General features: G+C 40.5%; 7 protein-coding genes and 1 non-coding gene across 16 annotated transcripts; 6 read left to right on the plus strand and 2 right to left on the minus strand.

The window, feature by feature from the left end:
- Positions 1-651: 651 nt before the first annotated feature.
- Positions 652-758, plus strand: LOC131244751 (small nucleolar RNA R71). Its single transcript, XR_009170529.1, has one exon. It is a non-coding gene; the product is annotated as a small nucleolar RNA R71 (small nucleolar RNA).
- Positions 759-16,721: 15,963 nt separating this feature from the next.
- On the minus strand, positions 16,722-23,211 carry LOC131241968 (glutamate receptor 2.7-like). Its single transcript, XM_058240324.1, has 5 exons — positions 22,990-23,211; positions 21,593-22,942; positions 18,715-19,081; positions 17,623-18,017; positions 16,722-17,322 (listed from the first exon to the last, which is right to left on the minus strand). The coding sequence occupies exons 1-5, from the start codon at positions 23,209-23,211 to the stop codon at positions 16,939-16,941; spliced, it is 2,718 nt and encodes a 905-aa protein (XP_058096307.1). The 3' UTR covers positions 16,722-16,938.
- A 4,619-nt stretch (positions 23,212-27,830) lies between these two features.
- On the minus strand, positions 27,831-31,808 carry LOC131242073 (GDSL esterase/lipase At1g74460-like). Of its 2 annotated transcripts, none has more exons than XM_058240463.1 (5): positions 29,841-30,497; positions 29,482-29,612; positions 28,706-28,945; positions 28,316-28,565; positions 27,831-28,227 (listed from the first exon to the last, which is right to left on the minus strand). In XM_058240463.1, exons 1-5 carry the CDS (start codon positions 30,085-30,087, stop codon positions 28,004-28,006), a joined length of 1,092 nt encoding a protein of 363 aa, XP_058096446.1. In that variant the 5' UTR covers positions 30,088-30,497; the 3' UTR covers positions 27,831-28,003. The 2 variants fall into 2 exon arrangements, with proteins under 2 accessions (XP_058096446.1, XP_058096447.1); XM_058240464.1 differs by lacking the exon at positions 29,841-30,497 and adding an exon at positions 31,610-31,808 and having other exon boundaries at positions 27,832-28,227.
- A 7,771-nt stretch (positions 31,809-39,579) lies between these two features.
- LOC131242072 (geranylgeranyl diphosphate reductase, chloroplastic) lies at positions 39,580-41,617 on the plus strand. Its single transcript, XM_058240462.1, has one exon. It carries the CDS (start codon positions 39,696-39,698, stop codon positions 41,112-41,114), a length of 1,419 nt encoding a protein of 472 aa, XP_058096445.1. The 5' UTR covers positions 39,580-39,695; the 3' UTR covers positions 41,115-41,617.
- A 5,142-nt stretch (positions 41,618-46,759) lies between these two features.
- On the plus strand, positions 46,760-73,170 carry LOC131242078 (uncharacterized). 7 transcript variants are annotated; one of them, XM_058240476.1, is made up of 6 exons: positions 61,965-62,095; positions 67,882-67,985; positions 68,172-68,291; positions 69,035-69,123; positions 71,113-71,265; positions 72,771-73,170. In XM_058240476.1, the coding sequence occupies exons 3-6, from the start codon at positions 68,195-68,197 to the stop codon at positions 72,924-72,926; spliced, it is 495 nt and encodes a 164-aa protein (XP_058096459.1). In that variant the 5' UTR covers positions 61,965-62,095; positions 67,882-67,985; positions 68,172-68,194; the 3' UTR covers positions 72,927-73,170. The 7 variants fall into 7 exon arrangements, with proteins under 7 accessions (XP_058096463.1, XP_058096462.1, XP_058096461.1 ...); XM_058240477.1 differs by having other exon boundaries at positions 61,986-62,095; positions 67,906-67,985; XM_058240481.1 differs by lacking the exon at positions 61,965-62,095 and adding an exon at positions 71,400-71,526 and having other exon boundaries at positions 66,926-67,985; positions 72,771-72,908.
- A 724-nt stretch (positions 73,171-73,894) lies between these two features.
- On the plus strand, positions 73,895-75,144 carry LOC131242077 (protein DMP9-like). Its single transcript, XM_058240474.1, has one exon. It carries the CDS (start codon positions 74,413-74,415, stop codon positions 75,055-75,057), a length of 645 nt encoding a protein of 214 aa, XP_058096457.1. The 5' UTR covers positions 73,895-74,412; the 3' UTR covers positions 75,058-75,144.
- A 3,601-nt stretch (positions 75,145-78,745) lies between these two features.
- On the plus strand, positions 78,746-99,886 carry LOC131242074 (malate dehydrogenase, chloroplastic-like). Of its 2 annotated transcripts, none has more exons than XM_058240466.1 (2): positions 78,746-78,789; positions 98,350-99,886. In XM_058240466.1, exon 2 carries the CDS (start codon positions 98,396-98,398, stop codon positions 99,635-99,637), a length of 1,242 nt encoding a protein of 413 aa, XP_058096449.1. In that variant the 5' UTR covers positions 78,746-78,789; positions 98,350-98,395; the 3' UTR covers positions 99,638-99,886. The 2 variants fall into 2 exon arrangements, with proteins under 2 accessions (XP_058096449.1, XP_058096448.1); XM_058240465.1 differs by lacking the exon at positions 78,746-78,789 and adding an exon at positions 93,969-94,119.
- LOC131242075 (malate dehydrogenase, chloroplastic-like) lies at positions 87,978-89,584 on the plus strand. Its single transcript, XM_058240467.1, has one exon. It carries the CDS (start codon positions 87,993-87,995, stop codon positions 89,190-89,192), a length of 1,200 nt encoding a protein of 399 aa, XP_058096450.1. The 5' UTR covers positions 87,978-87,992; the 3' UTR covers positions 89,193-89,584.
- Positions 99,887-115,370: the final 15,484 nt, after the last annotated feature.

Consider the following 115,370-nt stretch of genomic DNA (forward strand, 5'->3'; position numbering starts at 1 on the left):
ACCGTCATACGAGAATCTATCTTTTGCATAAAATCTGTGATTCCTCGCATTGCCTGAGCCAGCTCTTGTATGGGATTTTGAACCGGTTCCTCTTGAGGTTTCACTTGATTTGGATTTTGATTGAAGAAACCTGGAGGAGTCGCCGTTTGTCCATTCCTCCAACTAAAGTTTGGATGATTTTTCCAGCCAGGATTGTATGTGTTGGAGTTAGGTCCAGTAAAAGGTCTTTGATAGTTGTTTACGGCATTGGCTTGTTCATTCAACACTCCTCGAAAGGCGGGTATTGTAGGACAGTTTTCAGTTGTGTGAATGTTGCAATCACAGATGCCGCAAACAATTTCATTGACCTCATCCTTCTTTCCTTCCATGGCCTCAACTTTCCTTATGAGCGTAGTCACTTTACACTTGAGATCATCCTCTTCTTTCAAGAGATATAATCCACCTTTCTCCTTTAATTGAGTCGGCCTAGACGTGGTGTTCGCCATTGGGTAATAGTCCCATGATTGTGTTTTTTCAGCGAGACTATCGAGGTAATCCCATACCTCGTCAACATCTTTGTTGATGAACTCTCCATTACACATTGTTTCCACCATTTGGCGCATGGAAGATGTCAGTCCATCATAGAAAAAATTTGTAATGCGCCACGTTTCAAATCCGTGTTGTGGGCATGAACTGACCAAATCTTTGAACTTTTCCCAACATTGGAAGAATGTTTCATCTTCCTTTTGGGCAAAGTTCATGATTGCTTTTCTGAGGGTAATCGTTTTATGATGTGGGAAGAATTTTTTTATGAATTCCCTCTGCATGTCGTTCCATGTGCCAATGGATCTAGGACGCAGTGAATGTAACCACGTCTTAGCCTTCTCTTTTAAGGAAAAGGGAAAGAGTTTCAGCCTAATTGTATCCTCAGATACATTAGGAAAACATAATGTAGCTATAATCTCATCGAACTCTTTCAAGTGCAAATATGGACTCTCTGATTCAAGTCCATGGAATTTGGGAAGGAGTTGGATAACTCCTGGCTTGATGTCCATTTGTCCTGTGTTTTCAGGAAAAATCATGCATGAGGGCATACTCACTCCCGCCGGTTGTAGATAATCTCGTAAAGTACGAGGCGGGGGTGCCTGTTGCACCTCATTTTCATCTTGGGTATCCTCCACCCCGGGTGGAAGTAGAGGAGGTTGGTCTTCAGCCATAACTTCAGTTAACTCAGGGGATTTCGAGCGGTGTCTAGTCCTGCGATGGATAGTCAACCCCTCGACCAATCCTCCTTCAGTCAAGAGACGTCGAGTGTTGTCACGGGCCCACTTGGGCATGAAAACACTCGCAGCCCTCAATTAAAAACCTAATCCTAAGAAAGGAAAAGAAAATCTAGAAAGAAAGAGAGAGTTGGAAAGAAATTACCAAATTGGAGTCCTGAGTTAAAACCTGCAAAATAAAACAAGAATAAGTTAGATTCTAAAATAAGAAGAACAATCCTTTAAAGTAAAGGTAGTAGTAAACTAATTTCTAAAAGAAAGTGGAAATTTATAAAATAAATTAGGAAAGTCCTAAACTAGAAAGTAAAGTACTAAAAGAGAATTGAAAAATAGAAAGTAGGGAAGGAGCTTACCGAATTAGAAATTTCTATCTTAAAGGCCTACAAAATAGGAAGGTTAGTTTCTAAAAAAAAATTCTAAAAATAAATTAGGAGACAAATTAGATTTTAAAAGAGTTAGAAAGTTACTAAAATAGAAATAGAAAGTTAATTTCTAAAAAGGGAAAGAAATAACCTAATTTCTAAAAATAAACTATTTCCTACAGAAGGGAGGATACTGGAATTAGAAAATTTCTAAAATCTAAACCTTAATTCTAAAAAAATAGGAAAAAGTAGAGAGATTAGGAAGGAATTACCAATTGAGAAACTTATGTCAAGATCCTACAAAATATGGAAACAAGTTAGTTTCTAAGAATAAAATAAAATAAAAAAACTTTTAGCCTAAAGTTAGTAAAATCCTAATCCTAACCTAATTCTAAAACTAATTAATTTCAGAGAATCGTAACCGTCAGTCCCCGGCAACGGCGCCAAAAACTTGTTCACTCCCCAAGTGCAGGGTTGTGATGTAGTAATAAACTCGGTAAGACCGAGGTCGAATCCACAGAGACTGATACCTATACGTTTCCTGAAACTAGGTAGAAATAAAACTAGCCTAAGATGTAATCAAAATCGAATGTAAGTTTAAAGAATAATTGTGGACTAATTATCTAAAACTTAAGTAATTCAGAAGAAGGAAACTAGGGATTCAGAGGATCCACTTGTTGAGATCAGGGAGATCTTATGCCTGCATCAAGGTTTATGGAATTCAAACTGAACTTACTTGATCTGGTTTTCAAGAGATGAAAAGTATATGAATTAGAATGGATTCCATCATCTAACCATGCCCAGGAGACAAAGCAAACAACAGGATTAAACTAATTACCAACCAATCCATAATGCATGAGAGTTAGGAAGGGTACGATCATCCAACTATGCCCAGGAGATGATGGTGAACAACAGGGCTTCCTGACGTCATAAACATCAAAAGGAGGAAGAAATACTCAAAGCCATCGCAGATCTATTGTAATTTCAGTCACAACAAACCATTAAATAAAACTGAAAGTATTCCTAAAAATCAACGTCAGTAAGGCTAAACAATGGGGCACAAGCAAAGTCTCTCCCATCAGACTACAAGCTTCACCTCTTAGCCCTAGCTAAGAGGTTTAGCCTAACATAATTATGATTGGGCTAAATCTCAAAAAGAAAAGAAAAGAAGAAGAAGAAAACAAAAAAAACTAAAGAGAACAAACAAACTTTCTCTCCCGTGAAGGCTTCCCCTCCTTCAATCCTCAAAACCGAGACTTGTCCAGCCTCTGCTCCCATTCCAGCCCAAACCCAAGCCACCTCCACACGCTGCCACTGTGCAGCAGCCAACCTAAACCGAGCACAGCTCCCACGTCCAGCCTTCCTCCGTTTTCCTTCCTTTTCTTACACTTTCTCTCTCTCTTTTTTATAGCACCCTCGTCGGCACCCAATTTACGTCCTCCATGCGGAAGTTTTTCGCATAAGAGATTGTGTTGGAGTCGGAATAGAAGAGCTTTCGCAGCAACTGAGTTCGTCTGCGCAGTAAAAACGCAAAACGACTTGCGTTTGGAGTGTCTTTGCGGCGTGATATCGACCTACCTGACAATTCTGAAAGCTTGGCTAGGGTATTGGCCTCCCTGTGGACACAATGGACGGTATGGATCACTAAAATTATCGATGACCGTGGCCCACTATCGTCCGCAAATCCCAGTTTTCCCGAACGCGCGTAAGGCGTACGCAGAGGCGCTGACGTGTTCGGCGGGCCCCACAGAGGTATTTTCTGGGAAATCCACCCCGTCCATTGGATTCAGGACGAAATTTCGGTCAAGAATGGGTGGTCTTGAACGTCCATTGATGCGGCCCAGAGAAGAAATCACCCCAAAAATCGTTTTGAACGTCGCAGGACCGCCTGTTTGTGGCCTTTGTATCGCGCATATGTGCATGCATGGGTGTAAAATATTAGCAAGGTTTTGTAGTAGTCAAGGCCCTCTACACGATGGACGGTTTGGATTTCCTATTGGGAAAATGTGTGGGGCCCACTAGCGTCCGCAAAACCGTCCGTCCGTCTCGCCGCGTGAAACGGAGTTCCGTTTTTGGGAAGAAGAGCTTGTTTGGTGCAGCTCGGGTACGTGTGTACCTCATATACACACATTGTATATACAGGGCCCATTGTGATGTTCTATCAAAATCCAAACCATCCATTTGTTTCCTCATCTTATTTAAACCGCCGAGACCAAAGTTGAGACAGTTCCAGATATCAGGTGGGCCCAGAATCAATGGTTTATGGGCTGATCTGTCAGTTGGGGCACTTCCATAGTGATCCGATGGCTGAAATTTGATATGTACGGCTAATTTATGGCCCTCAGGCCACGTATGAAGTTTCGAACTGATCAGATGGTGGGAACCCTATGATCTTGCATTCTAGCTTGTTTCCAGGCCACTTGAACTTCAATTTCTCGGTTTTCTTGGATCTCTGGCGTTGATCTTGGTCCCCTGGGGTCCATCCCATGCTTTGGTGTCATCAGAGTGTCTAAAACTAAAGTTAGTCAAATTCTAATCTTAAACTAATTCTAAACATGATTAAATTTCAGAGAATCGTAACCGTCAGTCCCCGGCAACGGCGCCAAAAACTTGTTCACTCCCCAAGTATAGGGTTGTGATGTAGTAATAAACTCGGTAAGACCGAGGTCGAATCCACAGGGACTGATACCTGTACGTTATCTGAAACCAAGTAGAACTAGAACTAGACTAAGATGTGATCTACCAAATAGAATTTTAAGGAATAATTGTGAAATAATTATCAAAAACTTAAGGAATTCAGAAAAGGAAAACTAGGGATTCAGAGGATCCACTTGTAGGGATCAGGGAGATCTTTTGCATGCATCAGAAATCATGGAAATTAAATTGAATTTCCTCTGATATAACTTTAAAGGGATGAAAGGTATTTGAATCAGAATAGATTCCATTATCAAACTATGCCCAAGAGACAGAGCAAATAACATAATTTAAACTAATCACCAACCAATCAGATGATTATGAAGGTTAGGAAGGGTACCGACATCCAACCATGCCCAGGAGACGATGGCGAACATCAGGGCTTCCTGACATTATAATCAAAATAAGAGGAGAGGAATACTCAAAGCCATTGCAAGCCCATTGTAATTTCAGTCACAACATGCCATTAAAAACTAAAAATATTCCCATAAAATTAAATCAAAAATCTCTTCAATCTAATCAAAAGGCACAAGCAACATCTCTCCCATCAGGCTACAAGCTTCACCTCTTAGCCCTAGCTAAGAGGTTTAGCCACACATGATATGGGCTAAATAAACAACGAAATAAAAATAAAAAGGGGAAGAAAAGAACACGAAGGAAGAAGAGAAAAAATCACTTCTCGACCTTGCCAAACCCGAGCTCCCTCCTGACATGCAGCCAACCAAAACCAAGCACCCTTGCTCCCTGCCTTTTTCCCCAGCCATGCACAGCAGCAGCAGCCCCCAGACGCTCCTGCAGAACACGCACCAGCAGAAAACGTCCAGCCTTCCTCCGTTTTCCTCTTTCACTTTTCTTCCTTTCTTCCTTTTCTTCCTCACGTTCAAAATCCAAGACCGAGCACACCCTCCTCCCTTTCTTCCGTTTCGTTTTAAAGATGGAAAAGCCCCCCTGGTGCTGTGGAGTCCTGAAGGGATTAGGCTGCGGAAAGCTTCGCAGCCAGCCTGCGAAAGAACGCAAAACAGTTTGCGTTTGAATGAAGTTTGAGATGGATGAACGTCCTAAGCTCCGATTTTGGCTTCTTGGTTGGGGTAAAGACCCACTTATAAGGATTTTGGACGGTTTGGATCGGCAATCCGGCAGTGATAAAGATCACGGAATGCCCCACAAGCTCCGGTTTTCACGGTCGCGTGCGGGCTGCGTAAACAGAGCCCGAATTGTTGCCGCTGGACTCTCGGTGAGGTCCACTTAATTTCCCCTTTGCAAAATCCATGTCGTCCACCGGGTTCTACTCACAAAACCGTTCGGATATGGTCGGTTTTGGATCGACGCTGAAGCGGCCCACCTGATTTTTCATATCACCGTTCAACCTGAGTTTCGACAGTCAAAATCCGCTACACACTGCTTCCTAGAAAAATTCCACCTAGGTGAGGTTAATAACCCTCCTCTGTACACAATGGACGGTCCAGATTGATAATTTTGATGAGGAATGGGCCCCACTGTACAGAACCGACGGACGGCGCAAGGACGCTGTGTCCGTTTTTGATTTGGAGAAGGAGATATCGGTCAGCGTGCGCTGACCGACTTTGAGGATGTTTGGTGCACGCCCGGTGCACCTGCGTTCCTTGCACTTGCACTGCATGTACGGGTCCCACAGAGATGTTTGTGAGAAATCCGCTCCGTCTATCCGTTTGGTCAGCTCATTTAAATAGTTGAGACCAAAAATGGAGAGTATCCAGATATCGGGTGGGCCCCACTTAAGGATTTAAGGGGCTGATCTATCGTTTTGGCCACTTCCACGATGATCTAATGGCTGATTTTTGATTTGTACGGCTTATTTAAGGTCTTCAGGCCATATATGGAGTTTCGAGCCAATCAGATGGCGGGAACTATGTGATCTTGCATTTTTCACCAATTTCGGGCCTCTTTAACGTGAATGGCTTGATTTTCTCGGATCCCTGGTGTGTAATTCCATCGATCTTGGTCCCCTGGAGTCCGTCCCTTGCCTTGGGTGTCATCAGAGCGTCAAATCCATGGTTTAAGCACCCTTTTTCAGTTCATGCTTGTAAATACACTCTGCGTCACAAATACAATTAAATCAGGCTATTAAACGGTATCATGCTTGTAAATCCATGCAATAAATGGGTCTGATATGCAATATTTGACCCTCAACACTTGCTAGAAAGATAGGTGAAATTTTGCTAAATCACACACCCTCTCCCTGCAATTTATACATAGCACACATGAAAAAAGTATGCTCAACCATGAAGGTGACTAGACTATCAGGGAGTCCACTCATCAGGGAGACCACCCTTCAACGAAAACAGATAAACCATTCAGTATAGAAAATTGATGAAAAAATCAGGCCAGTCCACTCGTCAGACAGGCCATCCCCTGTACCAAGAGATTTATATGGATGGTCTCTTCCCCACATCCACTTTCCTCATAGCCAGGCACGTGCAAGAAAAAATGCATTTTGTGCAGGACATCCAAACAGTGCTATAAGAAAAAATAAGAAATATATACTGTCATCAAAACAACATTTTAGATGAAATGATTCTTTGAAAACTGCATGGCCACAAAATGAAATTTTCATAAAGCCGTTGACCAGACAAGGCCTTATCTATCCCTTTATAGTTACCACCCTGAAAATTAAATTTTATTACTCATGAAGCCAAAACAGCAATGCGTACACCAGTAGATTTCACAAGCCAATGAACTATTAGCTTTTTGTTCTTTCTTTTTCTCTCTTCTTTTTTGTTTTACACTAAATTGTTAGCTTCAAGAAGAACGAAAAGTAACAAAAAAAAAAGAAGCAAAAATTCAATCTGTATCGTTAACCATCTATCACAAAGAAACAGTAGTTTTTGGTCACTCACCCTTGTTTTCATGTCTCGCATTCAACCGTGGACGACAGATCACGCACCCCATACGGAGTTGCTGCTGCTGTTGCTGCTTCTACAATATCAGATACCGCATGTGTGGAGACAGTCATAGGATAATGGATGTTGCAGGGAGAGTGAGAGAGAGAGAGAGAGAGAGAGAGAGAGAGAGAGAGAGAGAGGGTTGAGATCGGAAGAGGGAGAGGCAGATCGAGGGAGAGGGAGGGAGAGTGAGAGGGAGATCGAGAGAGAGGGTTGAGATCGGGAGAGGGAGTTTGAGAGAGGGAGAGGGAGACGGAGACGGCGATGTTTGCGGAACGAGGGTTTCAGGGCTTTTGGCATAAGAAAATAGTTAAAATCAATCGGTAGTCTGCGGCAGATATAGAGCAATGTACCTCTTGAGTCTTGTGGGATCTAGTGAGAGGTTTCTAACTGAATCCACTCCATCCATTTGTTTTAAAATAAAAAAATAAAATAAAATAATAAAAACTAAGAAAATCCAACACTCAACTGGGACAGACCAACAAAATAGTGGAAATAACAATGTAGACCGGTAAAATAGCAATGAATTGCAGCACGGTTCATAACCGTTTTCAATCAGAAATGGCTTAAAACCGTTTCTAAACCAATATCTCACCTGTTCCAGTTTAACGATTTCGGTGTAGTGCACTACCGGAGTGTAAAAGCTTTTCTCTAAAAGAAATGGCCAGGTAAAATGTCGTTTTAAGATGTCATTTAGCTCTTGGTTGGGTGGAAAGGCCTTTTAAGGTGGTCATTTGTTTATCAACCGGTCATCAGGACAAAAAACCAAAACCAACTTGCTACGACTGAGCAAATCTCCACAAGCTATAACAACTAAGACTCATTTCAATAATGAAATCATGGGATCTAGTGCCAATGTGGTGTGGGTGTGTAAGGTATGAATGTAACTAAAATAATAATAATAATAATAACAATAATAAACAATCCTAACAAGCCATAACAAATTTACCACTGTACGACCCATTTATGGCCCATTTACCCGCTTAAGCCCACCCCATTTTACCCAGGGGTGGGCATCGAGTTGAGTCGAGTCAAGGTGGGCCAAGCTCGGCTCGGCTTGTCCATGATGTACTCGAGTTCGGCCTTGAGCTCAACATTGAAGCTTGGCATGTTTGCCAAAGCTGTCGAGTCAAGTTCGAGTCGAGCTAGTGGTTCAAGTCAAGTCAAATTTACCTTGAGCTCGAGCTCGAGCTTTTTCATATGTTTGATGGGAAAATCCCGAGGACGTTCTTATTCCTCTGGAAACTATGCCCCATGGTATTCTCAAATTCCTAACCATGAATGAGTTTTTTGACGATGTCATCTCATGTCCTTTTGTATTTGTAGTATTTATCAAACTCAAAAGAGCATAAATTTTAATAGCTGCCAGTACTTTAGTTGATAAATGTACATAGCTCTGTTGTAGACTTAGTGCAGGGTTTAACAAAATCATTCACATCTCACACGTTCGGTGGCCACCCATTTCCGCGGTTCTTTTGTTTCGCTTTCTCATCTAAATAAACATAAAATGAAAACGAGGAATTTTTCTATATTTGACTGCTATGTACCAGCTTATAGTACTTGAACCTGTGGTTAGCATGTTTTATTCATATTTCTGATGTGGTGTTCCACTTCCCCTGTTTCTACTCTTTTGAAAGGTTCCCATAATCACTTTAGGAGAATGGATGCATAAAAATCATCTTTTCTTCCTGTCACTTCCACTCCTCTCATTTCTCATTTTGTCAAAGCTTGTATTGAACGGCCAATCGTCAACCTTGTGTTTTTTGAGTGACTTATATATATAGGAAACGCTCACCTGGGAACCAGTTCATACGTACTACATACGAACTTTTTTGAGAACCCATCATACGTGATGTGGATCCAAAATCTGAACCGTTCATGTGAAGCAGCACCTCACGAAACCCCCCAGGACCAAGTTTTACTTTGATCTAAAACTTTGATGGGCCTTGAAAAATGAACACAGTTTCCTCCCTTGATTTGCATTTCTCATTGCTATGGCCCACCAGAATTTTAGATTAGGGTGAAAATTTGTCAGAGGGGGTTTCATGGGATTCTGCATCACATGGACCATTCAGATTAGACACCCATGACACTTGTGCAAAGGTGCGCACGTTCGTAGGTGCGTAGGGGAGCATGACTCTCTCTCTCTCCCTCTCTCTCTCTCTCTCTCTCTATATATATATATATATATATATATGGAAAAGGTACTACGCGCTCGACCTCACGAGTCCGTCCCATGAGGTCGAGCTGTGTGGGCCCCACCGTGATGCGTTTCGAACATCTACCCCATCAGTCAGATGCACCATTCCATCGTGGGCCTAGGTCTCAAAAATCAAGTCAATCCGTGACTTGTGTGGGCCACACCACATACAGAAGTGGGGAGGGGCCGTGCACCATTAAAACGTTCATAATCATTTTTTGGGGCCACTGAGATGTGGTTTGCAAATCCAGCCCATCCATTATGTGTGTCAAACTTGGATGAGGGTTCAGACCAAGTTTCAATAGCATTCAAAACTCAGGTGGGCCCCACCAAGTGCTTTTATATGTTTTAACGATGTCTTTACATGATTTTAGATGGTATGGCCCACCTGAGTTCCGTAAACGGTTGATTTTTAGGATATCCCATAATTTAGAGGGGACCCATCAAATGCACGGTGTTGATGGTGGACATGCATCATGGCGGGGCCCACACAGGTCGACCTCATGGGAGCTTATCGTGAGGTCAAGCACATAGTACCTTTTCCCATATATATATATATTAAACGAGTCGAGTCGAGCTCGAGTTCGAGCTTCAAGTTGAGTCAAGTTGAAATGCCCCCTGGTTGAACTCGGTTTTACCTGACCAGAATAAGCCCCAGATGTACGAACGACTTGCCAAAGGTCGAAAATGGCCCTGCTTTTTCACCTATTTGATAAAGCTGGGATCCCTATAGCTACGGATTATTATAACCATAGCCATAATCGTAGTGCTATGCACTATTTTCTCTTCTTTTTTTTTTTTTGAAATTTTATTTTTACACGGAAAACTTTATTCTACCTACATTTTTCTCTAATACATATTTATATAAATATGTATATATAAGCATATAAAAAAAAATTTCTCTCTTTTTTTCATTTCTTTCTTTATTCATTTAACAAGAATATCTTCTAAACCAAAATTAGTTACTTGACATACCACATATGATTTTGGGGTAGGAGAAGCTACTTTAACCAACCAACCTGGTTATTTTCCAAGATTCCATCAGGTCGATGGTCAAAAATCCATTTCATTCACTTCACGGTCAACTCAATTCATTTCACAGTCAATTCCCTTCACTTCACGATGAATTCCATGCATTTCCCGGTCAATTCCATTCATTTCACGGTCAATTCCATTCACTTCATAGTCAATTCCATGCATTTCATGGTCAATTCCCTTCACTTCACGGTCAATTTGATGCATTTCACAGTCAATTTTGGCGATTCCATTTCATTTCACGGTCATTTCCATGCATTTCATGGTCAATTCCCTTCACTTCACGGTCATTTCCATGCATTTCACGATCAATTCGCTTCACCTCACGGTCAGTACCATGCATTTCACGGTCAATTTCGGTGATTCTGTTTCATTTCACGGTCATTTCCATGCATTTCACGGTCAATTCCCTTCACTTCACGGTCATTTCCATGCATTTCACGGTCAATTCCCTTCACTTCACGGTCATTTCCATGCATTTCACGGTCATTTCCATGCATTTCACGTTCAATTCCCTTCATTTCACGGTCATTTCCATGCATTTCATGGTCAATTCCCTTCACTTCATGGTCATTTCCATGCATTTCACAGTCAATTCGCTTCACTTCACGGTCATTACCATGCATTTCACGGTCAATTTCGACGATTCCGTTTCATTTTACGGTCATTTCCATGCATTTCACGGTCAATTCCCTTCACTTCACAGTCGTTTTCATGCATTTCACGGTCAATTCCCTTCACTTCACGGTCATTTCCATGCATTTCACGGTCAATTCCAGTGATTCCGTTTCATTTCACGGTCATTTCCATGCATTTCACGATTAATTCCCTTCACTTCACGATCATTTTCATGCATTTCACAGTCAATTCCGACGATTCTATTTCATTTCACGGTCATTTCCATACATTTCACGGTCAATTCCGGCGATTCCATTTCATTTCACGGTCATTTCCATACATTTCATGGTCAATTCCGGCAATTCCGTTTCATTTCACGGTCATTTCCATGCATTTCACAATCAATTCCCTTCACTTCACGGTCATTTCCATGCATTTGACGGTCAATTCGCTTCACTTCATGGTCATTACCATGCATTTCACGGTCAACTCCCTTCACTTCACGGTCATATCCAGGCATTTGACAGTCAATTCGCTTCACTTCATGGTCATTTTCATGCACAGTCAATTTCGGCGATTCCGTTTCATTTCACGGTCATTTCCATGCATTTCACGGTCAATTCCCTTCACTTCACGGTCATTTCCATTCATTTCACGGTCAATTTGCTTCACTTCACGGTCATTTCCATGCATTTCATGATCAATTCCGGCGATTCCGATTCATTTCATGGTCATTTCCATGCATTTCACGGTCAAATCCCTTCACTTCGCGGTCATTTCCATGCATTTCACGGTTAATTCCCTTCACTTCACGGTCATTACCATGCATTTCTCAGTCAATTTCGGCGATTCCGTTTCATTTCACAGTCAATTCAATGCATTTCATGGTCAATTCCCTTTACTTCACGGTCATTTCAATGCATTTCATGGTCAATTCGCTTCACTTCATGGTCAATTCTCTCTATTCCACGGTCAATTCCCTTCACTTCACGGTCAATTCCATACGATTCCATTCAATTCGAGACCATTCTATTCCTGTCCATTCCTTGTGGTTCGATTCCATTTCACTCTAGTCCATTCCATTCCATTCAATTCCATTCGACTCTATTCCGTTCCATTCAATTCCATTCCATTCGATTCCATTTTTTTCGAGAACCTTCCATTACACTCCCTTCCATTCCAGTGCATTCCATTCCAGTCTCTTCAGTTCGATTCCATTCCATTCGTTTCGATTCCTTTCCATTCCAGCCCATTCCATTCCATTCCATTCCTTTCCATTCCATTCCATTTCATGATCAATTCTGGCGATTCCCCTCCACATCACGGTCAATTCTATGCATTTCATGGTCAATTCTCTTTACTTCATGGTCAATTCAATGCATTTCACGGTCAATTTCCTTCACTTCACGGTCATTTCCATGCATTTCACTTTATGGTCAATTCTATGCATTTCATGGTCAATTCCCTTTGCTTCACAGTCAATTCAATGCATTTCACAGTTAATTCCCTTCATTTCATGGTCAATTATATGCATTTCACGGTCAATTCCAACGATTCCCCTTCATTTCACGATCAATTCCATGCATTTCACGATCTGAAATTATAGATTCTTAATATACGGTGATTCTAAGAAATTAACATTAGACCCTCCGAAATTATCTCACATACATCCTCTACATTGACCTTCACGCCAATTGCTTTCAATTGGTCCTGGTATAAAGAAGAAGTGGAGCCCAAACAGCTTTCAGCCGAACGGGGTCAACCCCATCTAAACCCAATCGACCTTGTGAAATACATGGAATTGACCATGAAGTGAAGTGAATTGACCGTGAAATGCATTGAATTGTGAAGTAAAGGGAATTGACCTTGAAATGCGTATTCTAAGTAAAGTGGAATGGAATGGAGTGGAATGGCTTGAAATGGATAAGAAATGAAAAGAATGTAATGGAATCGGATGGAATGGAATTGAATGTATTGGAGTCGAGTAGAACAGAATTGAATGGAATGGCATCAAATGGAATGGAAACGAATGGAGTGAAATTGTATGCAGTAGAAGAGAATAGAATGGAATGCAAGCGAAAGGAAAGGAATGGATTGGAATGGAATGGAATTCATTGGAATGGAAGGGAATTGACGGAATTGGAGTGAAATTCATGGAATTATTGTGGAATGAAGGGAATTGGCGTGAAATGCATTGAATTAACTTTGAAATGAAGGGAATTACAGTGAAATGCATTGAATTGGCGTGAAGTGAAGAAATTGACCATGAAATGCATGGAATTGGCGGTGAAGTGAAGCAGAATCGTCGGAATTGATCATAAAATGCATGTAATTATTGTGAAATATAAAATTGACCGTGAAATGCATTGAATTTGAAGTAAAGGAATTGACGAATTCATGGCAATTAAGTGAAGTGAAATGAAAAATTGAAATTGACCGCAAACTGATTGAAATTGATTGCAAAGTGAATGAAATAGATTTTCGACCATCGACTTGATGAAATCTTGGAAAATAACCAGGTTAGTTGGCTAAAGTAGCTTCTCCTACCCAAAAATCATACAAGGTAGGTCATGTAATTAATTTTGGTTTAGAAGATATTCTTATTAAATGAATAAAGAAAAAAATGAAAATAAGAGAGAAATTTTTTTTTTATATGCTTATATATACATATTCATATAAATATGTGTTAGAGAGGTAGAATTAAGTTTTCCATGTAATTAAAAAAAAAAAAAAAAAGTACAGATTGTTGCCACGTCAGTCCATCTATGGCTACGTTTATGATCCATAGTCATAGGGGCTGTCAGACCAGCGTGGCCCCGCCGGACAGGCCAGCAATTGGCGGGGGTGTCGCTAGTTCAGTGAGCCCATCCCAGACAGTCCACTATGGCTACGGATTATGGTATATATGGCTACGTTATAATCCTTAGTCACATGTCGGGGCTTACTCTGTTATGGTAAAATGGGGTGGGCTTAAGCCGGTAAATGGACCATAAATGGGCCGTACAGTAGATTTCTCATTACCTAATACGTGCAAACCTCGTACGCACTTGAGTATTGGCACTGTAGTAACGGAAACGGATTGGCTACTCCCCCTGCCACCACCCGGGTGGCTCGTGGTTGGTGCTCTATGAGCCCCCACCATGATGCATGTGTTCCATCCATTTTTTAAGATCTTTTAGGGCTTGATTCTAAAAATGAGAGAGATATAAATCTCAGGTGAACCACGCCCCAGGAAAACAATACTGATTAGATATCCACCCTTAAAATCCTCGTAAGGCCTGCTGTGCTGTTTATTTGAAATCCAATCTGTTGGTTAAGTCATACAGACCCAGATGATGGGAAAAAACAAAGATCAGATTGATCCAAAACTTTTATGGCCTCAAAAAAATTTTCAATGGTCGATGTTCATTCAAAACTGCTTCTTGTAATGTGGTCCACTTGATTTTGGTATATAACTCATTTTTGGTCTCATACCATAAAATGATATATAAAATATATATGGACGCCATGGATGAAACAAATCTAAAGAGTAATGACCACCAGCCATTGCCTGGTGGTAGGGGTAGTAACCAATCCGTTTCCTGTGGTAACCTTATTTAACGATAGGTTTCGGTCGACTCCCTTCGCGAGTGGGAAAAGACACGGTGCCTGTGGATGCATGGAATTTTCGTGCCGCCATATCATATACTATACACCTGGCACATGTATATGATCATCGGGACCATACATTCCACTCTCTGCCACTGATTGGCTACTAAGAAAATAATTGATTTGATCATATTATCCTTACCATTCAATCAACTATTCAACATTGTATGTGAGTCGTTTCTGAATTTGGAAGTTTCTTCGCCACATATTAAAGTATTAGGATTGTCCGTTAAAAAAACAAACGTTATCATTTGTCTATAGTCAACTCCTGATTCCAACTACTAAATGAATAGTCCTAGTCTGGTCACTGTGAGCCATTTGAGTGGCAATGACATGGAGGCACGTCCTCCCAGTGTATTCTTTGAAGTGTAGACCCTTCATGCTAGGTTCAATCTCCTGTTAGTATGTCTCATTTGGATGACTTTGGATCAATGGTCCCCAAGTTTCTGTATCCTTGATGCCCATGTTGAGAATTTTTGTTAAAACAATGGTTTTCAAATTTTAAATGAAATTTTAAATTTTCATTTTTTCTCACAAAATATTTTGAAAAAAGCTGTGAAAATACTGTCCTATGTTGCTTGGAGATGAGAAAACTTTTTAGTTTATAAGATATCTAGGCGAGTGTTTACTTGGTGAAATGGAAAGAGAACTTGGGTTGTGTTCTGCACCAGAATGGTCTTGTTATCCTGCCATTTCTCTTTTGCATGTCCGTGTAACTTTGAAAAATCCAAACATCTCGGAGATAGATACATGCCCTTGAAAAATCCAAACATTTCAGAGATAGATGGATGCCCTTGGAATTTTAAAAAATCCAAACATCTTAGAGATGATACAAAGGTAAGAATTTGTCGAACCAATGCGAATTGGGTACTACCCTATTTTGTCCCTGCTTAGGAATCGCGGGGTTTCTGTGGGGTCACTGTGATGTATGGGTTTTATCCACACTGTCCATCCATTTTCGCATATAATTTTAAATTACAATCCTAAAAATGAGGAGGAGCTAAGGCTCAAGTGGACCACACTCCAAGAAGCAACATTGAAAACAACATCCACCATTGAAACCTTCCTATGGCCCCCCGTGATGGTTAATTGCCATCCAACCTGTTCATAAGTTCGTGTAGACCCGGATGAAGGGAAAACACAAATATCAGCTTGATCCAAAGCTTCCGTTGCACTTAAAAAGTTTCAAATGGTAAGTGTTTAATCTCCCCTGTCTAGTCCACTTAAGCATTGGAACAGTCCCAATTTTGGGCTGGCATAAAATGACATGGAAAAATGTATGGACGGTGGGAATAAAATACATACATCACGGTGGCCCCTCAGAGCCTCTGTCTGTTGCTAGCTACGAACAAAACTCCATCTTACACATGGTAGGTGGTGGGGGCTTGAAGGAATGTGCTTGACCCGGTGACTCATTGAACAGAACCAGCTAATCCGGCTTGCCTTTTGAAAAAACCAGGCACTCATGCAACAGAATCGGCCGGCTCGGGTTTCCTCTGAAAAAGCAGTGGCAGCACTAATGTCAGCCAGAGCAGCTAAGTAGGGCTGATCTTTACTTCTTTAGGGGACCTAGTTTGTTCATCTGGTGGGCCCGTGGGATGGGCCATGCACCAAAATTTCTTCCATGAAATGATTCAACTCATATGATTAGCGGGTTGCAAATGGATATTCACCAAATGGTCGATCAGGATCACTCAGTAATCGTAATTTGGACCATAGCCAATGTAGGGGCATGGACCGAGCATCTATGGTCATATTAATTTTTGGCTCGTGCTTGGACTTATGTCATTTTAGCTTGACCCGACCTGGCTTCATGAGCATGATTTTCACTTCTCTAAACTTCAATTTCCTTGTGTATGCGCGGTCCACCTGATCAAGTGATGAAGTGGGAACATTCGCAGGGGTAAACAGGGAGCTGATCAACTTTCGGGACAGGCCAAGATCAGACGCACTTTGGAAAAAAAAGAAGAGGAAAGTGTGGCGATTAGTCTGGACCGTCCAAATAGTGGGCCACCTTATGATGGGTGGAGGTCCAAGAAACCCCATTATACAATATATATACACAGTATCCAGCTACAATACAATACCCCAACATGCACGCATACAGAACACTATCTATTGTTGGTGACCCTATCCTGCGGACAACATCGATCTGCATTGTCATGCTCGACAATGGCCATCTTCTTAGGACAGTAGATCCGTCAGCAGGCAGTCCCTGAGCTCGGACGGCCCACGGGAAGTAGGATCCTGGATTTCATATAGTAGGAAGAAATGGGGCCCAATGCCCACCTCCATATCGTTGGGTCCATCAACATCATGGACCTCCAAAGCTCCATATACTTTGGGAGTTGGCGTCCCAGGTAGAATACAACAAGTGCACCAACACAAACACTAACTACAATGAGGATGAGACCCCAGAAGGCACTCACACCGAAACTGTGTATATCATCTACGGTGGACGTTGATATCGAGCACTTGGAAGAGGATAGCAGTCCTTTCTCTAACTCCTGCATTTCTCCGCTCTCCGTTACTTGTAGGATCGCCTCTGATACATCGGATGACAATGACGACCCCTTTGGAAACACCTGTGGCATTGGATTGAAAGGAGAAATTGGTTACACAAATACAGATGCTTGTAAAATGGAATTTCGTTACCTCGGAGATGGGCCATTGCCCAAAAGTCACCTCCATCGAAGGATCCTGGCCGTTGATGCATAATCATCTTTAACCATCCTATTCATCCAACGGTGGCGATGCTAGTCCAGCTCATCGTCACCGTTGGACATAGTTAGAAGATCATGGTGCATACACCAAATGTATGGTGTATATAACACCCCACCCGGATAAACAAAATCAAAAGGGAGGAGAGAGAAACATGTGATTACAAATCCAAATCCGCCGAGCTTGTAGGAAGGTCCAGCCATAGTGTAGCCTTTACAGTATTTGGCAAGGAATACCCTGGCATGTGGGGCCACGAAGAAGGCCGCGGCAATCTCACCGTTGGATAGCGCCTCAGGATAGTCATCAATGGACGCGATTCTCTTAATGTTATATGGGCTGAAGCCCAGCACCTCCAAATACTTGACTATGAAGGAGTTTCCATTGCACCCAACCGCTGCTTGAGTCCTCTTGAGGAAAGCGACGTCGGCGACGCTCGGTCCAAGATCTGATACTGTGAGCATCGATGACAGATTGGCGGTGTAGCTTGATGTTAGGATGAGAACTACAAAGAGCCATGTCGCCACCACCAGCCGCGATAGGTTGCTCTGAAGCGGCTCCCCTGCAGATGTAATTTTGTAGTTTTTTTAATGTTACATTGCTGTTTTAGGAGGGGAACCGATCCGCTACAAGTTAACACGTACATGTGGTGGTGTACGTGTATGATGATCTGAACCATTCATTCATCACTGCTCTATAAATGGACGATGGACCAAAAATACAATGTTCTGGTATCCCTAACCATATATGCCCACTGACAGAATTTTAGTATTTTGGTACACCAGTTTTTAAATGGTTAATTAGGATTGTCTGGTCACTGTGATTGTTGTTGATCTTGACCTTTTCATGATAAAATCCTGGTCATTCATATGACGAATCCTACCGTATGTTGTCTGGAGTAACGTTTATAATTCAAGGATATATGGGTCTTTCATCTATCTAGAGTTCACCACATTTGCCCGCGTGGCAGACAGGTGCGATATCCAAGCTGTCCATCAGGTCGGTTCGAACAGTAAAAAGGTTCTAGCCCGAAAATAAGGATGGGCCACTATTTTAGAAAAATAGCTGGATGGCTTACACACCTTCGGCAAAGCTAAACTGTAGTCTGTCTGATTAGTTGACGGAGCTGGTTTTCAACCAGGATAAAATCATAGTGGGTCCCTCATGATGGATGGATTGGATCTCGTATGTAGTGGGTCCCACTGGTTATTAATATTATTATTATTTAAATCAAAATTGGAGGTAGAACGGATTCTCACTGTGTGCGAAGAAGTTGGTTGAAATTGCGAACCAGAGCATTGTCCCGATCTGGTCGCCAAACGTGCCACCGCCGAACTCGACGCTGGTGTCTCTCTCGATTAACCAGATCACCGTTCCAACCAATAAGTTCATTGCTCCGATCAGGACCCACATCGATTTCGTGAACGGCTTCATGAACATCCAGGCCCTCCGCATTTTCTCCGGCTTAACCTTCACCACCATCGTTAGTCCGGATTCGATGTACGGCTGTGAGAATTCTGCGTACTGATATCGGTCGGACATGATTACCGTATCGCCGACCGCTGCATCAAAGTTCTGCTCCAACGATGCAACTCTCGTTGTCAGTATTATCAGTAGAGAGGTTTGCTAGGCTCACGCACGTGTATAAGAGACCCCATCTAAATGCCACCACATGTGACAACTTGTCATACGCGTGTGAGATCAAAGCCATGCGTTGGGTGTGTGTGCCACTGTGTATATTTCCTTGCCCAAAATTCAAGCCAGTCTACTCATTATTTTAATAAAAAAGATAAGTGTCTACCAATTCATCTGTAGACAGACTCAACTTTTGGTCAAAGGGCATATGCACGGTGGAATGAATCCGATGTATGGCTTAGATCTGTTACATGTGTGCGATTTAGCCACATGTGGATGTGGTGGCTTGTAGATGGACACGCATCTATAACATGTGAGCTTAGGAAATTTCCAAGAAAATGCAGAAAACGAAAAAGATAATTCAAACTGGAAAATAATTGAATTATTTTATGAGAAAAATCGATTTATTTTCAATTATCAAAATAAAAGAGTAATCAAACATGAAATATAAAATATAAAAAATCTGGCGATTGGAAATGAATAAAAATGCATTTAAACATCTTCCTCTACACTGTCTACTCGCCCATATATTGTTTATGTACCATCATATTTCAATATAAAACTTGGGCAAAACTCAACCGAGTCATTTGACTCAACCAGACTCGGCAGACCTCTGAGTTGATTCAAGTTCCAGACATAATAACATAGAGGTGTTTACTCAACCAGACTCGTCTAACCTCTCGATCTCATCTCAAACTCTCTCCCTTTTTCAATGCTCCCCCGCTCAGAAAGACTTTGATGATTGGGGCGCACCATGCGGTCCAGATATGGCCTTCACCACCACCTTTGATAGGGCTGCAAATTGGGTTCCGGTGAACCCGAATATGATTGGTTCGGGTTGTCAAAGTTCATGGGTTGGATTTAAGTTGAGCAAATGCGGGTTAGTCAGGAATACGGGTAGGTAAGGAATAATCACATATATTTGGGTCGAAGTTGGATGTTTTGCTTCCTACTAACCGGAGTTTTTGATTTGTTGCAATTTGATTGAGCCACATTATTACACATTACATTATTTAATAATGTGATAGTGCTAAAAACATCAGTGATTGCGTGGACTAATCAGAATATAAGAAACACGAATTTTCTGTTTGTTGTAAGCAATGAATTTAAATTCACAAGTTGGTTGAGCGTAGAAGACTCGGAATTAGGGTTGGAAACCTGGTCAGGTAAGGTTGCGAGTAGGGTCCAACTTCAAAGTTGCACCCTTGGCTGATAATCACGACCGCATGATGCGTGTGTCCCTGAGAATGAATGCAGATGGCCTTCTGGAATACCTTTTTTTCTTTAATAGAATTTGTCAACGCCGTTTTAAATCGAAAGTCATACAACGAAACTTACGGGAGCGGATTCCGTCAGGTCGGGCTAACGCGTCGGTCAGGCGTGGGGCCCACCTTGATATATGTACTGTATACTTACGCGGTACGCCCGTTTTGCCCGCTGATTTTAGAGTAGGTATCAAATGAAGCTGACCCAGATCTCATTTGGGCCACACCACGGCAAACAGTCGTCATTGACTATTAAATGCTTCTCATGGGCCAAGAAAGTTTTGGATCAAGACGATATGTCTGTGTTTTCTGTTCATCACTGTCTACGTGACCTTTTCAACAGGTTAGATGCAAATAAACATTATGGCGGGCCCTAGGAAGTTTTTAATGGTGAGCATTCAATAACCAGTGTTTACTGTGGTGTGGTCCACCTGAAATTTGGATCTGCCTCATTTTTGGTATGATGACCTAAAATGAGATGGAGAAATGGATAGACGGCATAGATATACTAGAAATGTAACAAGGTGGACCCCATGGTCATGGCCTGACCGAAGTGGTGTTCCCCGGACCTGACGGAATCCACTCCCGAAACTTGCAATGTCTCACACGCTCATGCGGACCCACTATGGATGTTTAGTGGTCCAGACCCTTGATTTATGGCCTCCATTGTGGATGGAGTATGCTCTGGAAGTCTCCTGATTGAAAGATCCTAGCCCCCCATCCAGTCGCTTACAACCGAAACCAGGCCATAGATCCAACAACGAGGATCTTCTCACTTTTGTATTTGGGTATTCCCTTTCCAAGTGTCGCAGACAAAAGCTAAGGTTCACCACCGCATTGTACAAGTGGCACGCATCCCTACGCACGATGTATACGTAAGGCAATCCAAGCCTTCCGAACAGTAGTACCCCAGCTTGGAAGAAGCATAGCTCAAGAAATCTCAATGATGGAATGACCTTAACCATCGAACCTTGCCAAACATTATATCTTTAAACGTCTATTTGAAGGCCACCAATTGGATGGTCTGGATTGTTTGATCAGCGTTGTATTCATGCTGAGTAGATATTTCTGAGATGGGCCATGGTATAAAATTCATGCTGAATAACATTCGGATTTGATTTCTCATTTAACTTCACAGATCAATGATCTAGATCATCCATTCAGCGTGAATATTGTACCGTTTCCCATCAAAAACTGCATCCTCAAAATGGACGGTTCTCATCATCCATCTTTAAACGTGGGCCATTCTGTTGGCCTCAATACAGTAGCTCGTTAAAATTACGAAACTGACCTTGAGGTACACCTGTTGCACCATTTCGTCGTAGGAGCCATTGTAGGGGACGAGCTCGTATGGCAAACGATACGGCAGACGCTTCACAGCAGCTTCAAACACTCTCACAGAAAATCCAGTAACGTATGTCTCGTTCCGAGACTCATCGTATCTGACCTTCACAAACTGAGTGAAAGCCGATTTCGCTGGTACCCCAATCCTCAGCATCTTTTCATCAGCCACCAAATCGATCGTGGCCGTCCATCCTCTTGGAACTGAAGGTGGGCCACCGGGCCAGAACACCGGTCCTAACTCAGCACTTCCTTCTCGGGTCGCATGCTCGGAGAAACCGAATAATGGCGACCAGTGTCCGATCTCTCTGTAACTCCTTCCGACCACATTCACGATCTGGAAAACGGGCGCATTTGCTAACTTGCCGTCTTTGAATCGGATTTCGCCGCTCAGTCCCTTGAAATTGCTCGATAAGATTCCGTCTAATAAGCTTCTGCCAGAGCTCGATTTGTTATTAGTTCCATGATTGATGGCCCACACAGCATCGTAAGCACGGAGGGCTGAGATTCCTGGATCTGGATTTGGTTCTTCTTCTTCTGGATATTCTGTTCTGAACTTCCGCCGAAATCTTGAGTAAAAGTCTTGAAATGATGGACTGGATTCAGAGAAGTAGGTCTTGATTCCAATAACGCCTTGCATTGAAGAGATGGTGGAGGAGTTGACGGAATCGAGGAGACTTGTAATGGTTTCGGTAGCTATCCATACATAACCTTTCTTCATCATTCCCATTTTCTTCGCCTCGGTGAAGAGATGTCCCGCTAACGGCTGTGATGATCGCAAGACGATGAAGACCGTGCAATGACTACTGTTCTTCAATTTCTCTAGTTCTTCTCGGATGACGGTTTTTGGGTTGGATAGAGAAGTGAAAGGCGGTAGAGCCGAGTACCGTTCAATCTCCGATCCCACGTCTTGAAGGGCATCAGAGAGAAGGGTGATAATTCCAGGATCCCCACCATAGGCCTTGTCTTCATATATTGCGATTACTCTTCGCCAACGATATGAACGGATGATGGCGGCCACGCATTGCATTTGTATGGAGATATCGGTCGACATCTGAACTAATGAAGGCCATCGGAGAGATGCTGATGGTGGGGTCACCGCCAGCTCTGCTAACGAAATGATCGGCACTTGTTTGGATCTTTCATCCATCTCATCGACTAACGCCACTTCCTGCCAAGTCAGCAGGCCGACGATTGCTTGAACTTGGTCCTTGTTAATGAGTTCTACCACTGAAAAAAGATTAAAACAAAAGGGATCAAACAAAGAGAAATCAAATCACATATAATTCATGGCATTGACTCGAATAAATTACCGGCGGAAGCTGTTCGAAGGGGATTCCCATGGGAATCTCTTACGTGCAGAACTGGGTTGTAGCTGGCAGAGTGAAAGAGATCTTCTACTGCTATTTCTACAGCTATTCTCTCTTCTTTACCAGCACGAGTGCCAGAATCTATGATGGCGCCGATGCTGCCGATGAAATGTTTTCTCTTACTATTTTCGTCTTGGCTATTCATTGTTATTGCTTGGAGTAGAAAGAGAAAGGTAAAGAAGATGAGAAGAGTGCAAGGCATTTCCATCTACAGAGATTCTTGGTCGGTTTTGATGAAGATGAAGAGAAAAAGATGGAGTTTCGACGCTCTAAGCTAAATTTTCTTTTCTTTGGTGGATTACTTAAGATGAAGGTTTTAAATATCAACCGTTATAAGATGTATCGGGCGATACTGTATCCCTGATCGCTGATACGATAAATCGATACTTGCATTGAAGAAAAGAAAATACATATTTTATTATGAGAAATGCCACAGAGGGCTCTGAGAGTTCACTTGGACAGTTTAATCGATTGATCTCGACCATCTATCAAGTCCAATACATATTTCATGGACTACCACGCAAAAATCACGCTGATTGGATGATCCAATCCATCCTTGATTTGGCTTATTTTCTATGGACATCCTTTTTCCAAGACATGGATGGATGGTTACGATTGCCTAACAAAATTTTTCTATAGAATGATAAGAAATCCATTGTGGGCCCTAACAAATAGATGGATCAGATTATTGATTGGACTAATTTTCTGTAAACATTCTTGACCGTCCATATCAAAAGCCATCCATCAATTTGTAAGATTGCTGGTGATGCTTGCATGTTATTCCATAGAAGCTATGCTATTACTGCTTAAAAGTCTAGATCAATAGATTGAAATGTCTAAGTGTCCCAATGCAACTAGAAGCACTATAACTTGCAATAAAGTGCTGTGATGGCTGAGCATTTCTCTTTTACTATTTTCTCGATCCTTCCTCTGATGGGATGTTGAACTTGCTCATTAACGGAACAAGAGAAACGGTAGAGTGCAAGCATCTTCACCATAATTTTGGTGAAAACAGCCTCCTGAGGCCTACTGTGATATATTGATAACATCCACTCTAACCATCATGCAGGCCATTTCATATTTAAGCATGGCCCCAAAATCAGGTAATGGTATAAGTGGACCATACCATAAGGACACTTGACATAGGATGCGCACCCCCTATGTTCATTGGGAGCCTAGTGTGTTGTGTGTATGTTATCCAACCAAATGATATGAAACATCTTTCTCTAATGATGTTACATCTCAAAAATAGGCCATTCTGAAACTTGGGCGGGGCCCAACACAAATCAATGGTGGGCATCATCTCCCAACTATTCCCGCTATGGTGGTCCAACTGAAGCATGGATTGGCTTGATTTTTGGACCCATCGGTAAAGAGAAGGAGGTGTGCATGATGGTGGTAACGGATGTCATCAACAATTCTTAGCATAGTCGGGCCAAGGAAGTTGGATGCACTACAATGAAAACCTTTGCACTTATCATTTCCCATGCATATTAGACTTTTTTATATTTGAAAACACAAATACAAACAAGGATTCCACACCAGACATTTTTGTAATATTTCTCCTCTTTTTTTAAAAAATCGACATTTTTGTAATATTTCTTCCCCGTTGGAAAAAAAATAAAATCACAGGTACGGTTATGCATTGGATAGTCAAACACCAACTTGCATTGAGAAGGTCAACACCAACTTGCATTGAGAAGGTCAACACCAACTTGCGTAGGAGGGCAAGAGAGAGAGGGAGAGAGATTGGCAACCATTGAATAGTCTGCGTTCCAAGTCATTGACTTCACAGAAAGATCAACGCTGAGGTTTAGTGTCCAGACGATCTATCTAACAGTTAGGTGGGATCCACTGGACTTGGATTGGGTAGTGACCCCCTCACTACCAAGTCGATGGTGGAAAGCTCTATTGGTCCCACCATCGTGTATGTGTTTTATCCACGTCGTCCATCCATTTTGCAACTTATTTTTGGGCGTGATCCCAATAATGAGGCAGATCCAAAGCTCAAGTAACCACACTTACAAGAACTTTTCAACAGTAAGGTAAGCGTCCAATCCCCACTATTTTATGTGGTATGGTCTGCTTGAAATTTGGATGTGCCTCTTTTTTGGGCTCATGCCTTGGATAAGCTGAAAAAATTGGTGGATAGCATGGTTAAAACACATACATCATGGTGGATCCCACCACCAACTTGGATAACCGAGGGGTTAGTACCCAATCCGAGTCCTATCCACTATAGGATGTTGGGGATTGTTCTGTGAAATCATACAAAGATGGATCTAGGAGAGCAATTCAAGAGCACCAAGCAAACATAAGAGAACACAAAGATTTAACGTGGAAAATCCTTTCGGAAAAAAAAACCACGACACAAAGTGACAAATATTCACTATGAAAGCAGAATTTACAAAGATAAAGGACTTACCCGATTCGAACAACCTCGAATATCACCCTTGCTTCGCCCTTTTAAACCTTAGAACCCCTTCTAGAAATCATTTTAATACTTTTAGAAAGCCTTAGCATGTTTTAGAATGATAGTAGGAACTCCTATTTATAGATTAGGAAACTCTACTTTCGCACTGACTTGAAATAGTCCAAAAATCACCTCAAATTTATGCAGTCCGCGTAACCTCTGATTAGTCAAAGCAGGGCTCGAGCTAGTCGAAGGGCACCTTCGACTAGTTGAACCTGTCATTCGACTGGTCGAATTTCTTAGAAGTTCCAAAATATATTATTGTTGGACTTTTAGCCAAACTTTCTCCGGTTAATCGAATTTTCTTAGATTTAAGACATCTGTTAACAATATAGGAAACTGTCAATCGCCTATGAGATTAAACAAAAATCTTGACGGTGGATATAAGAAGTTGTCAATGGTCTCACTCAAAGCGGGGAAGTCTATGAAGGCTAGGACTTTCTAACGGATGCTTGCTTTGTATTGGGTGCACATGCCCAACAGGCCATCCATGGTTTTAAGACTCGGCCGTGTAGGTTGTGATGAGGTGGTATGCAATCCGGTTCGACCCCAAGAGTATTCGGCGAGTCGTGACTCAACTCAGGGCCAAACTTGTCGGTCCGAGCCCCAAAGTCTTTTAACCATGGCCCATCAAATGACGGTTCATGGGTTCAGTGACAATACATCCCCACCAGAAAGCTCCTCCAACGGCATATGGCGTTGAATTAACCGAAAAGAGAGGAAATTTCTTCCAAGACTCCATCAAGTCTATTAAATCTCGCCTGGTTGGTTTTAAGTAGGGAGGAATATTACAGGGTGATGCACGAACATAGTGCGCAGATGTACTATTTGCTACACGTGGGGCCCATTGTTCGGTTATCTTAACCGTTGATCTGAAGGAACCAACAATAGATGGGTGATGCCCGAAAATTTTCCAAATCAGAGGACATCTCCTTGGATCAGTTGCCTACATATAAACAGATACGAAGAAAATGCTAGAATAACGATGTAAAATAACAGTTACGGTTGGATGGACAGAAGCAATATATCGAAACCTTGAGCACTTCTCGATCTGGACGCATTATATCAATGATCTTAATCACCAAAACATAAGCTCCACCAATACAAAATGGATACATTGAGGTATTATTCATATACACCACAACCATGTATTTCATACTCTGCTAAAGTCAAAGTAACAACCTGATTTGTGGACACTTTTTTGTAGAAACAACACCATTGGATTTTATTTTATTTTTAAACCGTCCAATAAATGTCCATAGATTTGATAGTCAGATAATCAAATAAGCTTAAGATTTCGTTCATGATTACATATAAATTGGGACCCATATTTTGAACAGTTTAATTTTGCTTACTCATATGTCACATTTGCAATTTTAAATTCCATGTATCGTCTATTATATCAAAGTTGATCTCTTGTGGCATTTTATAATTTTAGAAATAAGGAAAGAAGCTTTTATTAGTAGATATGCCAAACAACTAACTATTTTTAAAATATTGCCCTGTAACTACGTAATCAAAATTTGATCTCTCAGGGGCGAAGAATCTTATGCCAGAAACCAAAACACCGAAAAAAGGAGATGCTAACACACTACACGGAAGAATATACATTACATGGATAAAATCCAACGGTTGAGGCACCCAAAGTAAGCAGGCATCTGGAAATAGGAACACCGCAACGGGGTAGATTAGGTGAGGCAGGACAAAGAGCTTAGTTAGTGGGTGAGGCCCTGACTGTGGGGCTCACCTTGATGTATCTGTTGTATATCTACGCCATCCATCCAAAAAATGAGACAGATCGAAATATCAAGCATGCTTCCTGCTCGTTTTGCTTGAATCATAAGAGAAAATCTCATTTTTCCTTTCGGTGCTAGTTTGATTTTTTTATGGTCGGTCTATTTGATAATCCAGGTATATTTCTGTTTTGGAACTGGTTAAAAAAGATTGACTTAGCAGAACATTTTGGTACATGAGCTGAAAAAAGAGGAGATTCAACACTCAAGTGACCCTGGCCAAAGGAAACAGTGTCCTTAAAACATCCATTATTGAAAACTATTTCCTTCATTGGACCTTGATCAGGTGTGAGCCCAGGTTGGCTCTACAACCGGGACCCTGGAATAGGCTGATCGAGGCCCAGCTCGAGTCCATCCAATTGAAACCTTACAAATCGTCGGTTGAAGAAAGTGTAGTCATGGACGGAAGATGGTCGGATAGAGTTTTTTTCCCGGGAATACTGAACATGTGTAGAACACATTCAAATCCCATGACTCGTCTTGGATTTTCATTGTTGATAGTGCAAACACTTACATTTCTTGCAAAAATACAGGACAATTTCATGATAATGCAGTACCTTAAATTCAAACTTGTAGCAACTCCATACATCCGTTTCTAAAACAGAGAACTCCATAAACAACAACCTTATGATTATTTAAAGATGGTGTTCTTGGCATATTATATGACCCATTTACACTGGTGCTCCCAAAGGGGCATTTGTTGCATTGACGGGCAAATATCCAAGCTTTGAGATAATCTCGTTCGCAACTATCTCATTGGCTCTCTCTGTAGGGTGATACTCGTCCCAGAATGCATACAGGCTTCTGTCGCTGCACAGGGTTGAGAGCGGAGTACACGTCAAGGTCGGCCGGATCTTTCCAAGGGTGCAACATGGCGCTTCCGTGTTCTTCATACCTAAAATCATCCAATTAAAGATAATGCTGCCTTCTTAACATAACAAATCATGTAGACTGATAACTTGGAAATGAGTATGTATGCTCACCATATTTGTGAGGATTTGCAATTACGTCTTGGACTACATCATAAGCATCTCCGTATTTGAACGTAGCATTGGGAAGGACGTTGGAAAGGCCTGTAATGAGCCCGCTCGCGGCTTCGTTGAATCCGACTGCCAATTGGTTCGTTCTGTCCTGACAACCCCCATCAGGACTCATCATACGTTGAAGAGGAATGCAACCCAGGGGTCCAAGCCCAAAGAATGTCAGGTTTCGAGCCCCTAAGATGTACAACAGCTACACAAACCACCTTCTAATTAATCAACAAATATAACTGCATCGACCTATATAATTGAAATGTGACCATGTCCATGAAAGGTTTTGAATGGGGCACGCATGAATGTGTGCGTGTGGGTGCTTGTCGTGGGTCCCTTTACCTTCAATTGTTCCCGTAATGTCGTCATCAGAAGGTTGATGAACCCCTCTCCAGAGTATGTCCATGAGTTAGCCTCGAGGGGCATTAAGTAGCTGTTAATGAAGTCGTTGCTGCCCATGGAAACCGTATAGCTAGCTTCTCCGAAGAACTTGTCAGCTTCCTTGTCACCGATTTTCCTCCTTATCAATTCCTTTGTCCCTTGGAATAGCTCAATTTGCTTGTAGAGAGAAAATTTTTGCACCTGCCAATAAAATCTTCTTCCTCAAAAACCCTATTAATACACTCTTTCATTGAGAAAATAAAGCTGTGGATGCATTTGAATGCACAACCTAACTGAATTGCAAACATTGATCTAAGGAGAACTGGTCACCTTCAGGCACCTGCACCGATATTTGCAGTGCAGGGCTTCTTTTTAAAAAAATAAAAAATAATAAAAAATCTTCCCCCTAATGCATATTGTAGCTTAAAAACCCTGTACTGCATATAGTGGTGCAAGCACCTGTAAGTGATTGGTTCTTTGGTTTAAGTGTCCCTCTAATTAAAGTTATGTTTCTTTCAAGTTCAATTTGAAACTAATATAATTGAAATTTGGAAACTACACCCTCATTTGCTCTGCAAGGAAATTCTTGTTTTTAGTAGAAGAAACTATGATTTTCTTATTCTGACATTGTTAGACAAGTAATAAAATTCAATAGTGCATCCAAACACAACCTAAGCATTTCTGCATTTCTGTTACCATGTACGCTTGATCTGAAGGATAGGTGGAGTCTGACTTACAAAAAATGATCCAGTGTCATTTAAGATCCCACCACCACCAGAAGCATAGCTGAGTCCATTTTGTAATATCACATCCTCGTCCACGGACGGGTCTAGAAATGCTGGAGGCCTCGGGTAACCCATCTTGTCACCTAGAAACATTTTATTCCAGACAATTAAGTAGGGATCAAAGAGTGAAAACTGACTGCATTTAATTGGAAAATGAGTTGTGTCTTGATATTAACTCAGCTGAGTGGACCTAGTTGACTCAGTAAAGTTCCTACAGGAGCCAAGAACTTCATTGGGACATATTTCAAAGGACCCAATTACAAATTTTAGATTTACCTTAACACAAGCTTACCTGACTATAAGATAGTTACCTATTATATCCGCAACGGTACGGCCATTCGTAAACCTCCCATTGGGCATTCCGTCCCCAAAATCAATACCATACCATGGTAGAGCGGGTCGAGCAAGACTCTTAGGGAGATGAAGGTTGTTCCCGACGTCTAACAATGAATCCCCAAAGATGAATTGCACAACTCCACAAGAACCATGTTCAGTGATGTACCCTAAGAGTGCTGTGATTGCGATGATCACATTCGTTTTGGCATTCAAGATACCCATTTGGAGCACACTCAAAGAACTCCAATTGAGCAAAACAAAAGCTTGGGTGTTCTTGGTGAAAGGAGAAATTGAAATTTATACAGCTCAAGGAGTTGTTAAGAACAGAAAGCAAGTGACGAAAGACGCGCTAGATAGAGTTTTGAGTAGGAGAGGGTGTGGTATGGGAAGCTTATATTGATAGAAAGAGAGAGGCAAGGAGAGCGTAGGCAGTGTTAGACCAACTGTTAAATTCAAATTCAAATGCTTTCTTTATTTTAAGGCTTCCATGTTCTCATGTAATTCTATTGTGGCAGGGTTGATTGCTCTATTGTGACTTGCACGCTTCCTTTTGAGTGCCGTGGCCTTAGAAGCTATGATCATAGTAGCTTGGCCCTGTCTATCTAATAATATGTGTTGCTGTCATCGTAATGATCATCTTCGTCTACTCTTGCTGCAGATGAAACTTGATACACGGGCGCTCTGAAATTTCACACAAAGTGCACATAGATCAAAGTTACTAAATTGTTGGACTTTAATTAGGGCCTGTTTGGGAGTGTGGATTTGGAACCCCCTGGATTGGCAATTCTCCCGGTGTGTTTGGCACCCTGGAGTGCAAATCAACTTTAATTCAAAATTACCTATGCATGGTATATTTTTAGGGCTTTGAATTTAATTACTAAATCAACTTTAATATCCTTAATTATTGAGATATACAAATTTTGACACTATAGTTGTGATAAGCCCGCTGAAATATATGCTTTGTCTGAAAATAATGAAATTCCAAGTCTCGGATGGACCGCAAGCACAAGATCATGTCTAAGTGACTTACCAACAAATTTTAATCATTGATTAATATGGACAATGTTTGGACGGTACTGATTTACATGGACAATGTTTGGACAGTGCTGGACAATGTTTGGCAGTGCTGATTTACATGGACAATGTTTGGACAGTGCTGATTATCATTAGTGGGCCATGTGCCCAATAGAATGATAGTGTAAAGTGACACACATATTACACCTACAACTATTGAAATGATTTTAGGTGTAATCCAAGCTCTCAATGTGGATTGCAAACCCCCTCAAAGAGGAGATTAGAAACCCCTTGGATTTGAAACCCCCGGTGACTTTATGCAGCTGCAATCCCCTCCAATCCGCTCCAATCCACGGTGCCAAACGACCCCTTATATTAGTAAGTTATATTGGCCGGAATTGGATATTTTTTATTTTTAACCATCTAAATAACCATCCACCAATTGGATAGTCAGCTAATCGAATGAGCATAATTTATGGTTAATGATACATCTAAACTGGACCCACAATCTAGATGGTGTCAGTTTAATTACTTGTATACCAAGTATACAATTTCTAAGTAATTTATAAGTGCCTGTGTATTATCATCACATTCAGCCAGAGCATGAAAGCCCACTCACGTACGATATGGCCCATCACATGTGGGCCCACCATGCGAAAATCGATCAGATCAAGTGCGTGACAACCGCTTTGTTTCATCAGATCTAAGCTCTTTGAAACTGATTATATACCATAACTTCGTGTAATCGCCTCATCAGAGATACATCTCTCTTTTGCACACACCTCGCCTCTCGCTGCCATTCAACAACGCATATCCCTCGATAGCTCGAACCCGCGAACCCTTTTCAACGTGACATGCGATCGTGAAAAGACCAAAATACCTTTAAAAAATATTCCTGGTGAGAATCTCGAGTTCTTCTTTGTGGATCTCTGACTTAAGCCACACGTGCAAACCTGGTGCGAGTCATCCAAGCCATGCATCAGGTGGCCCATTGTGATATAACCTTGCCAAAAAATCAGTTTGCATTGAACATCAACTGTCTAGTCTCTGCGGATCTAACGAGCACCCGAACATGAGGAGAGCGGATTAGGTGCAGCCCCGGCCTCACACTAGGTGGCCCTTACCGTGAGGCCCACCTTTATGTATGTATTATATATCCGTTCCATTTTACTAAATCATTATAAGACATGAACTCAGAAAAGAAACGGATCATAATCGTAGGTGGACCGTTCCATAAGAAACACTGCTGATTGACGGTTAAAAACTTCTTGTGGGGGTACAAAAAGTTTTAAATCAAGATAATTTTTATTTTTTGTTTTACCTTTCATCCAGGTTTACGTGACCTTATCAACAGGTTAGATGGGTAATAAACGTTACTGAAACATTACTGTGAGCCTCAGGAAGTTTTTAATGGCGGAGGCTTATGCCTTAAAATGATCCGTAAAAACGGATGGACGGCGTCCAGGTAGAATACATACATCAAGGTGGGCCCCACGGTAAGGGTCGCACGTAATCCGCTCCCCCGCATGACATAACATAACATATGCACTTTGAAATTATCCTAACCATTCAGTGAAGTAGATATTTTAAATTCAACGGTCCTTCTTGAATAGGCCGAAATCGAATGGTTATGATAATTCGATTGCTCATGTCCTCTTTTTCACCGTTGACGGTTTCAAGCATATGCAGTCCCAGGGATGAGTATACCCGCCTTAATTGCGGGCTTCAGCTGCTGCCCTGTGGCTATTAAGTGGTTGAGAAATTGACCACCGCGCCTTTTACCCGGCGTCCTTTCAAGAGAAAATTACAACCGTACTCCTACCTTTTATCCAGCGTCTTTTATAAAAAATCCAAAACTAACCTTCCCACCTTAGACCTTGTACGTACGGACAGAGTATTTGAGGACAAAAATAACCCTGTTTTTAAAAATGATTGTTCATTTCTGTACAGCTATGGTTACAGATTATAACTGTAACTATAGATAACTTAAAGAGGGACATCTACACCCGCAAATGCTCTATTCTAAGCTTAAAAGGTGAGTTTAGGATCCTTCATAAAAGACGTTGGATAAAAGGTGGCATTTATGGTGGTAATTTTCTCTCTTTTCAAAGCGATCTCAAACTTTAGGAAGTGGATTGGCTGATGTACCTCACACCAGCTATATAGCCCTTGTATCGACATGAGCAAGTTTTGTGGGTCTAATCACGAGGCATGTATTATAGCCAAATCGTCCATCCATTTGACGAGCTCGTATTAAAATTAGAGATGAAAAATAAGATAGATCTAACTATCAAGTGGACCACACTAAAAATAGTAGTGGGAAATTAAATGTCTACTATTGAAAACCTTTTTGCGGTCACAGAAGTTTTGGGTCAATATCAAATTTGTTTGTCCTCTTCATTCAGGTCTTTGTGACCTTATGAACAAACTGAATGGAAAATAAACATTATATTCGGACCTACGAATTTTTTAATGGTGAAAATCATTATCCCTGCTGCTATTTGTGGTGTGGTTTGGATGATCTTTGGATATGATTCTTTTTTTTTAATAATGCTCTAAAATGATCTCTAAAATTAGATAAACGATGTAGATATAATAAATATATCACAATGGGGCCACATAACTTCTTTTTTTTGGGTTAGCTTGTTAGTACACACCCATGTCAGTACACAGACTCCATGTTAGCCACCCCCGCTAGGGATTGATACCAAGACCTCAAGTGTTGAAACTAGGTATCTCCACTTAGTCTGCCAGTTGAGCTATTGATTTGGGTGTGGGCCCATGTAACTTTGATCTCCTTTGAATTTTTCGTACAACTCGAGCCTACACTCCCAAACTTTACTTTTCTAAGCTGAACATGTGGAAATGGTAAAAATGTTATTTTAATTTTTGAACAAGGTAATGGGAATGATATATCTAGCCAATCGACTCTACACTCAAGCTTTACTTTTTCTATGAAGTAAACCTCGAATTATGCTATGAATTCACGGATGAACGCGTGTATTGTTTAGATAAGCAAAATGCACCACAGTTTAATATTTTGTAATATTCTTGGTTTTTGTGTCAAAAAGTAAGCAGTTAAATCAAAGTAATTATTACTTTTTTACATTGCATTTATCATTTAACTTTCGAGGCTAAACAATTATGTACGGACACAATATTTGTAAATGAAAATATCTTTGCACTCACAACCTATAGCTACGGATTATAACCGTAACCATGTATTTAGCCACACCACATCTACCAATAGTGTGTCCGTACAGAATGGTTTACTTTGGTAGAGTAAAGTTGGAGAGCGTTTTGAAAAGACGCCGGGTAAAGGGTGGCGTCTACAGTGGTGAATTTCTTTAGATAGTTCGACGTCGCACACACGTGTCAGGCAGGCTTGAGCGTGTGAGCACAAATAAAGAATCAAATATCAACCCAGTAGTCCGTTTCGCCGAGATGATTTGTTATCGACTTCCATCGGTACAGACACGTGGCGCCAAAGGACTGGCTAATGACTGCGCCCTCAACCGTCCTGACATCGACGGAAAAGAGACATACGTGTCACAGCGCCATCCAGAAAACGGTTAATATATAAATGAAAAAGAAGGGTGTCAATTGATACTCTGGCTGCGTATGACACTTGATACTCAGTCACTTATAAATGATGTAAGTTGCTTATATTAACTCAATTAAACCAAATAAATTGAGGAACCCACTCCAGTACGTTAATGTATAAAAATCGGATTGTTTGAAGAATCCTATTCTCCAATTTACGAACACTTGTTTTTTTTTTTTTTTTTTTGGGAAATTAGACCATTGGATACTTTCATTTTCAAACGTCCAATAAATGTCCATCAATCTGATATTTAAATAACCAGATGAGAGTAATTATTTCATTAATGATATATCTAAAGTGGTTTGACAGGTGAGCTATTGGGTGCAACCACCATGTACTTTACAAGTAAACTTACCCTATAAACAAAAAGGGAGGGGGGAATGGACTTCTTGCTCGTTTTTGCATCATTTACAGAACTGTGATGACTCAAACATGTGCATGGCATAGAGGCAATTTATACTTTCTAAACTTGAACTATGTAAAGCAGTATTAACCATCTAATTTTTCTTTTTAATTTGGACTAGTAAACATTTAACTTTTAATCATTTATTTGATAGCCATTAACTGATGAGTTAGGATTTCTTGATCGATACACTTATAGAGATATGCTCTGTCTACAATTGAACTCACGATTTTGACGGTTTAGATAGTTGTACATATATTTATATCAAATTTGAGGATGAGTAATCACCATTTTTCAAGAGTGCGAAACTAGTATATGAATATAAGCCCATGAGGAGAGTAATTCTCTATGGCACTAGTTTTACATTTGTGAATTCACCTAAGGATTTAAAGCCCTACATCCACTCCGTCTATTAAGTGCCTTCAGGGGCCAAGCCTAGGCCTTTGATGTACATATGATTATGCCACAGTTAATATGCAAGAGTATCATAAATGGTACATTGACATAAGTTAAAGGAAAGGGATTCCAATGGACTTAAGTTTGGACATACTGATTATTTAAAAAGAAAAGTTGCAATCATGAATCCCATTATCCTATTGTAACATGACCATCTAATAATTTTAAGACTAAATTGTGGATATATAATTATCTTATGTAAAGAGACTAATGATGAGTTAGATTTGAAGCTTTTTATCATTAGGCATGACGACAAGTTGGTATGCCTTTGCGCTATCCACATAGGAGTGTAAGTGTGCCAAGAATAAAGAATCTTCCATTGTCTTGTTAGACACTTGCATTGGTAAATCGAGGTTAAGTCTTTAGACCATAAGGCCTATTGTGCCTAGATTATAATCAACAATTAGGGATGCACTGAAACTGATTAATCATTTAATCCGAGGATGTAGGATTTCAAAGTCTTAATTACATATGTTTTGAATTGATTTACAAGGTCATCATGTGGCCAATGAAAGTGAATGTAATTGAGCGCATCCATCGAGGTCTATTGAGACTTATATGGGCCAACAAGAGATCTACTAGTTTCCAAAGAACTTGTAGCATAGATCTAAAGAGATTAGATGTTTGTCTAGTGGTTTTTCCCCTGGCTCAAAAATCAAAAGGTTTTAAAAAAGTTTTTACACATATTTTCAGCAATTACCTTTGTTATAATTATTAAAAAGGTTTCAATCACACTTGATGATAATATGATAGTAAAGATTTAGAGTTCAATCACTTGATTTGCATGCATCTTAGATCTTTAGTAGATGATTATGATGGTAGAAGAATTGGATCAGATATAGATGCATAGGATAAGAAATGACAAAAATTGTTAAGGTGTAAGCATAATTGATGTCTTTATGAGAATCCAAACTCATCCTTATAAATATAATATATTCCTGAGGGAGAGGGTCAACATAAGAGTGTACATAGAGCCTTGGACTCCCCCTTCATCACATTAGAATGTAGAGCTTACCTTGTGGATGACACGTATCTCCCTCAACCTTGCTTTTAAGGGCTGATGTGTGGTCTCTAACCCTTTTTCATGTAGAATAGGTTTGAAAGAAAATTCCTAAGTCAGAATACACCATCAACTAAACAATAATTCATCGGGCAGGCTTTTGACCAAAAATTCAAGCAAGCTTCGCCACTGAACTCAAAAGGTTTTTAGGCATAATTTTACATTGTTGCCATTGATTTCACCTATATGAGTTTTGTAGTAAGTTGATATTTTGTATGGATAATGAAATTAAGGTTTCTCACTTGATGGACACAGTGGAACCAGATATAATATGGTGGGTCCCACTACACATTGTGTGGAAGTGACGTACAATTGTGTTTTTAGCCAATAAGTTTATAATATTACAATCAACTAGTGGTTCACCATCATGATTGATCCTTCACAGGTGTTGCACTCATATAACTATTTAGGCCATCAAAATTATGGGACACATTTTGGGTAAAACATTTAAATCTTATTCCCTAATTAGGATCAGCTACATAATCGTTTTCTAACATTCCACTCTATATTAAGAGCCATATATCTTAAAATAAAGAAATCTTAATCATTATTTTATGGATATCCAAGTACATTGTTAAAGTGAAGTGGTGAGAAATCTAAAATCTATTAAAAAATAGTAACGATCTTGGTCACATTCTTGATCTGGTTCTTTTTAGTCATGCTATATTCCCTGTTGGGTTAACAATTTGAACGGTCCAAATTAATATATAACTACACCATGTCTATGGTTAATGAGGCACTATCACTTTTAAAATGAGGTGAATTATCCTGCTCATGAAGAAGAGCATAACTAGAATTAGAAAAATATTTAATGTGTTTTCTTCAAAAGAAGCAATCACTAAAATGCAAGGGGTGGTTTAATAAAAATATTAAAGAGGAGGCCGTTTGATAAGTTTGAGCCACCGGTAGAGCTGGACAACAGTCCAGATCGAAACAGATTACGTCCAATCCGATCCTATCCGAAATCCTAAAGGCTTGACCCGAACCTGATCCGATCCGAGATCCAATCCGGGTCACCGGACTTGGACAGATTCGATGCATGATTGGCCAGACCCGAACCGAGTCCGACTCAGTTAGGGAAACCGAGTTGGATCAGGTTGGGTACGATTCGGATAGTATGAATGTTAATTCAATTGTTTCATGTGGTGTGGTCCACTTCAGTTTTTAATATACTAAATTTTTGTGCCCATGGTCTAAAATAATATTTCAAAATGGATAAACAACTTAGATAAAATACATACATCAAGGTGGGCCCCACATGGCTCTGGAAGATTACAATCTACCGTATAGATACTTTTACTAAAATTTGACTTTTGACGTTGCACGAGATGGCAGTAGCTTGCCTTTCACACAAGCACAGCGTCCACGTAATCAATATTTTATTGACATTTACGAGTTCCGTGGGTCTGATCACAGGGTATATGTTATATCCAAACCGTTCATCCATTTGGCGAGCACTTCTTAAGACTTGAGGCGAAAAAAAAGACAGATCTACCTATCAAGTGGACCACATTAATTGTTTAACAGTGAAGATCATTCTCTGTTGTTATTTGTGGTGTGGTCCAGATGATTTTTGGATATTGTTTATTTTTTTGATAATTCTCTAAAATTTTCTCTAAAAATATATGAACGATGTAGATATAATAAATACATCACTGTGGGGCCCATATCACTTTCATCTCCTTTGAACCGTTCGCATAACTTGGAGCTCGAGGTGCGCCTGATGCTGGTACCCTGTACCAGAAACGGACCGGCTACTCCCCTTGCCACCGGCCACTGGTGGTCGATGCTCTGTGGGCCCCAGCATGATATATGTGTTTCATCCATGCCCTCTATCTATTTTTATAGATCATTTTAGTTATGATATTAAAAAATAAAAAAAATGAGGTATATCGAAATCTCAAGTGGACCACATTATAAGCAACAGTATTGAATGAACGTTAACCATTAAAAACGTTTTAGAGGCTATAAAAGTTTTTGAACAAGCTAATATTTATTATTTCCCTTCATCTGGGTCCTTATGACCTAATCAACAGATTAGATTTCAAATAAACAGTACAGTGGGCCTTAGGAGGATTATAATGGTGGATATCCAATCATTATTGTTTCCTGTGGTGTGGTCCACCTGATATTTATATCCCTGTCATTTTTTTGTATAAAGCCCTGGAATGATCTTTAAAATGGATGAATGGAATGGATGAAACACATATATCTCCGAATCGAATCGAATCGGATCGGATCGGACTATGGATCGGGTCGGTTCGAAACAAAGACTATTCACATCCGACCCGAAAATATTTCAGATCTGACTTATGCTATCCGATCTTGACTGATCCTGACCATCGGTTCTGTTCGAATCGGGTCGAATCCACCGGTTCAGATATGAAATGCCCAGCTCTAGCCACCGGTTTAGTCTTAATTCCTTTAAGTTACTTATAAATTACACATTTGTATACACTTAATTCAAATTAAATCATTCAGTATAAAAGTTTAGATGGATTATAAGCTAAAAATAACTTATTTGAACATAGATGGTTAAAATAAAAAGAGTTTTTGTAAATAACTATCTAAGTAATAAGGTATTTGCAAATAACCATATCATTTATTTGTGATTATTGTAAACAATCACTTTTTGATTGTTGTTTTTCTAATTGTTGCTGCTAATTTTTTTATATATATACAATGATAAAATGCCCCTAAGAAAACTCCCTGCAACTCTTCAAATCATAATAATAAGAGAAGAAATCTAGTTAAAATTGTTCTCAGATATATTCAGTGTGGAGGATGATTAAAGGGTTATGCTCTTCCCATGGAGAAATGTTTTATGGTACACTCTGTACAGGGATTTTTATGTTTTATGGTACACTCTGTACAGGGATTTTTATTATTTTCTAACAGCTGCTAACTTAAGGTATGAAAAATCAGTGGGACATATTTACATTAACGGTGAATTTATAATGTTACTTGCAAATTATATGTTTTTACATGGTAATTACCAATATTCATTATTAAATGTCCAATTATCTTATTTCAACATCCAAGTGTCTTTCAACTGTAGAGACATTAAGTTCCGGTTTAATATGCGTTGATGCAAACCACGGATGCATGCCTACGTGGCAAGGGTCCCAACGGAAAATCCCCCGTATTATCCACACCAAATGGTGACCGTCGATTCTCTCAAATCCAATGGTTCAAAACGCAGTATCTCCGATACCATATCCAGACAACAAAATCAGAATAAAAACCCGAGTCCCAGTCACTGAGAACAACGAGTCCAAAACTCACCGGAAAATATGGCGTCCTCCCTATTCATCGCCGCCCGTTTCTCCTCCGACCTCAAGCCCTTCGTTGGCCTCCGCCAAATCCCGCCGGAAAAGCACACTCCATTGTCCAAATCCCTCCCAACTCCCCAAATCCACCGCCGATTCCGCATCTCCGCCTCCAAATCCAGGCCCAAGCTCTCCGGCCGCAACCTCCGCGTCGCAGTGGTTGGCGGAGGCCCCGCCGGAGGCGCTGCTGCAGAAACCTTAGCCAAGGGCGGGATCGAGACCTTCCTCATCGAGCGAAAGCTCGACAACTGCAAGCCCTGTGGAGGCGCCATCCCTCTCTGCATGGTCGGCGAGTTCGATCTCCCACTCGATATAATTGACCGCAGGGTCACCAAAATGAAGATGATCTCGCCCTCAAACGTCGCCGTCGACATCGGCCAAACCCTAAAACCAAACGAGTACATTGGTATGGTGCGCCGCGAGGTACTGGACGCGTACCTCCGCGACCGCGCTTCCGCATCAGGGGCCAGCGTCATCAACGGTCTCTTCTTGAGGATGGACCTCCCTCAAGATCCGACCGCTCCTTACGTACTCCACTACAATTCCTACGACGGGAAAACGGGTGGCGTGGGCGAGAAGCTCACGTTAGAGGTGGACGCGGTGATAGGCGCGGACGGCGCGAACTCGCGCGTCGCCAAGAACATCGGCGCCGGGGAGTACGACTACGCCATCGCCTTCCAGGAGCGGATCAAGATCCCAGACGAGAAGATGGTGTACTACGAAAATCTTGCCGAGATGTACGTGGGCGATGACGTGTCCCCGGATTTCTACGGCTGGGTCTTCCCGAAATGCGACCACGTGGCTGTGGGGACCGGCACCGTGACCCACAAGGGCGAGATCAAGAAGTTCCAGCTGGCGACGAGGCTTCGCGCCAAGGAGAAGATTTCGGGCGGGAAGATCATCCGGGTGGAGGCGCATCCTATCCCGGAGCATCCCCGCCCGCGCAGGTTAGCAGGGAGGGTTGCCCTTGTGGGGGACGCCGCGGGCTACGTGACCAAATGCTCCGGCGAGGGGATATACTTTGCGGCGAAGAGCGGGCGGATGTGCGCGGAGGCGATCGTGGAGGGATCGGAGAAGGGGAAAAGGATGGTGGAGGAAGATGATCTGAGAAAATACCTGGAGATATGGGACAAGACGTACTGGCCCACCTATAAGGTGCTTGACGTGTTGCAGAAGGTGTTTTACCGGTCGAACCCGGCAAGGGAGGCGTTCGTGGAGATGTGCGCGGATGAGTATGTGCAGAAGATGACCTTCGACAGCTACCTCTACAAGCGAGTCGTGCCGGGGAACCCGTTGGATGATCTGAAACTCGCAGTCAATACGATCGGGAGCTTGGTGAGGGCCAACGCCCTGAGGAGAGAGATGGATAAGATCAACATCTGAAGTGTTATTATGTGCAAATGAGAGAGGAATAGCATTCGGATTTCATGGTGATTACTCTGCAAGAATACAAGCGAATGTGGCTGCTGTGACACAAGAGAAGTATTTCGTTAGTTTTTATTAGGTGTTGTAATTGTGATAATGTATTTAATTTTGACAAAGCTTCAACTTTTTTAACATCATTCAAGTAATTTCTTGAAATCCTAATGTCTATTGGGCTTGATCTAGTACTCTGCTTGCATGGTTACCGATAGCCGTGTGAAATTGTTTCACAGGTTGGGAGGGGTGCCTGCAATTTCTCTTTCGATATATGAAAATTTTATACTCATGTTCAAGATCAATTAGAGGATCCTATTACCAAAGTTTTCAAATGGTGACAAGTAGGGCCATTTTTCGTGTAATCCAGACCATTGCTCTGTTTTGAACCATTATATAGATGGACAACGCCCTGAAACTCTTCCAGATGGGAAAATCATGGCTGCCGATCTTGGCTCCTTCTCTTTTCAGTTGAATGTGGTTTGTAGCTGTATCTTTCTTTTCAGCCATCTATTCATAGGCTAGTAGAAGATAAGGGTTGGGATTGTCCGATCAAGAAAATTTATGGGCCATGGTGCATACACGACAGGCTAAATGATTAGTTGCATAAACCAACATCTTTAGAACTGGCAATTGGAACAAGTACAAGAATCGAATCTATTCATGCCTGTAGAGTTTCAAGTCTTGGATGGTCGGGTTTAGATTTACAGTGTCTGGTTAATGATTTCAATCAGCTGAGTTTTGGTTTGGCCGATGATTTTGATCTGTTTGAGTTTTGTTCTACGTATATTCATCCAGTTCTGTTTGCTAGCAGATTTTTTTTTCTTTCAAATTCTTTATGTATGTTTGGATGCCCTAATTAACCAATCATATTAATAACCACGCAATTGGGAAGAACCAAACTGTAGTGTCCTGCCTTTAGCATTCGTGTTGAGTGTTGAGTGCCGTGCTTTACGCTGGTGTTACATAAATTTCATGGTGGAATAAAGAGAAATGTTAGTAAAATCTGAAGGCTACACCAGTATTCTGAATACTAAAAAATGTCATTAGTATTTGTCACTTCCACTGAAATAAACCCAACGTCGTGGCTTAATTCACCCATGCATCCGGATCACAGGGGGTCGCCCCATCAAGAAATCATATCCATATGATAGTAATGTTTCCCATTGAATGTGAACAATGGGTCAAGTTTCTGCTAGACAGCTGATACGACCCACAATGTAAAGGGTGGTTTGGCACAATGGATTTGGGGGTATTTAAAGGGATTTCAAATAGAGGGTTTGAAATCTAATTTGGAAGCTTGGATTACATCTAAAATCCTTTCAAGAGTCGCATGTGTAACATGTGTCACTAAGCTACTAATATATTGGGCATGTGGCCCATTGATGATATCCCAAAACAATCAGATTATCAATTGCATCACTATAATTACTTTAATAGGATGATCTACGCCGTCCAAACATTGTCCATGTAAATCAACAGTTAAAAATTATTGGTTAGTCACTCAGATGTGATCCTATGCTTGTGGCTCATCCGAGACTTGGAATTTCATCATTTTCAAGTAAAGTATATATTTCAACGGGATTATTACAACCATTGTGTCAAACATTACGTGCGCACACTAATTAAATATATTAAAGTTGATTTAGTAATTAAATTCGAACCCTTGTAAATATACTATGCATAACTACTTTTGGATTACATGAGATTTTGAATCCAGAGTGTCAAACACAACGAGAGGATTTGAAATATAAGAGGTTCAAAATCTAGGGAGTTCCGAATCCAGGGGGTTCCAAATCCATGTTTTGAACAAGCCCTAAGAGATTTTCATGATGAGATTCATAACATACCTATTCTATGAACAATTTGAACACAGCTCCATCTCTCCATGGCAGGTGTCAGATCAATTGAGGGAAGACTAAAAGTAGTCTACTAGCAAAACTAAGCAAATGTCTAATGCCACTCTAGTTGAGGCATTGAGATGGATGCATCTAAGGTCATGTTTGGATTGAGGTTAAATCAAGAGAAGTACTCGTCTTATGTTGACAAGACGTTTACAATTTCTTGAAAGGAAAATAATGTTACATTAAACCGTTTGTGTTTATTTTTCCCACCTCAACAACAATAAAGTAAAACTTTTTTTTTTTCATTTTTGTCAAAAGAGTCATATGGTGGGAAAAATTTGCCTCAATGTTACATTTTAAATGAAAAAAAAAAAAGTAGAGGAAAAATTATTTCTTTCAGTGAGATTGCAACCCAAACAAATGCGCTAGGTTTGCTAGTTTATTATTAACATGTCACATTTTAGACCAATGGAAACCCCACACTCACACCACATGGGCACTCGATTCGGTCTCGTTGTTGAAACTCTTGCGAGTCTACCAATGAGCCATGAACGGAGACCCCACACTCACACACCCACTCACGCCTCATGGGCACTCGATCTGAAGGTCTTGTGTCAACAGGCTTACCCTCTTTCTCACTCTACTACTCTTAACTCTCACTTTCTCTGGTTTTTTAATTCTTTCACACTTTATTACTTTGGTTCTCTCTTAAAATGCCATCAATAAAATTTATATATTGGCTTTTTTTTTTCTTTTTTAAAAAAAAAAAAAATTTAAAACATTTCTAGGTACATGCATTCATTTGGGTAGTAAATTAATTTGATATAAGTATAATGGTTTAATAAAATTATAAAAAACAATTCCCTTCACCTGTCAACATGATTTTCATAGTTTTTTTTTTTTCTTTTTTAATTAAAAAAATTTATTCATGGGGATACGCCATTAGCATAAGCACACATCTAAGATCACTTATGCCATGTAGCAACATTAATTTAACCCGGTTCCAAATGGGAGCCTCCCAATCATCTGATCGGCCTCCCAAATCAGGGAGTAATTGAAGGAAGGTGAGAGATAGAATTGTCTACTAGGTGTGATTTTTGACGCATAGGTTGCCCATGATGGGACCTACTAAACGAATGGATCCAATAACGGAGAGATGGCTCTAGCACAGTTTGTCCTTCTGACTAGGCATTGTCATCTCTCTCGGATTTTACCGTACTGTATCTCGAAACATATGTTGTTATTAGTAAGAGCTGGTATGGATACCATACCAGGGAAGTAGATTGTATATTGTCTTCCCCGGTGATAGTCTTTCCATATAGGGGCTCCTATGGGACTGTGATGAAATGTGTCAATCTGCTTTCTCAGATCATTTTAAGATACGAGCTCCAAAATGAGGCAAATCCAACACTCAAATAGACCATACCAAATGATGAGATTGGGTTGTACTAAATGTACAAAACATTAAATGCAACTTGCATTAAATGTGAGTCATCTTTGGCATAGTAAACTTGAGCGTTGGATGTGCTTATTTTTGAGCTCATTCAAGAGAAAATGCATGGATAAACAGATAAATCATGTCTTCTTTTGGACACAATCTACTTCCGAGCAAGGATGCACATTTATTAGTGGGTGTTACCCTTACCATAGGGCCCACCTTGATGATCTACCAAAATCCCAAGTGGTCCATACCACAAGAAGCAATGATGATTGAACACTCACCATTAAAACTTCCCAAGGCCTACTGTAAGAAGATCCATAATATTTATTTTCCATCCAACCCCTTGATAAGGTCAACCAAAAATGGAAGAAGGGAAAATATAAATGTCAACCAAAAATGGAAGAAGGGAAAATATAAATATTAGCTTCATACAAAACTTTTGCGTCCTACGGAAAGTTTTTAATAGTCATTCACCATGTTTTCTAATGGTGGGGTCCACAAGAGATTTGGATATGTTTAAGTTTTAGGATAACGAACTTAAATATTCTGAAAAAAAAAAAAAGGATGGGCCATGTTGATATAAAATAAATTCATCAAGGTGGGCCCCACTCGACGAGGGTAACACCCACTAAGGAGTCATTTGAATGCTTGTAAAGTCCATACAAGTAGTAATCTGTGATAAGATTACAAGGAGTGTTTCGATGAGTATATCAATCTAATCAAATGGTAGCCTATAATTTGAAACATGAGAAAAAATTATGTTTCAGATTACAGGAAAAGGGATTTTGGACAACAACTATAATTTTTGAAAATTTTCAAAGAAGAAAAAATTGTGGAACATCTTCCAATGGATACAAGAACTCAAAATGAAAGAAGAAAATGAATAGGGAAAAAAAAAAGTGACAAACCTCACTCTCTTTATTACTATTGCTAAGGTTGAAACTTCTCATATGTTGGGATGTTATCAAGCATTAGTGCCATGTTTGAATTAGTGGGTCAACTTTTGTGGCCTATTAAATGATTTATTTACTATAAAAACTAATCACAGGTTTTATTGAGTTGGGCTTATCTCACCGATCTATCTTACATAAAAACTTTATATATTGTTTGATTATTTTTAAAGGATTTATTACTCCAAACTATGTTGTAAGTGAATACTTAATTACAAGCTGTAAACAAATTTTAACTTATCCAAACACAAACAACCCTATACTCATATTATAACTTAATACATGTAAACAATTTACACCTATAATCAGATTACCTTTAATCGGATTACAACCTAATACCTTTACAAGCATCATAATAGTTAATCTATTATTCAAGTAATAGTTAATCCACCCCCACATTGCATCATAACAGTTTTTTCTTTTAATAAAGAATCAAATGCTAGTTGCTCCGCCCTTCTTTCTCTTCTCACAAGTGTACAAAAATAGGGGCCTTTCATAACTGGCTGGGACACGATTTCCTTCAAGGCTTTAGTAGAAAGTTACTTTGCTGACATGCTAGGTGGAGCCCACTGCTATGTTTGCGAGAAATCTACATTGTCCATCCATTTTTCCAGTTCATTTTAGGACGTGCCACAGAACTAAGACAGATCCAAAATTCAATTAGCCATGCGAGAGTAAGATTTGGGGAAAGAAATTCACACCACTGAAACCTTTTTAAGCTCCACCTTAATATTTATATGCCATCCAAACCATTTATAAGGTCATTACCACTGAGATTAAGTGAAAACCCCAAAAAATTTAGCCTGATACAAAACTTTTGTGGTCACATGAATATTTCAGCGATGGTAACTGAATCCCACTATTTCCTCTCATGTGGCCCACTTGAGTTTGGTATCTTACTCGTTTTTTTTTTTGGGATGCCCTAAAATGAGCTCGCAAAATGTATGGATGGGTTGAATTTCTCACAAACACCACAGTGGGCCTCACTTGTATCCCAACGCAGGAACTTCCTGTGCTAAAGGCTTTCACAGGGAATCCGCGTCCATTAGGTAGATGTCTTGTCTCAAGAGTCGAGAATGAGCATATCCGATCACCAGTGACCCACATGTGTGTATGGAATTTGGTCTATTGATCCAATCCCAATAGAAGATAGTTAATTAACAGGTTGTTTCCACGTGTGATGCAAGTGTACTCTATTTTTAACCGTCCGTTTGAAAGAGAAGGTGAAATAAGCTTTCGGCTGAGAGCCAGAAAAATAGTTCGCAAATATCAGCACGAAAGAATACGATCGCGAATACATTCAAAATCCCGAATTATATTTTCATTTGAAGAAAGTGTCTTCACCTTCCTTCCTTTCTCAATTTTGCTACTTTGGTTCTTCTAGCCTCTGAAAGCTTCCACTACCAGCTGTTCGATAAAATTCCTCAGAGAAATCTCAGTACCTCTCTTACCTTTATATAATAGGTAATGCTCCTCGATGCCTTGTTACTGCTATTTCATTTTTGAACATGCAATCTTGCATATTGACATTGGCTCTTGCAAGCTGCATATAATTTGTTCGATACAATCCTCAATGGTATTGTTATTGGTTTTGAATTGGCTTTAGTTTATATAGTAACATAGAAATCATATTACTTTTACCTCCCCCAGACGCCTTAATTTTGTAAAAGCTGATGGCTGTGTTTGGATGTTTGTAAGTTTTTTAAATTGTAACTAAGTTATAGGTAACCTACTTACACGTGAAAGAAAGTTACTGATAATTCTGTTTGGGTGTAAGTTGTAACTAACTTACGGGTAACTTAATTTTTATGTTTGAATAACCTGTAACTTAGTTACATGTAAGATGTTTTATATTCACACCAACCAGAGTTTAGAATATGGAATTATTAAAAAATTAAATTATCTTATCGAAAAGTTTAAATAAAAGTATGTAATTTTATTGAACCCATTTAAATGACTAGTTGGATTGATTCTGAAGCTAAACTAATCATTATGTGACAAATATTATTTTTATTATAGAATATAAGTCTAAATAAAAGCTTTCATACATGTTGGGTCTTATATACTTAGGTGTTTTATGCTATACCTGGAGATTTGAGTTTACCCGCAAGCTGATGTGTGTGTGTGTGTGTGTATAAGTATGTATATGTATATGTGTGTATGTATATGTATATGTATATGTGTATAGATATATTTGTATATATGTGTGTGTGTGTGTGTATATTTGTATGTATAAGTATATTTATATATATATACGTATGTGTGCACACACACACACATATACGTGTATATGTGTGTGTGTGTACATATACACACACACACACACACACATGTATATGTATATGTATGTGTATATGTATATACACATACATATACATGTATATATTACATATAATATATACATGTATATGTATGTGTATATACATATACACTCATACATGCACACACATACATACGCATACATAAATACATAAATACATAAATACATATACATATATACATATGTGTGTGTGAGACATATATACACACACACATATGTATATGTATATGTATATGTATATATGTGTATATGTATATACACATACATATACATGTATATATTATATGTATATGTATACATGTATATATATATGTGTGTGTATGTGTATGTATACATATACACTTATACATGTACACATGTACACACATACATATACGTACACAAATACATAGATACATATACATACATATATACATATATATGTGTGTGTACGCACGCGCACACACACACACACACACACACACACACACATATATATATATTGGGATGTTATCAAACATTAGTGTCGAGTTTGAATTAGTAGGTCAACTTTTATGGCTTTTTAAATGATTTGTTTACTATAAAAATCAATTAAAGATTTTATTGAGTTGGGCTTATCCCACCGATCTATCTTTCATAAAAATTTTATATGTTGTTTGATTATTTTTAAAGGATTTATTACTCCAAACTATGTTGTAAGTGAATACTTAATTATAAGCTGTAAACAAATTTTAAGTTATTCAAACACAAACAACCCTATACTCATATTATAACTTAATACATGTAAACAATTTATACCTATAATCAAATTACCTTTAATCGGATTACAACCTAATACTTTTACGAGCATCATAATATATAGTTAATCATTATTGAAGTAATAGCTAATCCACCCCCACATTGCATCATAACAGTTTTTTTAATCAAGAATCAAATGCTAGTTGTTCTGCCCTTCTTTCTCTTCTCAAAAGTGTACAAAAATAGGGGCCTTTCATCACAGGCATGAACACGATTTCCTTTAAGGCTTTAACAGGAAGTTGTTGCGCTAACATGCTAGGTGGAGCCCACTGCCATGTTTGTGAGAAATCCACATTGTCCATCCATTTTTCCAATTCATTTTAGGACGTGCCACAGAACTAAGATAGATACAAAATTCAATTAGCCACGTGAGAGTAAAATTTGGGGAAAGAAATTCAAGCCACTAAAACCTTGTTGAGCTCCACCTTAATATTTATATGCCATCCAAACCGTTTATAAGGTCGTTACCACTGAGATTAAGTGAAAACACCAAAAAATTTAGCTTGATACAAAACTTTTGTGGCCACATGAATATTCCAACGGTGGTAACTAAATCCCACTGTTTCCTCTCATGTGGCCTACTTGAGTTTGGTATCTTACTCATTTTTTTTGGGATGTCCTAAAATGAGCTCCCAAAACAGATGAATGGGTTGGATTTCTCATAAACACCACAGTAGGCCTCACCTTGCATCCCAACATAGGAACTTCTTGTGCTAAAGGCTTTCGTAGGGAATCCGCATCTGTTGGGCAGATGTCCTGTCTCAAGAGTCGATAATGAGCATATCCGATCACCAATGACCCACACGTGTGCATGAAATTTGGTCTGTTGATCCAATCCCAATGGAAGATAGCTAATAAGCAGGTCGTTTCCACGTGTGATGCAAGTGCACTCTATTTGTAACCATCCATTTGAGAGATAAAGTGAAATAAGCTTTCGGCTGAGAGCCAGAAAAATAGTTCACGATTTTCAGCACGAAAGAATACGATCGCGAATACATCCAAAATCCCGAATTATATTTTCATTTGAATAAAGTGTCTTCACCTTCTTTCCTTTCTCAGTTTTACTGCCTTGGGTTCTTCCAGCCTCTGAAAGCTTCCACTACCAGCTGCTTGATAGAATTCCTTAGAGAAATCTCAGTACCTCTCTTACCTTTATAATATAGGTAATGCTCCTCGATGCCTTATTACTGCTATTTCATTTTGAACATGCAAGCTTGCATGTCGACGTGGGCTTTTGCAAGCTGCATATAATCTGTTCGATACAATCATTAATGGTATTGTTATCGGTTTTGAATTGCCTTTAGTTTATGCAATAATATAGAAATCATGTTACTTTTACCTCCCCCGGATGCCTTAATTTCGCAAAAGCTGATGGCGCTCATGCCTGTTCCTCTGCCACAGTTCTCAGCCTCCAGTATCTTCCAAACCCGTTTAAACTCATTTATCCGCCCTTCTCTCTCTGCTAAAAGTAAGAAAGAAGGATTCCTTAATGCTTTTTCTTCTTCTTCTTATTCCCTTCCATGTTATAAATGGCCCGCCATGCCATGACATAAGCTTTGTTACACCATGTAGCGGAAAAATAGTCATTGCCGAGCGGCATGGCACTCTAGCAAGTGTCAACTGGAAAACATCCAATTGAAGTAACATTAACCACCATGGAAACCACTTAGCATGTAACAAGTGTCAACATCTTAGCATGACAATGTCCTTGTTTGAACGTGTGCATCAAACAATACTGATGTTTCCTATTATTTATAACAAAGACTCAAGTTGCAATTGCATTCCTTCCAAGTCCAACTTCAAAGTTGAAACTAATTTAATTGCAATTTAAAGTCCTTATTATCAATACAATAGTAGCATATTTGAATTTGGTTCCACTTCATTACACTAATTGCTGGAATTCAATTCGATAGTACTTGCAAACACACCTTTAAAACTTCAATCAAGTGTCATGTTGCAAATTTTAGCACTGTCAGAGATCACCCTTATACTAATTCTCATTAAAATAACACAATATCTACATATTTGGGTGACATATGGCACTCTTCGTTGTGTGGCATGAACTCTTTGTTTCACATGTTTTATTTGTTTTTCTTCTACTTCTAATTAAAAGAATATTACGGTATGTGCTAATCTGAACATTGTTTTCTTCTGCTTGCATGTTCTCCCATGGTTCAGTGTTTTAACAAATGGATTCTCATGCTCCATAGATACCTTTCCAAAGCATTTGGTGATCACATTGAGAGCGAATACTCGAAATGAGAGTGCAAAAGTTAAAAACCGTTGCAGAGGAAGGTATCTTCTTCTATTTGTTCTCCTTTTTTCGGACTTTGATGGCTTGAAAATAATGCATGGACAGATTAGATTAATAGGTAATTGTTCATAGTATGATGAGCACACTTCACCTTTTTTTAACCTAAGTGCGAGTTGGATATGTCTGAATCCAACCATCATGTACCGTTTCCTCATTCTTTAGTAGCATATGATACAATTTTCTGTATAATGTTCTCATGTCAGCTGATATTTATAGATTGAGGAATGTTGGCATGTAGCTCATTGTAAAGTTCTATGCAGTTTGCTTCTCACAGACATGTGGCAAACTTGTCTGGCGATCAGGACTACTGATATGGTGGGCCACCATGTGGATGGGCTCTAGTCCAAAATTCCAAGTGATTGGAAACTTCACTCTCTTTGTTATTGTTGCTAAGGTTGAAACTTCTCATATGTTGGGATATTATCAAACATTAGTTTCATGTTTCAATTAGTGGGTCAACTTTTATGGCCTATTAAATGATTTGTTTACTGTAAAAATCAATCACATGTTTTATTGAGTTGGGCTTATCCCACAGATCTATCTTACATAAAAACTTTATATGTTGTTTGATTATTTTTAAAGGATTTATTATTCCAAACTATGTTGTAAGTGAATACTTAATTACAAGCTGTAAACAAATTTTAAGTTATCCAAAAACAAACAACCCTATACTCATATTATAACTTAATACATGTAAACAATTTACACCTATAATCAGATTACCTTTAATCCGATTACAACCTAATACCTTTACAAGCATCATAATAGTTAATCATTATTCAAGTAATAGCTAATCCACCCCCACATTGCATCATAACAGTTTTTTTTTTTTTAATAAAGAATCAAATGCTAGTTGCTCCGCCCTTCTTTCTCTTCTCACAAGTATACAAAAATAGGAGCCTTTCATCACAGGCAGGGACACGATTTCCTTAAAGGCTTTACCAAGAAGTTGCTGCATTGGCATGCTAGGTGGACCCCATTGTCGTGTTTGTGAGAAATCCACATTGTCCATCCATTTTTTCAGTTCATTTTAGGACGTGCCACAATACTAAAACAGATCTAGAACTCAATTAGACACGCGAGAGTAAAATTTGGAGAAAGAAATTCACGCCACTGAAACCTTCTTGAGCTCCACCTTAATATTTATATGCCATCCAAACTGTTTATAAGGTCATTACCACTGAGATTAAGTGAAAACACTAAAAAATTTAGCCTGATACAAAACTTTTGTGGCCACATGAATATTTCAATGGTGTTAACTGAATCCCACTGTTTCCTCTCATGTGGCGCACTTGAGTTTGGTATCTTACTCGTTATTATTATTATTTTTTTATGTCATAAAATGAGCTGGCAAAACGGATGGATGGCTTGGATTTCTCACAAACACCACAGTGGGCCTCACCTTGCATCCCAACACAGGAACTTCCTGTGCTAAAGGCTTTCGCAAGGAATCTGCGTCCGTTGGGTAGATGTCCTGTCTCAAGAGTTGAGAATGAGCATATCCGATCACCAGTGACCCACATGTGTGCATGAAATTTGGTTTATTGATCCAATCTCAATGGAAGATATCTAATTAGCAAGTCATTTCCATGTGTGATGCAAGTGCACTTTATTTTAACTATTTGTTTGAGAGAGAATGTGAAATAAGCTTTCGGCTAAGAGCCATAAAAACAGTTCGCAATTTTCAGCAAGAAAGAATATGATCGCGAGCACATCCAAAATTTCAAATTATATGTTCATTTGAAGAAAGTGTCTTCACTTTCTTTCCTTTCTCAGTTTTGCTGTCTTGGGTTTTTCCAGCCTCTGAAAGCTTCCACTACTAGTTGTTCGATAGAATTCCTCAGAAAAATTTCAGTACCTCTCTTACCTCTATTTAATAGGTAATGCTCCTTGATGCTTTATTACTACTATTTCATTTTTGAATATGTAAGCTTGCATGTCGACGTGGGCTCTTGCAAGATGCATGTAATCTGTTCGATATAATCCTCAATGATATTGTTATTGGTTTTGAATTGCCTTTAGTTTATGCGGTAACATAGAAAACATGTTACTTTTACCTCCCCTAGATGCCTTAATTTTGCAAAAGCTGATGGCTGTGTTTGGATGCCTGTAAGTTTTTTAAGTTGTAACTAAGTTACAGGTAACCTACTTACTCGTGAAAGAAAGTTACTGATAATTCTGTTTGGATGTAATTTGTAACTAACTTACAGGTAACTTAATTTCTGTGTTTGGATAACATGTAACTTAGTTACATATAAGATGTTTTATATTCACACAAACTGGAGATTAGAGTATTGAATTATTAAAAAAATTAAATTGTCACATAGAAAAGTTTGGATAAAAGTATGTAATGTTATTAAACCCATTTAAATAACTAGTTGGACTGATTCTATAGCTAAACTAATCATTACGTGAAAAACATTATTTTTATTATAGAATATAAGTCTGAATAAACGCTTTCATACATGCTGAGTTTTATATACTTGTGTATTTTATGTTTTACCTGGAAGATTTGAGTTTAACCGCAAGCAGGTATATGTGTGTGTGTGTGTGTATGTATGTGTGTGTATAAGTATGCATATGTATATGTATGTATATGTATATATATGTATATGTATATGAATATGTGTATATGTATGTATGTGTATATGTATATATATATATGTAAATATGTATACATACGTATATGTATATGTATATGTGTATAGATATATTTGTGTGTGTATGTATGTGTGTGTGTGTACACACGTATATGTACATATATGTTTATGTATATATATATATATATATATATATATATGTGTGTGTGTGTGTGTGTGTGTGTGTGTGTGTGTGTGTGTGTGTATGTATATGTATATGTGTGTTTATGTGTGTGTATATGTGTGTATACATATATACACATGCATATGTATATGTATATGTATGTGTATATGTATATAGACATACATATACATGTATATATTATATGTATATGTATACATGTATATGTATGTGTATGTGTATGTATATGTGTGTATGTGTGTGTATATGTATGTATATGTATACACTCATATATTTACACACATATACATTTGCATACACATATATATACGCATACATATATATAAATACATGGATATATATACATATATATGCACACACACACACACATTGATACATATAACCATGTATGTTAGTTCATCTTATAAGAGTCATGACCCTTAAGAAGACGCGTAGTGTTTATGATTTAATATCCTCTGCAAGTGCACTTCTCTCAGATAATTCTTTACCAAATCCTTATATTCCCGAAGAATCTAAAACAACTCTTGACAAGAAAAATGAGAATGAAGTCAATGAAGTAGGGTAAGCACTTCCACCACCATCACCTTTAGTTAACATGACAGATATTGGACATAGCACGTAACTCTCATTATTCACAACCACTATTCGAGCTAACATTGTCGGACGAAATGTTCAGCCATGGGACGCTACCTTTGGGTTGGTACTGCGGATGACGACAATATTAAAACAACAGTATGATCAGTTCGTCGTTCAATGCGACATGTTAGCCACCTTGAGTCAAACATCGTAACATCACTGGAACACATCTCCACTAAGGTTTGATCAGCCTCGTGAGGTAGATTTACTTGAAAAGTTTACGAAATTGCGACGACCAGTATTCAATGGTGCATTTCACCATTCAATAGCAGAAGATTGGTTGAAGCAAATTAAGTAAGTTGATGTACTAATTTGAATATTTTGGTACAATATTCTATGATGTGGTAAATTATATACTAATCTATGCTAAATTGCATAAAATTATAATTGTACATTAAATTTATTTATCAAGACAACTATATATAGCAGTTATGAAAATGATACATTCATACATCATCCCCCATTCATTCCTTTTGCGTAATGCATGATCGATCCTAGGGGCCCTCCTTGGAAGAAATGTCGATCCTAATAAATCATTACCAGATGCGGGCTATGCCCAAGCCTACCGAAAGGTGGAAGCCTACCTAATAGGTGGATGCGGGTTGATGACCTCTAACCCAAGTTTAAAATCAAATTAATATTTGTTTTTCCCTTTATCCAGGTCTTTATGTCTTAATCATGAGGTAAGACATCAAATAAACATTATACTCAGCACTAGAATGTTTTTAATCATGAATACCTAAGATTGAGATCTGCCTATGTTTGCTCATTTTGGGATTAAGTCCTAAAAGGATATGAAAAATTGATGAATAATATGGATAAAACACATACAATATGGTGAGCCTACAAAGCACCAACTAGTAGTGATATAGTTATCGGCTAACGTCGTTGTCAAACTTGAGTAGATCCATCGAGGTGTGTGGGATCCCAGACTATGGACCCCATTATGATGTATTTTTCTTACATCCATATTATTAGAGCTGGGCATATCTGACTCGATCCGGTGGATTCAACCCGATCCGAACCGACGGCCTGGATCGGTGCAGATCGGATTGGGACATTCAGATCCAAATGTTTTCGGATCATGGTCAATCTGGACCGATCCGATCCAAAACCCAATCCGAATGGATCCGATCCGATCCGACCCGACCCAATCCGAAGTAGATAAATCACATGCATTCACGGTGGGCCCTAACAGAGTTTACTCAGTACATCATACCTATAGGCTACAACAACTATATAGTTGGTGTGTGGTACTAAGTTTACTAAGTACACTTGCACAAGATCCTGTCCCTTCATTTGTTGGGCCCTAATGGGGTATGACCTAATGGTTACAGCCATCTGGTGATCCTTGCTAGTGATTTGAAGACTCTTGATAGTTGCTAATTGGCATCAAATGGTTAACTAATCTCATCGATATGTTGGCATGTGGACTATCCATCATATGTTCAAATAACTGAACGGTGCGGATCAGATTCAACGTATGCTATATGTACATAGATTCACAGTCTTTAGTGATTGAGCTATCACTATTAGCTTTAAGCACCAGAAAGACATATTGGTACGTGTCATGTGAAGACGAGTACTGACGCTCCTCGAGCTCCGAGTTGTACGAACGGTTCAAAGGAGATTAAGGTTATATGGGCCCCACAGTGATGTATTTATTATATCTACACCGTTCATATATTTTTAGAGATCATTATAAAGCATTATCCAAAAAATGAATAATATCTAAAGATCATATGGACCACACCACAAATAGCAGCAGAGATAATGATTTTCACCATTAAATAATTTGTGTGGTCCACTTGATAGTTAGATCTGTCTTATTTTTCATCTCAAGCCTTAAGACGAGCTCGCTAAATGGATAGACGATTTGGATATTGTCACACCCCGACCTCGGAAACCGGGCTCACAAAATTTTTGATCGCCGAATCCGGCGCCGACAGCCTCCGTAGAACCCCATTCTTGGATCCTGGCACCCATTCACCAGGTTCCGATCCGGGGATACTACAAGGAGGATATATAATCATCAGTCTGATTCATAACGAGCATAACCCAAAGCATAACCCCACGAACAATAACCACAAGAACACCACCACAAAATTCACTATGATCAAAAACTTTTGAGTACAATGCGTCTGAAAGAGAAAATACAATGTAACAAAAGAAACAAAACTCCAGAAGCTCGGCTGCACGCTCCATCTACGGCGAGACTATGGCTGCGACTGCGTCCTGGCGTCACCTGCACGCATCAATCGTGCATAAGCTTATAGAAAGCTTAGAGGGTGGTGCAAATATGTGCGCAATATAAGCGTGCTCAAAATGGAAGGTCTGAGTAATGCGGATTCATGGTGATGAGCACATGAATGCAATCAGCCGTACCAAGGCTATGCGGTGCAAGATATGAATGCTATCGGCCATAACACAGCCTTGCGATGCGAGATGCAACTCAGGCATGCCAAACCTCATCATATATCAGTACAGTTCTCACTCTGGACAATCACCGGAGTTCAATACACTCCAAATGGCACTGTCGCTCTCCTAGCCGCACAGTCCAAGTGAGCGTAAGAAACCTCACTATCCGCCTAGCCAATAGTCTGCCAATACCTATCCGGCACGTCGATAGCGGACCCATTCGCGAGCTGGTCAAACTCAGCCTAGTATTGCCCCCTACCCTCGGGCGATTAAGGCCACACTCCTTTCCAACCGACCACGACACAGTGAGAGACACGGCCTCCTGGTATTCGGCCCTCATGCGCTCATATATCCACTCGGTCTCGACGTTGGAGTCATCCTCTGGTACCATTGGGTTTAGAAATTTTCACCTAGGAACGTCTATGGTGCCCGTATGCTAGAATCAAACATTTCCGGTATCCATCCCAGCCATCCACGATGTGTCTATGGAGGCTATGTCCCTGATGTCGCTAGGGCATACAGTAACTACAATCACACAAATGCAAGTGTATGAGTCATACTACCAGTCATGCAACAGTCCTGCGTGTACCATGCACTTATATGGGGCAACTCCGCCTGTCAGGGAGCCCATATACAGTCCGCCTGAAGGCATATACTATGATCAGTCACTCCTCACATCAGGCATGCGTATGATGCAAATGATCATGAATCATGGATCTATACTATACTAAACATGTATAAAGAGATGAGCTCTGATCAAAATGAAGATGGGCCTAGACGGCCTACACATTATAGGTATGGGCCTATTAATGGGCCTTAGGGAGAGTTATAATGCGGACATTTAACCAACATTATCCATTCAGTGTGGACGTCAAACCAACATTGCTCCCAAGGCGTGGCCCGTTACAAAATCAATACATATACCATGGTGGAATTACACTACATTGGGCCTTATGTACGTCCTATTGGGCCTTGACCCGTGGGCCTCTAGTACATCAAATGGGCCTCATACATGGGTCTCGTATATACATATAAAGGTGGGCCTCAATGATAGGCCACAAATGCATCAACATGGGCCTAGTAACCTGGGCTTTGCATATATCACAATGGGCCTCATAATATGAGCCCTATACAAATCAAAGTGGGCCTCAACAAGGACCACCAATATATCAAGGTGGGCCTCAACAATGGGCCTTAAATTATCTCCAATATGGTTAGGCAGTTGGATGAAACACATGCATTATGATGGAGCCCACTCTAATGGAGGGTGTGGTTTACAATACATAATTAAGTGGGTCCCATGTGGGGCCTACCATAATATTTATTTCCCATCCAACCCATTGATAAGGTCATTCAGACCGGGGCCCACAGTAATGTTTATTTTCCAAGGAACCTAGGGTCCAACATGATGTTTATTTTCCAACCAACGGTTCAAAAGGTCATGTGGACCAAGGTAGGGTCCACTGGAATATTTATTTATCATCCAATCTATTCATACTGTCACGTGGACCAGAGGAGGGCCCACTGGAATATTTATCTGCCCTCCAATCTGTTTACAAGGTCTCGTAGACCAGGGCCCACAGTAATGTTTATTTGCCATTCAACGTTGATGAGGCCACCCAAAGCTAGGGCCCACCGTGATGTGGTCCACAGATCCAGCCCGTCCATTAGGTGAGTCCCACCTGGCTGACGGTCCAGACCAAGTTTCAGCAACGTTCAAAACTCAGGTAGGCCCCACCAAGTGATTTTATATGTTTTGGCATGTCTTCACATGATTTTAAATGGTGTGGTCCACATGAGTTCCGTATAAGGCTGATTTTTGGTATGGACGGATGGTCCGTAGGGACCCATCAAATGCACGGTGTTGATGGTCGAAAGGCACCAAGGTGGGGCCCACAGTTGGGGCCGTGAGCCCAGCCCGTCCGTCCGTCATCGGCCAGCGCAGGCAGCGCCTGCATGAGCACTGACAGCAGCAGCAGCACTGCTGCTCGTTTTTTTTTTTTTTTTGATTTTTATGTTTTCCTACGGATTTTAGTAGACGAGGCCCGTATCCGCAAGATCCACTCCAGCCATGGGTCCCTGTGGTTCAATACAAACCTATAGAGTCCAATGTTGGGTTGTTTTTGATATACATGAGCATCAGGGAGTAAATCGAAGGTAGGATCGCTGTTTCCTATGGTATGGCCCGTTTGATTTTCAGATTGGTCCCAAATTTTGTCTCAACGGGTAAAATAATCTGGGCAACGGGGTAGACGGCTTAGATTATATGCATACATCAAGGTGGGGCCTGCATGAGTGGCCCACCATTTTGGCTAGCCCGTTAGTACCTCCCATGTCAGTATACACTCCACTGTTCGGCCACCAATAGCGCTGGACGGCATAGGAAGACACTTCATTGTGGTGGGTCCCACGTGGATGTGGCCCACCAACACCTGTATACACATAATATATATATAAATATCCTATATTATATATATAATATATATTATATTATATATCATATATATTATATAAAATATATCACATAATAAGAAGGGCATTGGGCCCATTTTAACAGTGGATGGTGTGGATCTTCACCATCACAATGAAAAGGGGGAGAGAGAGGGAGAGAGAGAGAGAGAGAGAGATTAGAGAGACGGTGATGGAGAGGAGGAACCCCGCCACTATGGGCCCTCTTGATTAAATCACATATATCCAAATGGGTCCCACCAACAAGTGGGCCCTAAAATTTAAATTAATGGTAAATCACCCACCTTATCTTCCTTTTTCTTGGTCCCTTAGACTCCAATGCTCCTTAGCTTCAACTTTGATGGAGGTTGATGGGGTTTAGATGGTTGAGATGGAAGATGAGAAGGTGGACCACACTTGGGAGGGAGAGGAAAGCTTGGACGTGAGAGGGGTTCTTAGTTGCTTGGAGAGATTTTTTTTTTGGAGAAATGAGGGAGAGAGAGAAGATATGGATGGGTGAGGTGAGGTGATGGAGTAATGGGTGTAATTAATGAAGCATGGGTTGGTTTGAAAAGTGAGTAAAAGAGAGATGGGTGAAGAGAGAGGGAGTTGACTTTGTGAAGAAAGAGGGATGGGTTGTTGTACTTGGGTAAGGCTTGCATTAATGGTTGATTGATGGGACTAATTGTAGAGATTCCCTCGAAATCTGCAACGCGCGGTGTTTCTTCGGAATAAACGCAGATCGACATCTTCTTGCCTGGGTATCGGTTCAGTGCGCAATTCACGGCGTTGGAACCGCGGCGATGACGCGATCGCCAAGACATAGGTTTCGGATCGAGCCGACATCGGTGTGCGGGACCTGGCTTAGGATCACGCGCAAACGTCGGATACGGTGCGAAGGTTGCCGAAATTTGACTGGAAGGACCGTGGAAGCCAACGGAATGGTACGGACTAGGACACGGATCTTACAGATATAACACACCTCATGATCAAACCCACAGAACTTGCTAACGTCAATACAACAATGTAAAGTGCACGTCAACACAACTGCACTTTCATGTTGTGCACGTCAACACAGTTACACGCCTCGAGCTCTAAGTTGTATAAATGGTTCAAATGAGATCAAAATTACATGGGCCCCACAATGATGTATTTATTATATCCATACCTTTTATCCATTTTTCGTGATCATTTTAGAGCATTTGAAAATAAAATAAAATTGAATCATATCCAAAGCTTAAATGGACTACACCGAAAATAGCAGTGAGGATAATGATTTTCACTGTTAAAAAATTTGATCAGAATTGTACCCAACTCGGTCCGACTAGGTTTCCCTGACCGAGTTGGACTTGGTTCAGGTCAGGCCAACCATGCATCGGATCGGTTCGAGTCAGATGTCCCGGACTTAGTCCCGGATCGGATCAAGTTTGGGTCAGCTTGTATAGATTTTGGACTGAATCAAGTTGGACCCAATCTAATTCAACTCGGTCCGATGCCCAGCTCTACACATTGTTCATCTGTGTTGAAAGCTCATTTTAGAACATGATACAAAAAATAAGAAGGTTTGAATCTCATGTGGATCATCATATAAGAAACAATAGTAATTGACCATTAAAAGCTTCCTGTGGGCACAAAAGTTTTTGGATCAAGATGATATTTGTTTGGTATCTTCGTTTAAGTCTTGGTTACCTTATCAACAGAAGCGGATTGTGTGCTCAGTAAACTCTTTAAGGCTCATCATGATTTATGTATTGTATCCAATCCGTCTATCCATTTTACTATATAATTTTAAGTCTTAATCCCAAAAATAAAGAATATCCAAATATCAAATGAACCACACCATAGGAAACAATGTGATTTGAACTTCTATCGTTGAAAAATTCTTGGGGGCCATAGAAGTTTTGGATCAAGCTTATATTTGATTTTTCGCTTCACCAATGTTTGTACGATCTTATGAACATGTTGGATGACAAATAAACATCATTGTGGGGCCTAACAAGGTTTCGATGGTGGAAATCATTATTCCCACTATTTCCCGTGGTATGATCCACTTGAGCTCTGGATTTGCTTCAATTTTGGTCTCGGCCCCTTAAATAAGCTGGAAAAATGGATGGACGACATGGATAAATCATATACATTCACTGTGGGCCCAACTGAGTTTACTCGGTACGATAAAAGATCTGATTTCCCTGTTAATAGGTTGGATGGGAAATCAGATTGCATACTGAGTTACTCGGTATGCTCTTAACGTACTGAGTAAACTCAGTTAGGCCCACCTTGAATATATGTGGTCTATCCACGCCATCCATCCGTTTTTCCATCTAAGTTTATTTTTCATCTAACCTGTTTATAAGATTATACCGACATGGATGAATGGAAAACAAAAATATAAGCTTGATCCAAAACTTCTGTGGCCCTTAGAAATTTTCAATGGTAGAAGTTCAAGTCAATTATTTCCTATGGTGTGGTCCATTTGAAAATTATATATGCTTCATTTTTGGGCTCAAGTTCTAAAATTATCTGGGAAAAGGATGGACGGAGCGGATAAAATACCTGAATCATCGTGGACTTCGTAGAGTTTACTAGCGCAGTGAGTTACTCACTAGGCAAACCGCTACCGTTGGATGGAAAATAAATATTTTAGTGGATACGTGATGTTTTTAGTAGGAATTTAGTTAAGATTGTTTCCTGTGGTGTGGCCCACTTGAGATTTGGATCAGCTTTATTTTTCTGAGTTATGCTAAAATGAGCATTCAATACGGATGGACGGTGTGGATGTAAGGAAAGTACATTGTGGGCCCCACAGTTAGGCATCCGAAACCGCCTTCCCAAACAGCCCTGTTCCGCACTTACGCAAAAGAAAAAAATGAAGGAGAGGAAAAAATAAAAAAGAAAATCAAAAAGGGTTAGGGCTTCCCTTGCCAGGGCAGAGAGGAGGAGGTAGACGCTGAGAGAGAGAGAGAGAGCGGGGGGGAAGGAGACGCTGAGAGAGGGAGAAGGAGATGTTGGGTCAGAGCAGGTAGGTGCACTTTCAATGCAGCTGCGTTTCCACCCCCCTCTCCCAAATTCGAAATGGATAGCCGTTGCTTGTAACAAAGTAACCTGTGACTTGAAAAACACCTAATTCCTCTGTTACATTTCTTGCAATCTTACCTGATAGAAAGTTACAGGTTGAGACTTTGTCACCTGTAACATTTCTCCCCCAAACACAAACTGTAAGAAAGTCACCTGTTACTTTCTTACATTTTATACAGGTTACAGGCATCCAAACGGCCCCTAAGTTTTTCTTAGGTGTTGTAATTGTGATAATGTATTTAATTTTGACAAAGCTTCAACTTTTTTAGCATCATTCAAGTAATTTCTTGAAATCCTAATGTCTATTGGGCTTGATCTAGTACTCTGCTTGCATGGTTACAGATAGCTCTGTGAAATTGTTTCACAGGTTGGGAGGGGTGCCTGCAATTTCTCTTCGATATATGAAAATTTTATACTCATGTTCAAGATCAATTAGAGGATCCTATCACCAAAGTTTTCAAATGGTGACGAGTAGGGCCATTTTTCGTGTAATCCAAACAATTGCTCTGTTTTGAACCATTATATAGATGGACAACGCCCTGAAACTCTTCCAGATTGGAAAATAATGGCTGCCGATCTTGGCTCCTTCTCTTTTCAGTTGAATGTGGTTTGTAGCTGTATCTTTCTTTTCAGCCATCTATTCATAGGCTAGTAGAAGATAAAGGTTGGGATTGTCCGATCAAGAAAATTTTTGGGCCATGGTTCATACACGACAGGCTAAATGGTCAGTTGCATAAACCAACATCTTTACAACTTGCAATTGGAACAAGTACAAGAATCGAATCTATTCATGCCTGTAGAGTTTCAAGTCTTGGATGGTCGGATTTAGATTTACAGTGTCTGGTTAATAATTTCAATCCGCTGAGTTTTGGTTTGGCCAATGATTTTGATCTGTTTGAGTTTTGTTCTGCGTATATTCATCCAGTTCTGTTTGCTAGCAGACTTCTTCTTCTTTTTCTTTTTTTTTTTTTCTTTTTCAAATTCTTGATGTATGTTTGGATCCCCTAATTAACTAATCATATTAATAACCACGCAATTGGGAAGAACCAAACTGTAGTGTCCTGCCTTTAGCATTCATGTTGAGTGCCGTGCTTTACGCTGGTGTTACATAAATTTCATGGTGGAATAGAGAGAAATGTTAGTAAAATCTGAAGGCTACACCAGTATTCTGAATACTAAGAAATGTCATTAGTATTTGTCACTTCCACTGAAGTAAACCCAACGTCGTGGCTTAATTCACCCATGCATCCAGATCACAGGGGGTCGCCCCATCAAGAAATCCTATCCATATGATAGTAATGTTTCCCATTGAATGTGAACAATGGGTCAAGTTTCTGCTAGACAGCAGATACGACCCAATGTAAAAGGTGGTTTGGCACAATGGATTTGGGGGTATTTAAAGGGATTTCAAATAGAGGGTTTGAAATCTAATGTGGAAGCTTGGATTACATCTAAAATCCTTTCAAGAGTCGCATGTGTAACATATGTGTCACTAAGCTACTAATATATTGGGCACGTGGCCCATTGATGATATCCCAAAACAATCAGATTATCAATTGCATCACTATAATTACTTTAATAGGATGATCTACGCCGTCCAAACATTGTCCATGTAAATCAACAGTTAAAAATTGTTGGTTAGTCACTTAGATGTGATCCTATGCTTGTGGCTCATCCGAGACTTGGAATTTCATCATTTTCAAGTAAAGTATATATTTCAACGGGATTATTGCAACCATTGTGTCAAACATTACGTACGCACACTAATTAAATATATTAAAGTTGATTTAGTAATTAAATTCGAACCCTTGTAAATATACTATGCATAACTAGTTTTGGATTACATGAGATTTTGAATCCAGAGTGTCAAACACAATGAGAGGATTTGAAATCTAAGGGGTTCAAAATCCAGGGAGTTCCGAATCCAGGGGGTTCCAAATCCACGTTTTGAACAAGGCCTAAGAGATTTTCATGATGAGATTCATAACATACCTTTTCTATGAACAATTTGAACACAGCTCCATCTCTCCATGGCAGGTGTCAGATCAATTGAGGGAAGACTAAAACTAGTCTACTAGCAAAACTAAGCAAATGTCTACTGCCACTCTAGTAGAGGCATTGAGATGGATGCATCTAAGGTCATGTTTGGATTGAGGTTAAATCAAGAGAAGTACTCATCTTATGTTGACAAGACGTTTACAATTTCTTGAAAAGAAAATAATGTTACATTAAACCGTTTGTGTTTATTTTTCCCACCTCAACAACAATAAAGTAAAACCTTTTTTTTTTCTTTTTCATTTTTGTCAAAAGAGTCAAATGGTGGGAAAAATTTGCCTCAATGTCACATTTTAAATGAAAAAAAAAAAAGTGGAGGAAAAATTATTTCTTTCGGTGAGATTGTAACCCAAACAAATGCGCTAGGTTTGCTAGTTTATTATTAACATGTCACATTTTAGACCAATGGAATCCCCACACTCACACCACATGGGCACTCGATTCTTGGTCTCATTGTTGAAACTCTTGCGAGTCTACCACTGAGCCATGAACGGAGACCCCACACTCACACACCCACTCACGCCTCATGGGCACTCGATCCCTTATCTCAATGTTGAAGGTCTTGTGTCAACAGGCTTACTCTCTTTCTCACTCTACTACTCTTAAATCTCACTTTCTCTGGTTTTTTAATTCTTTCACACTTCATTACTTTGGTTCTCTCTTAAAATGCCATCAATAAAATTTATATATTGTTTTTTTTTTTTAAAGCATTTCTAGGTACATGCATTCATGTGGGTAGTTAATTAATTTGATATAAATATAATGGTCTAATAAAATTACAAAAAACAATTCCCTTCACCTGTCAATATGATTTTCATAGTTTTTTTTTTCTTGAATTTTTTCTTTTTTAATTAAAAAAATTATTTATGGGGATACGCCATTAGCATAAGCACACACTAAGATCACTTATGCCATGTAACAACATTAATTTAACCCGGTTCCAAATGGGAGCCTCCCAATCATCTGATCGGTCTCCCAAAATGGGGAGTATTTGAAGGAAGGTGAGAGATAGAATTGTCTACTAGGTGTGATTTTTGATGCATAGGTTGCCCATGATGGGACCTACTAAGCGAATGGATCCAATAACGGAGAGATGGCTCTAGTACAGTTTGTCCTTCAGACTAGGCCTTGTCATCTCTCTCAGATTTTACTGTACTGTATCTCGAAACATATGTTTTTATTAGTAAGAGCTGGTATGGATACCATACCAGGAAAGTAGATTGTATATTGTCTTCCCCGGTGATAGTCTTTCCTTATAGGGGCTCCTATGGGACTGTGATGAAATGTGTTTATCCATGCTGTCAATCTGCTTTCTCAGATCATTTTAAGATATGAGCTCCAAAATGAGGCAAATCCAACACTCAAATAGACCATACCAAATGATGAGCTTGGGTTGTACTAAACGTTCAAAACATTAAATGCAACTTGCATTAAATGTGAGTCATCTTTGGCATAGTAAACGTGAGCGTAGATGTGCTTATTTTTGAGCTCATTCACGAGAAAATGGATGAACGGCATGGATAAACAGATAGATCATGTCTTCTTTTGGACACAATCTACTTCTGAGCAAGGATGCACATTTATTAGTGGGTGTTACCCTTACCATAGGGCCCACCTTGATGATCTACCAAAATCCCAAGTGGTCCACACCACAAGAAGCAATGATGATTGAACACTCACCATTAAAGCTTCCCAAGGCCTATTGTAAGAAGATCCATAATATTTATTTTCCATCCAACCCCTTGATAAGGTCAACCAAAAATGGAAGAAGGGAAAATATAAATATTAGCTTCATACAAAACTTTTGCGTCCTACGGAAAGTTTTTAGTGGTCATTCACCATGTTTTCTAATGGTGGGGTCCACAGGAGATTTGGATATGCTTAAGTTTTGGGATAACGAACTTAAATATTCTGACAAAAAACGGATGGGCCATGTGGATATAAAACAAATTCATCAAGGTGGGCCCCACTTGATGAGGGTAACACCCACTAAGGAGTCATTTGGATGCTTGTAAAGTCCATACAAGTAGTTATCTGTAATAAGATCACAGGGAGTGTTTGGATGAGTATATCAGTCTAATCAGATGGTAGCCTATAATCTGAAACATGAGAAAAAAAATTATGTTTCAGATTATAGGTAAAGGGATTTTAGACAACTAAAATTTTTGAAAATTTTCACAGAAGAAAAGGTTGTGGAACATCTTCCAATGGTTACAAGAACCCAAAACGAAAGATGAAAATGAAGAGGGGGAAAAAAAAAGAAGACAAAACCTCACTCTCTTTGTTACTATTGCTAAGGTTGAAACTTCTCATATGTTGGGATGTTATCAAACATTAGTGCCATGTTTGAATTAGTGGGTCAACTTTTGTGGCCTATTAAATGATTTGTTTACTATAAAAATCAATCACAAGTTTTATTGAGTTGGGCTTATCCTACTGATCTATCTTACATAAAAACTTTTTACGTTGTTTGATTATTTTTAAAGGATTTATTACTCCAAACTATGTTGTAAGTGAATACTTAATTACAAGCCGTAAACAAATTTTAAGTTATCCAAACACAAACAACCCTATACTCTTATTATAACTTAATACATGTAAACAATTTACACCTATAATCATATTACCTTTAATCGGATTACAACCTAATACCTTTACAAGCATCATAATAGTTAATCATTATTCAAGTAATAGCTAATCGACCCCCACATTGCATCATAACAGTTTTTTTTTTTTTTAAATCAAGAATCAAATGCTAGTTGCTCTGCCCTTCTTTCTCTTCTCATAAGTGTACAAAAATAGGGGCCTTTCAACACACGCAGGGACACGATTTCCTTAAAGGCTTTACCAGGAAGTTGCTACGCTGGCATGCTAGGTGGAGCCCACTGCCATGTTTGTGAGAAATCCACATTGTCCATCCATTTTTCCAGTTCATTTTAGGACGTGCCACAGAACTAAGACAGATTCAAAACTCAATTAGCCATGCGAGAGTAAAATTTGGGAAAAGAAATTCACGCCACTAAAACCTTCTTGAGCTCCACCTTAATATTTATATGCCATCCAAACCGTTTATAAGGTCATTACCACTGGGATTAAGTGAAAACACCAAAAAATTTAGCCTGATACAGAACTTTTGTGGCCACATGAATATTTCAACGGTGGTAACTCAATCCCACTGTTTCCTCTCATGTGGCCCACTTGAGTTTGGTATCTTACTCTTTTTTTTAGGGATGTCCTAAAATGAGCTCGCAAAACGGATGGATGGGTTGGATTTCTCACAAACACCACAGTGGGCCTCATCTTGCATCCTAGTGCGGGAACTTCCTGTGCTAAAGGCTTTTGCAGGGAATCTGCGTCCGTTGGGCAGATGTCCTGTCTCAAGAGTCGAGAATGAGCATATCCAATCACCAGTGACCCACATGTGTGCATGGAATTTGGTCTGTTGATCCAATCCCACTGGAATATAGCTAATTAGCAGGTCGTTTCCACATGTGATGCAAGTGTGCTCTATTTTTAACCGTCCATTTGAGAGAGAAGGTGAAATAAGCTTTCGGCTAAGAGCCAGAAAAACAGTTCACGATTTTTAGCACGAAAGAATACGATCGCGAATACATCTAAAATCCCGAATTATATTTTCATTTGAAGAAAGTGTCTTCACCTTCTTTCCTTTCTCAGTTTTGCTGCCTTGGGTTCTTCCAGCCTCTGAAAGCTTCCACTACCAGCTGTTCGATAGAATTTCTCAGAGAAATCTCAGTACCTCTCTTACCTCTATGATATAGGTAATGCTCTTCGATGTTTTATTATTGCTATTTCATTTTTGAACATGCAAGCTTGCATGTCGACGTGGGCTCTTGCAAGCTGCATGTAATTTGTTCGATACAATCATCAATGGTATGTTTATGGGTTTTGAATTGCCTTTAGTTTATGAAGTAACATAGAAATCATGTTACTCTTACCTCCCCCAGATGCCTTAATTTCGCAAAAGCTGATGGCGCTCGTGCCCGTTCCTCTGCCGCAGTTCTCAGCCTCCAGTATCTTCCAAACCCGTTTAAACTCATTTAGCCGCCCTTCTCTCTCTGCTAAAAGTAAGAAAGAAGGATTCCTCAATGCTTTTTCTTCTTCTTCTTATTCTCTTCCATGTTATAAATGGCCCACCCTGCCATGACATAGGCTTTGTTGCACCATGTGGCGGAAGAATAGTCACTGCCGAGCGGCATGGCACTCTAACAAGTGTCAACTGGAAAACAACCATAGGAAGTAACATTAACCACCATGGAAACCACTTAGCATGTAGCAAGTGTCAACATCTTAGCATGACAATGCCTTTGTTTGAAGGCGTGTATCAAACACTACTGATGTTTCCTGTTATTCATAACAAGGACTCAAGTTGCAGTTGCATTCCTTCCAAGTCCAACTTGAAAGTTGCAACTAATGTAATTGCAATTTAAAGTCCTTATTATCAATACAATAGTAGCATATCTGAATTTGGTTCCACTTCATTACACTAACTGGTGGAATTCAATTTGATGGTGCTTGCAAACACACCTTTAAAACTTCAATCAAGTGTCATGATGCAAATTTTAGCACTACCAGAGATCACCCTTACACTACTTCTTATTAAAATAACACAATATCTGCATATTTGGGTGACATATGGCACTCTTCGTTGTGTGGCATGAACTCTTTGTTTCACATGTTTTATTTGTTTTTCTTCTACTTCTAATTAAAAGAATATTACGGTATGTGCTACACTGAACATTGTTTTCTTCTTCTTGTATGTTTCTCCCATGGTTCAGTGTTTTAACCAATGGATTCTCATGCTCCATAGATACCTTTCCAAAGCATTTGGTGATCACATCGAGAGCGAATACTCGGAAGGAGAGTGCAAAAGTCAGAAACCGGAGATTGCAGAGGAAGGTATCTTCTTCTATTTGTTCTTCTTTTTTTCGGCTTTGATGGCTTGAAAATAATGCATGGACAGATTGGATTAATGGGTTATTGTTCATAGTATGATGAGCACCCTTCACCTTTTTTTTAACCTAAGTGCGAGTTGGATATGTCTGAATCCAGCCATCATGTACCATTTCCTCATTCTTTGGTAGCATATGATACAATTTTCTGTATAATGTTCTCATGTCAGCTGATATTTATAGATTGAGGAATGCTGGCATGCAGCTCATTGCAAAGTTCTATGCAGTTTGCTTCTCACAGATATGTGGCAAACATGTCTGGCGATCAGGACTGCTGATATGGTGGGCCAACATGTGGATGGGCGCTAGTCCAAAAATCCAAGTGATTGGAAACTGTGACCATCCATTTGTTTCTAGTTTTTCTGGTTAAATGTAGACTGCTGTTCTAACTGTTCCTTTCGCAGGCCACTGCCACTTGCTTTCAGGGGGTATCGCCTATCCTTGTGGTGGGACCCCAGAACAACAGTCCATGTTGCTGTGTTTGTCACATCTTACTAAAAGCAGGGAACTGTATAGAACTTTTATGCGATCTGTATTTTAGCATTTACTAAAAGCAGGAAATGTTAACATTGGGGTCTATTGAAAATGGGGTGTTGATGGCTGGTTCTAATCCTGTATTTTATCAAAATTGAATACTTGACAATGGTGCTACTCATCATGTGTCATCATAGATTGTGGTTTAACACATGTGAATCACATAAGGATGTTGTTGTATTGATAGGAAATGACTCAACTACCACAACGGTTGGGGTTAGTTTGGTTGCATTGAAGATTTTTTTTATTTTTATGAAATGACTATAACACTTGAAAATGTGAGGCAGGTACCAGGACTGAAAATAAGCTTAATCTCACTCCCTAAATTAGATTCAGATAGTTGTAAATTTACAGATTAAGTGGAAATTCTCAAAGTCTCCAAATAAGCATGTGTGATTATTAAAGGCATTCGGGTTCGGGTTGGAATTTGTATAAGTTGCGAGGAAGTACAGTGACAAATGACATATCAAATGCAGTTGTTGAGAATGGTGAACTTCCATTGTGACATAGGAGGTTGAGTCACATGAAGGAGAAGGGTATAGAAGTGTTGCAAAAAATAATAATAATATCCATTATGAAATTTGGGGAAAAGAATTTTGTGAACATTGTCTCTATAGGAAACAACATAGGAGGAAGTTCTCAAAAGGTAGTCACACTAACAAAGGCATGGTTGACACCAAAATCACCTTTTAAGCCCATATAACTCATGTTATACATAAGAAAACAATGCCCAAGTGTTTGTGGACCCTTGGAAGGGTATTTTTGGTATTTTACTTATGAAAAGGAAGTTTCTAGGATAAGTTTTATTGGGGAAAAGGTGGTGGTAGGAATTTGAGAGACTTTTTTCTTGCACACATCAAGAGAGGGTTCCCGCGGGGGGGTGGGGGTGGGGGTGGGGGGTTGTGTGTTCATGGGTTTCAAGGATTTCTTAGATGTGCTCAAGTACTCCAAGGTCTTTTTCTCAAGGCGTTCAAGGTGAGAAGGTTTATTGCTAGCATACGCAATAGTGAATGGTTTTCCTAATAAGCTTGTATTCAAAAGGAGTTTTGTTGTATTCTTAAGAAAAGTTCTTTAAACCTTATTCTTTGTAATCTCTACTTGTTATGGGTGATGGTTCTAGCTGCATCAACAACTTCAAAACTTTACAGACATTCAAAAAATCCCTGAGTTTGCACACATCACAAATAATTTGTAAATTCCAGCTATTGAGGATGTTTCCTCATTTGTTAATAGTAACTGGTAACATCTTGAGCCTAGAATTTCTTTTGTGATAATTTTGGCTGCAATTATTCACAGATGAATGCTGTGCTGAAAATGCTTTGGATTTGTAATCTTCATGCATTAGCATGAAATCATTTGCTTTCTAATAACTACATCTCATGTGTGTTCTTGTTGTGACAAGTTCAATGGCACATCTGCGAAACCAAGGCTCTCCGTTTTCTGTTCAACCAAGCAGTTGTATGCTATGTTAGTAGATGATCAGAACAAGAAGTGTTTATTTTATGGAAGTACTCTGCAGAAATCTATTCGTGACAATCCTGCTTGTAGCACTGTCGTAAGTGTACCATTTCTGCGCGTCTTTTGGCTGTGTTTGGATGTCTCAAAAAGGCAGAGGAATTGCTCTGTCTGCTCAGATTAATATCCAGAATTCAGATCTGACCTGAAAATTTCTAGATATTGATTGGGTAGATAATATGGGAAAAAGAATCTGATCATGCTTACTGCAATTCCCAAAATACTTGCCAAGCCACCCAAAGCAAAACAGACTGGAAGCCTATCCAGTCTTCCAAAATATCCACCACAGTCGCAATTTAGGGTACATCCAAACGCATCCTTAACTCTCTCCTGTTTGTTTGTTTTTTTATTTTTCTTTTACTAAATGGAAATTTTATTGCTCAAAGGAAATGCAAATACCGAAACAGGATATATATATATATATATATATATATATATAGAGAGAGAGAGAGAGAGAGAGAGAGAGAGAGAGAGAGAGAGAGAGAGGCATGCTCACCTACGCAAGTGCACGCACATGCACACCTTTGCACACCTGTCATGTGTGTCGAATCCCAACGGTCCATAAGATGCGGAATCCCATGAAACCTTAGGAGGTGAATTTTCACCCTAATCTAAGATTCTGGTGGGCCATAGCAAAGAGAAATTCAAATCAAGGGAAGAAACTGTTTGTGTTTTTCATGATCCACCGAAGTTTCGGTTCAAAGTAAAAATTTGTATTAGGAGGTTTCATGAGGTTCTGCTTCATGTGGACCGTTCAGATTTTCGAGACTCATCAGATATTATGAGTTCTCAAAAAAGTTCGTATGTAGTCCATACAAACTAGTTTGCAGGTGAGCATTCCGCTATATATATATATATATATATATATATATATATATAGGGAAAAGGTACTATGCGCTCGACCTCGGGAGTCCGTCCCATGAGGTCGAGTTGTGTGGGCCCCACCGTGATGCGTTTTGAACATCTACCCCATCAGTCAGATGCACCATTCCATCATGGGCCTAGGTCTCAAAAATCAACTAAATCCGTGACTTGTGTGGGCCACACCACATACAGAAGTGGAGAGGGGCCGTGCACCATTAAAACATTCATAGTCATTTTTTGGGCCCACCGAGATGTGGTTTGCAAATCTAGCCCATCCATTATGTGTGTCCCACTTGGATGAGGGTTCAGAACAAGTTTCAGACGTATGCAAATTTCAGGTGGGCCCCACCAAGTGCTTTTACATGTTTTAACGGTGTCTTCACATGATTTTAGATGGTATGGCCCACCTGAGTTCCGTAGATGGCTGATTTTTGGGATATCCCATAATTTAAAGGGGACCCATCAAATGCACGGTGTTGATGGTAGACACGCATCACGGTGGGGCCCCTCACTGGAGCTTATCGTGAGGTCGAGCGCATAGTACCTTTTCCCATATATATATATATATATATATATATATATATATGGCCCACTTGCAGCTTCCTACTGGCCACGAGAATGAAATGGTGTCTAGCTGTAGCTTAGTGCTAGCAAGTTCTCAATTTCTGTCAATGATCGCAGGAAGCTGCTCAAAGGGTTGGCGAAGAGCTTGTCAAAGCATGTATAGATCTAAAGATAAATGAGATCTCATCTTATGACTGGAATGGATTTTCTCGAGGGGAAAGGATGGAAGCTTTTGAGATTGCAATTTCCCAACATGGTTTCTTACCACGATAACATGGTCTCAAAATATTTCTATACTTTGGTGGCTTGTGCGACTGCTGATTGGTACCTTCTAGCTGATGCATGGTGTAGAAATTGAGTGTTGCATCTTAGCTGCACTTTTGCTGCTGTCACCGCAAGATTTATCAAAGAAATCAAGTACATATTTTCACGAACTTCGTCTCGTGAGTGGTTTTCTATTTTTTTAAAGTTGTTTTGGGAAATGTTATTTCACCAGTAAAATTGATATTTCCACCTACAGATTCTGAACTAGTTTTGATTTCCTTTGTCTCTTGGATTTTTAGAATATTCTCCAAATGAATCCAGTCTGGTAGTCGGGTCCACTGTGTGGGCTCTGGGCCCAGTAATTAGACCCGATCCTAAACTTTAGGCCTGAAGTATAAATGAGCTTGACCCCGAATGGCCCACTCAGTCCTAATGAGAACAATAATAGGATACTCGGGCGAAGAATATGCGCAGTCTCAACTTGTGTAGATAGAGAGCCTGATTTAGTGATCCGGACCGATGAAATGATGATGCTCCAACAATGGATGGACCATGCCTATAAAATCTCCCAGGATCCTAGCCAGCCGATCTTTAGACTTTGTCCAGTTGAATTTAGACTGTTGCTCGAGGACGCGGATTAGATAGTGACATGTTGAGTAGCGAGACTCCCTACGGACGTGACTTCACCAAGTTCCGTGGACCCGACTATGATGTATGTGTTATGTCCACAACGTCCGTTCATTTGGAGATATTATTTTAAGGCATGACCCAGAGAACGAGGCAGATCCAAAGCTTTAGTGGACCCCACCAAAGAAAACAGCGGGAAGATTGATGCCTACCGTTGAAACCTTCCTAAGGCCCACCATGATGTTGTTTTGAAATCCAACCCGTTCAAAAAGTTAACAAAGACATTAAAGAAGGGAAAGCACAAATATCAACTTGATCTAAAACTTTTGTGGCCTTTAGAAGTTTTTAACGGTGGTGTCACTCTCCCCACTGTTTTCTGCGGTGGGGTCCACTGGAGCTTTAAATGTGACTCATTCTTTGGATTTTACACTAAAATGATCTCTCAAGATGGATGGACGGAGTGGATACAAAACATACATCATGGTGGGCCCACAGAACTTGGTGACATCACTTCAGTAGCAGTCTCGCTACTCAACCTGTCAGTAGCCAATCCGCGCCCGTTGCTCGACCGGTCCGTAATCATCATGGGCTGGGTTCGGGCCCACCTTCACGGATCGGATAATTTACACTTGCCAGACGTTGGAGGGAATGAAATGGCTGCTTCGCATACAACCGCCGTATGTGATGATTTCTCGTGGTGGGAACGGTTGTCAGATAACTACCCGTTGCAACTGAAATTTTCAAATTCAAATCAGAAGGAGAAACCAACGTGCCCGCTCATATAAATTGACATAACCAACTAAAGTACGAAATCCTTCAACCCAATCCTCTCCCCCTTGTCCTGGCATCATCGGAATCTCGCCGGAAAATGGATCAATCCGACGGAATTCCGATCAAAGTCTACGACGCCTCAACACAGGACGAGCCATCCTCATACCCCACTTCTCCATCGTCGGCCCCCGCAAACGGCCGCAAAAGACGAGCGGTGGCAAAAGGGGTGCAAAAAACCCTCTCCAAGACCTCAATGCTCGTGAATTTCCTCCCCACCGGCACACTTCTCACCTTCGAAATGCTACTCCCGTCTGTCTCCGGCAATGGGGAATGCTCTCCCGTCAGTACTATGATGATCCACGTCCTTTTGGGCCTCTGCACCTTATCGTGCTTTTTCTTTCATTTCACGGATAGCTTCAGGACGCCAGACGGGAAGGTCTATTACGGGTTCGTAACGCCGAAAGGGTTGACACTCTTCAAATCGGGTCTTGGTGTAGATGTCCCAAAGGATGACCGTTTCCGAGTTGGGTTTGTGGATTTTGTCCACGCGGCCATGTCGGTGATGGTGTTCGTCGCGATCGCTTTCTCCGATCATCGCGTTACAGACTGCCTCTTCCCAGGACACGTGAAGGAGATGGACGAGGTGATGGAAAGCTTCCCTCTGATGGTGGGTGTCGTATGCAGTAGCCTTTTTCTAGTCTTCCCCAACACACGCTACGGCATTGGGTGCATGGCTGCCTGAGGAAGATGGTCTACCTCTGTTTTCATTGCATCCGGTGCATACTAGTTTTGGGGCGTAGATTAGCATTGTGAGTTGGTTTTCATCAACTCCCATCTTTGAAACACTGCAATATGATTCGAGGTATCGCTGATACTTAAAACTGTTGGCTATGCATGTACTAAGTTTCTATCAAATAGACTTCTCAAAATTATTGGCAATTATCTATCTTCTACATCGAAATTAAGATTGACATCTTAGACATGATCTAGACCATGGCTCATCACCATGGATCGGTCATAGATCAGATTGGAAAGACATAACCATCCAACAAGAATTTGGTCCAATGACTGGGGATAGAGGTGGGCATCGAGTCGAGTCGGACCGAGTTAGGTCCAACTCGACTCGATCCAGTTTTGCCAACTACCGGACCCGAACTCAATCCAACTCAGGACCAAGTCCAGCAAGGCTGACTTGATCCTAACCAATTACTTGTTGGCTTGACTCGAACTGAGTCCGACTTGGTCAGGGAAACCGAGTCGATTCAAGCTGAGTACAATTCGGATCGAGTCTTTTGTTTTTGTTTTTTTTTTTAAAATTTAAAAAAATTAAAAAATATGAAAATTTTCTAAAAAGTTGTAAAAAAGAAGAAGAAGAAATTAAAGGTAACTTTCCTAAGTTAATAAATAACTAATTTTATATGAAGTGCGGTTCCGAGATTGGTCAAACCACCAGCTGCAGCTAAGCTAGCAAAGTCCTGAGAACAGCCAGACCACCAGCGAGCCAGGGTGGGACCCACCATGAAGTGCGGTCCACCAGTGAGTTAGGGCGGGACCCACCATGAAGTGCGGTCCACCAGTGAGTTAGGGCGGGACCCACCATAAAGTGCGGTCCACTAGCAAGCCAGGGCGGGACCCACCATCATGTTCGGTATTTAATTTGCGTCCGTCAAGAGCTAGGGCAGGCCACTAGCGGCTTGCACGGCTCTACCCGAGGTCTTGAGCCAGGGCAGGCCATCGGCGGCCTGCACGGTGCACCCGAGGTCTTAAGCTCGAATCAACATAGAAAATTAAAAAACATATAAAATTAACCTACCCGATGAATGGACAAGGATGACCGATGAAGATAGGGTGTTGGGCTGCTGATTGGCCTGGATTCCGATCGAGTTTGGTACGGTACCGACTTGAGTAGGGCTAGGATTCGGATAGATGAAGGGTAAAGGTCAAAAAGAAAAAATATATATTTTGACTTTATAGTACCCGATTCTGGATCGGATCGAGTCGAGTTTCGGATCGTATCCGACTGGATCAGATTCTGGATCGAATCGAGTTTCGAATCGTATCCGACTGGATCAAATTCCGAATCGGATCGGATCGAGTTGCTACATGACCCGAACTCAACTCGATTGGGCTTCGGATCTGAGTGAGTCTACTCGATGCAACCCTGGCTTTCGGTTTGGGTTGAATCGGATCCAACCAATTCGGTCAAGTCAGATCTGACGAGTCAAGTCAGATCTTGCCCACCTCTAACTGGGACAATTGCTATATTTATTCTTAACCACTGATTGTAGGACATCAGACCCAAGTTTTGTGGGGCCCACCATGTTGTATATGTAACATCCACTCCGTCCATCAGGTTCTATCCTCGATCTGTTTCTCAGTGAAAAATATCAGCCAGACCCACAACTCAGGTGGGCCACACCGCAGGGAACAATTGTGATGGGATGCACCAGTCCAATAGGTTTGAATGGGGGCTCATCATGGTGTGTATCTTTTATCAAACCGTTAATTAGGTGTAACTTATCAGGATGAAGTGAAGATTAAAAAAAAAAAAAAACCTGATCTAAAACTCAGGGAGGCCACACTGCATGAACTTAACAGGTTTTGGGAACAATTTTACATTGTTCCCACAGGTGTGGCTCATCAGAGTTTTCCACTGGACTGATATTTTGTATCTACGGTTCAAAATAAGGGTTCTCACCTAATGGACAGAGTGGATTTACATATACAACATGGTAGGCCTAATAGAGCTTGGGTGGTTTAGATTATTCCAGTGGATCCTTTGCTGGTTAGGATTGTACCAGTCAGGGAGATTTTTGGACTGTGAGCAGTCCACATTAAGGCCCGCTAAATGAGTGATTTCGATCATCTGGACATCCTTTGGGTTGACCACAGGTTTCTGACTCACCAACACCAGAAGGTCCAACTTTGATGGACACGGGCCAAGCGAATGGACGATCCTAACTGTCCAATTGGCGGCCATTGTAACGTCCAATACTGATACTGTTTACGAATTTTATTTTCCATCTTTACTCTACCCTCCATCTGTAGGTCATCACAAAGAATTTTACTCTACCCTCCATCTGTAGGTCATCGCAACGAATTTTACTCTACCCTCCATCTTTACGGGCCATTTGTGTGCTACCATCTGAAAGGTCAGGATCGGACTTTTGGACCAAGATAAATTTTCTTTTCGAAATAGGCAAATGAACGGTTTCGATCTCGTGCATGTGCCAAGTGCCACTCATGTTAAAAATGACATTGTGCACTAAAATGCCGTGCTTACAGCTGGACGCCATTTGCATGTAACCCCAACCTCTGTGAGGCCCACCGTGATGTCTGTGTTATATCTGCTCCGTCCATCGGTCGCCCCAGCTCATGTTAGGGCGTTATGTCAAATTTTAAAATTCAAATGGACCACACTACAGGAAACAGTGGGATGGAAATGCATACTATTGAAACCTTCCTTGGGCTCACCGTGATGTTTATATGCCATCCAACCCTTTCATAAAGTGAACCCACCGCCATAAAAGGAAATTGCAAATATAAGCCTGATCCAAAACTTATGTGGCCCCAAAAGAAGGTGTCAATGGTGCACCCTTAATCCCCTCTGTTTCCTGTGGTGTGGTCCACTTGAGTTTTGAGGCATCCTGATTTTTGAGATGACATCTAACATGGGCTGGGGCAACTGATGGACAGAGCAGATATAACACAACATCATGGTGAGGCCAATAGACGCATTTAATATGCACTCCCATGACTTTCAAGCATCTTAATTAATATAAGCATCAGAGAGTTGATAATCCCTAAGATATGAAACCATTCAAAATGCGCCACGTAAACCCTTCCATAATTTTTTCTAATTTGAGAGGGGTGGGGTTCTTTATAAGCTATTATAGAGCAAGCTGGCAAGTTAACTAGTAAGTGGACGCGGATTAGATACTGACAGGTTGAGTAGCGAGTGGGCTACTGAAGTGACGTCACCAAGTTCTGTGGGCCCCACTATGATGTATGTGTTATATCCACACCGTCCATCCGTTTCGAGATGTGACGCTTAATTCATGATCCTAACCTTTGATTTTTAGAGTCGTTTAAAAATTTCATTTCATTGTTCTATATTCACCCACAGAGTGATGGTCATAGTCGCCTGTACCGCATGTAGCCGAAACATGGACGGTTCAGATCATCGGACCACATAGCTTGTGGGACTCAGTGGTTGGTGGCCACAAACGTTTGATACTGAGTCTCGACGGAGGCAAAACGAGTTCTGGAAACAAAGCCTGACTCAATGGCATAATCTAAGCCGTTGGAATTCTGACTAAAGAAACGGTCCAGATGATCAGGTAGGGTGCTTCTAGAACACTCCAAAGGATATTATCCAGGGCTGTAGGCAGCTATTTCAGTATGTTCATGAGGAACATTTGCGTTCTGTCAAGTTGGTGGGAGAGAGGGGAACGTATTCCATCTCCCAACTCAGGTATTTCGCATTTCTCCTTTTTTTTTTTTTTTCCTAAATCGAATGTTTTCCTTTGCCAGATCTGAAACCAGAGCTCTAGTCTTGATTTCTGGCATATATTTTGAAATCTAGGATCTTGATTTTGGTCCATTTACAGGTGGATGGAACTTCGGATCAGAATCTTTATTTATTTATTTATTTATTTATTTTTGGGCGCGATTTTGCATAAACTGCCTTTGCTATGGGCTATGGACCGAAAAGCTGTTCAGGCTCCAAAGCCGCTATTGTTTTCATATACGGAGTAACCACCGTCTTTCCCCATTCTCTGTGCAGAGACCATTTTAACGGAAACGGATTGGCTACTCCCCATTGGCTGGTGGTCAGTGCTCTGTGGGCTCCACCATGATGTATGTGTTTCATCCATGCCGTCTATCTATTTTTCCAGATCATTTTATGTTGTGAGACCAAAAAGAGGTATATCGTAATCTCAAGTGGACCATATTACAGGAAACAGTGTTGAATGAGCGTCGACCATTAAAAACCTTTTGTGGGCCATAAAAGTTTTGGATCAAGCCTATCTTTGTTTTTTCCCTTCATCTGGGCCTGTATGACCTAATCAACAGATTGGATGTCAAATAAACAGTACAGTGGGCCTTAGGAGGATTTTAATGGTGGATATCCAATCACTATTGTTTTCCTGTGGTGTGGTCCACCTGAGATTTATATTTCTCTATTTTTTGGGATCAGACCCTAAAATCATCTTCAAAAATGGATGAAACACATACATCATGACGGGCCCCACAAAGCACCGACCACCAGCTACCGGGCTGGTGGCGGGGGAGTAGCCAATCCGTTTCCCATTTTAACATACCCGAAGAAAAATCGGATTACTTAGTATGCATTCATCGTATGTGGTTTATCCATCCGTTTTTTTTTGAAGGGTTGAGCCCAAAATTTAAGCATATCCAAAACTCAGCTGGACCACACAACAGGAAACAGTGGGAATGATTATTTCTGCCGTTGAAACATTCCTAGGGCCCATAGTGATGTTTATTTGTCATCCAACCTCTTTATAAGATGTGAAAGATATGGATGAAGGAAAAACACAAATATCAGGTTGATCCAAAACTTCCGTGGTCCTTAAGAATTTTTCAACGGTGCATGTTCAATTCACACTGTTTATTTTGGTGTAGTCCACTTGAGTTTTTGATATACTTACTCAGCCCCAAAATTATCCGGTAAAATGGATGGACGGAGTGGATAAAATACATCAATGCGTGCGTCCTCCTAAACTTGTTTGCGTGGTAGGGCCACCTTGGCGTACATGTTTTCATCCACGCTGTCCATTCATTTTGCTAGATTATTCTAGGTAGAGCTAAAACATAAAACAGATCCAAGGAAGCAGTAGGGATTGAACGTCTGTCATTTCCTTTCATCCTGAACGGATTGGATTGCAAATAAACATCATATTGAGCCCTAGTAAGGTTTCAACGGTGTGGGTCATAATCTCCTCTGCTTCTGGTGGTAAGGTCGGAACTCATAATCTAAAATGATCTCTAAGATGAATGGAGTGGACGGTGTGGATAAAACACAAACACTATGGTATGGCTCACCGATTTTTGCCAAGTATACCGTGAAAGGCCACTATCCGACTTTTTTCGTGTGTACCCACTTGTGTATTTTATCAGCTCGATTTTGGTCCCCTAAAATGATAGGGTCTCAACAAAGTGGGCCTCACCAAGATGCCCAACATAGAATGCTGGTATGATAATGGGGCTGCTGATTAGGTGTGTCCTCGCCTCACCCAACGTGGTGCAGCCAGACCATAGTTGTCATTCCATTTTTCTAGCTCATTTTAGGGTGTAATACCCAAAAAAAAATGAAGTAGATCCAAATCTTGGTGGACCATAAGATAGGAAACGGTGGTGATTAAACTAGTACCATTAAAAACTTTCTAAGGCCCACTGTAATGTTTATTTGCCATCTAATCTGTTAATAAGGTCATATGAAAACCTGGTTGAAGAGAAAAATAAAAAACAAACAAATATGAGATCAATTCAAAACTTTTGTATCCCATGAAAAGTTTGTAACGATCAATCACCGCTGTTTCCTATGGTATAGCCCACCTGAAAATGGGTATATTTCTGGGCTCGTGCCCGTTAATGATATGGTAACACTGCTGGATGGAATGGTTTACCATACATAAATCAAAGTGGGCCCTACGGTCTCCAAGGACTAAGTTTCTGATTAGATTGGAGATGGAGAGAAATCCAATCCGTCCAAAAGTTTTACCAGGCCATTTTTGGTGAGAAATCGAAAGATGAGGCAGATTCAGGGCTCAGTCACAATCCAAGAAACAGTAGACCAAGTCACCGTCCAACTTTTTCCTAACGTGGGAACCACATTTTCAATGGATCACCCACAATTTTCGCTTATAACAAGCCTCCAGGATTTCCCTTTATGACAAAGGCCCTGCCCGGATGCTGGGTGAGCCCACCGTGATGTGTGTGAGAAATCCACCCCGTCCATCCCTTTTGTGAGCTCATTTCAGGACATTCAACAAAAATTAGGCATATCCAAAACTTGTAAATAAAGTCTTTTACATTAGGACTAAGTGAAAAGATAAGAAAATACAAATAATAAAAAGACATAAAACTAAGCCGGTACATAACTTTTACGGCCATGCCAATGTTTCATCTCGTGTTGCTACTTGAGCTTTGGATCGCCTTTTTTAATATATAAGTACCGATTATAAAGAAAAAACCTGATGCACCGGATCCGGCTCATTTTTCAAATTCAGCGTCCCATGGCGACTACCCCGCATGTCACATCTTCTTTAGGAGGAAATCCGCGTCCCATCACGACTACACGCCTGTCACATCTCTCAATACTATCCGGAGATGGTTGCGGGGGGAAACGGATTGGCTACTCCCCCTGACACCAGCCCCGGAGCTGGTGGTCGGTGCTCTGTGGACCCCACCATGATGTATGTGTTTCATCCATTCCGTTCATCCATTTTAAAATATCATTTTATGTCTTTATCCAAAAACTGAGAGGGATGTAAATCTCAAATGGATCACACCACACGAAAAAAATAGTGACTGGAAATCCATCATTTAAATCCTCCTAAGGCCTGATGTACTGTTTATTTGAAATCCAATCCGTTTATTAGGTCATAAAGACCCAGATTAAGGGAGAAAACAAAGATTAACTTGATCCAATACGTTTATGGCCCCCAAAAAGTTTTTAACAGTCGAAGTTCATTCAACACTGTTTCCTGTAATGTGGTCCACTTGAGATTGGGATATACCTCATTTTTTGTATATTCCCATACATTGATCTAGAAAAATAGATAGACGGAATGGATGAAACACATACATCATGATGGGCCCACAGAGCACCGACCACCAGCTCCGGGGCTGGTGTCAGGGGGAGTAGCCAATCCGTTTCCGTTGCGGGGATGGTGGGGCCCACGGTGATGCTTGAAAGAAATCTAATCCGTCCAAAAGGTTTTCTAGTTTATTTTATATGGGTTACCAGCGATTGGCATATATAGCTCGCAATTTAAACATTGAGAATAAGCAATTTAAATATTGGAATAAATTTAAAAAAATTAATAGCAAATATAATAATCGAAGTATATTAACAATGTATCCTTTAACAATAAAAAAATACATTTTTTAATCTAAATGTAGACGTTGAGCCATGAACTCAAGCATATCCAAAGCCCAAGTAGACCGTAGCATAGGAAAAAGTGAAATGATTGATATCAACACCGTTGAAACTTTTCTAGTGATCTTTATATGTCATCCAACATGTTCATGAGATCATAAACACATGGATGAAGGAAAAAAAAATAAAAATCAGCTTGATCGTAACTTCTGTTGCCCTTAGAAATTCTCAACGGTATACACTCAATTCACACCATTTCCTGTGGCTTGATCCACTTGATCTTTGCATATAGCTAATTTTTTGGATCGGGGCTTAAAATTAAGTATTAAAATGGATGGACAGTATGTATCAAATATTTATATCACGGTGGATCCTACAGAGTTTATGCATTACTCAACACGCAATCCATTCCAGCAAAATACTAAGCCGACACCAGTTGTCAAGAGTTCACTTGACAACTTTTTGAGAACTCATCCTACGTGATTTGAGTCTAAATCTGAACGGTCCCCATGAAACCTGTGATCTACTTTTACTTTGATTTAAAACATTGGTGGGTCATGGCAAAAGAAAACATTTTTCTACCTTGACGTCCATCTTATTCTTTTATGGCCCACCAGAGTTTTAAATCAAGGCGAAAATTGGTCCATAATGGTTTCATGGGATAATGCATCACATGTACTGTTCGGATTAGAGGCTCGTGACACGTATAAAAAAATGGGCACGTGCGCACGTGCGTAAGCGAGCGTGCCTGATAGAGTAACGTCAAACTGAAAAAAAGGTAGACGAAACCCTGCCGTTTTAGGAGGAGAAGAGGAAGGCGGTAATTGCAGAGAGAGAGAGAGAGAGAGAGAGAGAGATTGCAGAGAGGGAGAGCTGTTCGACTGGTTGATGAAAGACGAGGAAATGGTGCGTTTCTCCTTCTTCCCCTCTTTTTAAAAATCCTACCGTTGAGCTTGTAACTGACTTCTCACCCCCCATCTCCCTGCAGTTTTTTGGTAGATTTGCCTGTAAGTAACTTATAGGTGATTTTTCTCCCCCAAACGCCACCTGTAAGTAACTTCCCACTTACCCAACTTACAGGCAACCAAACATGCCCTTAAAGGTTAACATCCGACTATTTCATGCTGCATGACCCAACTATATATTCGATCGGTCTCAATTTTCTTTCTACACCCTAAAATGAGAGGTGAGAAATGGTGAACGGTTCAGATTTATCACAAGCCTTACAAAAGTGGACCCACCAAGACTAAGGGTTGGATCAAGACGTGACGGTTGTCGCATCTCCGCGACTCGTGTTAGATTAGATGGGAGATGGTTGTAGAGGTGGTGCCCGCCCCGATGTTTGAGAGAAATCCAATCCGTCCACAATTTTTCCCAGGTCATTTTACGTGGGGTAGGGAAAGAGGGGCATATCCAGCACTCAAGTGGGCCACAATCCAAAAAATAGCAAACCTTTAAAGGCCACTGCTATACCTTTTCTGGCTGTGGGACATCTGCACATTGGATTAGCCTCAACTTTCGGGCCATGCTCTAAATTGTGATTAGAAAATGATGGACGGGCTGGATTTGTCCAAAGCATCACGAAAGTGGCCCCACCTAGCTTCGTGGTTTCTTTGAAGTTAGTTGCGAAAAGGTTATTGCAGGGTAAATCACCAATAAAGCAATACTTTCTCATAACGTACGCGAGGCTCACTGCCAGCGGTTTTGTGCTAACGGTGAAAACAACAGATGGTATTGAATAAATAGTTTAAAAGTAACAGTTTTTCTATCCATTTGCCAAGCTAGAGGCAGCTTAAGGAAAAAATTACTTTTTTCTTTAGGACAAAAGAAAACATTAGAAAATTTGAAGCAAGTTTCTCAATTTATTATTTAGTCAAATAAAAATTCCTTAATAATTATCCTTATGTGCTAGATTAACATGTGATACATATGGAATGCTAGAAAATAGTCTATGCCACCTGTGGGTAGTTAAGCTTAATGATGTTACACATGATATATGAGAGTTGCTTGAAGTTGTATGATGCACATGTGACACAAGTGACACATTGCACATTTGACACATGTGAGCACTTGAAGGTATGGTGGACATGTACACATAGGCACATTGGCACATGCAACACATATAGAGTGATTCAAAATGGACAATGGCACATGTGTGTGCTTTGCGCATGTGGGGCAGCATATGCACACACAACATAAGATGGACAATGGAAAGTTGGCACAAGCGAGGCACTTACTTTATACATGTGGGGCCCAAGTGAAGATGGATTGTGGCACATGTGCGACACAACTGAAGATGGACAGTGGAAAGTTGGCAGCTACAGTCCATTTGAGGTGCTTTGTACATGTGGGGCTCAAGTGAAGATGGATGGTGACATGTGTTACAAAATAGAAGATGGACGGTAGAACATTTGCATATGCGACACATGTGAGGTGATTAGAGAAGAGCCATGACACATTGTTTAACTCTTAAGAAATTTATTTTCAATTGTGGGAAACTGCCTTTCTTAGGGGGGTGAGGAATGAAAATATATTTTGTTATGGGAAAAATGGGTTGGCCAATAAAAGGTCAGGTCGGAGGGGCTAAGCAAGCCCGATCAAACGGCCAACTCAGTTTAAGACCACTTCCGACCAAGGAACCAGCTTGAACTCAATTCCACGACCACCATCTAAGACAAGTCGAGAAGCCTAAGGTCGGCTAGGCCTCGCCCGCCCTTCACAAAGCTGCCAAGTCACCATGGCCTCATGACGACATAACCCCGAAAGGACAACAACCTCGCAACCCCAGGTCGGCACAACATCGTCCTCAAAGGTTCCGACCTTACCAGAGATCCCAACCAAATATCTCGGGAGACCATTGCAACGTGGATCTCTTCGAGATCTCGGAGAATATCTATAACATACTCGGGATTCGAATCCCTTTATAGTACGTCCCTACTAAATAAGGAGATCTCATCTACGTCACCGCCTCTCCTCAAACATATATAGAAGCATCTCTAATGGTGAAAGGTACACACAATCGCTAACCCAAAACTCATTCAACCAGACCCAGATTCCTTAACTGACTTAAGCATCAGAGGGTCCCCTACACTAGCTAGGATATCCTTTGTTCGTCCCTTGTATAGGTACACGAAGGTCTAGGGAAGGCTGGCCAGATTTCTGCATCAACATATTTGTTGATTTTCCAACAAAAAGAGAGTGAGAAATTGTATTTCCCATTAGTTCTCACCAAAAAGTCTTCACAAACAAAAGAAAATTAGTTTCATGGGAAATGGTATTTCACTTCCTTTTCTTTCTATAAATCCAAACAACAGCCCCCCCGAGGCATGATTTTTGTGTCGGGTTAGGCTTGACATTTATTTGGCGAGCCAGCCCATTGTAACCTAGATGCACTAGGATTTGCTTTCCTATTGATATTGCCTTCTTAGAAACATCCTCCACAAATAACCTACCTCATTTAAAAGAGCCGAAAATCTTAAGCCCTTCAACGGCTTCAATGAGACCTTTGCTTTGCCTCTGTTACTAATTCAAAATGCTTTAATCCGATGGGATCTGACTTGGGAGGAACTATATTATTCCCCTGTTGATGCAGGGACATGTAATGACCTAACCTTAGATGCATGTATAATCAGGTTAAAGAATATTCAAATAAATATACCAATTAACTAATTGTTTCCAATTAAATTGATTAAGTAAATCTCAACACGAAGATGAGGTTATTCCGTCAGAATCATGCCCCTTAGCATAAAATCACCTAAACAGTAAAAATGGAGGACCTTGGGATATGAGGATATCCTAGATATAGCATAAGTCAGTCCACGATTAAGCTTGGATCTGATTCTACTTACTAATCATCTTTATTTCCGTTCGAACTAGAAAGGGGATATCTAGAGAGGAACCAAAGGGGTGAAGGATGAAAGGTTCGAGATGAAGAAGATATAGGTCCTTTTGTTGCCAAAAGAAAAGAAGGAGGATGATTCTTACCTTTTCCCGCACCTCGAAGATCTTAGAAAGAAGAAAACCTGAAATCGGGGTGGAATCCTCAATACCCAAGGGTCAATCCCAAAATCCTAATCTCTTAAATAAAGAGGAAGAAAAAGAGACGAATTGTTATTCATTTAATAATAATCAAAATAGGGTTTCTCACAATGTATATATAAGCTATGGAAAAAGTAAAAGTGCACTAAAGCCTCTGGAAACAAGAAAAATAACAAAAAATAAATAAAGTTGCAATAAAGCCCCTGAAACAAGAAAAAGAACATAAAAATCTAAAACGAAAACACCCGTGTGGTAGAATGTGAAATCTGACCCATGGATCAATGGTCGGGGTGAACACCCGTGTGGTAGGGTGTGAAATCTGACCCATGGATCTATGGTCGGGGTGCGGTCATGCCGCTCCTACACTCGTAGCACGTCAAAAAGTGGGTCCAATGGACCCATCGTCCATCCACATCAACTCCACTCTGGTACTCTGTCGGCGATGCCTCCTCCTCTGGTACACTCTAAGGGCCTGTTTGGCCGGGCAGATTAGATGGGATTGGATGGCAATAGAGTGGATTGTACGGATTTCAAGGTAATGATAGTTGCGTCAGTGGATTGGTGCAAGATCCATGGGATTGCTATATCCGGTCTGTTTGGCACGCCCAGCCATTCCCGGGATTAAACCTTCCAATCCCTTTCAATCCCTCGAACCGAACATGTCCCAGGCAATTTTGAAGAGATTGGGGTGGATTGGATGGGATTTAAAGGTAATGATGGTGATGTCAGTGGATTGTCTTAAGATCGATGGGATTGCTATATCCCGGGATCAGGATCCCGTGTCTGTTTAGCACGCCTGACTAATCCCGGGATCTATCTTCCAATCCCATCCAATCTGCCTGGCCAAACAGGCCCTAAAGGGTGCACCACTGATGTCCGCATCACTTGTTCCTTGCATACTTCTCCTCCAGTGCTCACAGGGCCTAGATTACCATATGAATTTCCATAGAAGTTCCTTTGATTGCTCATATATATATATATGTCTGTATGTATGTTACCTGCGATTAAATTAATTCCACTTGCTGAAGTTCCCATACCTAGTGAATTATCATTCTTTTTTCCCTATAAACAGAACTGAACCCTAAAAGATCTAGAAATCCTTTTACCTTGAGCTCCCTGTTCCAATCAACTATCTGCTAGAGTTAAAATGGGCAAACAAACTATGGAAAATACTATGCGCATAATGAAATACAAATAAACCTGCTTTTACCCTATGGAAACACATTTACTTCCAGAATAATTCCTAGGAATTCTTGAAAAACCAACTCTAGCAATGGTTTTCTACAAAGATTTGGGTAAGCTTGGAATAACTGCTTCTACTTGGCCAACTGGATTGGCATCCATTTCATGTTTATTACAAAACCTATGCATTTCAGTGGAAAAAAAAATAAAACACTAAAAAATCTGTGATTCTGTTACACCTACTGGGCTGGTCATGTTTGGCTAACTCAGGATTCTGTATGTCTACAGCCAGGTCCTTGATATTACTTTAGCATCCACCATCAAATTTCAAGATGACCACAGCAGCAGCAGCAACTTCTTCTATTGGTTCCATTGCTTCTCATGGTCCCCAGACTTTATCGGGATCGAAAACCAAGCCTTTCAATCTGAAGGCAGCTTCATCAGTAAGCTGTGAATCAGAAGAATCCTTCTTGGGCAATGAAGGGAATGCTGCTCTCCGTGCATCATTTGCACCAAGAGTGGAAAAACAAAAGCAGGGTTTTGGGAATCGTCTCCAACCTCGGGCATCATCTTTTAAAGTGGCGGTTCTTGGAGCTGCTGGAGGGATTGGTCAACCCCTCTCCCTATTGATCAAGATGTCCCCATTGGTCTCAGCTTTGCATCTCTATGATATTGCAAATGTGAAAGGGGTTGCAGCAGATCTCAGCCACTGCAATACCCCTTCGCAGGTTTTGGATTTCACTGGGCCATCTAAACTGGCCAACTCTTTGAAAGGTGTTGATGTGGTTGTCATCCCTGCAGGAGTTCCAGCAAAGCCAGGCATGACCCGTGATGATCTCTTCGACGTAAATTCAAACATTGTCAGAAACTTGGTTGAGGCTGTTGCCAATAACTGCCCAGATGCTTTAATTCACATCATCAGCAATCCAGTCAATTCTATTGTACCAATTGCTGCAGAGGTTCTCAAGCAGAAGGGGGTGTACAATCCGAAGAAGCTTTTTGGTGTTACAACTTTGGATGTTGACAGAGCAAACACATTTGTTGCACAGAAGAAAAATCTGAAGCTCATTGATGTTGATGTCCCAGTTGTTGGAGGGCATGCTGGAATCACTATCTTACCGCTGCTGTCAAAGACAAAGCCATCGGTAAGCTTTTCAGATGAAGAAGTAGAAGAGCTGACAGTGAGAATTCAGAATGCTGGGACAGAGGTTGTTGAAGCAAAAGCAGGTGCCGGGTCAGCAACACTGTCTATGGCATATGCAGCAGCAAGATTCGTAGAGTCATCTCTCCGAGCTCTGGATGGAGATGAAGATATATACGAGTGTTCGTATGTCCAGTCGGAGCTGACTGAGCTTCCCTTCTTTGCATCAAGGGTTAAGCTTGGGAAGCAAGGTGTTGAAGCTGTGATATCTGCTGATATTCAAGGGCTGACTGAGTATGAGGTGAAAGCTCTGGAGGCCCTGAAGCCAGAGCTGAAGGCCAGCATTGAGAAGGGTGTGGCATTTTCCCAGAAGAAGGTGGCAACTGTTTGAATGCAGGAAAGAAAACTGCTTATTATTTTATTATATGGGCAGCAGCAGAACAAATAAGAAGAGGTTGGTTTCGGATGCCAACCATGCATAGAACACATTTCCTGATTTCGTCATGGGGAAATTACCTTCAAAAGAGAAGCATATAATGATATTGTCTTGTGGGTTATAAAGAATTTAGCAATTTGGTTAGAAGGGGCAGCATCCATGTGTGCCTACCTCCCTAAAATTTTACTCTTCTGATTCTGTTTTGGTTTGATTAGAATCCTGGACGATTTTCAGAGGTGAACATGCCCCCTTTTCCTCTCCTTTTTCTTTTGGATTGCAAGATGTACTGATTCAAAGTTAAACAGAACTAACTCTCTGCTGGGAAATCATATTAGGGATTGAACTTATACCAATAGTGCATTGGCGGATAAAGATTCCCAATTTGCAGCTGATATAGAAGTACCAATCTTCTTCTAATGTGATTCTGCTCGTTTGCTGTTCTGGACAGTGGATAATCTTTGTTTGTACGAGTGCATCTGCAGTCGGATTGTGTGATTTTATTTTATTTTTTTCCTGCAGGAGCTGCCTTCATGCTTTTACATAGCTCAGACTTCCATCAGATGGATTCAGGACCATGAGGTCCACCACGTCATTTCATGCATGGTATCTGGTTCTGTAGATGCTGCTTTGTCATTGGAATTGGATTTTACATATTAAGGTCCTTATTTCTTATCACAGGATGTATTGGCTAGAAGATGAGCTTTTATGGATGGAAGATGCCTTTGCTATCATACCTTTTTTTTTCTTTTTTTCCTTCTTTTTTTTTTTCCTGTTTTAAGCATATCATTTGGGTGTGTTTGTATGTCTAATTTGGTTGCATGGTCTTTCAGTGCCTCTGCCTGACCGGCCTCTATTCACAACATCATTTTACTAGCATTACTTGTAATTCTGGTTGTTTCTGTGGTTATTCTGTGTATTTCTCTCCTAACAGCAAGCAATCTTTCCATGCTCCGAAATTGGTAACTTGAGAAAAGGTTCTGTAATTGGATCACGTACAAGATGGGAGTGTTTAATTGGGAGTAACAGGTAAGTTTTCAGCGCTGTGTACTCAGGTTTTCATATTGAGCTTAGTGGCCAATCCAGTGGTTAAGTGATCTGGACCGCTTGTCTGCTGGGGCCTCAGTGAATTGACACACATGGGCGCACGCACACAGAAAAATCTCTAATATTTGAAGATGTCATCTACAAATTTGGTTCTCAATAGACCAGAGATCAGCGGTTGAGGATCATATGATTTGTGTAAGTGGACATGAGGGTTGGCATTTGTTTCCATCTGGTTGCAGAATTGTACTTCTTAAAAACCTCTTTTCGGTCTTCCTCCTGGTTGTAATCGTTGTTTAGATTATTTCTGACATTACAGTTAACGATACTGATAGCATTGGTAGTATCAGAAATTCTAGGTATTGGTGATATATTGCTAAGTATAGCTAATATTTTCAATGCGAAAATTTCAAGTGTTGCTTGCATTGCTAATGTATTGGTATGCCCAATGTATTGCCAATATTTTTTATTGTGTAAATTTTAGATGTTGCTTGTATTTTTAGTGTATTAACAATATTTCAATAATATCATTAATGTATTGAGATTGTTAAAAATCTATTTATTAAAAAGTTTTGGATGAATGGTTGGATGGTTGGATGCATAGATGGGATGGATGGATGTTTGGATGATAAGATGGGATGTATGGATGGTTAGATGGATGGTTAGATGGGATGGATGGATGTTTGGATGATAAGATGGGATGTATGGATGGTTGGATGGGTGGTTAGATGGGATGGATGGTTGGATGGATGGTTAGATGGGATGGATGGATTGATGGTTGGAAGTTTGAATAACTGTGCATGTGTATTGTGTTTATATGCATATTTACATTTATGTATGGATATGTAATATATGAATGCATTATGCAAATATCGATATTGTGTTTATATGTATACTTGTTAATTGATTTAATGAAATTTAAGTGATTGCCACATACTTTTAACTTCGATTAAATTAAAACTTTATTTTTTATTCTTAAATATGCAAATATGAGTATTTTAGCTTCTTTTTTTTTTTTTTTTAAGTTTTTATATATAAAAATTCATTGTTTTTCCTATATTTATCCAATGTTTCTCTATATTTTCGAAAATTCTTAATATTAGCAACAATATCGATATTATTTTTATATCTCTAGCCTATGGACTTCATGTATATTGTAGCATTGTGTTAGATAGAAGTGAAAGAAATTAAGCTAAGAAATTAATAGACGTCTATGAATGATGTAAGAGATAAGTAGCATATAGCTAAAAGGTTATGTGTTTGTATTAGCGTGCGGCCCTGAACTTACCTTCATCTTTAATTAAGTGTTGCTTTTATAGGTTTTTAGTGCATACGGTAATGTGTAAGATTGGATTACATGTGCAAACGTCTTTCAATTATGAAACAGCCGTATCCTACTTGGACCTGGAGTCCTCGCTATATTTTACCATTGTAAGCGATTTGTTTCTATTTTCAAATGGCATTCCACTATTTGTTTCAACTTTCTTATGGCTTATTAGGTTTAGAGTACCATCAAGACCATAGTTGCTTTTGCCAACATAAACTGTCATAGGTAATTTCATTTGATTTTTGTGGTTTGTAATGCAGTGATACTTTGGTTTATAAAATAGGCAACTGGACCTTTATTTTTAGTTCCTCCGCTGTTTATTATTTTTATTGAAAAACACGATTCAAACTATTACTATTGAAAGAAAAGTCATTGTTTTTAAAACAAAAGGCACTTATTTAGAAGAACTAACATTTTCCTTCCTAAATACATGTCATTGGCAGAGAGGTGTCTGCAGTCTTTCCCACTGGGTGTGTTTCTCTCTCATTCCTATACAAGTGTGTGCGTGATGGCTTCTACATCAATGATCTGAACTGCATCATAAAAGGTTTAAACGAAAGTTATGCTTTTTATTTCTTCGGTTTCCCAATCTACAGTGAGGCCCATATAAAAACGGTTTAGATCGATGAAAAAGCTCTGCCCAAGGCTTAAACTCTGATAAGCTCCCAACATATCCTATCGCAATGTATGGTAGATGTTCTAGGAAGACCTCTCAAAAATCGGATGCTTTTGGTACCTCAGCATCTTTGCATGGACGCCGTTTGGCTAGTGACCCCACGAGTCAGCTAGCTGGTGTCAAAGCCCCGTAAGCCCGACCATGATTTATGAATTATATCCTCACTATCCAACCATTTTCCCCCGCTTATTTTAAGACATGAGCAGAAAAGTAAAGTAGATCCAAATCACAGGTGGACTATGCCACAGGAAACCGTGAGGATTGAGTGCTTATTGTTGAAAATATTTCATGGCTACAGAAGTTTTGGATCAAGCTAGTATTTCTTTTTTCCCTTCATCCACATCTATGTGGCCTTATCAACTTGTAGGATGGCAGATAAGCATTACAGTGAGCCCTAGGAAGGTTTCGATGGTGGTGGACATTCAATCAACATTATTTTCTATGGTGTGGTCTGCCTGTAATTTTGGATCTACTTTTTTTTTAGCTAATGCTGAAAAATGGATGGATGGCCTGTGTAAAAAAGCATACTTAATAATGGGCTAACAGATCTTTGACACTAGCAAGCTGGCTTTGTTGGGTCACTAGCCAAACCGCGTCCATGGAAGCATTGACACACACCGGAATATTTTAAACAATAGTGAAATAAGATCAATGGATGTGCCCTTAGAATGCACGGGCCCTTGGAAGGACGACTGGAGCACCAATCAAGAAGAGGATTGGGTAGCAATTTCCCAACACCATCTAGCACTGTAGTGCCCACCATGATGAATGTGTTTTATCCACGCCATTCATCCATTTTGCCATGCAGATCATAAGCTCAAGTCGACAATACCATAGGAATCAGTGGTGATTGTACTCCCACCATCAAAAACTTCTCAGGGCCACAAAAGTTATAGAACAAGCTGATATTTACTTTATGCCTTATCAATAGGAAAATAAATAAACATTTACGGTAGGGCATAGGAAGAGGTTTCAACCGTAGCTATTATTAACCCCAATGATTCCTGTGGTGTGCTCCACTTAGCTTCGGATCTGCTTCATCATGCCCTAAAACAAGATGGCAGAACGGATGGACGGTGTAGATGTAAAATACATACATCACAGTGGGCCCCAAAGCGCCCAAACACCAGGGTGATGGTGTTGAGTCAGTCACCACCCAAACTGCCTTATCATTGCTCAACTGTCATTTTTTGTCTTTGCTCCAAACTTCAAATTGTGCGGTTTTTGCCGTAGGGTCCTCAGATATTTCCCAAGAGCACGTGGGTTTTTTGCATTTTCGCGGTAGGTCGATTAGAGCAAGAGATCGCTTTGCCTCGGTCGCGATTCACAATCGAGCGCGTACCGCCAACCGTTCATATTCTCTTTACTACCATTAGCTATAATCTTGATGTGACGCTTGATTCATTTTCCCAACCATTGATTTTTAGTGTTGTTGAAAAAAAAAAAATCAGTGTTCTAAATTCACCTACTGATAGTGATTGTCACAGTCGTCACTTAATCCTAATTTCTTAGGTAGCCTTTATGTCATATAATCGAAAACATGGACGGTTCAGATCATCGGATCACACAGTATGCGTTGGTGGTCACAGACGCTGGATCCTGAGTCGCGACGGATGTAAAACGAGCCCATGAAACAAAGCCCGACTAAATAACATAATCTAAGCCGTTAGATTTCCGACTAAAGAAACGGTCGAGATGATGAGGTATAGACAGCAACTAGGACCCTCCAAAGGATATTCCCCGGGGCTGTAGGCTGCTATTTAAGTCGGTTGATGAATTCAATTGCGTGTTGTGGAGTTGGTGGCAAAGAGGCGAACATATTCCATCTCCCAACTCAGGTATTTCGCATTTCTCTTCTTCTTTTTTTTCCTCTCTCTAAATCGAATGCTTTCTTTCTCCAAATCTGAAAATCAGAGCTCAAGTCTTTTGGTTTCTGTTATGTTTTTTTAATTCTTGGATCTTGATTTCGGTCCACTTACAGGTTGATGGAACTCAGATCAGAATCTTGATTTTTATTTATTTATTTATTTGCGTTTCTTGTGAGTTTTTTTTTATGCGATTTGGATGCGTGAGCTTGAAGGTCTTTTTTTTTTTTTTCCTAATTTTGATATCCGGAGCTTGATTTTTGTGTTCGGGTTGGGCTTGACTGACCGGGTTTATTCAAAATTTTGATTTGGGTGGCCCAAGCCAGGCCCATTGAGAGCCTACTAACCTTCATGCAGTGGGATTTTCTTTCCCGATGATATTGCCTTGTTAGAATCATCCTGTACAGTCAACCTACCCGATTTAAAAGAGCTGAAAATCTTAGGGCCTGTTTGGATGCCTGTAACTTTTTTAAGTTGTAAGAAAGTTACATGTAACTTACTTACAGGTGTAAGTAAGTTACAGGTAATCCTGTTTGGATGTAAGTTGCAACTTACTTACAAGTAACTTTGTTTTTGTATTTGGATAACCTATAACTTTGTTACAAGTAATAAGTTGGATATTCACACTAGAAAGAGTTGAAATAGGGAATCGTTGAAAACTCAGATTGACACATAAAAAAGATGGTATAAAATTATTTCATTTTATTAAGCCCATGTAAATGAATAGTTTGGCCAATTCTTAGGCTAAACTAATCAACAGGTGGGTCATAAAAGTGGGACCATGTTTTCAAAATGCTAGTAATGTGGGCAAAAAACTTGAGCTACATGTGTGTTTGACATCCTAGCTGACCATCAGATGGGTCCACTGTGTCCAATGACTAGCCCATAAAATTAGAATGGTCCAGTTATCAGAAGGCCAACTTGTATACTGAACGTGGACCACTGAAACAATCCATTTGCCGAGCGGCATGTATGGCTGCATGTGTGGGATTAGCAAAGCTCAGGGTAACGATTTCATTAACAAAGGAGACTAGCCAAATACAACAAGTATAACCATAAACCAGCAGTGACTTGATTTGCAATTTTTTTAAATGATGCCTATCACTATAAGCCATGAAGGTTATGTGACATGTTATGTGGGCCCACTGCGATGTATTTGTTTCACCCACACCATCTATCCATTATTCCATATCATTTCAAGTCAGCAGCCCAAAAATAAGGTACATCAAAATTTCGGGTGGACCACATCACTGGAAACAATGTTGATTGAAAACCCACCATTCAAAACTTTTGGTGGGCCACCAATGCTTTCGATCAAACTGATATTTGTTTTGTTCCCTTCATCCAGGTCTTTATGACCTAATCAACAGCTTGGATGTGAAAAAAACATTACAGTGGGCCCTAATCATTATTGTTTTCAGTGTTGTGGTCCACCTGAGATTTAGATATCCCTCTTTTTGGAATCAAGCCCTAAAACGATCCAAAAGAATGGATGGACGGCATGGATAAAACAAATACAATATGGTGGGCCCCACAGATCATCAGCCATTATCCACGCCACCTCACTAAGAAAAGGAAAGAAAGGAAAAAGAGAGAAAAGGGGTTTGCTACCTTGCGGAAGCTCGATGGGAGAGGGAGAAGTAGACTGAGAGAGGGAAAAGGAGACTTGAGAGAGGGACGCTTCTTCAATGCATTGCGATTCTTTCCAACGATTTTTGTTTCAAAATTTTCAAAATTTTCAAAATTTTCAACTTGAAAAACGACTCGAGCACCTATAAGATTTTCGCCTCTTTCTCCTATAAGAAAGTCACAGGTTGAGAGAAAGTTACCTGTGACTTTCCTCCCCCAAACACCAACTGTAACAAAGTCACCTGTAACTTTGTTACATTTTAGAAAAGTTACAGGCATCCAAACAGGCCCTTAAGCCCTTCCAACTTCATTGAGATCTTTGCTTTGCCTTTGTTAGTAAAAATGCTTTAATCTGATGGGATCTGGCTTCAGAGGAACTATATTGTTCCCTTGATCTATTGAGTATTCCTTCTCTTTTTGGTTAAATAAAACTAATGCATTTGAAAATCAAAATTCAAAAAATTCATTTTTCCTTCCAAAATCTTTTGAAATTTTTGTGGAAAAATGACTTTCTTTACTCCCACATCACTTTTGGGGGTTTATAAACTCCTTGTGAATAGATTACTTACTTGGAGAAAAGAGGGAGAGAGAGCTTAGGTCACTGGAACAAGCGCGTGCAGGTGCCATGCGAGGGCGTGCGCTTCTCACATGTGAGAGGGGGCCAACTTATATAAGTTTCTGGAAATTATTTGCAATGGCTAGAAACTAATGCTGCAATGGTCCACTACCTCCATTGATATAAACCAGACCCTTCCAGGTCTCTACTCTTTTTTTTAAATGAAGTTAATTTTGTAATTCACTCAGAGTTTCTGAGACACTGAGTATGCGAGAGACAACTGACTGCGTTGGCTGAGTTCCCATGGTGGTCCCTTCATGATTGCTACACACAGGACCAAACAAGGCTTGTTGTATCTTGGAAGCAATTCACTGGCGATCTCTAATCTCAGAGGAAAAGGGATGTATCACGCTTTAAGGACAGCGTATCTAATATTTGCCTTTTCAACTGAGATAAAAGAAATCAATTTTTTTTTTTAAAAGGGATGACTCTGGATGTGCTCAAAAAAAGGACAAGAATGAATCGGCAGAAATTTCACAAGTCCAAAATGGATTTGAAATCACTGTTTATATACCTGGTATTGGCCACACACACAGACTCTCAAGTCCACCCAGTTGGACCACAAGTTATAGTCCACCCACCTGATAGCTTCTAGCCAGTGAACAGCATATAACATCCAACCCTTTGAATAGGTTGGCCCTACCATGAAGATCACCAAGTTAAAAAATCAGCCCCATCACACACACACACACACACACAAACTCTCAAGTCCACCCACCTGATAGCTTCTAACCAGTTAACAGCATATAACATCCAACCCTTTGAATAGGTTGGCCCTACCATGAAGATCACCAAGTTAAAAAATCAGCCCCATCTGATCATTGGGCAGTAACAATTTCTAGTCGTTGATAAATAGCAAATTACAAGTGTGGTCTACTTGAAAAGTGGATGAGGCTGATTTTTGTTGAAGGTGTTCCTCATGATAGGCCCAACCTATTAGGTGGGGTGGATGTTGCATGGTACGCACATCACAGGTTGGAAGTTATCTGCTGGGCAAACTGTAATTTATATTCCAACCGGTTGGACTTGAGAGCTACTCATATATACATACATACATACATACATACATGGTGGGAGAACCATGCTGAATGGGCAAGATGTCATACAAACACCTTGGTGGGCTCCACATGCCAATTAGTTGGATGTCCAACTAGTTGTGTGTGAGCGTGTGAGCATTATTCATGTGTGTGTGTGTGTGTGTGTGTGTTGGTTGCTTATGAAAAAGGAGAGCTCTATAAGTTGAGATTGAAACTCCAAAGTGCTCTCCTTTTACCTAAGCAACCAACATCCTATTTCCAATCACATTCTTTTCTTGTCATTGCGCAAAGTATCGTAGCTCTCCTCATGAGCCTTCATAAGGAAGACTCCTCACAATAATTTTAATGATTCCTCTTCTAAATTTCTTTAAAATTACAAATGGGAGAAGATTATTTCAAAATTATTGATGATTTCTTATTTCTCCACATCCAGGATGTCCTCTAACAATCACATCAACCTTCTTGGACTGCCTTTCTATCAGAAAATTACTCACGTTTAACTTAATTCTAGTTGCTGAAATTCCCTTTCCTAGTGAATTCTCATTCTTTTCTTCTATAAACAGAACTAAACCCTTAACGATCTAGGAATCCTTTAAATCTTGAGTTCCCTATTCCAGTCAACTATCTGCAAGAGGTAAAATAGGTAAATGAAACTATGGAAAATACCTTGCAAATAATGAAATACAAATACAACTAGGATTATTTTTTTTCCTTGGAATTCTGGAAAAGCCAACTCTAGCAATGGTTTTCTACGAAGCTATGGGTAGGCTTGGAATAATTGCTTCTACTTGGCCAACTGGATTAGGATCCTTTTATGTTTATTACAAAACCTTTGCATCTTCATAAGTAAAAAACTTCCGTGGTTCTGTTACGCCTACTGGACTGCTTATGTTTGGCTAACTCCGGATTTTGTATGTCTAGAGCCAGGTCATTGATATTACTTTAGCGTCCACAATCAAATTTCAATATGGCCGCCACAGCTGCAGCAACTTTTTCCATTGGTTCCATTGCTTCTTTTGGTCCCCAGACTTTCTCAGGATCGAAATCCAAGCCATTCAATGTGAGGTTCAATTCTCCATACTATCTTCAAAGCTTTAGTGGTTTGAAGGCGACATCATCGGTAAGCTGTGAATCAGAAGAATCCTTCTTGGGCAATGAAGGGAATGCTGCTCTCCGTGCATCATTTGCACCAAGAGTGGAAAAACAAAAGCAGAGTTTTGGGAATTGTCTCCAACCTCGGGCATCGTCTTTTAAAGTGGCGGTTCTTGGAGCTGCTGGAGGGATTGGTCAACCCCTCTCACTATTGATCAAGATGTCCCCGTTGGTCTCAGCTTTGCATCTCTATGATATTGCAAATGTGAAAGGGGTTGCAGCAGATCTCAGCCACTGCAATACCCCCTCGCAGGTTTTGGATTTCACTGGGCCATCTGAACTGGCCAACTCTTTGAAAGGTGTTGATGTGGTTGTCATCCCTGCAGGAGTTCCAAGAAAGCCAGGCATGACCCGCAATGATCTCTTCAACATCAATGCGAACATTGTCAGGAACTTGGTTGAGGCTGTTGCCGATAACTGCCCAGATGCTTTCATCCACATCATCAGCAACCCAGTTAATTCTACTGTCCCAATTGCTGCAGAGATTCTCAAGCAGAAGGGGGTGTACAATCCGAAGAAGCTTTTTGGTGTTACAACTTTGGATGTTGTCAGAGCAAACACATTTGTTGCGCAGAAGAAGAATCTGAAGCTCATTGATGTTGATGTCCCAGTTGTTGGAGGGCATGCTGGAATCACTATCTTACCGCTGCTGTCAAAGACAAAGCCATCAGTAAGCTTTTCAGATGAAGAAGTAGAGGAGCTAACAGTGAGAATTCAGAATGCTGGGACAGAGGTTGTCGAAGCAAAAGCAGGTGCTGGGTCAGCAACACTGTCTATGGCATATGCAGCAGCAAGATTTGTAGAGTCATCTCTCCGAGCTCTGGATGGAGATGGGGATGTATATGAGTGTTCATTTGTCCAGTCGGAGCTGACCGAGCTTCCATTCTTTGCATCGAGGGTTAAGCTTGGGAAGCAAGGTGTTGAAGCTGTGATATCTGCTGATGTTCAAGGGCTGACTGAGTACGAGGAGAAAGCTCTGGAGGCCCTGAAGCCAGAGCTGAAGGCCAGCATTGAGAAGGGCATGGCATTTGCCCAGAAGCAGGTGGCAACTGTTTGAATGCAGGAAAGAGAACTTAGCCCCTTATGTGGGCTATGGCAGAAGAAAATAACAAGAGCTGGTTTCAGAGGCGAACCATGCATAGCCATTGCTTTTCAGTTTTGTAGCGTAGAACATATTCTTATTTTTGTCATGGGGAAATTGCTATAAAGAGAAGCATAAAATGAGATAATTGCCTTTTCGGTTACAAAGAATTTAGCAATTTGGTTAGAAAGGGGCAGCATCCGCATGGTGCCTGCCTCCCTAAAATTTTACTCTTCTGATTCTGCTTTGGATTGATTGGAATCCTGGACGATTTTTCAGAGTCGAAACCTGGCTTTTTCCTCTCTTGTTCTTTTGGGTTTCAAGTACGGAGTTAAAAGTTCAACATAGCTAAACTCGTAAAAATGGTGTCCTGGATTTAGTACTCATACCAATAGTTAACCTGCATAATAATGGTGGCCTGGGATCGAAGTCATACCAATGGTGTGTTGGCTGATAAAGATTACCAATTTCAACTGATGTAGAGTACCAATCTTTGTTGTTTGGGACAGTGGACGATGTTTGCTTGTATGAGTGCATCTGCAGTCGGATTATTGGGTTTTATTTATTTATTTTTTAGGAAGATTTTTCTTCTTTTCTTCCCTGCAGGAGCATTGATGCCTTGATGCTTGCACAGCTCAGACTACGCCGTAGCATCTGGTTCTGTCTATGCTGCTTTGTCATTGGAATTGGATTTTATATATTAAAGTTCTTTGTTTCTTATCACGGGATGTATTGGGGAGAGCTTTTCTGGATGGGGATGCCTTTGCTATCTATACCTTCTGTGTTCTGAGCGTGTTTGTATTTCTAATATGGTTGCGTGGGCGTTCAGTGCTTCTGCCTAACCTACCTCTATTCACAGTATCATTTTTTAACATCATATAAGATTTTGGTAGTTTCTGCAATTTTTCTGTGCATCTCTCCCGTAACAGAGATCCATCTTTCCATGCTCCCAAATTAGAGGGGTTATAATTGGATCGCGTGCAAGATCATGTATTTAATTGGCAGTAACAGGGATGTTTTTCAGTGCTGTGTACTTGGATTTTCATATTGAACGCAGTGGAGTCCAGTGAATTGACCGCTGGTCTGCTGGGGTCTGCAGTGAATCTTTCCATGCTCCCAAAGTAGAGTGATCTGGACCGCTGGTCTGCTGGGGTCTGCAGTGAATTGACAATGGGCGCACACACAACATTTGAAGATGTCATCTACGAATTTGGGTCTAAAGAGACCAGTGATCTGCGGTTGAGGATCATATGATTTTGTGGGTCTTCCCTTTGGTTGTAATATAATTAGTTCGGAATGTTACCGGGATGCCCCTTCACAATAATTTTTGTGGTCCGTGCCCTAGTAAGAGACTTTGTTCTTTTTATGAACCGATCGCCTACTGGCAACTACACCATACCTTGCCACCAAGGGCTATTAATTGAACATTCATTCCCATGCAATCTGTATGCCTCATCATGAAAATCAATCTGACCCACTCAATTACATAGGCTACACCTGTTTGTTGATCAGAGCGACACTGGTCCATTGATTCCAACAGTATTGGACGCCAGAGGTTCAGATCGGCCTATTTTTCTGCCAGGTATCTTCATAATGGGGCCTATTCCACCACCTGTGCATGGATGTCCTACACGTGGCATGATAGCGGGAAAGATAGGATGCATGACACGATTTGGATTTCTGTTTTAATTTCGGGTCAGCTTCATTAAAAATAATAATTATTATTATTAGTAGCTTACTCGTATACACCCGTTTGCAAGTACTGGTAGAACTAGTGGGAACTCGCGAGGAATTCTAATGAAGCTGAGGATGAAACCCCCTCTCTATTAAAAAGTATTTAGTAGAATGCATTCCTTGTGAGAAATCATGAGGAATTTTGGGGTCCCATCTACACTGTTTCCTAGTGTTGGCCCATTTGAGTTTTGGATCAGCCTCATTTATGTGCTCACATCCAAATATGAGCTGGCAAAACTGATGAACTGAGTAATCTCACAGCATCTCGATGGGCCCCACAATTTCGTGTGTTACACCGTACACGAGCCTCCTTGTATCCAACGTTGTCAGAAACTAACGTTTGAAAAAACCTGTGGGAACGTTGCTTAAACATCCGGAGGTGATGCAATAAGAAACATGTGGGCCATGGCTTTTGGATCTAGGTTACACTCCAATAATCCAAACCGTACATGATGTTTCTCACTTTTATGGTGGAAAAAAACAAACCATAGCTCTCAATTGGATTATTCAACCCTTGCAATGATTTCGCCGCATACCGGATCGAGATGCTGCAACTGTTACGCCGCCAGTTTGAATGATATGCTAAGGTGCAACAATGCAGTGGGCTAAGCGCATGAAGACCTACGTGTGCATCTAGCTGTATTTGGACGTGTGCTGACAATCCATCATCATCAAACTAGATGATCCTTTTGGCACCATCCCCACTCAATTAGAAAATAATAATTCGGGGGTGACAGATCATCAAAGCCTTATGTTTTGCAGCATACAAAAATGGATGGGCAAGATCATTCAATGGAAGATGCGTTAAATCCCAGGGGTTCAAGGCCATTCAGCTGGTGGAAGAAGGGCGGGGATCAGATGGACAGATTGGTTAAAGAGATGAGTCCCCGGTAATTATGGGCAAGAGAAGGCTAAGATACACTGAGCTCACTAGATGGTTTCTCCCATAAATAACTGATCACCTACAACAGGTTGTAGGTTTAACCAGTTGTCCTTTCCACAGGTATTTTGCCTTCAAAATGTATGATTTCTCAAGAGCTATATCGCTGCCATGGTCGCCGTTGAAACCTTTTCCCTCGATGCCAAGGGCATGCATGATATAAGAGTAGTTCCCTCTATTTGTAAAGGTATGATCCTTCCCTCTATTTGGAAAGGTATGGATCACACCTCTCATTGGCAACGAGACCCTCTTTCTTCTCTTTGCTCCTAACCAGAATGTACATGTTTTCTTATTGCTGCGCCCTGTCAGATCATTACTCAATTACACGCAATGTTAATTAGGAAAAAACAACCCGGGCATTATACTCTAAGAAATTCAGGAAATAATCAGGACATTTTCCTCTTAGGCTATGTTTGGAAACTATGGATTGCCAATCAATGTAAAAGGAAGAGGGTTTTCTGCTCAATTTTGACAATCTGTTGTTTGGATAGCAGAGAAAAACATGTATTCCACCCAGCAATCATTATTACACTTATCCAATCATGGCACAGGAAACCAGGTGAGAATTGTGATACACAAACAAGAACACAAAATTGATATCCATGTTTTCACAGTTCTCGTGGAAATCATCATAGGATAAATATCAATCTCTTTCCCTTTTTTATTCCCTTGGGCCATGTCTAAAAACATGAATTCTATGACAAACAATAGAAAAGGGAGCAATCATTACAGCTCCATGATTTGGATCCTTGGAAACGTGGCTGCATGTTCCAACAGTAATTCCGTGAATGTTCACAGGCAATTTGTTTACCGCACGCAACGATGTTGTAACTTCAAGAATAATTCGTGAATTATTCAATTGCTAGCGAGTTAGTCACAAAATTTCCTTTTCTGAAAATATCATGAATAATTCATGAATTCTATTAAAACAAGTTTTTATAAAAATAATAAATAAATAAATAAATAAAAAGGAAGCAAAGAAGCGAGAAGATAATCTAGTTATAGCTATAGGTTAGGGCGAGAATCAATGACAGAAGTCTAGACGAAAAAAGGAATCAGAAACAAACCTGTCTTGTGAGACTCAACAAGATAATCCAGTTATAACAATGAGTGCTTGCGCGCGGGTGTTGCATTATGGTTGAGACAGCATAACCAAAGTAACTTTCACTCATGGCAAGACCAATGGCAGAGCATACAGATCATCATACAAATGTGTCGCATGTATGGGACGTAATGTGGAAGAATGAGAAATATTGCATTTCCAAAGTACCTTTTGCTCATGGAAAAAGCATGTGGACAAAAGACAAAAGACCTGTATTCGTACTAAAAATGCTCGAATTTCTGTCACTTGTTTCCCAAAAATTTTGAGTGCCATCATAATTCAGATAAATAAATAAACAAGTTTGAGTACACCACCAGAAGATCAAATGACAGAAAGAAGTCTGAATGGAAAGGATTAAAAGGGCTTTCCTCTTTCATTACTTTTGTGTTGAGAGTGATATGTGCGAGTACGTGTCCAGAGAGAGAGAGAGAGAGAGAGAGAGCTCCCCTCACCAACTTTCACTGAAATGGCATTACCGGCCACTGCTGGTTTTTGGTTTTTTGTATTTTATGTCACCAATTAGAAGGTTACACTCATCCCACACCATGAAGACTAGAAGCTAAAAATCTTATGCCTTCTTCTACAACCCAATCAAAGGAGAGAAATTAGCCACCAAGGGCCTTAGAACAAGAAACCCATCCCACCACATAATTTTTCCCAACTAAAGACTTCTCGTTCTGAACCACACTTATTCTAGAAAAGCTGCCTATTCCTCTCTCCCCAAATTGCCCACAAGACTGACAACAAAACTATCCACCACACCACCCTACGATCTTTCGCGGATTCCCACCATGCAAAAGCCAAAAACATATCTTCAATAGTCCCTGGCATCACCCATGAGACACTGAAGATGTTAAAAAACCGACCCTGAACCTTATGTGCAAAAGGACAATGGAGAGCCCACATCGTTCATGCACAACATGTAGATATTAGGAAGCACCATTAACCTTTTCTGAAGGTTTTCAATTGTTAGCACTTTCTTCCTCCCAACTAGCCTCACCAAAGCCGCAACCCTTGGGACCAAATCTTGGAAGTGCAAGCACAGTCCTCTACTACCTTGGGGACAGAAGCAGCTAGTAGAAGGATCTGACAAAAAGCAGTCCCAACTTATCCTTCCTCCAAAACATCACATCCCTTTTCCCCCAACAGTGGGACACAACTTTGAAAACTTACAAATTCGTCACTTCCTCATCTAACAAGTTCCTACAGCAAGGAAGAGTCCGAACAAAAGCATCTCGACAAGGAGAAAAGCAATGAGCAACCTGAATGTCTCTGTCCAGGGAAAAGGCCTTTTATGCTTTTAACTTGAACTTAAAAGAGCTCTTCTTCTTTTATTTCTTTCCTTTTTTTTATTTTTTTTTTTCTTTCTTTTTTTTTTAAAGAATGTTTAAGAGCTCTCGATCAAGAATAGCACATTGACCAATAACAAACTCTTATCTTGTCAATATGGAGCAAGGATCCTAACAGCCCACCGGCCTTTAGTTACTGGAAGCTGATGGAAAACTATATTCTTTTTTTTTTTGAAACTGTGATAACTTTATTGAAAGGAGCAGAAGCTCAGAACTAAACAGAAAAAAGAAAAAGAAAGGCTAAAAATCCCCCCAGCTTTCCGGAAACACCCCCACTAACTTTGACGACAAAGCCCATTCGATCACTAGCTATTTGGCTTTGCTGAAAACCTGATATGAATCAAGTTTACCATTACTGAAACAACACTTATTTCTTTCTAGCCAAATGAAACATACCCACCAATAGGCATAATCGCCATACTTTGCCCCAGATTTCTTTAAAAACTCCCTCATGCCACATCTGGAAAAGACTGTCCACAGAATTAGGAGCGGCCCAAGAGATACCAAATAACAGAAGAAAACGATCCCATACCGACTTAGTGAAAACACAATGAAGGAACAGATGGTCCACTGATTCTTCGTCCCTCATGCACGTAAGACGTATTTGGAAGGATGAAATTCTGCTTGCGCAGGTTGTCTACTGTTAGCATCTTTTTTCTACCAACAAGCTAAGCCAAGGCCACCACCTTTGGAAAAGTAGTGTCAGCAGGGAGCAACAATAGGGAACATTGAACTATCTATTTTAAGCCCTGAATCATCTGAAAATCACAACATCTAAGTTCCATATGGCAATACAAGTAGGAGAGCTTAGCCACCAAAATAGCTAAATGTAGAAAAGAGAACAAGAATTGCGGGAGATTCGAAAGGCTCCACTGGAAGACGCCTAAAAATGAGTTCATCTCATTTTAGTTAACATTAATTATGTACTAGAGATTCTACAACACGTAATGAACTCATCTCATTTTAGCTAGCAGAATTATGTTTAGTTACTGTTAACTAAAACGGGATGAACTCATTTTTAGGCGACTAACAAACAGGCCATAATTTAACATTGAACTGTCCTTTCAACACACTGCCGTCTCTAGCAAGGGAGTGTCCGATCTCATCGGCCTCCATTGAGCATGAAAAAAGAAACTAATAGGATGTCGTATTCCAAATTTTACAGGTCATATAGGTCATGCCTCTAGGCTTAGTAGGCCATCCCCAAGATGGTTCTGTGAGAATCACCTTCTAAATGTAGTGATTTATAAAACGATGAAATAAAGAGACGAAAACCATGGTGTAGAAACCTAGTTTTGCCTCACTTGAAACTTTGACAACTGGAAGCCTGAAATGCCATCTCGATATAGCCCTTACCATCCCAAAGCACATCCCATAACAGGCACGTCAAGATTCCCAAGATACCTCCTCTCAAAATCAAGCTACCTATGAACCAAAGGCAAGGTTCTCAACTAGACTTGGAAACTTGCCAACTATCACCTGAATCGATCGTTGCTTTCCTTCACCACGACACATTGAGCAACGAAACTGACAATAGTGTTTCTCACAATCTCCACATGCATCACCACATTGAGGAGGAAAGACATGCTAACAATTGACAAGCTATTGAGTGTTGCTTTTCTTTGGCCAATTTAATACTTATTCAGTTCTAAACGCATTGTCATCTTTGGTGTTCGCAGGTTCGGTATCGATGCATGTACACCTTTGGGATATGGAAACATATTGGCATCGCAGAGGAAATATAGCATGTATCAAGGAATGTATCAATGTCTACAGGAAACATTGGAAAATATAAAATGATGGAATTTTTCAATGAAACTTCAAGAGATGTTAAAAGAGACATGATTGCATACTTAAAAACTCTTCATATTGCAAGAAACAGGACTGGACAATGCGTTTCCTTTGCATAGGGTCATAAACTATACACTTTCTAACAGCAGTGTCTTAAACAGCTCATGCAATGTAAAGTGTAGCTTAGGCTACATAGCATAGCTTAGCCTTAACAGTACTTAGCTCATGCAAATAGGTTAAGTTGTGTGTAGCCGACGCCACATGATAATTTGGACGGCCTAGATTGTTGTAAAACTATGCCATGCATACGATCAAAGAATTACCACCATATTTTATATGGAGATAAACTAACATGAGAGTTTATTCTAAATGAGAAAAGAGAAAAACTTTGATACTCTAGCACTGTGAGGTATGCAGGAACATAGATATTGCAGATGGCATTCAAGTAGTCAAATGAAACTGTCCAAATAATGGTAGCCAGTGTAGCTGTATCATCAACCAAAAGTTAGCTTATTTGATTATCTGATTGTCCGACTAGTGACACTAATTGGACAGTTAAAAGTGAAATATATCCAACAGTCCAATTTCCACAAACAAGAATCCACAAATCAGAGGTTAGGATTGTTTGACCAAACTGATCTTAGGGTTGTGATTTGGCGACTGGGGGCTGCACAATCTAGTTGGTTTTATTTGAGTTAATATGCGCCACATGTACAGTTTCAGAATGCATACGTGTCAAGTGTCATACACATCCCGAGTATCATATAACTCATGAGAAAAACTTTGATAATGTAATAGAGTATGACTGATGATACACGGCCATTTAGAAATTAATTAAAGAATGCAAAAGTGGCATACAAGTAATTCAAATTAAACTGTCCAAAATTTACTTTCTTTCTTGGTAGTTTAGACGTACTGTAAATATATATATATATAAAATTCATCATCTGACAATCAAATCGGTAGACATTTATAGGATGGTTAACAATGAAAAGCAGAGGTTTGGATTGTTCAAACAAATTGATTTTGGGGCTGTGACTCAGTAACAGTAGGTTCCACCACTTAATTGGTTTATTTTGAGTTAATATATATCCCACATGTACAATTTTCTGAGTGCCAGTGTATCAAACATCATACGTTGCCTGAGTATCAAATAACTCCCATTCCAATGATGACACATAGCAAAGCCTTTTCAGGCTCTTTTACTTGAAATGAGAGAGAGAGAGCTCTTTTCAGTTTCTTTTAATTGAAATGACATGAGAAAGAGAAACACGTTGCAGAGAAAAGAGGAGAAAGAAGTGCGTGCGTGCGTGTGTTTGGGGGGGGGGGCTTGCCATGTCGATGATATATCGGACGTTACTAGGGAGTTATAGAACTCCCTGGTAGTTTTGTATCGGAGGAGAGTGATACCGATATCATAGGCACTACAATCACTACTTATCTTAAATATTATCATTTGTTGAATTTATTAAATAATGAGTCGAGTCAAATAAAGACCCATCAAGTCTTCGATTATGGTAGGAAGGATCCAAGAACTAAGTCCGTGCTTCTAATTAGACTCTTAATGGTTCAAATACACCATTATAACTAACATAACCTAAGCCATCTACTAAAAAGTAGTCACAACTTCTAAAATAGTAAGAAACAAGTTGGAGAAAAGACTTATATCCAAACTAGAGTAATCACGCGTGGAATCAAAATAAGAAATCATCTCTCGCATGTGTTTTATACAATTGAAGTACATGTCATCATCAATAGGAGTATTTTGAACATTTGTTGCTTATTTGATACAAGCTGGCTATTATATCAATGAGATATCGACACCGAAATGCAAAAAAAGAATTACACTCACAGTAATGTTTTGAGTAGAGAAGGAGAGAACTTTATTGATATTAGACTTCTTCTCTTAAAATACTAAAAGAAAAACTCAACTTAGAAAATATTGGGATGAATAACTCCTACGCCACCTCCTCTTTTATAGATAGGCCCTAAATGAGATTGATTTCAAATCAGTCATAATTTATTTCAAACCAATCTAATCTACCTAAGATGGTATAAGCAAACATACAAAGTAATCCTAACTACATCTCTAAATCAACCACATATCTTCAATTACATCAATACATCCCCTTCATATCTTCAAACACTTCAATCTCATCTATAAATCAGCTCCCATATCTCCCAAAAATACTAGATTACAATTCTTGATTTAGGCCCCCAAATCTATAAATAAACAACTCGAAAATCAACAAATGTTGGGCCCTACAGCTTGATGGGCCCTGGAGTGGGCCTAGGCTTATTATGGAATGCATCAATTCTCCTTGGCTTTGAAAGAACTCGTCCTCAAGTTGGAAACCAATCTTAACATTTGGATTGGTACTACCTCTACAACGAATATGCTTCTTCTATTGGTGGAAGCTTATGGTGCAACCCTAAGCATCAACTTGCCGCAACCTTTGTTAGAGCCCACTGTAGATGATGTCCCTCTCGCTTTGTGGGTGCCAACTTGTTTGTTGCAACTTAAAGTTATTTGTGGATCCCCCAATATAGGGGGTTTGCGCTCGTCAGGATGAGCTCTGAGGAAGAACTGTCTAGAGCAGTGTTTATGCTCCATGGCCAATGCTTTGGGGGAATACCTCTGTTGGTGCAGCGAGCACGGTTTGGTCCAGATAGGGTTAATATCGGAAACGATTCACACCATCCAAAACACAAAAAAAATACCGAAACAAGTCTCAAAACTTCAACGCAGTCGTCACATCTCAGCTTCCGGTCTTTCATATAAAGAAGCTCTAATGGACCGTGAAGCTCCATCTAACCCGTTACAGAATAAAGATCAAATGCAGAAACCGGACAAGGAAGAGGCCAGGAAGGAAGACTTAATCCCCAACCAGCTGAAGAAATCGTACTCACTACGAATCAGTAAAGAGCGTATAGAACTATCAAAACAAGAATTGCGAGACTCTGTAGTGAATATAACGAGAGAAGGAGCAACGATCCCTCAAGTCAGGGAATGGATCGATGGCGCTAGTAGAATCCAAGTTTCTCAGTACTCTATCAAACCTATAGGATATAACGAGCTATGGGTTAAGCTCAGCCCCGGTCTGAATCCAGATATCCTCGTCATGGCAGGGGTTTTGGACAAGGATGGACCAGTTTTTACAGTCCAAAGCTGGGAGGAATTTTCTATGTTTGGTTTCAAGGAGATCTAGATCCTCATCTAGGGGATCCCTCTCGAACTTTGGTACGATGAGTTCTTCATTGCAACCACGAAGCTTCTAGGTACGCTGGTTGAATTGGATCCCAAAACCAAGGTCAGAGAGGAGATGGCGGTCGCCAGGTTGCGGGTGCGAAGGAAGATGGGCGATCAGATACCGACCCACATTCAGGTTCTGATAGACAATAGGGAGATCTGTTTACCTGTTCAGAAGGAAGATAAGCTCTCTCCTTCACCTAAATGGGGGGATCTATGGCGTTCAAGAGAAGTTTCTCTCTCTCCGGCGACGACCGTGGCGGTCGGAGCAAAGCATGAGAGAGCACCGATTCAGTACTCCCGGAGAGCACCGGTTTCTGCTGCAGTTAATGACTCTGTCAAAGAAAGGCCTCTCTGGCCGACGCGTGGCATTGAGAAGTCGACTCCTTGTCTTCCCAAGGACAGAATCGAGATCGAACGATCTCTCGTTTCCCGCCAGAGAGATGGCGATTACGCCAACTGGCAGTACCGTCGCGGCTGCCCTTCATTTCCCTGACCGCTTCGACAGCGTAGCAGAGACACGTGGCGAGGCGAGGTTCAATGGCGGGAGTCTCGAAATTAGATGCAAGACCCGATAATCGATCCGATTACGAATCCTTGTCGAGCAGGCAGTCATCGGGTCACAATAAGTCTCTTTTGGGTCTAAATGGATCCGGGTCCAGCCTTCGAATATCGAACCCGGGTAACTTCAATCTCAATATAACGCCTGAGCCGCTTACGAGAGCAGACAAAAGGCTTCTGTATCACCCTTCTGACCCGTCTGAAGCATATGTTATTATATCAGCGCCTGCAGCTAAGGTGGTTTCAGCAGTTGATTGTTCTCAGTTGAGGCAAACCCACTCCCCGAATCTATCTCGCCCTAAAAAGTCATTGCAGGGAACCGTAAGCTCTGAGATTGACCAAGGATCCTTTCAATCTGAAAATCCACCATCTCTAACGTCAATGCATTCCTCGCCCCCTCCATCCATTTGCAACTGGTCGGATCATGGCCTTCTCGCGTTGTTCCAGGAACATCCAGACCTAGAAATTTTAGAAGCGGAGCCGCTTCAATCTCGGGCAGGAGTTCAACCGGATTCGGGATAAGGTATTCCCCTTTCGATGGTGGATGACGCGGAACTGCTAGGCAAGATTCTCAACAAGAACTAGATTAGAGATGCTATGGGGCACGTGGGTAGGTCTCTTGGGCTTTCTTTTGGAGACTGTACAGAGGATTTTATTGCCCTTTTTCAATGTGTCGAGTCCAGCGGAAGGCCTCTTTCAGATTTGAAATCGCCCAGAGGACGCCGATCAACTCCAAGGAGCAGGGAGCTGCAACGTCTGGCAGTTGGTCAGAGGAATTCAGAGGAATTCCCTATAAGGGTTTCAGTGCAGGGTTCTCGAGGAAGTTTCGTTTCCAAATGAAGTTGCTCTCATGGAACATGAGGGGTGTGGGGTCCAAACAGAAAAGAAGACTCATCAAAGATACTTGTGACAGATATAATCCAAATATTGTGTCTTCAGGAAACAAAATGTAACAGCTTCAACGACAAACTAATGGGCACTCTTTGGAAAGCTGCAGATGCTAAATGGGTCACACTAGACTCTACAGGGAGTGCGGGTGGAATTTTGGTAGCTTGGAAGTCCTCAAATTGGGTTCTCTTAAACAGTTGGTTAGGTCGTTTTTCAGTTTTGGTTGTTCTGCAGCAAGTCTCTTCTGGTTTTTCTTGCCTATTTTGTTATGTATACGGGCCTGTTCTTGACACAGACAAAAAGCTTCTCTGGGAGGAAATTTCTAGCTCTAAACAAAAATTTTCTGGTGCTTGCTGCATAGTTGAGGATTTTAACATCATCAGATTCGCTAATGAAAAATCCCATGGGCATTCGGTTTCACCAGCTATGGCGTCATTCTCTCACTGGATCGAAGATCAAGAGTTGGTGGATCTGCCTCTTCTTGGGGCGAGATTTACTTGGTCTACCGGTAGAGCGACTCCCACCATGTGCAGGCTCGACAGGTTTTTAGTCTCCCCTGAATGGTTAGATTGTTTCCCCCTAACTTCCCAATCAGTCCTTCTAAGGACAACATCAGATCATTGCCCAATTTCCTTAGAGATGGAGGAGCAGAATTGGGGCCCCAAGCCGTTTCGTTTCGACATTTCCTGGTTTAAAGTTGAAGGGTTCTATAAGAAGCTGATTGATGGACAAGTTTTCGGGTCGAAGGGTACACGGGATTCCGGCTTTCTTCCAAGTTGAAGTTGTTGAAGGCGGCCCTTAAGGAGTGGTTCAAGAGTGAAATGCGCACCAGGGAGCAGGAAATTGAATCTCTGTTATTTGAGCTGAAGTCTATTGATGCCCAGGCTGAAGCTCAACCGCTGACCTCCGAAACTCAGAATAGGAGAGTTCGGTTGCTCCAGACTATTGCTCGTAGGGCTCTCGAAAATGAGATTTCGTGGAAGCAGAAGTCTAGGCTCTCCTGGATTAAAGAAGGCGATAGGAATACGCATTTTTTCCGTACCATTGCAAGCATGCATGCTAGGAACAACAAAATCAACAGCATTCTAGTGAATGGGGAATGCATAGAAGATAAATAAGAGATAGCTGAAGAGATAGTTTCCTATTTTAGCTCTCTACTGAGGGGAGAAGAATGGTGTAGGCCTTCGCTGGATGAAATTCAGTTCGACAGAATCTTGGCTGAGGAGGCAGAAATGTTAGAAGGGCCTTTTTCCACCGAAGAAATCAAGTAGGCCGTTGACTCCCTTGGAGCTGAAAAGGCCCCAGGCCCAAACGGTTTTCCAATTTTTTTTTCCAACATTTTTGGGAGGTGATCCACTCCGATGTGATCGAATTCTTAAATAAGTTTCACCAAAGGAGTAGGATCTCTAAGGGCCTTGGGGCTACCTTTATAGCCCTAATTCCAAAAATGCCTGGAGCTGCCTCTCCCAACGACTTCAAGCCAATCAGCCTGTTGGGAGGGCCCTACAAAATCTTGGTGAAAGTGTTGGCGAACCGGCTCAGGAAGGTTATAGGCAAGCTAATTTCAGAGAATCAGTGCGCCTTCATCTCAGGAAGACATATTATTGACGCGGCCCTTAGTGCCAATGAGTGCCTCGATTCAAGTTACAGATCGAGATCCAAATATATCATGTGCAAGCTGGACATCGAAAAAGCTTATGATCACGTTGATTGGGTATTCTTATCGTATATGCTTGATCGCATGGGATTTGGGGAAAGATCGAGAGCTTGGATGGGAGAATGTATTGGGTCGGCTAACTTCTCTATTCTTCTTAACAGTTCCCCAAAGGGATTTTTTAGAAGCACAAGAGGTTTGAGGCAGGGCGACCCCCTATCCCCTTTCTTATTCCTTATAGTTGGAGAGGCTTTGTCTAGGATAATTCTCAAAGGGCAAGCGGAAGGCTTTTGCGAGGAGTTAGCATCAAAGGTATGTCCACTCCGATTTCTCATATTCAGTATGCGGATGATTCCTTAATCTTTTCTGAAGCCTCGATAGATAAGGTGGAAAATCTTCGAACCACAGTCCAATTTTTTCAAGCCATTTCTAGCCTAAAGGTGAATCTGGTGAAATCGATAATTTTTGGGATAAATATGGAAAAGGGGGAAGTCGAAGAGCTGGCTCAAGTATTCGGATGTGCGGCTGCTTCCCTGCCTTCATCCTTTGTGGGTCTCCCCCTTAGTGTTGGAAGGTCGTCGAAATACCTTTGGGAGAAAGTTATCCTCAGATTTCAGGTTTACCTGGCGCGTTGGAAGTGTCGGTATCTTTCTTTAGGCGGCCGTCTCACCTTAAGCAAAGCTACTCTTTCCAACCTCCCAATATATTTCATGTCTCTCCTCAAATGTCCGGCCTCGGTGTTGGCTTCTATCGACAAATTGAGATGGGATTTCCTTTGGCACGGTAAAGAGGATGAGAAGTTTCATCTTCTAAAATGGGCAGAGGTTTGTTTACATACATCTGACGGGGGAGCTGGGGTTAAAGAGTTAAAAGCAATGAATCAGGCATTGCTCGGCAAGTGGATTTGGAGGCTGGGGGCTGAGGAGGGGAGTCTTTGGAACTTCATCATCAAGAGTAAATACGGGAGATCTCCTGGTGGTTGGTGGTCTAAGGAGTCTTCATCCAAAAGGGTGTCTCCCATCTGGAGAGATATTATGAAGATGCAAAAGGTGGTTGTATCCGACATAGGCTTCGTCCTAGGCAATGGAGCAAAGATTCGTTTTTGGGATAATATTTGGGTCGGGGACCAGCCACTTAGAACAAGATTCCCGCAAATGTATCGCATCGCCTCTTCGAAAGCTTCTTTTGTGGCTAACCATTTTGTTATTGAAGAGGGTAAAGTCATATGGAACGTGACGTGCAGAAGAGATCTCCAAGATTGGGCGAAATCAGACTATGCGGCCCTTTTGGAATGCATCTACATGGCAATTCCTTCTTCTTCCGAAGACAGCATTTTCTGGAAACTAGATAAATCTTCGTCGTTCTCAGTTCGTTCTCTGTACAATCGTTTGCACCGCCAACAGTCAGCACCTCTTGCTCATTGTTCTTTTATTTGGAAATATGCTGCTCCCCCAAAAATTCTTGCTTTCGGCTGGTTGGTGGGCAAAAAGAGAATCTTAACGGTGGATAATCTGATGAGGAAAGGGATGGTCATTCCTAATATTTGTTCATGTTGTATGCGGGCTAAAGAGACAATCGATCATTTCTTTCTTCACTGCCCTTTGATTCAGTCCATTTGGGCTGATTTTTTGCTTCAGTTTGACATGTGTTGGTGCGTCCCATGTGAGGTTCAGCAATCCATTCAGGCATGGCACGGGGTCCATTTTGGGAAGGCGAAAACAGTAATCTGGAGGATGGTTATTTTAGCTGTCTGGTGGTCAGTTTGGGGAGAGAGAATCAACAGAATCTTCAATAATTCCTCTAATATTGCTAGGGAGGTTGCGACTAAGGCTAAACGCCTGCTGATCGAATGGGCATCCAATGCGGAAAGTCTAAATGCTTGTGATTTTTTCTTTTTAGGAGTGTAATTTCAATCTGCCTTCTCAGCAGACTTCTTTTGTTTTTGGTTCTCCTTTTTAATATAATCGTAATCTTTCAACCAAAAAAAATTTATTTGTGGATCCTACAACATCGCCCCGTTTTTTCGTGCCATTGTCATCTTTACCAAAGGTGCTTCAATTTGAAGGCTAAACCTACAAGCATGACTCTCAATGTGACTGCCACTATCAATTGATCCATTGGTGAATTCAAGTGCTAGTCCAATATTAATGCATTGATCACTTCATATGTCATTTTTCTCTTCGACTACATGGATCTCTTCGTCATTTTTGGAATTTCTACTTCAATTTTGGGCTCTCTGTCACGTTCGCATAATTGAATGATCTGATCATTAGTGTCTTCATAAGCCAAGACCACCCATTGTTGGTTATGACTTTCGTGGGAACCTTCCCATACGTGTCCACATGCTCTAACTTCAGGCTTCAGATTCCCTCCATGCCGGAGCTCCACCGCCTGATTAGAATATGTGAGTTGATCTACCCACTCGGCAAATGCGCGGATC

The sequence above is a fragment of the Magnolia sinica genome, chromosome 4 (genome assembly GCF_029962835.1).
Source record: "Magnolia sinica isolate HGM2019 chromosome 4, MsV1, whole genome shotgun sequence".
Taxonomy (NCBI): domain Eukaryota; kingdom Viridiplantae; phylum Streptophyta; class Magnoliopsida; order Magnoliales; family Magnoliaceae; genus Magnolia; species Magnolia sinica.

Excerpts from the sequence above, each read along its gene's own strand:
- LOC131241968 (XM_058240324.1), bottom strand. The coding sequence starts at position 23,211 with ATGAATAGCCAAGACGAAAATAGTAAGAGAAAACATTTCATCGGCAGC. Across the intron at positions 22,943-22,989 it reads GTAATTTATTCGAGTCAATG|TTTAATCTTTTTTCAGTGGT; the intron begins CCATGAATTATA and ends GATCCCTTTTGT. Across the intron at positions 17,323-17,622 it reads AGCTCGGCGGATTTGGATTT|GTGTTTCCAAAGGGGTCGTC; the intron begins GTAATCACATGT and ends CCAATGCCACAG.
- LOC131242073 (XM_058240463.1), bottom strand. The coding sequence starts at position 30,087 with ATGGGTATCTTGAATGCCAAAACGAATGTGATCATCGCAATCACAGCA. Across the intron at positions 28,946-29,481 it reads ATGACACTGGATCATTTTTT|GTGCAAAAATTTTCTCTCTA; the intron begins GTAAGTCAGACT and ends TTTTATTGGCAG. Across the intron at positions 28,228-28,315 it reads TGCAAATCCTCACAAATATG|GTATGAAGAACACGGAAGCG; the intron begins GTGAGCATACAT and ends GGATGATTTTAG.
- LOC131242072 (XM_058240462.1), top strand. The coding sequence starts at position 39,696 with ATGGCGTCCTCCCTATTCATCGCCGCCCGTTTCTCCTCCGACCTCAAG.
- LOC131242078 (XM_058240480.1), top strand. The coding sequence starts at position 68,195 with ATGGCGCTCGTGCCCGTTCCTCTGCCGCAGTTCTCAGCCTCCAGTATC. Across the intron at positions 69,124-71,112 it reads ACCGGAGATTGCAGAGGAAG|TTCAATGGCACATCTGCGAA; the intron begins GTATCTTCTTCT and ends TGTTGTGACAAG. Across the intron at positions 71,266-72,770 it reads ATCCTGCTTGTAGCACTGTC|GAAGCTGCTCAAAGGGTTGG; the intron begins GTAAGTGTACCA and ends CAATGATCGCAG.
- LOC131242077 (XM_058240474.1), top strand. The coding sequence starts at position 74,413 with ATGGATCAATCCGACGGAATTCCGATCAAAGTCTACGACGCCTCAACA.
- LOC131242075 (XM_058240467.1), top strand. The coding sequence starts at position 87,993 with ATGACCACAGCAGCAGCAGCAACTTCTTCTATTGGTTCCATTGCTTCT.
- LOC131242074 (XM_058240466.1), top strand. The coding sequence starts at position 98,396 with ATGGCCGCCACAGCTGCAGCAACTTTTTCCATTGGTTCCATTGCTTCT.